Source organism: Cebidichthys violaceus, unplaced genomic scaffold (assembly GCF_023349555.1).
Source record: "Cebidichthys violaceus isolate CVI_PGR_0920_01 unplaced genomic scaffold, fCebVio1.0.p SCAF_6, whole genome shotgun sequence".
NCBI lineage: Eukaryota > Metazoa > Chordata > Actinopteri > Perciformes > Stichaeidae > Cebidichthys > Cebidichthys violaceus.
In genome coordinates, this window is record NW_027176816.1 from 8921119 (window position 1) to 9044579 (window position 123461).

General features: G+C 39.1%; 2 protein-coding genes and 1 long non-coding RNA gene across 7 annotated transcripts; 1 reads left to right on the plus strand and 2 right to left on the minus strand.

Moving 5' to 3' along the window:
- The first annotated feature begins 23460 nt into the window (after nucleotides 1-23460).
- LOC137889560 (TOX high mobility group box family member 2-like) lies at nucleotides 23461-98872 on the plus strand. Of its 3 annotated transcripts, none has more exons than XM_068733472.1 (9): nucleotides 23461-24043; nucleotides 51347-51439; nucleotides 60305-60364; nucleotides 74920-75174; nucleotides 90182-90412; nucleotides 93035-93115; nucleotides 95078-95476; nucleotides 96104-96243; nucleotides 97195-98872. In XM_068733472.1, exons 1-9 carry the CDS (start codon nucleotides 23939-23941, stop codon nucleotides 97235-97237), a joined length of 1407 nt encoding a protein of 468 aa, XP_068589573.1. In that variant the 5' UTR covers nucleotides 23461-23938; the 3' UTR covers nucleotides 97238-98872. The 3 variants fall into 3 exon arrangements, with proteins under 3 accessions (XP_068589573.1, XP_068589574.1, XP_068589575.1); XM_068733473.1 differs by having other exon boundaries at nucleotides 97198-98872; XM_068733474.1 differs by lacking the exon at nucleotides 51347-51439.
- Nucleotides 98873-101299: 2427 nt separating this feature from the next.
- Nucleotides 101300-112564, minus strand: LOC137889225 (large neutral amino acids transporter small subunit 1-like). 3 transcript variants are annotated; one of them, XM_068732984.1, is made up of 12 exons: nucleotides 112478-112564; nucleotides 110694-112329; nucleotides 109530-110060; nucleotides 109251-109376; nucleotides 107006-107111; nucleotides 106804-106848; nucleotides 106305-106428; nucleotides 106096-106199; nucleotides 105658-105754; nucleotides 105099-105248; nucleotides 103977-104151; nucleotides 101300-103704 (listed from the first exon to the last, which is right to left on the minus strand). In XM_068732984.1, exons 2-12 carry the CDS (start codon nucleotides 110767-110769, stop codon nucleotides 103628-103630), a joined length of 1611 nt encoding a protein of 536 aa, XP_068589085.1. In that variant the 5' UTR covers nucleotides 110770-112329; nucleotides 112478-112564; the 3' UTR covers nucleotides 101300-103627. The 3 variants fall into 3 exon arrangements, with proteins under 3 accessions (XP_068589085.1, XP_068589082.1, XP_068589083.1); XM_068732981.1 differs by having other exon boundaries at nucleotides 109530-110063; XM_068732982.1 differs by lacking the exon at nucleotides 112478-112564 and having other exon boundaries at nucleotides 109530-110063; nucleotides 110694-112375.
- A 1699-nt stretch (nucleotides 112565-114263) lies between these two features.
- Nucleotides 114264-117614, minus strand: LOC137889553 (uncharacterized). Its single transcript, XR_011105229.1, has 2 exons — nucleotides 117541-117614; nucleotides 114264-114966 (listed from the first exon to the last, which is right to left on the minus strand). It is a non-coding gene; the product is annotated as an uncharacterized lncRNA (long non-coding RNA).
- Nucleotides 117615-123461: the final 5847 nt, after the last annotated feature.

A 123461-nucleotide genomic window follows, 5' to 3' on the forward strand; every position in this document is an offset into this window, starting at 1 on the left:
CATCTGGGATTATGAGTCATATTCTACCTCAATACAGCAAGAGCCCCAGCTTTACCACAGACAGGGAAACTTTTCACAGACTGAAGTTACCACCTCAACATGTCTGCGTCTGTCGAATGCACTGAAAGTGGGACAATGGCTTTTTCTGTAATGCAGCCCAAATGTTCAACAGATGTGACTAGATCAAGTTTAAACAGACTCTAGAGGGTAAACAATTGGTGACTGATAAGCATTTGATCTTTCAAACGTTGCATTGCTTTTAAAAATTCCTTTTGTATTATTTGCACTGCATTTAACTCAGATTATTAGGGAACAGGATTCAGATCAGATAGATGGATGGATAGTCCAAAACATTTTCTCAAGATTAAATGCACTGCAGCTTCAGTAATGATGCCAATTCTACAAAACAGCAGAAATCTGAAACAATTACAACAGAAACATTTAGATAGCTAGTGTTTATTTATTTTGAATACTGTAAAAATCGAAATGACTAAAAAAGAATATGTACCTTTTCATGCCGCCTCTTTAAAGGTGCAAGATCTGAGATTGAGAGCTAATGGTGCTAACAGCGCTAACAGTGAAAACTACGGTGAACGTGCTGATAGAGATAACGCGTGTTAACCTGAGGGAGAACCGGAGGGTGGGTGCTACACTTCCGTGGCGATGCTGTCGTTTGGGACGGCGTTATCAGCTGTAACCGCCGTACGAGAGCAGTGCAGAGCAGCGGCTGTGAGCTAACCAGTGAGGCACGCTCACGTGCACTAACATGCACTAAAAGCATGTCCCGGCTATGTCAACAAATCGAGAAGCTCAGATAACAACACACACACAGAGGGAGAGTGACTTATTTCTCTACTCAGGTAGACATTAGTCCACTATATCTTTGCATAAATAATAGTTGCTTGCTGCAAAATGAATGTTCAGAATGTTAAATACTGCTCCATTCATCCACTTTTCTTTATGCTTCAAAAACAAACAAGCTCTCTCCTCTGGTCTCGTTCTCTCTCTCTCGGGTCAAAAATCAAGCTGATCCACTTTTCACTCCCCCTAGAGCCCTGGAGAACTTCAGTTGTGTTCACTGGATGTGCAGCATTTTTCTGTCGCATTTGTTTTTTTTTTTTTTTTTGCTTTGGCATCGTTTCTGAAGCTGCATCACGTTTCTCTTAATGGAAATCTTTTGGGCCGTTGTAACGCGTTTGACCTTGTTGGTCGTATCATATAACTTAATTAAATCTAGAGTTTTTGCAAGCAGAATCACAAGTGCACAAACACTCAAACGTAAACATGCATGAACAAAGAACTTTGACTGAGGCATAATTAAGTAAACTACAACTGAAGTTGCAAACTCTCTTTGAAATGGATGCATCTACTCTACGCCTTTATAGGGAAATAATTGTGGCCACTTTCATCCCCCGTGCAATTAGATAAAGGACAAGATCAGGCAGAACCTTTGTCACTTTAATCATTCCTATTTTTTTTCAACACTGGATTAGAATGAGTTCCCTACAGCTGAATGTCAACAACTCGATGTGTCCTTAAGGCCTGTTTCACATCATTAGTGCTTGTCTTTTGTGTTGATTCTGTGACACTACCAACCTGTGCTGTATGTCGAGGGGCGTCAGAAGCCGTGTGTACTGTTATTTCCAACACAGATCCCACTTGAGACCGCACTTACATTTCAACACAAAATGCTTCATGAGCATTGCTTAGTGTCAAAATTAGGTATACCACTAATAACATGGAATCAGGATTAGTTATTATAGTAACATTTATGAGTCATCACAAGGCTGTTGCCTACAAAATAGTTTTATCAATAAAATTATTCATATTTAGATTAATCTACCTAAATACAGTATTAGCTGTATTTTACTTGATTACCACTTTAAACTTCTCCTTACAGTTGTGCCACTACATTTGTTTGACAGCTTGAATTCTTTTAAAGATTAAGATTTTATGTACGAAATTTATTGATCATCAAAATGGCATTGTTATATTTTAATAGTTTTTTTCAAAATAGCTGAATGAAAATGATGAATAAATTATCTCCACCTTCATAATACATGTTAAATAATCTTTGGAAGGGGTTTTGCATAATACATACTTTTGCTTTTAACACTTATTATTAACACACAATTATTTAGCATAAAAATATCTCCTACTTTTTTTGATTGCAGTACTTTTACTTGTAAAGGAGTATTAATACTTTGTCACATGGCCTTTACTTACTGTAAGTATAATGCGTGAATACTTCCCTGATCACATCTTGACTTTTCGCTCATCACCAATCACAGCTTACAGTGACGTATTGTCTTGTCTTTGGTGCACAGTCACTCTCCGTGGCACTGCGGTGAAGCCCAGTGAACCAAAGCTACAGTTTGAATCCCCCCACCCCCAACCCCTCCTAATAAAACTGATTTGCTCTGGCATGTATTGTTTTGGAAAATAAATCAGTCGACTCTTTCCACTTCATGCACTCATGACATCATTTGTTTCCCCTCTTAACTCAATTATTGTCACTTAGTTCATCTATACGGCAACAATGACCTGTAGCTACAGTATACAGGGCCCTTCCCACTCTCCGAAGCATGACAGAAAGGACTAGGAAACGGTTACGCCTTGAGCCTGTAAGTTTGTCAAAGTTGAATACAAGAGAGCATATTATCCGCCTTATTTTTCTGTCACCCAATCCTCTTTTTCCCGCCTCGAAAATAAGCTTTAAGGTAATTGTGTCATTGTGTCATAAAGCACAGGGAAAAAATGGTAATCCATTAAATTGTACTCGGTGTTCTCTGTTGCTTTTGTAGTGCAGAGCGACACCACAGGATTTTGGAAAGGTGAATTATGAATAATTGCCTTTGATCCAGAGAGCCTGACGAGTAATAACATTTAATGCTATAGCTGATCAATGAAACTGAGACTTTGTATGTCCAGTTTGTCAGAAAGTGCCAGCTTGTTTATCATCATATTCACAAAGAGAAGAGAATTGAGATTCACACCGGTTATATTGCCACAAAGTTTTTACATTTACTTTGGTTTACTTTAGTTTAACTTTCAACCTTTGCTGCCTGAAGTTGCGTTTAGTTTGGAAGCAAAAAGTCGTCATGTTGAATAATTTAGCGTTAAACATGAGAGGGGCCAGATGTTATTGAACACACATTAGAAAAGGTCTTTGTTGTGTCAATTAGTTGATTAAGTATCATCTACTCCCCTGTTGCTGCCGGAAACCTGATCTGTTTTTAAACGGATTCATATTACAGGGACAGCGGAGAGCAAGAGAAAGGGGACTTTTTCAATTACATGTCAGCATATTTGACTGACTGTCAGCCATCATTTGATCAGGCTTTTACTATAATTGCATGCATTTAATTAAGTATAATCATTTATGGTGGAATTTAATCAGTGTTGATTCAGCAACACACTGTGTGAAAGGCAAACAGACAGCAGAATACGTTCAATTAAAGTATGAGAGGTTTTATCATTAACAACATGCTGGTGTTTAATTAGATTCATACCACTTAATTCAACATTTTTATATTGTGTACATACAGGTCAAAGACATCAGCAGAGTAAGGGGGCAAACAGCTGTGTAATTAACACGGAATTACTGAGTGAAAAATATTTAGTTATTAACGATAAAAAAATGAAACACTGGAAGTTATAAACATGTCTCTCAGCTCTAATGTTTTAAAATGTTTGCTTGAAATCCTTTCAGAGAACCGAAACCTTTTTATTTTTACAAACTTTTTCTTCCAACGTGAAATGCTTTCCTCTTGCACAAAATCTCCAGGATGCCTGCTGTGCTGTAGATAAGATCGTTTGCAGAAAAGAGGACAACAGCAGCGAAATACAAAGACGCAAAAAAGCCAGCATGAGTGGCTATGTGAAAAGAGTAAAGGAGTGAGATACGGACTGAAAATTGAGTATGCATACATCCACACTTGTCCATTTTTGTTTTAAAACAAAAATTATCTGCGTACACACAAGTGTTTTTGAAAGAAGGCTGATGTTGGTTTTCTTCGTGAAAAGGATCATGTGATAGGGGCATGGCAAATCAAAGGTCTTTGTTTCTGCCCAGACTAAAATGCAATTAAAACTAAATTGGCATCAGCAGAGTTTTCAAACGTTTCTATTTCAAGAGTTCAAAAACGCTGATAGTGTGGACGCTAGGTGTAAATGTAGCAAAAGTTATGCATTTTGAAAAGAATATGCATTAGTGTGGATGTTGCTTAAGACACCAGTGGAAGAAGTAATATAGATTAAGCAATAACAAGTAAAAGTCCTGCATTCAAATTTTACTTAACTACAAGTACAGAAGTATCACTAGCTAAATGTACAGTAAGTAAAAGTACTAAAAGTGGCACCATTCAGTGTATAGTGTTATCTATATCATATATACATTATCGACTATTTTTTTATGTATTTATATGTAACATTTAAGGCTGTCAAGATTAGGTTAATTTTAACAATTTAAAATATTGTTGGGTAGTTCAATCTATAACAGTCTACTATGTTTATTTATTCGTTGTATTAATATATTCATGTGCTTTACATGGAAAGTCGGTCAGTTAGTTAACAATCAAATAACTGTTAACTAAAGCTCCTAAATATATGTAGGAGAGTAAAAAGTAAATTTGTCCTCCTGAAATGTACTGGAATAGAAGTATAAACTAGCATAAAATGGAAACACTGCATTAAAGTACAAGTACATCAAAATAGCACAACAGTACTTAAGTCAATTCATTGACTCCACCACTGTAAGGCACAGAAAAGAAGCTCTGAGCTGAGCCTTAGTGCCTTTGCACAGCAGGAAGTCTTCATCCTCCTAAATATTTAGCAAGCACCTGATTCTCAGCTGACGGTCCAGACCGTCCAGACATGGCCATATTAGGTCAGGAACATCACAAGACCTGATCCTCCACCACCTGCCAGAAGGCCGCACATCAACAGCTTGTCTCTTTCTCCGTCAGATTCTCTGGTTCACCTGAAGGGAGGAAATCATTTTTGCAGTGAGCAAAATTATTCCTGAAACTGATGAAAGATATGTCACCTGTGGATTTGTAGAAATCTTTGCATTGCTGATCAAACACATTTTTAATCCAAAATATGAGTACAGATTATAACTGCAGCAAAACAGGAAGAAGCACGCAGACTTAATTGTTAATTAATAAAGCTAGTTTTGTTTTGAAAATAATAGGATGTAAGGAAAAGGCAGTTATATAGCAAATGATTTGATATATATATATATATATATATATATATATATATATATATATATATATATATATATATATATATATATATATATATATATATATATATATATATATATATATACACAATTGAACTTTGTGTGTTGCCCTAATCAGAAAATGTTAGCATGCTAGCATGCTAAACAAAGTTGTTGAAAAGGATAAACATTTATGAATACATTAATACATTACTGTGATCATATTAGCATTTAGCTCAAAGCAAGGCCTTGCTGAAGTACAACCTTACACAGGCGCTACGATGGTTGTAGACTCTTAGTCTTGGTGTTCTTGGGATAATTTTAATTAAAGTGACTCTTGGCTAATTTTCAGTTAAATACTGATAAAATCCACAACCAGATGTTGGTTTCACGATCAGAACCACGTGGGATTTGGCTTGTTATGGTTTGCTAGACAGTAGGCTATTCTCACCCCGTGTCATCTCAGTGCTAATCCATTCAGTTTGGGCTGAAACACCACAAATGAATAGAAATAGAAGCCAACACTGCAGGAGACCGGCATAAACAAAACCTTCTCTTGTGCTGCCTTTGCTGACATTGTTTCTCGGTAAGAAATGGGGAAAACCATGAGGTGGTTTCTTTTATCCTATGCGCGTGGGTGTTCACCTAACAGATGGACACCCTGATCTAAATTATAATCAGGTTATCCAGTGAGAAGAGGGACAGCTCATCATGGATGGACATGTAATTTGCATAAAAGTACACACTGCTGTGAAAACCCCCATTGCCTGTGACATATGCCTTCAGTTCACTTTATCTAGGAATGCACAGCACCAGGACAACAGGCGTTACAAAAAAAATATTCACGGGCATAGTAGAGAAGCAGTTCACTCCTCCTTGTTATATTTGTTTTTTCATAAATACCGCAGCTCTGAGTGTTGTTAATACTTTGTGTATCAGTTTGTTCTTGTTTGCCAGACAGTGTTCAGCTGCAGCCTCTGGGGCTTGTCTGCAGTCAAACAGGCTTTCTCCTCTCTTTCTCTGTTTTCTGTCAGTTTTAAGTGATAGAAGACAAGGGTGAGAGATGTCAGCAACAAGCAGCTGTACAGAAGTGTGTTGGTGCTGGTCTCTCATGGCACATGTGAGAGCTGTCACTTTTCCTCTCAATCACAAAATTGCTTGTGTCAAAACACAAAGGCAGACATGATAAATCTTTGACCACATCAATTTCAATTTGTGAATACTGTTTAGTGTGAAAAAACAACAGAATTGATTTCAAATTACTAACATGTATGATATTAAATGCATGTGTCAGAGTAAAACTGTTAAATTAGAGAAAAGAACAAAAAAATCTTACTGTGTTTACTTTCTCAGTTATCTGTGCTTACTCTTTTGTATCGTAATGGCAGTATTTTCACAATGTTCCCCACCATCTGTGGGAATGTGATACCTTTCTATTGCTGAGTGAAAGAAGGGTGGGGGGAGGAAGTGGTGTTCTCTAATCCCAGAATCCCTCACATCGAATCATGCAAATTTGGTGCACTTTGAAGCGAATCCAGCTCCTACCATATGCAGAGTGAAAACAACAATCTATTATGCATGCATTGCACCAAGCTTATGGTAATGTTATTTCACTGCTATTCCTATAAAGTCAAATTTGCAGATGCGCAACATATCTAAAGTTTCTTTTAAAATAATTTTTGTCTCATTGCGGTGTGTATTTGTGAATAACGAGCAACGTTTGTGGAGGTAGCTGCAGTGCTGAGAGCTGTTTGTGTCGCACAATAAAAGTGATGTTTGAAAATTGGATTGGTGATATTTTCTTCTATCAATCTATGTTTAAGAGGTTGTTTTTTCCCATATTCCCTCTAAGTATGTTCTCATGATTCAAGTTCTGCTTTTCCAAGAGAACAGCACAATTGAAAACTTCCAGCAATACAATGCTGTTTGTTTTTCATGGTGTTTGTCACTCCCCCGGCACCAAGGAGCTTAGTGTTCATGATGTCTTTATAATGTTATTCATCAGTAACAGACCATGCTATCCTGTCAGAACAACATGATGAAGTTGGAGAGCTGCATCAGCCACAAATATACTTTAATGACCAGCTATACGTTTAAGCTCTCAGGCTGCTCATCACAACAAACTGTTGGACGCTCTTGCATTATATCTCACCAGCCAAAAAGCTGTCAGCGTGCTTTGTTGCTCTCTGTCTGCGGGTGGATTAAGAACACAACATCATTGATATTTCCATTTGTTCAATGGATAATTAGGGCCCACGACATGCCAAGAATAATTTTCCATCTTGGCTCAACCTAATTTGGGGGAGGAATCATCCAAAGTGTAATTGGCAAGACGAGATGTGACTAGTGTCTCCCAAGCGGATCCATGCTTTGTTACAACACGGAGTTCTTAATGAAGAGACTGGCAGCTCATTTGATTATGTTGTGTTGTAATATAAAATCATATGCTGTTTTAAACTAAATTAAAACATAACTTGTTACTTCTATGTGTCTGTCCGTCTCATCTATCTATTTGTTTATTTGCTTGCTTTGCAAAAACTTCTTCTATCTTGAGGATTGAAGTTGTTTCATCTCTTTATCTGCCTCTGAGCAGGTACGAAAGAAGAGACCTTACTGAAAGTAACATCAGCAGGTTTGAGACTGTCTGGGTCAGTGTGGGTGGTGTTGAAAAAGGGGTGGCATACCGTTTAAAGGAAGCACACACACACAGGCACACTTTGTGGTGAACCTGTGACAGTACTGTTATGAAAGATGACAGTGTGTCAAACAGTTTCTTGTCGATTATAAAACATATTTCACACACTGAAGCACTGTTTTCCTACTGTGTTGCATCCAAACCTTGTACATACACTGCTTACTTGCTCCCTTGTAAAGTGACAGTTTCGAGGTGTCACTTTACACTCTTGATGGTGGATTTTGAGAGGGTTAGATATGTATTTCTTCTAATTAAATTGGAAATCCTTTAAATCCCATCACTCCCCTTTTGTTTTCCCTGAAGTTTATTAAAGATTTTAAAATATTGTCTTGCTGCTGGCTTGTTCCAACTCTTCAAGCTATGTAATGTTATTTCAAACCTTAAACCAAATGTTTTTTATGGCTGCACCATCCTATCAAATGAAAATATTCTTAATATTTTGTGCATCATTTTAGACACATTTCCTCAAAATTCAGCCTGACTATTTTTATCATCTTTTGAAACTTTAGGATATCCACCAGAATTTGTATTGACTGGACCATCGACAGGTAAGAGTGCTTTACATGTTAGAAGTTTCTTGGTGTAAACATATATGATACATATACAATACTGAGATATACACAAACATGTATGCAGCAGACACAGTCACACTCACACAGCCATTATGCACACAGAGCTTCATAGCCCGAGCATATAAATCCACAGGATTTGGGGAATAAAACTGTTAACCTACTGTTGAGAGTAAGTGTGGCTCGGCAGGGGCGGCTGCATATCATGCAGGATGAGAGACGGGACGTGGGGTGGCTTTATCATTCAAACTGGCCTCATGGAGCCCAGTGCTCTCTGCCAGCCAGACTCCAAGTTATTCTATGCCAGTGGAGCATTGATTTTCCACACTGTTAGCTCACATGATTCCCCCTTTCCTCAGAGGAAAATTGCTGGGAGGAAAAAAAAAAAAGACTCCCTGTGATCGATTGGTCCACTGCGCTACTGAATTCAGGTTACAAGCTGAGGGAGATGAGGAGAGAGGGAGAGCAGGGAGGGAGGGAGAGTGAGGATGAAGACTGTGCACAGCAGGGGGGTTTGTATGTTAGTCTCACTGAGGTAAAATAGGACTGGTAAAACTAGGTCTGAGGAGGAATAGGCACAGTTATAAAGCAACAGCAATAACAGTGCACAGGTACTTGTTTTACACCCTTATAATTATACTAAACAATTGCCATTTTTCACATTCGTACATAATAATCGACTAGTCAAGTGTTTTTAATCAATCCTTGCAGAGGCCTTACACAAGAGTGGACTTATGTGTCACTTAAAAACGATCAACCTTTAATTACTCTCTTTTAAATCTTACCAAAATACTTTACAGTGAGTTACACTTGAGTTTGGCTTATGTGGGCTGGGTACTTGCATCAAGATCTTAAAATATCAGTGTAATCAAAGCTGCTCATTGTTCTTGGTCATGCTCTTTTCTTCATGTAACAGCATTCTACAGTCAATTGTTCACACATTAAACCCTTTCGGAAAAAGACAGCAATTATTCCAAAGTCCTGGATACAGAGCCAACAACGCCGATAAGCAACAGAACACAACAATTTAGTTTTCTTCCTTGACGGAAAACTTGGCAACAAAGAAAGAACATCAAGTGTAAGGAGACGGTATGAAAATAGAATATGCCATCAACAACCAGTCACTTAGCCGTTTACTATTAATAAATAATGCTCTGTCTTCCTCTCAGGCATTACTTCTACTAGTTTTAAATAGTATACATTTTCATTAATGTCAGTAGGTTCTTCTTTATTGTCCCATCCAGCATGTTAGGTGAGCCTCTCACTCAGCCATTTAAGACCATTATGTTAGCAGTGATGCATATGAACTCATCTTCACATGATGGATGGTAAGGATGGAGAGAGGCACAATGGCCCATACAGAAGCTCTTCTATGAGTGTGAAAAGTCGTTTCCTGTGTGTTTTACCATGAAACGTCACGTCATGCATACATGTACTGTATATACTGTACACACTGGATAGATTTCTTTTTTTGGCTATGCTGGTTGCCAGAGGTCGACTGATAGTGGATTTCAAAGGCTGATGCAATAACGATAGTTTGGCAAAGTTTTAGCCTACATTGTCCAACCCTATTGACAGAATAATCCGTTGAAGGTTTTTTTCATGGAGTGGAGAATAAAGTGTCTAAAACATAATTTAAAGTCTATCAAGCATATGGCTTGAGTGCACAAGGAGGGGGAGTGCCAGTCTCGAAGTGTGAGTGTGAATGGGGTCTTTAACAGTTGTTTAGATTATTATCAAGAGTTAATTGCATGCACACAGATATTTTCAGTGACCGGTGGCGGCTGTGCAGCCGTCGGCCACCATCAGGGCCGTGTTCAGCTGATAGTTTGTCAGACATTCTTTCAGTGCTAATAATCAGCCAAAATGATTGATCGGACGACCTGAACTAGTGGCGATTCCTTTCACCTACATTGTCCTGGTAGTGGCAGAAGTCTCAGAAACTAATACCTCAAAACAAATAAAAACAAAACTAGCTTAATGGCTATATAACACAAAACTTTTCTTTGAAACAACTCTTTCAGAAGCAACCTGATTTTTGCTCAGCATTTATTTGAAAAATGATTTATGAATAGGTGCCCTGGAGGACTATAATTATACAGTAGAGTCTTGAGTAGCCCAGAGCAGGTAAATATTTGCCCTGCTGCCACCAGTGAAACCCAGATCTAAAGATTTCTTTCAACAGAAATGGACTTTGAATTAAAATGTGTTCACCTCATTTCTTATTTTACTATACGACCATGCCGCTGCCCTCATCTGCATGTATAGAGATGAAGCGCCATAATAATCTGCTTAGGGTCGAGTTAAGTTGTTGTTGTTAAATTACTTCTGTACACAATTGATGTTGTTTGATTGAATTTCCTTGTTGCCATGCATAAATTAAATCCATAGGGGCATGATGATATAATTTAAATACTGCTTTTATTTCTTTCATGTCAGAAAATACACTTTGTGTGACAGTCATAAGTTAAAGGCTCATTTTGTACCTTTTTTAGATAGATAGATAGATAGATAGATAGATAGATAGATAGATAGATAGATAGATAGATAGATGTATACTTTATTTATCCCCAGGGGGAAATTTGTTTGTAGCAGCAGCAAACAAAGTTACACAGTAAAATAAAAATATTAAGTACGGAAAATGCACAATATATACAATACAATAAAATAACAGTGTAGAACCTATTAAATTTAAAGAAAATAAAGTAATAAAAAATGCACAGTATATACAATAAAATAAAATGGTGTTAAGTTAACTAAATAGGAAAGCTAAACTAACAGTAGTGCAAAAGATCGCCAACGGCAACAGCAGTGTAGCGGTGTTATAGTCATTTAAAGGAAGATTTGGCCAGAAGTGATTTATTGTAGAGTGTTATAGCAGAGGGCGGGAATACAATATAAATCACAGTTATATTTACACATAATATGAAAGTATTACGTGTAATTGCTGTTTATTATTATTATTATTATTATTATTGTGTGCATTAAAGTAACTATCAGTCAACTGGAGGTGATAGCAGTGATTTTAGTCCTTTATTTCTGCTTTGGGGGCTGCCCTTTTGTTTATATTTAGATTACTATTTGAACCTTTTTTTAGACAAAACGGTTAACCCTTCTTCTTCATCATGTTTATTGTAGTTAGAGGATGATCTCACTTGGTTAAAACACATCAAATAATTGATTAATCTAATCAAGTTATGTAGCTTCTTCCTTGAAAGGTTTCTTATTTACCAGCTGTAAGTAACCCTGTCACATTCTCGGTGTATGCAAATATTCATACAAGTTTAGAATCAGCACATATCATAACACTATTGCAATTATCCACAGACACAACAAACATTACATTTACTCATCTTGATCTAAAAAGCCAACAATCATGTTTTCATATTTATCTAAACTGGGTAATTCCTTATTTTTGGGGGCCAGAATGGGTGAGAAGCATTGTCACTTTAATTACATCAATGTAAATATTTCATATTGGCTAAATCAGATCTTGTGGCTGCAACATTCTTGTAAATGGAATTTTATCTGTAGCTCGGGACCATTAGTGGCACTGAGTTCTGAGGCAGCCTAGAGGACGGTAATTAAGTCCACTCAGCCGTGACTAAACATTTTTGACATTTTTCCTAGTCCGGAATGAACTGTCAGTGTGCAGAGAGAGTAACCATCTTGTCACTTTGTGTTTATATAAAAATAGCAGAAAGCTGGGTGCTGCGCTGCAAGTCCAGAGTTTCATATAAGAAATGTTTCATTATCCGGGAAAAAAAAGGAATGAAATACAGAAAAAGAGAAAATGGTGCTGACTTAAACATGGGTTTGTCTGTCCGTCTGCACAGGGACTGAGTGACTGAGAGGAAGAAAGACACAGATTTAGAAATGGGTTACACTCTAAGTTATTTAATTTCACAACAGTTCTGACGAGAGAGCAGCCTAAAATACAGTATGTTTAAACATTTTTTAAAAAGTAGGGCACATTTGACTTTGCTTTGCATCATGGTTTGCTGATGGATCAAAGCTGTCAGAGTAGCCGAGTTTCTCATGGGTGCTTTTGTTAGATCTTCTCTATATTTGTTTGGACCTTCAACCAAGGTATGTGTGTCTGTGTGTAAGTATGTGTTTGTGTGTGTGTGTGTGTGTGTGTGTGTGTGTGTGTGTGTGTGTGTGTGTGTGTGTGTGTGTGCGCGTGTGTGTGTGTGCAATAGTACATTCATTAGCAGAAACTGAGGTTGATTTCAACAAAGTTACTGCATATTGTGAAACATTTTGCATCTCATATTAGTAAGATACCAGGGTACTAATATGTCTCTCCTCTTGTGCGTACAGATATAATGAGTTACGGTGGTATCGAAGACAAAATCCAGAGATAACAAGGTGACTTTGAACTTGCCTCTGAAGATATTCCACTGGCATTCTAAAGAAAAAGAAAACAGCCAATGCCTTAATAGCCAATACAAGCATTCCATCAACTTTGGTATGCTTGAGTAAATTGAATACCCCTGCTTTGCCTTTTGTTCTAGAAAATGCATCAAATTGATTGAAAGAAGCAATTACGGTACCAGGGAGTGGTATTGATTTTATGAAAGTGTGCAATTACTTTAATTGGAATAACCGTGTCTCGATTAGATGTTTGTAGTAGTCTATGTTTAAGAAAAAATGTCTGCATTTTACATAGTTGTTTTGATTTTGAGCAAATTCCATTTCCTCTCTAGCCTGATCTTTGTACCTGATTAGCCTGCTCATTTTCTTCTATAACCCATTTCTCAGGGGAATCAAAAGACTATTAATCGACATGGGTTCAATGGTAATGCAAAAAGTGAATGGGAACATTAGTGAATTTTTTTATTTTTTTTCAATTTCACATGTTGAATAATTCTTCTGCACAATGTTGGATTTGATTTGTGCATTGAGCCCCCAGTGAAAGCCCTGTTATGAGCAAATAAGAACTGTGTTGTATCCCTGAATGTGTTGGTTGCCAGGTACGATTCAAATGCATCTTCTGTTCCAGCAATACTGAGATAGAACCAGTAAAAAAAAGGGAAAAATGAACAGTGAAGTCATGCCTTAAATCTGGCTGCATACCATGTGACTTGACATGTAGCAACCGAATGAAAGAGAGAAAGAGAGAGACAAGAGAGAGAGAGAGAGCAATACCCCCATAAAACTATCTCTGCTTTCAGTTCAAATAGGTCCTATCATCTCCATGACAACAGTCGTAATGGTAACATGGAAATATATTAATGTAAAACCATGGCAACGTTCTCCAATTGAATTAAGCAGCACCTGTGCACATTACAGAAGAAGATAAAAGACAAAAGGAGCCAGCTTCTGCTTGCCAAGCAGCTGTGGCTTTCAGACCTTAAAAACCCATCTACATTTCCTGAACGCATTTGTTTTCCAATGTTTCTGTGCGGCAAATTATCGTAGCGTTGAGCGGTTTTTGAGGGTTTCTCTTTCGTATTTATGCAAACAGATGAGAAACTGGATAATTATGTTCTTTTTTTTCCTCCCGGTCGACTCTAAGCCCAGCTCTTCTGCTAGCTGGATTAAGAGTATGTGTGTTTTACCATTAAATCACATAATGGTGGGCCAATCATTCTGATAGGTAAAAGGGCACAGTGTTTGTGCACAAAGAGACATGTTAGACGCACAAACCCCGGTACATTGTGCTCCCTTTCATTCAAAACAGAGGGTGTGAGAGAGTGAAAGTGGTTGTGTTCTGCGTTCTTTTCTCTGAGCTGAGCTGAAAAGAGAAAACATTATCTACATCACCATGCCATCAAATCTGATGGATTTTTATCCCCCTCCCCTCCCTCTTTCTTCTCTCTCCCCCTAGCCTCTGTGTTCACTGGTAATGGCAATGTAGCATTCTCTCACCCTTGAAAATGTGAGTCTGTGTGTGTTTGTTTGTGTCTGTAAAAGAAGAAGGAAGATGGGGTGAGGCTGGCGAGGACACACAGCCTAAGTGAAATTACTCTTAAAAGAATATTGTTGTGTTGAACAGCATGTTCAATGGCTATATTTTATTCATGCTGGCAGTCATGACCAACACAAAGACCCATACAGTACTTCGTATTTGGTTCAACTCTATCAGCCTCCAAGAGAAAACCCTCATCCTGTTGTAAGGTAGCATAGATAAAACTCTAATCTCCAATCTCTCAAGGGATCTGATGAGAAACTATTTTCTGCATCCTGCTTTCCATCAAGCAACAGTGCCTCTCCTTCCAGGCTGACAGAGGTCTGAACCATCAGTACTAAGTGTGCTTACACATTATAAGGCACTCAGGCCTCCCTACAGGCATCTTCTCTGCAATAGGTCAAAATTGCATAACCATCTCTTTCAAATCTTCCAGCTGTTTAATGCAAGGAAAGAGGGAAAGTAAAGATTAACAAGTTCACAACACTGAGGGAAAACATAAGCTTGTCTTTCATACAGAGTACATCAGTGTGCTGCACAAGGAGTGTGCAGTGCACCAAAACTTGTTTGATTTCAATCATTTTGTACAATGACGCTGATGCTCACTTTGTGGAAAATTGCAATAATTTGTCAGATATATTGCAAGCATGAAATTTTTATAGGAATTTGACCGTGAAACACATCTTTCAGCATATTGTAATCACCGACATTTCTCACCACATGAATCTACATGTTGACTGAGATTAGAATATGATTTATCCCTTTATAAAGACAAGGTGAGGAGGTATTCGGAACATAGCCTTGAGTTAAATACTTAATTCATTTTGTACTCTATTGCCTGTCGGAAAATTATTCATTTCTTTTACACAAATTCCATTAAAGAGACACATATTTACAGCATAGGGGCTATACTTTTACTTGGACAGACAAAATAGTTTTTCCCAGAATTAACCTTTCTCAGGTCAGATTCATACAATACTTCACTCAAGATTTAGAGAATTTGTGTCAATGAATTATACATATTTTTGCTTTGTGGAGGTTCCAACATTTCAATTAAAAAAAACATCTTAACACTAACAAAGAATTATCAAAACATATGTTTGATAAATCAGTAAATCTGCTCAACCTATTTGTTCACCATAGCCCCTTTCTCAGCAATTCTCCCGAACACTTTTCTTTGAGAATTTTCTTTTCTTTTTGTGTATGCAGAAATAATTTTACTGACAATAAAGTGGCTCTATAATGGTTACCATATTACAAAGCCAAATAAAGTGTAAATAAATACAAAAATAAACGTTTTCACATGGTACTTCAGGCTTTAAATGATACAAAATGTATGTAGATTTATAGTATTACTGTCCTGTAGTTAAGATAATCATCAAACATACACTATTTGATGATTGAAAATATTCTGGTGAAACATTTACTTTTATTTTCTGGATGAAATATGCCTTCAACATCCATTATCTTTGATAATCAACAAGAGAGTTCTTACTGTACATTCTACATATTTTAAATTTTTCTGTATAAAATAACTGTTTGGATAGCATACAAACTTTGTCAAGCAAGACAGAAGTTAGATGAATGCTTTGGAAGTATAGGTTTCACTTTCACAATTACCAAAGAAAACATTTTAAAGGGAAATTTGCAGATTTCCAACCTATCTATCGGAGTTAAGGATAATGTGTGAAAAACGCATGCAGTTCCTGCCAATGTTTTCTGTGTCTCTGGGGAGCAGCTGCAAAATCTTCTTGTTCTTCCTGCATCCAGTGACGTGACAGTGACCCTTCAGAATCAGAGCTGCAGAGAGCAAACGCCGACTGGTGGAGCCTTAGCTCAAATGGCCCTCCAATACCAACAGAAGAATAATTGTGCTGTAATGAATGTCAGTGTGGGCAGTTTTTGTTGGATGCTGTCGCCAATGACAACCCAGAGAGAGCGAGCCATATGTGCATTACTATATGAAAGTGTTCCTCCTCACTCAGACAGAGGGGTACTGCAGACCTTGTTTAGGATCCTGACGATATAATGAAAAAGACAAGCAAGAGTAGCAGTCGATTTTGGGGGGATTTTTGCCATTGTTCTTTGCTAATTTAATGGTCTGCCTCTTAAGAAGGAGTGAGAGTCGCATACGAACAGTAAATCGGGCAGCTGCACGCCAGAGAGAGGCAGCAGGGAAAACCTTACTTTCACATGTATGTTGGTGAGTTAAGGATTTATTTAGACCAAACCAGAGTTTTCGATTGTCGGAACAATGGAAAGACTAACCAAGGCATGTTTGGTGAGTTTTATTTAGTTTTTGTCCATTTTGAATGAAGTTTGTTGCGTTAACAAGGCCCGTCTTACTTAAGTGTAAGAGAGAAACTTGAATTCAGAAAGTGTACATTGTATTTTTCTGTTTAGGTTTAACTTTATTTCCTTGACTGATATTTTGTAAATTTTCTTTTCCATTTTTTTTTTTTTTTTTTAACTTGCCACTTGCATGTAATGCATCCTGGTACATTTAGGTTCAGCCAGCACAACGCTGTGAGCAGGGCAAATCAGCTTTCTTGATAGCACGCACTGGAAAATGTATTTCTTCAGTGGACTACATTTACCATCAGTACTGATTTTTAAGGATGAGGACTAAATAATGTGTTTCAACATGACGCTATCTAGGGTGTGACTGTGGTTTGCTGAAGTGTAAACGTATCCAAATCCAGTGAAAAGCAGGACATATCAGCCCAATCATAGCTTAGCTGTTGCTAAGCTATGATTGGACAATTGTGGTTTGGGGGCGGGTTTAGAAAACAATCACTTGATAATATTTGTGAGATATCAACATCCAGTATTGTAGATAATGGATATTTTTTGTGTAATTTTCCTTTATTTCCCAGTAAATTATATATATTTGAGGTGAAATATACTTTTAACATCCTGTATGTTCGAATTAAATAAAATGTTCACTGTTCATCTGCAGATCTGAGGCCATACAAACATCTCAATATCTCTAATAAATGTATCGTGGTTGTGTTCTTATTTCACAGCCTACAGGACCTGGATAGAGGCCAGTGCAGGCATCATCCTTCAACCCAGATAAAGATCAAGTATGCTTCATTTAATCAGTGGATGGAACATGAGAAGCAAAAACATTGTTTCACCACCATGCATGATAGAGATTACACAGGATCTGCATGTCTTGACTTCAACAGAAAGTGAAAATGGAAAAGTTTTTTTACAGAAAATAGTGCTCGTTTGGTATATACAGATCTGCAAAAATTGAGGATTTTAGTATTAGTTCACTATGAGGCTGTTAAGTTAACAACCCCTGAAAAGTGATGATACAAAAGTAAAATGTTGACTTCTGACCAAATAAGTTCCAAAAAACGTGCAGTCACTGGAAAATAAAATGTATTTAATGCGTGTTATTGCTGTTGGGTCACATTAAGAAGATGACTGAATTCAAATTAGCCTCATTTTTTCTTTTCTCTTTTTCCCCATTTGGTAAAAACATCTATAATTTGAGCTACTCAAAAGGAATCCTAATTGCTTATCTGAAAGGGACAGTGATTGGATGCTTGCATTTCTTTATATAGGAATGACTCACAATTCCTCCGCTTGAATGACAAACAATTTTCACTGGCAAATGATGCCATGTGTTTTCTTGAGTAGAAATGAGAATAAGTCCTGTTTTCCGACATATGCATAAAACATGCACTCAGTCATATGCATGAGATAAATTGTATCCAAAAAAAAACCTGCGCAAAAATCACTGAATTGTTTTGGTCACCAAACACTGGCTTTTAAAACAACAAACACTCGTTTTCACACAATGTTCAATAAATTAAACTTTCACTTGACATTATCAGCATGTGCAAATGTTGGCCTTTTTAATGATATGAAAACACTGAACTAAGCTCCTGCAGACTGCAATACATCCTTCCCCAAATGAGAGCTGAAATGTTATAGGCAATTAGAAGAGTCTCTAGAATTTCCTTGAAATGAAGTGCTAAATGAAACGTGGTCAGACTGACAAGTCTGCTCTCTTTTTCACTGAAGCTCTCTGTCTTCCTGCAGCCCTTTATGCAGAGGGGAAAGGTATACACATCTCTTTAACCAAATCAAAAGTCAATGCATGTAAGCCCTATGGTGATTTTCCTTAATTATTCTTCAGGGTGATTTGCAAGGTAGATGACACAATGAGGACATGATGTCAGTCAAATAATACACTGGCATGTATGTTCACTGCAAGCAGAGATTTGCAGGCATACTGTACTGTATCTGACTTTCTTCAACATTTTCCATGAATGGAAAAAAATCAAGAAAAAGCTATGGACATAATCTTTTAGTGGTTCAGATGTCAGAAGCTTAAAGTTCTGCAACAGAGTATGTGAGCTGACCTCTGAGGAAACTAGGTCATGACCTCTTTGTCTGCAGAGCTGCATTGAGGGCATTATAGGATCATTACATATATTCCAATAGGAATCTGTGAGGAAGAGGAGGCTGGCTTATGTTTCACGTTGTATTACCACTGTTAAAATGACATTCACTATAGATAGAAAATTACAAGTTTTGTCATTGTTGAAATGAATTATCCCAGAATCATTATCTTAACTACTGTTTGTTCTCTCAGGCCAGATTGTTGACACACTCAGGACACACTGCTGGTTCCCATGCCCTGCTGAGACAAGCAGGGTCAGGGTAACCTGGCACAGGGGTCAAAGATCAGCAAGCTGGGCCAGGAGAAAATCCTCAAATTTCCCCAAGGTGTTTTCTGAGATTAAAAATCTTTGTTTTTGGAAGTCCTGAGGTGTCTCCATGTACACTTTAACCCAGATCCCCCCCCCCCCCCCCCCCGACCCCCCCAAAAAAAAAATACATAAAAAATGACTGCACCAAAAGAGCATCATGTTTACTATTCATATTTCCTAACTACATGCAAAGGGAAGCAGTGCAATTATTCTCAATACATGAATGTTGATTCTCACTTAATAAACAATCTTTGACAATAATCTCTTGGCCCTGAGATGAATTTAGCTCCAAATGCCCCGCAGGCTTTCTGTACAGCTCATTATTGCAGACAGGACAACAGACAGGTCAGTAAGAAACAGAACTCAATGGGACACTCTGTTCAGGGTACTTTTTATACACCTCAACACCATGTAATGGTGATATAAACCTTAGAATGAATAAAACAATAAAATCAAATGTAGTGCTGTAACATAAATTGTAACATACTATACATATATTGTTACATATATTCATGAACGACAGACTAAACATTCTTAGTTTATATCTGTTTTTAGAATATATTGAGAGCAATATAGTCAGAGTGAGTTTACACAATAATTGTATCATTTGCATGTACCCATAGCTGCCCCTAGGCACAGTTTCCAAGAACAGATCAAATCATGCTAAATGTGAGAAAAGTAAAACAAAGTACAACATGTCCTGCACTTCTCGGGGTGTGTCGTGTACATCAGGAACCAAAACTGGTTTCAGAGAATTGTTGTCATCTATTGTTATTTAAATCAACTGTTAAAGCCAACAACTGCATATGCTGTACATCTTTTTACTGTTTTTGTGTTTCAGATCACATCATAAAACTCAAAATCTTCTGAAATATGTTCTTTTGGGATATCTTCATCACATGTGCGTCATTGATAGAAGCTGAAAAAACACATTAAATGTCTGTAAAACTTTCATTTTCACCCACAGAACCTTCTTCTCCACTTAAATGTTATGCCATTTCCTTCTTTAATGTTGCACCACGTGAGGAGGTTTTGAAGCTGTATTGAGCCACTCTCTGAATTTGGACTTTGTTGAGTCTCCATCACTGGAAAATGTAGATAAACTAAAAGTGAAATTACTTTTTGTGTAGTCAGCCAATAGTCAATGAGTGAGGCTTAAAATGGTCAAGAAAAACACAAAAACGCCTGCTTGAACTACTTCACTGTTTCTCCATTTCATTGTTTTCCTTGTCATGCTCCCTGTCTGCTGAGCTGCTACCATTCATTTCTGGTCTGTATATTATTTATTTATTCTATTATAAGAGGACCTTTGTTACTTGCCAGGACATCAGATTTTTTTTTTTAATTTACATTCCTGCGTTAAGAAATTAAAAATAACTGAATTACTTGTGCAGACCAGAAGCTGTTAGTTTGTTTTTTTGTTTTATTTTATGTAATACCTCAGAAAAAACATTGAAGGACAACCTTCATTTTCAATGGTGCAGATGTGCAACTAAAGTCAAATAGAAAGAAGAATACATCAATTAAAGCAAAAAACAAAGAAAGAAAAGCAATGATAGTTGAGATCAAGAAGATAGTAATTAAACCTTGAAATTGTCTCAGCCGTATTAATGAGGTCAGCTTAAAGTAAGTGTTTAGTTGTTCTTTAGAGGCTTTTAGACTAGCAATCCAATGCAGGCCACTTTGTGTTTGAGTGGTTTACCAAATTGATCAGCAATTATGTATATACAATTATAAATACTGTGTGTGTATGTATATGTACTGTATATGTGTATGTATATAAATATATGTATGTATACAAATATATGTACATATATACACACAGACAGAAAGAGACTTGAATGGCAATTATTGAATTGATTGTGAGAGCAAATCTCTGACTTTTTTGTGAAAGCCTTACAGTACATACTGTATGCATAGAGACTTACAGTATAGCCACACATTTAAACTTGAAGCTACATTGTACAGTAATTACTCAGTGTTTTGGAACTGCTTTAATGAGGCATAAATTGGGACTAATGATGTTTAAAAAAGGCTGCGATACTTTCAAAACTGTTTAATGTTTGAAGGGAATGCAATTGGCCCACCGCTCAAAGCAACAGGACTCTAAAGTGACACTGTGCTTAATTCTCAGAATGAAAGATTTAGCTGCTCAGTGGAAAAGATGGACACAATTAAAAATAAAGTTAAACAATGATACAGAGGTTTTGCTTTTACCCTAAGACCATGGCTTTAGTTGGTCAAAGATCACAGTAATGTTCAAGTAAATACAGTCAGTTAGAAACCTAAGATGATGTATAACATACACTGTATTTTTCTAAAGAATATACACAGCCACCATGGATGCTACAGTTGTAGCTGCTCATACCAGCTCATATGAAATGATCCTCATGTGGGTGCAAAACAATCGTGACTCCACGAAGTTCTTAATTGTACATCATTTAATGACATCACAAACTGTAGGCTTGCTTTACCTTTCTCTATTATAACGTTGGGAAAGATCTGTTCAGTATTCACTTTTCTATGTTTGATTTAGCTCTCCAAGGTCACAGAGGTATCACGTGCAGATTCTGTTTTGAGATGATTTTCGGTTGAAATTAGCACAACCCTCAGCAGTTCTTTTGTTCTCCCACACTTTCCTCAAATCAGTCATCGTTTCTGCAGAACGAACCGAAAGCCAAATTATCTTATCTACCTTTCAGCTTCCAAATTTTTTCATCTGCATCACATTTTATTTGAGATTAAAGTAGGGCTGTGTCTTTGTGCAGCACTAATTGCCATAGAGCTTCAGTAATTAAAGGACAATAAAGCCTTAGTAGTAATTAGTTTCTCTTGTTTGGTTGCTAGCCCATCAATTGTGCCTCAATAATACTGATCATTAGCATGCGCCTGGGCAGTGAGGGATGCTGGGAAAGGAGCCCTGCACACACAGCACTCCACATTCCATTCCCATGAAGCCATGGCACCGGGCCATGTGGTTAACCCTCCGCGTGCTGGGCCTGGGACAGTGGCAGGCTGTGCCTAACAGCGAAGGACCCCACTGTAAAATATAGAGGTTGCACTGTAACATAATAGACCTGCTGAAATAATGACCAGCTTTTTACATTTCTGAAGTGGGAACACAAGAGCTGCAGCAGTGGGCAGATGCTGCTGTCACAATTTGTGTAAAAACAATTGTACCCTTCTTGGTGTTACATTCTCCTCTATTCACATCCAGGTTCAGCTAATGAAAGCCTGTCTGCATTACTGTTTAGGACTGATAAAGAGGATGTATTATCACCATTTTAATGCAGATGCATCCTAAAAACAGAACAACTTAGGTATCTTTAAACAGAAGGGCATCAGGAGGATAACGCATATTTCTATGCAGGCTGGGTGTATGGATTGTGTTGTAAACTGTGGCATAGTAATAACGCCAGGCAGCAGAAAATGTGCTCTGTTCTGTACTTTGCCTTGACATGATTGAAAGACAATGGTCCCATGGATAGGCCATTTCAACATCAAATGTGCATGCACATCACAGGGCAAGGGTGTGCTATCCATCACATTCAGTGAGCTGTCAGAGGCAGCACTCACATCCCCAGCTTCTCACCATGCACATTTGCAACTGTAGGGCAATACAAGATTAAACTCCTTTGTACATATTCCATCTTGGAAAACTATATTCCGCTCACATTTTAAGAGTTATCAGTGTTAGCTGTGAGGTTAATATCAGGGCTTTAATTTGAAATATTAATATTTTTTGCTCTTCTTTTTTATCAATATAACACAAAAACTTAAAATGCAAGCACAACGGGAGACAAAACAACTATGATTAATGAAATGTACTTTTCAGAAATCTGAACTAACCTAGCACTGGTTAAACTCTATAAAAGACTGGACTAAGAGTGAAATATTTGGCAGTGTCCTTTTTCTTGATCCTATTTATCGAGTCAAATGAGAGGCCTATCAAAGTGAATTTTGCTCACTGCCTTAGGCTATAGGCTGTGATAGGTTTTGTATATTAAGGTGATGTCGATATTCAGGTTGTTGTCCTGCAAATGAAAAATAAAAATACATAAAAACATGGTTGAACTACAGAGAGACTCTGTGCAACCTCCTCCCATCCGCCTTGGCACAAATAACCCAAATGGAAGCCTTTATGAAGCACTGATGGAAGCAGAGTGCGCTTTATAATGCACAGCCGTGCACACTACTACATTTCCAGCTAATCAGAAGCGCGCAGTTGCAGAAAGGAGAGCGGTTGCCAAGGCAGCCACCAATCTCCCCTCCCCCTTCTCCCTCCGTTCCTCTTTCCCGTTTATTATCGGCAGAGGTCGCATGGCAGAGGGAAGTCCGACCACTTCTGTACTGGAACCAATGCAAGAATATGCACCCTCCATAACAAAGCCTGTATGGAGTCCTGAGAACAGTGGGGAAACAGAGGCTGCACATTTATGGGCTGCTGAAAAAAATATCTAAACAGAGAGCACCAAAGTTGGAGGTTTTGCTTTTATTTGTTGTGGAACAACGGGATAGTTTGGCCAACACGTGTGTATCCATGAAATTTGTGCTCTCCGTTTTGAGTGAGTGAGTGTTTCGCATCCCGGTGCGAGGCTCCGAGGAGGACTGCGCATCACCAGAGTTGGTGCCGAAGTTCGGCCGCGAACGGATGTGAGGGAAGAGTGTACCCAGTGAAACTCCCCCACTTCTTTTTTTTTTTTTTTTTTGGTCTCTCCTGCTTCGGCGTTTGTGTTTGCTGAGACGATAGTGAGCCAAAGACGCTGAAAGTGATTTCATGCCTTCAGTCTCGCACAACCTGAGATGGACGTGAGATTTTATCCTGCTCCCCCGGCAAATGTGGGTTCATGCTCCCTACCGACTGATCCAAGTTGTCTGAGCTCGTTGGACTATTACCACTCGAACAAGGTAAATAACAAACTGTGTTGTCTCGTGCGTTGAAATGCCTCATAGCTCACCTGTCTCTTTACGTGAGCCAATACAGCTTGCAACATTCACGCAATGCAAACGCATGCTTTGGACGCTTTGTTTTATTTTGTTGTTTTTTTTATCCACGGGCGCTCACTTGCCCCAAACACTAATCCAAAAACATGTCAAGTGTCAGCAAATAAAGTGGCCCGAGCTCCTAGGATGGACTGGTTTTAATTTAGTCTGGAACGGGACGCAGAATTTGTCTTCACTGTTACTTTAGACTGGAACCTGCAAACATTCTATTTTGCTTTTGAAAGAAAATGTGTGGTCCAACTTTTCTTTTTCCTCTAACCATCATAGTTATTATGTTATTTCCCCGGTGACATTGTGCAGTAGTGTTTTCGCACAAAGCTGGCATTAAGTGTCCCACCCGATGTGGAATACCAGAGGCTGTATAGAATCCATACTGCCCCACTCTGCTCCCTGCTCCAACATTATCTTCCCTCTCAATGATTTCTTATAGCTTACATGCTTTTCCGCTGGGACTTCAACGATTAAATGGATGTGTGCCAGTAATGTACTGTTAATTACTTTGTAAAGAGAAACCACAGAGTCTGGCTGGTACATGTATCACTCTTTTCTCACTATCAGTTTGGACACCCCGCAGCATTTGACGTGTGACCTGCACTGACTCCATTGCAAGTGCGCAGGTGGCATTTAAACGGCATTATGAATATTTTGTAGTTTGACATTTTCCTAGGAAAAACAAACAAATCATCGTCCCATTGCAAACAACAAACCAGTGCTTACTAATGTTATAAATAACCAAAGGATGGGGCAACACTAGAAATCTCTAGATGTATTTTCATAAGAGATCAAAAACACCACAAAGTAAGATAACCTCACAGCAAAAGTAGTGTAGAGTTCCACAAACACAATATATACCCAGCGGAAACACTAGGAAAACTATTTAAAACTGTTAAATTAAGAGACTTACAGCTTCCTCAAGTGTTCGCAACATCTCAGCCATCTGCAATCACTGAATTGGACTTTGGTGCCGTCACCTACCGTGGTTGGTAATATTGCAAATCAAAAGGCTCTGGATGTTGACCTGCTGTTGTAGATGGAGATGATTTGGAGTTCTTTGGCTTGCTTTCTCAGATAACGATAGCTTTCAGGTATGACAATGAGTGAGAATGATGCACAGTTGGGGATGTTTGTCTTTTTCTGTGTGGGCAATGGAAAGTGTCTGTAACCGAACGGAACATTCCATTTATCAACTGAAAAGATCATCTCCCAATTTAGAGCTTAAAAAAAATGGTGCAACAATAATCTCTGCTCAGGTTTGGTAGCGGAAAGCTTGTTGAAGTGCGAAGGACGGAAACAAAAGCAATTGGGACACAGTTTTATTAGTGACTCGCATTCGATCACAGATGAAATAAAGTCTATATAAAGCATTTACTGATAAGGCAGGTTTACACCTGTGACACACAAATAGGCTCATATAACTGTCTCCTTCGCACAGGCTATCTTTTTTTTTTTTTTTTTAGGTCAAATGAATTAGGATCATCCTCCATGCGGATAATCTGAAGAATATGCTGATATACACGCACACTGCACACACTGCATGAATCCTGGAAACAAAGCCAGTAGAAATTAAATGATATGAAGTGCTTTCACAAGGGAGAAAGTGACACCAACTACTGTCACCGATACAAAAGTGTGGCGCCCCTCAAAATTACAAGTGTTCTTTTGAATTATTGAAATCCCTCCACTCCCTTTTCCTTGAGGGAGTGGGGACTCTTTCCACAAGGGGAGGTATAATTTGCTATCATCACATGTGTAACACTAACTACCTTCACTAGCAATGCAAATGAGGCCCGGGAGCAGAAGGGGTCACTTGGTGTCCTGTTAACACGGTGCACAGGGTCAAGTTCCTCTTCTCAAATGCTTGTCAAACTGGCTGTGGCACCGTAGAGACATCTGATTTGTTATGTAGGTTTTGTATCTACGGATCAGATCTGCCCGCTGCTAATCATCTCTGACAGCCATGGTTGGTCACATTCTGCTCAGGTCTCTTTATGAAGCAGCATGGAGGCAAAAAGCTTATCACAGCATTCAGATCAAATGTTTTTATGGGCTTACTTTGCATATTCAAATGGATATTGTAGTTTGTAGCTTCATTTGTTATTGAGTTTATTGCCTTCTAGTTTATCTTGAGAACATTCTTTTGGGATAATATTATTTGAAAAGAGTAACAATAAGAAGAACCTTTTGTTGAGATGGTTGCAATTTGGCATTTAGCACTGTTATTCCTTTCTGGCTGATTCAGTATCCTTGTTTGAAAAAAATAAGTAATTTAGAGCCTGTGAAAATGGCTCTCCTTTTATCGTTGTGAAATTAACAGTGTTAATCTGACTTACACACACGCTTAATTGGATGAAATGAGCATGTGCTGGTATTTTAGCTCTTTATAGTCTGTTTATTTGCAAGCCTATTTTATGTCTACTCTGCACCAACACAAGCCTAGTTTGAGTAATTATCAAGTTTATGTGACTTCCAGAGAACACGTATACTGCTCATGCTTTCAGACTCTGTCACACTGCTCATTTGGAGCAGAGACTTATTTAATTCCTATTAGTCTATGTGCATGTATGCTCCTGGATGTACTATTTCTTTCACCTAATTTAATGTGCTGATAATTACTGTGATCGCTGATCACTGTGTGGATCATTTCCGTTACTTTGGCGCTGTTGTCACATTTTGCAAGAAGGAAATGTGAACCCTTTCCCAGCCAAAATTTGTCATCGACTGGTCCTTAATAAACATGACTGTAATCACTGGGAAGTTAAGCACTGTAAAAAATAAAAAGGTGAAGAATGCAAAGAAAGAGATGCATAAAATGAGCAGAGAAGGTACTTCAAGGATAAGATGATTCAGAAAGATCCATAAATAACCCTGAAGATTTCTACTTCAATACTTTCAATACTCATTTTATTTCACTGTGAGTTACGTGTCTTTTATTACTGTGGTGCTCTCCCACAGCCGAGGAGAAATGACAGAGAATAATACCATTATAACCGTTCTGTGCTCTAATGGTAATATTCAACTGTGCCATGTTTTAATGGTGTCTGCTGCCTTACAGGCTGCATGGTACACATATTACTCATATATACCATGCAAATACAAATTCATACTTTATCTGTTGTAGAAAACATCCAAAGTATAAAGATGCATTTTGTCATACACAACATGTACGACTGTAATTGTTGTTTGTCTGACACTTTTAGTTTGCTCTGTGAGATGGGAACACAGTGTCTGCTCCTTTATTTGAATACCTTAATCAAACAGTGCTGACTGCTGCTGAGGTGAGGTGCTGCATACAGTATAGCAATAGCATAGAGTGCAAAGAGAGTAGGCCCTGTGTTTGAACACCCAGGCCCCACCCAGCTCATATATCCTCCCAACAACTGATATCTGCTTAGATAGGACATGACTGAAGAGCTGGCTTTGTTAGTTGGTGGTCTCCTCTGCCTCTGATAAGATGGGGTACGATGTACTTCATTTGAATGCCTTATCTCAGTTTTATTTTTTATTACAGGACTGCCTTGGTGTACTGTATGCTGTGCAAAGGTTTGATTACTTTATATTAACATATTCAGTCGGTTTCCATCAACTGATCATCCTCAAGTGAAATAAGCTCTTGAATAAACACAGACATTTATTGTTAGTGTTGGCTAAATGTAAGGGGGTATTTTTAGTCCCTCAAGTACTTACACATGGCTGACAAATTAACCAGTCGGTGTAATGCTGACTATACCTAATGTTCATGTTGAGTTGCGCTGTCGCTATTAGCTAATGACAAACTCTGTGGTTTGTGACAGAGAGACAGAAAGGGAGAATCAGAGGATGAGTGAGAGTCAAATGGGTTGAAGTAATCAGTGGCCCAGTATGGGGACAGTGTGTGTGTGTGTGTGTGTGTGTGTGTGTGTGTATCTGTGTGTGTGTGTATCTGTGCAGGCTAACTCGGGGCCATTCAAGCGTTTTGCTGACTACAGAATCACAATCACAATTGCTTTCATAGCCCAGTGCAGAGGAAGGCCATGCATACCACAGTAAGGGCCTGTGACACACAGCGAGCAGGGGCAGAGCAAAAACAGCCACTAAATCATATTCTCCCTGCCCCAACACACGGAGGACATTTTTAATAGGGATTCCGACCATTTGAAATCATTTCAATAAAACTGGAATTGGCTCTGACATTGGCAGAGTCACATAGCCTGCATATGGCACAGAGATTTCTTGCAATATATATATATGTGTGTGTGTGTGTGTGTGTGTGTGTGTATATATATATATATATATATATATGTGTGTGTGTGTGTGTGTGTGTGTGTGTGTGTATACTGTATATGTGTGTGTGTGTGTATATATATATATATATATATATATGTATATTTAACCTAGGTGACTAGACTAATTTCCCAACCAACCAAAAGGTGTCTACATCTGTTTTTTGTGACTTTTTCCGGGGGATTTTTTGTTCTGATAGATGCAAACAGACATGATTATTGATGAAAGGCAATAGGCCACAAGATGCTGTAGCACCACACACAGGATCATGAATAACTTTTTCACCATTTAAATTCTTGTTGTTTGGCCATTAAATGCAGCATTTGTGTTTGATGTAGGATGTGACAGTTTCAGTATCAATGTATGTGTATGTGGGGGGCTACCCATGTGCTAATTATTGGCCCTGGCAGTGCTAAGCTACTTCCTCGTTGGTGGGTACCAGTGCGTCCCCCTCGGCGTCTGTTACCATAATTAAGACCAGCAGCCCCACTGTAGTGTGCTTCTATTAGTCAGCCCGGGCCTTCCCATGGGGCAGTGCGATGGCATTCTCATTCTTACTGCAGAAGAAGAAAGAAAAAGAAACAGCACCAGCACCTGCTCCAGAGTAGGCCCCTGGGTGTTTAGTTTAATGTTGATTATGTTTGTTAATGGCTGTAAACACTCAGAAGGAAAGACACGTGACAACATGGTGAAATTGATGTGCAAACAATCTATCTGTCTATATGTCTGTCTAGTGGCTTAAACTCAATTGCACTGACAAGATTATTGGAGCTTTGAGCTGTCCCATCATGTTTTTTTTAACATCAGACCTTAAAGTAACCCCCAGTTTTAGTTTTTCTGTAAGCAGTAGAAAACAAAGGAAGCCCCTTTCAGAGCATGATAGGGAAAGCTACAATATACAATACACTACAGATATTGTGCATCCAAGCTCGTACAGAACCCAGTTTCAGTGCTAAAGGTAAACAAATGTAGACAAATAGGAAGGAGTGTACTATACAAGTGCCATGTGTATGTACACTGTATGTTATTAAGAGCTGAGATGATAAGTCGATTCACTAGTCAGTGTACAGAAAATGTTCCTCTGTTTTATATAATTGTAATTTTGTATCTTTGAGTTTTGACTGTTAGTTTAAAAAAAAAAAGCAATTTAAAGTATTGGAACTTGGACTCTAGGATGTGTCATCACATTTTATTGACTACCAAATAATCAACAAATTAATCTCAAATCAAATAATCAATAATCACAGCTTTAGTATATAAATACAGCATGCCTGCTTTAGGCCTACTTTATGTACTTGATGTATGTATGAATGTACATATGTACTGTGTGTATGTATGCACTGTATGTAAGTATACATGCATAGAAGGGGCTGGAAGCTGGACAAACATTCCCAGTTGTCCCAGCTTCCTGAGGTATGTCCTGTGCAAACAACATGGCCCATGGTATAAACTCCTTGCCAGGGATTTAAGGCTCTTTCCCTCCCTTGTTTTTACTGAATACCCTTTACAAATATTATCGGCCTGGGGTCAGTGCCATGTTTGCACTGCGGCCTGATGGGACAGAGCCCACATAAAACTTCAATTAATGGTCCAAGCCCAGACTAACACGTAAACAGTACATATAAAGTAGAATGATCAGAATGCTCCTAGAGTGCAAAGCATGAATATAGACTATTTTTCTGAGTGTGCCTGTAGATCAATCTAATTATTTTGGGAGATATATTATCAATCAGAATACTTTTTTAGGGTTGCCATTTGTTAGCAGATCTTTGACTTCTCTCATGATCACTGGTGTCTGTCATTAATTCACTGACATGCGTTAATTTGGATTGTGAGAGGTTTCCACTTTAGAAAGACAGGGTTGATAAATCCATATGAACCTGAATATGCTCTCTTTCCTCTTTCCCCAGCTGTGACTGTCTCCACTTGTCCCTTGTCTGTCAGGAGCATGTGTTTATTATGTGTGACATATTTAGCAGGCAGATATAATTGCCTGTGCAAGGCTGTAATCGTCTGCGTCCAATTCAGTCAGCAGAGACTGCGGGAGCCCACAGAGCCACCGAGGTAATCAAACTGTGGCTCATTCTTCCTCTTTGAGAGCTAATGATGAGCTTCATGATCATTTACAATGGGCAGAGGGAGAAGTGTGACAGAAAGTACAGTGGTAATACCATGGTTTTAGGTCTTGCAATGCTATTATCTATGGTTTAAGAATCGGCCAGAGAAAAAAAAAAGAGTAGGGTACGCTGCAGAGTTATGGAAAGAGAAGAAAAATAGAGATAGATGTTGCTAAAGAAAAAAAGGGGTATAGAGGTTAGAGGAGACTTGTGGGTTGAGAAAAGGGAGGGAAAGCAAGAGAACTAGGCCTTCTCTTTGTGTTGTCGACCTATTTATTCTCAAGCTGGCCATGAGCCATGACAATGAGTGATGTCGCTAAGAAAAACAAACAGAGGGAAGAAAAGTAGGATTTGGGAAATTATGACATACGGTTAATAATGGTGTTATGCTGTCGAGGACTCCGTCTCTCAATTAGGCCTCAACAACCTCATAGCAGTTCAGAAGGGTTGTTAACACACAGGAAAGGAAAACTTGAGCGGATCTTTATATAGAATTGTTAATAACACAGTAGACAGTAGTGAAAAACCATAGCCTAAAGCAGCACTTACTGGCACAACCCACGTGAACCAAGCAAGTATATGCGTATGTGTGTGTGTGTGCATACATTTGTGTATGCATGCTTTTGGTGTGTGTTGCTGGCACCTTAACAGTGGTGGAAGAAGTATTCAGAACTTTTACTTTAGTAAAAGTAACAGTTACACACTGTAGAGATACAGGTGCAAGTCATAAAGTAGCTGTGTGTGTGTGTGTGTGTGTGTGTGTGTGTGTGTGTGTGTGTGTGTGTGTGTGTGTGCACCCAGTATAGAATCAGATCAGAGAGTAGTGTATGTGAAAGCAGAAGAGGGCTTGCTCTTGACTTTTTTAATCAGAGGGGTGACTTAAAGGGTAATTTCACCCAAATTACAAAAAAACCTTTCTTACATGTACTTGTATGGTTTTATTTACCACAGTGTTCAAGAAATCCATCTCTGAGATTTCTGCTGCCAGAACAATTCAATTGAGATGACCATTAAAAAATTATTACACTGCAACATGTCTTTCCTGTTACTTTTTATATAATCCATAGAACACAAAAATGTAAAAGAATGTTGACAATGACAATTTCTTAAAACCCAAGGGGACATCTTCATGTCATGTGTTTGTTTAACTAGCAGTCCAAACCACAATGATACTCTGTTTACTATCAGAGAAAAGCAGCAAATCTGTACCTGTTGCTGTTAATCTGCAACAACGGGTACAGATAGGCCAGTTACTTAGCAAAGGCATCGGGAATGTCATAACTAGGAACAAATGTTTGCAGCAGCCGGGCAGGGAAAGGGAGTGAAAACTGAGAGATGGTCATGTTTTATTAAGCCTGATAATGCAGCCTAATCTGCGGCTCGGGTTACACAGTGCTTTGTGGGTAATTAGAGATCATGTCGTACGCCTGGCCTGCTGAAAATTTGCACTCCGCCCTAATCCCCGCCTATCCGCCTTTCACCCGCCACCTCCCTTCTTCTCTCTCTTCATTCTCTCCCTCACTCACAAAAAAAACAGCATGCTTCCAAATGAGCTGGCTTCCTGTCAGGGAAACAGACAAATAAACAAACATGGTAGCCATACTTCAGGTAGCTAGTCATCAGAAAAGTTTATACCTCGCTGTAAGATACTTGGAAATGTGCTTATATGCTCAGAATTCAATAAGAGGAAGTTGACAGTGGAGCACTTTGTGGTTTGCATTGTGGAACTTGTTAGATGAATGACTAATGCCTCCTGGCAAGTGCCCCAGGTTTACTATTACCAAAACAATGGCACTTGATACAGAGCACCGTAGCCTTGGTTTTCACACAGACAGGAGCTCAGGCTGCTGTTTTCTTTTGAACCCTAAATGCTGACTGCCCATTCATGCAACGTCCCCCGAACACAGAGACACACACAAAGGAAATTCTCAACTGACACGGTGACTTGTTGAAAAAAAACAAAAAGAAACAACAACAGCTTCTTTCATAGCTCCCTGTCCCCAATTTTTCCATTCTTAAGAACTGAGAAATGTTTCCTTTTCTAAGATTCGGCTATCACCAAGTGTAAAACAGTCCACGTGTTTACATACACATAGTTAGTTAATTACTCGGATTATGACAGCAACTCTCTCTCATGTGTATGTGTGTGTGTGTGTGTGTGTGTGTGTGTGTGTGTGTGTGTGTGTGTGTGTGTGTGTGTAGATATCAGGTAGAAAATAATACAGTACAGTTTTAGAGCAAAAGCATCAGCTGCCTCCCACCATAAACTCAAGAAACTGTACTGGTTTGAAGACTGGATGAAAAGCAGATTTAGATTCTAACTCATTTAGTTGAACGCAGTGTTTCCCCTACAATCTTTCTCACGCCTGGTGGTTTTAGCAAAAAAATCCCCCGTACAAAAAAAGAAGACATGAAAGAAATTATAAAACCAACCAAATAGAAGCCATATGCATTTATCTCCTGTGCATCTTAAGTGCCACTCATAAAAATCTCATTCTATAGTATGCGCTGTATGAGTCATTGAAGAAAGTGTATTATGGAACGATTTGATTCCTGTGCTAAGAGTACACATAATAACAGTATTATCATAGACACAAGCCACACATAATAAACAGTATTCATGTAAATGTGGCACTGAACTCATGTACCTCATCAACCTCTTCAGAGCCACCAGAGGTCTTATGAGTTATCATTATTCAGACAAAGAAGAGATAAAGGCAGAGTGCGTCATAGGGATATATAACAAGCTTTCAAACAGCTTATATACCATCAGGCTACATTTGCATAAAAATGTAGCAAAATGCAAAACTGAGCAATATTCAAAGCATTCAAGTAGCATGATGATTATCAGCAGAACTAGAAGCTTTTAAGAGTTGAGGCAGCTAATGGCTGCCAGTGGCTCTTTATCTCAGTGGTTTTGTTTTTTGTGATTATGGGCAGGTTAGGAACCAGTGACAAAAAACTAAGCAAGAGAACAACAGGGAAGTTAAGTTGCTCGTGTCAGTTTGAAGCCAGGGTCATTGTGACATATACTGTATCGTTTCCTGTTTAATTGGCTGCAATGGTTGCCAATCACTGTAAAATCTTTTTACTACCACATATGCTTCATTGTATTTTGTCATCAAGGTCAACAGATTTTTAAAACCTGTGTTACGGACCCGGACGATACAAGTTGAAAGTGCTTAAATTTTTTAGCATCTGGATACCCCTCCTGTATTCCTGCTGATATTGCAATAATCATCATCTAATTGCAGAGTGCTGTCATTATTACGTGGCGAAATGTGTTAATTTTTGTTCTGTTAGTCATTTTCTCAGATTGATGAAGGTGTCCAAACTGTAACCACAAACACTAGACAGCATTGTGGGCCAAAAGGTGCTATGATTGGATGCAGGTGATATCACAAAAATCCCAAGTTGCCCAATTAGAGCTGCACAAGTTTCAAACTAATTTTGAACCCTCTACACTCACACACACACAGGGTCATATACACTCACTTTTACACCCCTGAATCCCCCACTATCCAACCACACACACACACACACACACACACACACACACACACACACACACACACACACACACACACACTTCTCATATAGCTTCAAGGCATTTCATTTCCTCTCCTCCTATGACAACATCACAATATAATGGGACATGGTGTCACGTGACAAGAGCAAGTACATGGAGCAATCAAATCTCTCTCTCTCTCTCTCTCTCTCTCTCTCTCTCTCTCCGGCTTGAAGGGCAGAACGGTCAGTCGTTACATAAACTAGAGTTTGTTCAATTACGGAAAAATGTGCTTTGTGTCCTTGTCATAAGCAGAGTGATGAAGCAGATAAAAAATTAATTAGTTATCTGTGTTCCTTAAGGTTTTTAATAAAATACCTTGCTTTCTGTGCTCACTCTGTCCATGGAACTAAACTGTAGTGACGCTGAGATACTTCATTCGGGTTTGTCGCTGAATGGGGCTGCACTGATACATAGAGTGCTATAGAGTTGTAATGTGAGCGACAAACCAAGACTAAAAGAGTGAAGTACCATACAGTTTCCCAAACAAGGAAACAAGTACTCTCACCAACATTTGAACATTAGCTTATCTGATCCCGTTTCCTTTGGTAGAAATGATCAGAGATCAGCAGTTTTGGACTAAGATTTTGTGTAAGAGCTGCATGATTATGGCCAAAATCATTATTCAAATTATTTTGATCAATATTATTTATTGCAAATAATTTATTGATTCGAGGGACAACATCAAAATAAGACTTAAAATAGCTTCTTCTTCACCTGAATTCAGTGCATCGAGCAAATGCAGAATGTGCCTACAGCGGCCTCATGACCGCTCCCCAAAAGTGAAGCCAAAACATCTTGATTGCCCCCTGGTGGCTGGCTGACATCCATTGTTAAAGATTCAAGGATAATTTGTCATTATGCAACGCAAGGTTGAGCAACGAAATGAAGTTCCAGTCTATTTACTACCCAAGAAAACATGACACAACACAAAACAAAAACAGTGATGTAGTACATTTTTTGGATTGGCATCAGGAGGAATATAAACATCATATCAACCCTGACTATGTTTGTGCACCAAGCATCCATTGGAGTCCTGCACTCTGTGCTGTGGTTCACCCGTCAAGTGCAGCTTGATCCGGGATGTCAGGATGGAGCCAGGTCTGTCAAGATGTCACCACAACAGTCACCGACCTCCCATTGCTGGGTTAGCCTGAAGTCTTATTTCATCCATCTTATTTTCCTGTGACCAGACATCAGACAGCCAGGAGTAGGCTGAGTAGCCGCATGGAATATTAGGTTCTAGCTGGGTTAGCTTAGCTTCCATCGTGGCTCTCGGGTAGTCAGTGGCATTTTGGGCCTGGCTGGTCCGACTTGGTGGTTGGCAGAAGTCGTGGGTGGTGAGCGTCTCAAGGTCTTCTGTACGTTATCCAATACACATGTTTCCCTTTCCAGTATTGACTACTGTATCCCATACTGTCATATGCCACACTCGCTCTAGTAAGAAACACAAAAAGACATCCAATTAAAACAAAAATGTAGCAAAGTTCATGGGAGCTACCAGCGGCTGCATCTACAGTACATGCGCTGCTGTTGGTGTGGCTGACCGTCACTCCAGTTATTCACTGTTTGTTGCAGCACAGAACCGTCGCACAGTTTTCAGATGAGCCTGTAATTAAGTCATCTCAGAGCCTTGAGAGTGCGACTATAATGCACAGAGCTGAGACCAATCTGCAACTAATTGTCCCAAGTTTTAATTTCTAATGGAATAAGGGCCAGAGGGAATGCAGCTTAATGAGATGCAGTTACTGTGTGTGTGTGTGTGTGTGTGTGTGTGTGTGTGTGTGTGTGTGTGTGTGTGTGTGTGTGTGCTCCTTTATCTGTTTACTGTAACCGCTATTTGCCCTGGTGAATAGAGAAACAAGAGTGAGTAAAACAAGATGTTACGATTTGATTTTGTTACCTCGTTTCTATTTATTCTACAAAGCACTCAGGATGTCTCTGTCTTTCCAAACTGTAAATTTACACGTAACAAATGGTAAATGTTCCTTGAAATAAGTAACATAATTGATTGTACATTAACATTAGAGGTAGAATATGCCTTTTAGCGATACCTATGCCCTTTTATACAAACTGGGGAGCACCTTCTCTTAATAACTGTGTGACATTGGAGACCCTTCCAAAAGTGAGAAGTGCTTTTGCCCTTGGCACTCAAGTTATTGCTCAGACAGCATGGTTGTAGACTGGAAGTGGAAAGGTTGTTTACATAGCCTTGGGAGTGTTTGTGTCATGATTTAGATTCCAGGCATTTCAACATCCAAATAAATCAGTTTAGACTTCTGAGGACAAGTAAACCTCCAAAAGAAGAGATGGGCCAGCTGTGTTTATAATCTGTTAGGTAGTTTTATCTCTAAAGCTCGAGCAATTTTGTTTCCAGTTATTATAGGCAAAGAAAGTGGGATCAAAGTTCACACAGCATATGTGCTTTAGTGTATTTGCAATAGGGATGTTTACCTTTTATTTACGGTGAAATATTGCTTTTGCGATGTTGTTCCAAGTGCATTCTGAGTATTATTGCACTCCATTAGGACTGTGGTTTTAATGACACAATCAGCTTGTGACATGTTACACAAGCAACAACTATGGCAGTAAAAACATTAAAAAAGCAACAACAACCCTGAAGACACATGACTACATGAGTCTTTCAAAACACTTTGGTGACTTCACTGTAATTTTTCTACCTTATCGCGTTTGAGTGGAGTTTGCTTTTGCAACTGACTCAAGGCCCTTCCTCTTATTGTTTCAGTATGTCAGAGCATTGTTTGAATGAGGTCACCCATTACCGATCTGGCCTGGGGCCAGCTTGACTTCATCTGATTTAATTGAATCTACGACATGAGTCAAATTCAAACAAGCAGAGACTGCTTTGCCATGACAGCCTCATTACTCCACATTAAGAACTCATTTCACAATGCATTGTGACTTTGGGCTTGACAAATGGTGAAAAGGGATGAAATCAAATAAGTGAGTACATTTTGGAAGGCTACTCTTGAAATGCTCTGGCTGAAAACAGTCCAAGTGTGGTACATATATTAAAGGAGAGCCAAAAAATAGTCTTTCTGCTATTTGGTATAAGTTAATGTGAATGCCTTCTGGGTTAGAGTGTTCCCATGTTTGCTGTCTAGAGTAATGGAATGACATTCAATGCCATTTTCCCTTTTAAATGGGATTTTTGTCAAAGCGTTATGAATCCAACCTGCCTTGTCGCTCAAGCCACAGACACTGCTGAGAGCGGAGAAAATATGCCAATGAAACCTTTCACTGCAGACTTTACTGTTAGCTGCGAGCAGACCAAATAATGACGCCTTTATCACATCGACGGCACAACAAACAAGGAAGGCTTTCTTGTGCCGGACCACAACAAGTGATATCAGGCATTTAAATGTCTGATATTATGTATGTAACGCATACGCAACATTCATAGCATCTCTGCTGTATGCTAGCTGAATTTCAGCATTTCATCAGCTCCAACCTCGACTAAATTTCTCAATTAAGCACGCATTCTTTGAGAGCCACTGGCAACTCGGCCAGAGCTTTCGGGAAAAAACAGAACATACAGCAGGCTCAACGTGCCAGGGCCTACCTCCACAATAGGGAAGGAAATGTTGAGACTGCGAGGGCTGTGGAGTGGAGATATGGCAGTGTTTGCTTAGGGCTAGGTATCAGGCACAAAAACAAACATGGCCGCCCTTAATGAGCCTGTTTGCCTGCCAAAGGTAAAGACAGCTGTTGTCTCTCGCCACAATGGAGCCTGCTGCAGAGCCACGGAGCATAGAGGAGCACTCTGCGTCTCCATAGTAACGCTCACCTTGTGTGTACTCAAGGGGGAACTTATTAAGTCCTCTTTACAGTTAATTACTGAGTAAAATGTAAATCATGAGGCCATACAGCACTTTTATAAGGTCTGACTGTGGAAAAAGAAAATAGGTTTATTAAGTATTAAGTAAGTCTTGTCTTTAGAGCACTAAACATGATGTTTGAGGGGCCATACTTACTTTTTGCATCTGTCTCTTGGCACAGGAGATAAATCTCTTCAAAATCTGTTCTGGTAAATAAAAACCGGCTTCTCAAAAGGACCCTAATGCACAGGAATATAGGCATCGTGGGGTGCAGTGAAACCTAAAAAAGCACTTTTCTCCTGTATAAGAAAATGAATACATCTGAGCTGTGCCTGTCCAACTGAATCAGCACTGACAGCTTTGCTGCACTCCAAGGCTAATTTTAGAGTAAAACATGAGTGAGATGACTGCACAAGCATTTTGTTGAGAGGAGAGCAGCCAGTAAGAAACTGCAAACATTAAAGGTCCAACCGTCAATTGCATCAGGGTGGCTTCTGTTGAAACAAAGCCCTCCCAGCCCCCACCGCTTTCCTGCCATTGTTTACAGTACATTTTGAGCTATTGAACGGATGACATTTTTTCCATTATTATACTGGCTTTGTTCTGCAAAAGGACTGAGAATGTCACAGATATAGTTAATATTGTATGGATGAGTATGCTGTTGACTGGAGGATAGACAATAACTGAGAAATACCTCACTTGATTATGAAAAGAAAACACGTACGAAGACATTTACCCTTAATGAAAGAAGCGTGTTTGTTGTTGTTGTTCAGTCCAGAGTGAAAAAGTGTGACATTTTGGATCATACAAAGATTGCTTTTACTCTATTTCTTCGGTGTTTGATTGGTTAAGACTGACTTTACCACTTATGTGTCTTAACTTTGATACAAGAACAATGAAAGACTGGAAATCATGCTCTTGAATTAGGAATTAACCGTTCCACATAATTTATGCAAGTCTTAGATTATGTTTGAAGAAGATCATGAGAATCTTACTCAAACAAAAAAAAAAGCTTGTGGGTTTTATTCTTTTTTTATCAAATTTTTGACAGCATTCACTTTACACTTTTTTATTATCTTGTGAGGAAAAGCATTAACATAACAATTTGATTGTGGTTTTCAGATAACTGTCACTGTGGTGCTGTAAAAGCTTAATGCACATTTGCTGTTTGACTATTTAAAAGAAATGACACATAACTTAACTGCTGCAGTCACTGGGTTCAAAATGTCCCATACCACATATTTGACAACAAAGGTCATCGCAAATGGTGATTGGTGATATGACTGGTTGGCATTATGCGTCCTACATCTTTGCATCACTGTAACACCACATCTTGCATGTGACTGCTCCTCTTTGTTAAAACTGCTGAGGCAGCAATCTGGGGGTACAATTGGTTGTTTTTCCTGCTGTGCAAGGAAGCATTGGTATGTTTTTTACCTTCATTGTCACCCTACATGATAATAGAATGAATTAAATCATGACAATAGACAGTCAAGGAATAGATGGGTAAAATGGAGTTTTATGTATACAAACATTTCTGAGGCAGAGATGATGTTTGGTTTATTTAAACCTCATTGGGTGGAGCTAAGGAATCCCTCAGACCCGCTGAAGTAATGAAGCTTGTTGTTAACTGAAAAGGTTAAATCTTAGCTGTAGCTGCGAGCTTATCTGACTGACTGCCGAGCTTGTAAAGTCAAATGTCACGTATTTGATAAATAAGATTTCCTACTTTGTTTCAGTTTTATGAGTTACATACAGTTACAACAGTAGCTTGATTGCACTTTTACATTGATAGTTTACTACTTGAACATGCTACATAGAAATGCCAGTATGACTAAACCTAAAACCATTTCCAGTTAATGAACTATTATAACAAATGGTCATTTTTGCAGTTAATTTTGCAGCTGTGCAACTTTTTATGTCTGCTATTTTCACCCACAATAGCATCATCTTTTTGTCAGAGACATTTGGCTGCATGTCTCCCAGGCTGTAATCTGTCACAACTTCCCCTATTTGTTTGCAGCAGTGTCTTTCAATTAAACAGCAGGGTCAGTTTCTTCAGAGATTTTGTTTTCAAGTGACTCCCCAGAGAGGGAGCAGAGGAAATGGCTGAACACATCAGACACATTCGTCTTCTCTGCTTAGTTACCTTGCAGGGGGAAGATGGTGATACCCATTTCCTCCGTCTAATGTGTTAGCCTTACACCATATACCCAGTGTCAACATGCAGCTTCTTGACAGTCATTTTTCATTTGGAGCAAATAGCTAGGCTGAATAAGCCAGGGCATTGCACTGTTTTTGCTTTTTCCCATTTTTTCATCCGCTGGTTGTTGTTTTAAATGTGGTAAACTTCTATAATGTTTAAGGTTAAAAGTGCACTAGTCAGAGATTATTACTTAATAGCTTTGGTTGGTTGTTGATTGAGAATAAAAAGCCAATTATCATAATAGGATATGTGACATAATGACATAATTAAATGAGTGTGACAGACACACAATAGGCCTGCTCTGTCATCGCCTTAGCCCAGCTCGCTTATTAGAATTAATCTGGCCTAATTAAAAATGCAAATGGCTCAAAGTAATCGACGGAGTTTACATGTTTTTTTTTATAACATTTAGCTGATTTAATTACATGGAAAATGAAATGGTGGGGTGTGCGATTGAATTATTATATATTTTTTTTTGGTGTTCACCTTCCTGTCAGTTGCCTCAGAGAAATGAATATTCTCTCTTGCCAGGAAGAGAAGGTAATGAGATTAGTGCTCTCCTTCTCTCTGTTTCTCTCTCCATCTCTGCCTTTCAGAGGCTGATGGTTTGGTTCATTGAACCAAAAAGAGCTGTTTTATTGTTATCACTGAAAACATTTTATCTGTATTGTGTGGGCTGAGAGCTTCCCAAAATTGAAAGAGTTTCCTCCTACAATGTATGATTTTAAAAGACCACTATATGATTTATAGCAGGAAAAAAAAACATACTGTGATTCATCCTGGTGTTGTTTTTCATACTCAAACAGCCATGTACAGGAAGGATCAGAGGTCTTAACAGACAGATTTAATTATCTAAAGTGTAATGACATGCTGCTGTATAGCCTGCAGCAAATCCTCAATGTACACAACATGGGTTGACATTTATCACTTTAACTGCAGAAAGGTGTTTCTCCCTTGACAGAAATGTTGTCACATTAAAAGGTACCGAATATTTGTCTGTAAATTTCTGCAAAATTAAATAAACAAAACATGATAAAATGTTTATGTGCTAGATGATGCAAGCTTAAGATCATAATAAAAAACAAATGTCTCTTAAATCACTCATCTCTTTTTCTACAGCCATTCAGTATATCACACACAATGACCTGTTTGAGTGAGCCCAGCCAGTTCCTGTTTTCAGCCTTCATGCCATCAAAGGTTTCAGACTATATTCAGACTGTGTGCACCTTGTACTGCAAGCTCGTTAAAAGTGCAGATTGATAGTTTTACTTACTTGAACCATGCTTGGTTTTTTGCACCTTTCAGCCGTGGTCGTAAAATCTTGCTAGCATGCGGTGGACATCCTGTGGGGGAGGAAATTGATTTTGCTTGGTTTGTTTGTTCTAGAGCCGACATGCATTGTTTAGTTGTTGTTTTTTTACATTTCTGACTTATCTTTTTATTGGTGTATTAAAATTTGTAATGGCTGTGATGACTTTACAGCTGTTTCAAAATAGTTTTATGTGAGCCTGTATTTCCCAATCATAAAAGGTCTACAATGTGCAAGAGAAGTCATTTGGAAGTGACAGAACCTTTTTAAATTTGATTCACGTGAATGGGCCAGATGTTGTGTTTTGATTTCGATGCGCTGTTTCAATGCCTCCGTTACACCATTTCCCGCCCACCTAACTTTACATCATCATCAGCAGTGCAGTTATTCAATGTGTAATACAGATATGTCAACGTCAAGCTACAAAGGGTAGGGTTTTTATTTAAAGACCATTTATTTTGCAGCAGGAAAAAGACTTACCGACACAAAACTTTGTGTTGACAGAACAGGATCAATTCCAACTGTGTGTCCGTACATCAGCTCAATGTGTTGAAATGGAAAGAATGCTATCGATCTGTGTGCATTAGTGCTCTACAGTAACATAAGCAATGAGTGGCAGAACAAAAGAGGCACTGTGTGTCATGCTGGAGGAGAGGTGAAGTACAACGAGGACAGTTAACTTCATGCAGTCTTTTGGCATTTCATTGTTTATCATTTTAAGTCCCAACTTATATTTGTCTTTCATAAAAGTATTTTACATTCTTATACATCTGGAACAGATTTTAGATAGTTTGAAATATATAGGCCTATGCCTAATGTGCTGTTTTGCCCTGCAGGAAAATAATTTATTGACGTATATTGTGTTAAAGTGCTGCAAAAAATATGATACGGCTTGACTTTAAAAAGCTAAGAAGGCCATTAAAGCCTGCTGTAATGGAGGTCAGGCAAGACAGTTACATCCTAGAAGTCAAGTTGTCCATTTGTATCTCCATGAGCTGCCCTCACTTACAACTGGATCGTCATATGAGGCTGGAAAGCATACATCCTGCCCTGATATTCCTCCACTTCCAACCCATACTTTCCCTCAAGGGACAAAACACAATTACTCCATTGTGCCACACAGTACAGTATGTCACATTCTGCACATTTCAGTTAGAGAAAAGACGCAGTGTTGTGTCGGGGAATATGGCATCACGATGAATATGCTCTAGAGGAGGGGGGGGGGGGTTTACTGTCAGGGCACAAATTGAATGAACTTTAGCGCGGTGATTGGATTAGTGTAAAGTAAACAAAGGGTTATTTCTGTAAATATCCTAATCCCAGGGGCCTGGATTAAAGCCGAACAAACAGAAGAAAATGAACAAAGAAAAGTTTCCAATTGGCCCGATATTTCCTCTTCAGTATGTCAATGTGTCTAACATACTATGTAGGGGAATTACAAGGTGTAAAAAGAAAAAATTATGTCAAGGCCACGCTACCTTAGATATGGAGACAAACATCTTTGACCACATCTGAGAGAGACAGTTACAGTGTCAGGGCCTTTCAGTAACTGCACTGTTCAACCATACACACTGATGACAGGAAGCATCGTGGTGACAAGGAAAACCCTGAGATGACACACGGAGGGGTGAAAATGGGCGTTTTGACACGAGAGTCAGCAAGTAAGAGGGAGGAGAAGAATCAAAAACAAGGGGAACATTGGTGGACAGTGTCTTGTGAAAGTACTTTCTTTGGCAGGCCCAAGATAGGAAACTTCACTCTTAATGTTCCCAAGTTGTTTAGATTAATCTCATTTTTGCTTGTTGGTTTTCTGAGAAGACGATAGCGGCAGAAGAAAAATAAATCGTTTTTTTAATAACAAAGAAACAGTCTTTACAGTCTGCACCTCCTACACCTTCACAGTTAGAAAAGCTGCCCACTTTAACCCATTACCACCTTAAATGTGTTACACATCTCACTTCTCACAGTGCCGGTAATATTCCCTCTCAATGCTGACCCAGGAAAACCCCACATTTGTTGTTGGTGTGAAGGGTGATCACAGCTTGTCTAAACCAGTCACTCAATGCTGGTTAAGATCATGCTGTGGCTTCTTGTGTCAAACACTATCATAGGCTTCCTCCAGCAGATGGCTATAGGAGTGGATACTAGACATGACTTCCTGAACCCAAAGATGCTTTGACATGACCGTGAAGTATAAGCCACATGCAGTTCTCATAAGGTCACCAAACTGCAGCTTCGGATATGTTGAATGTATACTAATAACATTACAACAAACACTATTACTATGACATGGAAACACATCATTTCATATAATGTCCAACAGTGGATCCCAAACTAGGGGACCATAGACTGTATATAAGAGGTAAATGTAGTCACCGTGACCCATTGGTTTGTGGATTGCTGTTCTGAAGCCTCAAGTTTGATCTTTTGGATACAATTAACTGTCATGAACTGAAAACACACTTTCAAAGAGTTAAAGTTATGAGACGAAACACAGACAACTCCCTGACTAGACAACGCCGTGGTAGTGACCTGTCAATCACAAGGTAGCCACGGCCTAAAGAATACCCTGTTCTATCGTCTATTTTACTCTAAATGGGACCATCATTTATTAAATGAACATCATGCTGTATTGAAGAAGACTTTAAACTAGCAATTAAGATCATAAACTCCTACAATGTTTACTGAGATAATAAATCAAGTGAGAAGTAGAGTCATTTTCTCAAAGACTTCTATACGATCAGACTTCTTTTTGCAACCAGAGGAGTTGCCCCCTGGCCATTAGAAAGAATGTAAGTTTAAGACACTTCCCTATTGCCTTCACTTGTCAGAACCGGAGATTGCCGTCTGGTGGAGACCCATCCAGTGGATCTTAAGATGTATTTGATGGGTCAGAAAGTGATTAATGGAACAGGAACATAAAAAAGAACATTGTTCAGTTAGAGACGAAGATACATTTTCTGACTTTTGCTCTTTTTTCTCGCAAATTAAAGGATTGGTTGACATTTTTTTCATGTGTATCTTAACATTCAGGCACCCATATGAACATTGTTAGTAGCTTATTGTGTATTGAACTCCTGGTTTTGTGTGAACAGAGACAACTCAGTATGTACCCATCTGGTACAAATAGTTAAATAACTCCTATTCAGTATCCTGTGTCATGCACCAGGTTTATGTCTGACACATGCTTAAACGGCAGTCAAGCCAGCCTTTTCTAACCAGACCACAATGCCAACGGTCAAGCTGTAACACCCAGTTAGAGTCTGCTTTTGGCCCTTGAGGAATGAAAAACGATGTGTCCTCAACGCCTGCCCCTCCTCTGCATATCTGCTCATTCATCTGGGCCGCTCATTAAAGGGTAATTACCTGTAATTAGTGAATCATGTCGCTTTAATGAAGATGTTGAAAGCTGTTGGAGCCAGAAGGGTTGGCCTTAATTCTGAGTGATGTTCAAGATTAGCGGCAGACAGGAATTCAATAAACACAGACAGATTAATGAAATATTAGCATTTTGCGGGTGCCATAGGTGGCTTGTATATTCTTTATATTTCACATTAATTTTCAATTTTATTGCCATCAACACCTGGCTCTGGAGGGCAAGTATCAGAGCAGGCTAATGGGCGCGATGATGATGAAGCTGTGTGTGTTTAAGTAAGTCTGTGGTGCTTTCGCGGGCAAGTGTAATGCTCTAATGTGTGCTGTGCTGAGTTTGTGTGTGTGTGTGTGTGTGTGTGTGTGTTCCCTGGCGGCGTGGTGAGTGTTTAATCTGGCCCGGTGGCGTGCCGTTGGCCCGGCTAATCACAGTGTGTCTGTAGGAGTGCGCTGAGCCAGGGGAGCACGCCGTCGCTAACAGCGCCTGACAGACTCATTAGAGAGACCTGGCACTGAGCTTGCAAGGCACACACACACACACACACACACACACACACACGCACACGAAGAGAAAGATACACACTCAAACACTTTGAAACACACACAGTGGGAAATGCACTCAGGCTCAACTGTGCAGACATTGGGATAAATTCACACACTCACACACCTCCTTTTCTCTTTTTTTTGGACGTTCTTTCTCACGCACACACACTCATTCATATAATCATTCATAGATGAGTGTCTGCTGTTTTGCTCTCCCTTTCCCACACACGTACAAACACACACACGCTCAGTGCTCCACGTGTGAGAACAAGGCAGGTGGTGACCCCTCGCAGTCGCAGCCCAAACACAGACAAGAGCCGAGAGAGCATCTGGGAAAAAGAGGAGGGAGGGAGGATGGAGGGTGGGAGAAAACGAGAGGAGGCAAAGAAGAGGAGTGGAGAGAAGGAAAAGCATCTGACTCAGCAACGTTTTCTGCCATTCAAATGGTGTGTTTAGACAGGCATGTGACATTTTCAGAGGCTAATTATCTGCAGTCAGGAGATCACCTCCGCCCAGTTGAGAACCTTAAGAGTGTAAAAAACAGTACGTTCGCAATGTATCAAATGTAGACTGTATTTACAGCTACTGTAAAGTGTGACAAGGGCGAGAAAACGCTTTTCTTATTTTGTCAAAGCGTGATAATTAAAGTGAAAAACAATACATTTTTCAGGATCAGGTAGATGACATTTAGCAAAGTTCGACAAACTATTCTGACAAATTACTTAAGGCTTGCTTGCGTTGCTCTCACAGCGAGGTTAATTGCAGCTCAGCTGCGGCAGTGCCAAGTGGAAACATTAGGTTCGGCTGAATAACAGGTGAATGCAAAGCAGGTCAATACGTAATCAAGTATGGGCCTGCCAGCTGTTCACTCCCTCTGCTCTGCTCTTCCACCACACAATGGTGACACACACACACACACACCCACACACACACATCGTGTGTGCATCATGCTTTGCACACAAGAAATAACAGGGAGTTAAACATGTAAACAAGGAGACATCTACTGTTTTATATGTATTTCTCGTATTTAAATTCTATTCAGTGAAGAATGTATTTCTCTGTTCACACAAAACCAGTAGTTCAGTACACAATACACTACTAGCAATCACAGTAATATAGAAGTGTTAGCATGCCAGTTTTCTCAAACTTTTTGGTTTGTAAACCCTAAATATATAACAGTGTCTGCCTGACAGGCTGCATATGTGTATGAATATATAAACAGAGTAAAGTAAATGATGATGCATTAAATACATTACTGATATACAGTACCAACTGAGAACACTTGAATCATAAGGAAGGAGTTGTTTTATATTTTTCTTATTGTCAACAAATCCCCATGAAAAGCCCAAACCCAACAATGACTTTATCTGACTAAAAAGTATTGTCTCTAGCCTAAGCCTGATATAGCTCATTCCGTTGTACCCTCTATTATGACTCACCACCACACCAAATAGTAATGGCAACCCTGAATAAATACATGCGTTTACTACTTTCAAGTAAACTGTTGCATATGTACACATCCAGAAGACAACAAGACAACGTTAACATTAATTTTAAGTTGTGACCATGGCAAATGTAAATCCAACAATCCCTCTTCTTTCAGCTCTGTGTTGCTCTCACAGATAGGGAAGTTGGAACACAATGTTGGTTTTGCTCTTTTCATTGAAATACATCAGACTTATCCTCTAATACTATAACACTTGAAAACAAAACACTTACATGAATAAAGAAAAAACAAGAAGATCCTACTCACTCTCTCTCTCTCTCTCTCTCTCTCTTCTCTCTCTCTCTCTCTCTCTCTCTCTCTCTCTCTCTCTCTCTCTCTCTCTCTCTCTCAATTTCAAACACTAGCCTAAATCTAGCCTAGCAGCTGTAACTGGATCAAGTTTAGCTGACAACCTTGTTTCACCTAAAAGCCAAATCAAACTGCCTTTAATTGTCTTTACCACTGCACCATGTAACAGGCCAAATCTCCCCCTTCTCTCTCTCTCTCTCTCTCTCTCTCTCTCTCTCTCTCTCTCTCTCTCTCTCTCTCTCTCTCTCTCTGTCTCTTCAGAGTACAATAGCTGTTTTTCTCTCTTCTCTCCCCCATTCTCTCTCTCACTCTTCTCCAGCACAAGGCTATGACATTGAGGGAATGTGATGTGATGTATTGTAGTGAATAATGTATTCTGTGAGGATTGTACAGCGTGCGTAGAGCAGATGGCAGCAGGTTGATCTCAATGTGTGTGTGTGTGTGTGTGTGTGTGTGTGTGTGTGTGTTTTATGATGACAGTGTGTGTATTTGTGTGACGTGCGTATGAGTGTGTGTGTGTGTGTGTGTGTGTGTGTGTGTGTGTGTGAGTGTGTGTGTGTGTGCTTACCCAGAATGGGGGAGGGGACACAGGAGAAGATGGGAGGGGGGAGGGAGGGAGAGTGGGGGTTGGTGTGTACGTGTGTGAGCCTTCTTTGTGAGATAAAACATGCAAATGGTGGATTATTTTAATGCAGTTTTTTCTAGAGCCCTGAGCTTTAATCCCTAAAGCAGTTGACATGAAAATAGTATATGTTTTCTTTCAAATTCTCTCCCTCCCTCCCTGTTTTTTTATTCCCTGATAGGAATTTACAACCACCAGCTGTCTAGGAACGGGATCCTTTGCGCTTAAATTTCTCTCTGGTGTAGTTACAGCCAAAGACTGATGATTACAGCCGGATAGCATGGAATTGACAAATGCTATTCAGGCCTGAACTGCTCTGTTACGCAGTGGAAGATCATGGTTGGGAAATTTTTCTGATTGAATGGTGATAACAGTGTCGATCGTAGAAATAGAGCCAAATGCTCAATTTGTTTCTTTGAGTGGACTGCAGATATGAATTATGCGCAGTTATAAACACTTGCACATGTGCAAGCACGCTGGTTGTAAAAAAATCCAAAATGAGGAACAGAATCCCAGAACTTCAGCACTTGTATTACATTGCACATTGTGTCTGTACATATCTATAGTTTATCTACAGCTTATAATGTGTCGAAACAATACAGAATGTCTCAATCATCATCTCAACTAACCAGCTTTTTGTTATGCGTTCACATGTGAAAGATCTTATTTCAAGTGTGAAATGTCAAAAGAAAAACTCTACTGGTGAAATTGTTGACGAAATAAAAAGATTGTCTGGGTATGGGTTCTTGCTTTTGGAAGGGATGAATAAGAGCATAATAAGCAGTGGAAAAGCACACAAGCACATAGATACACACACTTTTCCCCAGTATGAAGATGTCCCCTATAGATGAAGCTAACAGATGGCAAAATCTATTTACACTCACTTAGGTTATGCGTTTGAATACTGAAGGTTATTCTATAGTTTCCTCCACTTAACAGATACTTTGTTCTGAAATATAAACTGTAGGCGACTGCAGGGTTGCACTCATACTGTTTGTGTTTGATGGCTTAATCATTTGCACACCTATACCACACTTATATTGTGTAACTTTATATACTATTACTTCTTATGCCCATCCTTTTCCTACCTGTTGGGAGCTGGAGATGTGAAGCCCCACTCTGTGCTCTCAGGCTGCCTCGGGCCCCTGAAGGCTCATCAGCGATGTGGCAGCAACAAGATATTCAAGATGGCAAGTTGGGCTACAAAGTGCAAAACCTGGTGGATGCCTGGCACCTGGCCTGCATTACTGTTATGTTTCTGAGGCAAGACACCACAACAACAGCACACATCCTTTATTGAGTCCTCCCACACCACAGATGCAAAAACAGAAGGAAAGACCGGAACCTCGTTATTGCTTATTATATGAAAACTTTTGATCAATTAATCATTACAAGAGTTGCTGTGCATGTGAGGATTTTCTTGAAGTATCAAGGCTGAAACAGAGCGTACGAAACAGTACGGAGAGGAAAGCTTGTACATTCTTGTCTCTTTCATATTGGGGACAGTGAGCATAATTGAGTAAATGTATTTAAGTATTTGAGCGAGCTGATTCAGCCTCTCTGGGATGGTTGATATTGTACTTAGGAAGAATATTGCCCTAGGCAATTCATTAGTCGTAAATAATTGAGAGGTTCGGATAGTGCTAAGGTGAAACGCCTGTTATTATTTTATGGAGTTTGTGTTCTAAGGGCTCTTCAGTTTAAGAATATTAAAAATGCACAAGCTTTCCCACAAATTACTCACTGGAAAGATTCACAATGGGCACTAATGACTAATCGTCCATCTTCCATTGTTTTCAAGCTCTTTAAAAGTGCTTTGCTGCACCATTATCAATTCTATTTCTACTTTTGGTAATGTTCTCTTATGTGATGAAGGGTGATATTTTATCCTCATGGTTTTTACATGTTTTATTTGTTTTATGTCAGACAATTAAGGCGCATCAGCTATTGCAGTAGGATGCCCATTTTATTTAAAATAAATTAAATATCTCCAACTTATTGAAAGCTTGTAGCTCAGATGCTCAAGGCGGGGAGTCAAGATTGTGATGGAGCTCTTAACCAGGTGGGTAGTAGGCCAGTATGGAGCTATATGAATAAGGGCTTATATTATAATAAATTAAACGCCAGCAGTCCTCAGTGTTGAATGCACCTGCATTTGTTTATTCAACCTCAGATAGGCTCATGCAAATGTCATTTCTTAACATTTACTTGAACTCAACTAAGTTTTTATCTACTAAAAGGTTTAGTAACGCGTTCCTTTGAACCCCAATGTTGTTTTACTTCTCTGTGACTTTAATTTACTTCTGTGTATGCTTCAACTCAGATGAAAATTGTCACCTTTACTCGTTGGTTTTCCGGTGATGAAACGTAAAGGCCACTGAGGTTTTATTTAACATCTTGCACACCCACACACTACCACGTGACAACCAAGAACTGGGGGTGCATCTGAGGGTCTGATTGGTTGTTCACAGCACTGCATACCATATAATAGCATTATATGTTTAGCTCGGTCTGTGGTCTAGGTGCAAGAGTTGTTTGTTCTTTACAGGTCAACTGTTGTGTATAGTTGCCTAGTGTTTCATAAGATGCTGACACTTGCGGTTGGACTGTTTTTTTTATTTAATTTGTTTTAGCCGTCCTAACAGTGTGACTTGAGGGTGACAGTGTTAGATGGTCCATCCATCTGACTCCATTTGTCCAAAGTGAAATGTTGAATGTATTGACATTTGTGACAAACATTCTTGGTCCCCAGAGGATGAATCCTAATAATGTTGGTTATTCCCTCACTTATCATCAGTGCCACCAGCAGGTCAAAAGTTACATTTCAGTTGTAACCTAATGGGGAAATTTCAGCCAGATGAAGTGTTCACAGGATGAATCCATTTCATTTGGATAACAACTTGGCATAGCCCACTTTTAAACCCACACATTTTTTCAACCATTCAACAATTTTGTTGCAAATGCTTTTGTTGCTCATTTTCTAATGACCATTTGAGCCTCATTGGGCCACTTGTGTGGCTTAAGTTCACTTTGTTATGCGCTTTTGATAATATGAGCGGATGTTTGCAGGATTGGATTCCCAATTATTAATGTACATGCGGTGTAAATCCAGTCGTTGTTTCATGATACTCCGAAAGTCTCCAGATCCTTGGCTCAGCGCCAGCATTCAGCCCCACTGTTTTGTAGGGGGTTTGTGTATATGCTCGTCAGTGTGTGCAAGAGAGTAGGGAGGTGGGCATGGGGAGGAGGCGTGTTCGGGGTGGAGGGGTTGTCAGCTCATTAACCTCCATTCTTCCCCTTGCATGGCGCTGCGTAGAGTCACAGTGTAGGTCTCATGTCATTTCTCCTCCCCCTGTACGCGTGTGCTGGGCATGTTGGGCAGAGCAGAGCAACTGGAGAAAGGGAAAAGGAGGGAAAGCTTCACCAGGGAAGGGGGTGGGGGGTCTTGACATGTTCCTTTACAAATGCCCTGCTTGTATCTTGCAAACTAAAGCCCCGCCGTCTCGTTTCCTTCCCCACTTTTGTCTTCTCTGTCTCTTCTCTTTCTCTCCCTGCCGTCTCTCTCCCTAACCACAGGCCCGGTACACTGTGGGTGAACGAGGGGTTAGGCTCCACACTGCCCACCCTCCAGGCATCAATCCAGCTAGGAAAAGACTGTCCACTGCTGTGGTGAGATACAGTAGCCAAGCCCCCAATTTCTGAAACCTCTTCTGTTTGTCAGCCAATTGATTTGGAAAGGTCTACTTCAAGCCACTGACCTGGGCCCGGTGGTATTTTGGAGGCTCCAAACTGAGGATATCTAGAGTTGTGATGAAATTGCTCTTCATGTAGAGACTTATTTACTGAAACACATGAAAATCCCTATAAGAACACATGCATGCTGTCCATGTTTTCCACATACATGAGTGAATACATTAAAAAACCTCATTATTTTATACTCTCCACTACACAATGCAAATATTGCATATATATTTGCATTCACAAACAAGCCCACTTACTGGAATTGACAGATGATGTCAGTAATTATGTTTCTTAATTGCAGCCACATAAGTGTGAAAACCCGCAAAGGTGCAAAATACGCCCCTGTAGTTGTTAAAGTCACAGTTGGGTGTGTGCCTCCATAGAAACAAATTAAATCTGAAGCTGAAAGCACCATTGACATCTTTAGAATTAATCTTTACCAGCTTTTTATTTAATGATTAATACATGACTGTAATACAGAATTGAATTATTTCACTGAGAAGTTTAAAGTATAGTGCCAAAAAATGAACACATGGCAGACTTCCTGAAGATCTACCAGAATCATATGTTGCAAAGTTACTTCCTGTGCATTTCAAATCTTTTGTTAAAGCCACACTGATAGTCTGTTGGACTGTCTGATATTGTTGGTAATAATATAGCTCACTTCCCTGTTTAGTGAACTGTAAAACTGTAAAGCGTGTTTATATTAATGCATGTATTACAGGTTCTATAATTATTTGGTGTTTGAAAGTGAACATACCACAACCTGATTGTCAGTAACAGTACAATTACAAAACTTCCTTCCCACCTTCTATAACCTTCTATGTATGTCTTATGCTGCATGTTAAAGTCCATGCCATGTTGGTGTTTGTAGGAGACCCAGTCCAACACACAGAACAAGGACACCTATAGCAATAAACTGATGTGTTTCCTATGCTCATAATGCTTTATTTTAGTTACTGCCAGAACAGTCAAACTTCAGCCTTTTTTCTTATTCTTCTTCTCCCTTTGCACTTTTACACTATTCTTTGCAGAGGCAAGAGAGCAGTAGATTGCAATAAGATAACCAATTATATGTTAGAGGAAACCAGACTTTTTTTTTTTCTGCTGCAGTTATCTGATGCTGTGGTGAACAGAGGCAGAAGGCTGGGGTAATGTGACATTCACTCAGCCCTTTATCTTCTCTCATAGCTGTTTACCCCAGTCAGTTAAAAGTGGCTTGTGCTCTGCATCCGCTCCTGCTGCCAGAGAAACCTCACCAACATAGACTCACGTAGAGACTTGCTCTTACTGTACGGACACACATATTGTAAACACAGACACACAAACCTGCACGTTCTCACCTCAGACAGTGTGACTTGACTGTCAGGTAGACTGGTGGGATAACCACTTTCCTCCTAGCACCCATGTTGAGTTTGGTACTATACTGCACCTGCTGGGGCTAGTTGCTAATTGCATGTGATGCCACTATACTGAGGCTAAGAAAGCGTTTCCCAGCACTGGTTAGCAGGCAGGCCGTTGAAGTCCACCACGGCAGGATGAGGGAGGCCGTGTGGGTAGCACTTTGGTCTGATCAATGTTTTCTGTTCTACCTTTGCACATGCACTCGTATGCAGTTACAGATACATTACATTTTGATGGAAAAAGGCACATTTTAGCAGACGTTTTGTCCCCCCCTCCCGCCATAGCGGTGCTTAATTTCATAGCTTGCTCCCTTTAGCTCTTTACTCTAGTTAGTCCACACACAGACTGATTGTAATGATGATACACAATCAAGCTATATGTTGACATATGTCGATCTCTTTGAGAGACAGCGCAGTTATGTTTTATCCAACGAGTCCAATAGGTGGAAAATCTTTGACCTAAAGCTGCAGCCGGATAGATTTTATACAAAAGTAATGACACGCACTGACCACCTTTTAAGTTAATTTGGTATACAGTTGCATAATTACACATCAAGCTGGTATAGAACAACAATAGCATTCATTTTGAGTTCTGTTTCTGGACACCTGATTTTCTTTTAGCTCTGTTTTTGTCTCCACCAACTCCTGAGGGGAAAATCTGGCTCTTTAGCAGATAAAGAGTTAGCATCGAGTTAACACTTCGATGCTAACTCTGCCAATTAGTGCTGGCTGGGTAGCGTACATTTGTTTTTTTAGCTTTTTCAACCAGGAGAATCATGTCGCCCCTCGCCTGTGCCCGTGAGTGAGTGTGCACCTATGTTTCTGTTCACAGCTAATATTGCATTATGCCGCAGCAAACTGCATACAACTTTGAGTGCCCAGTTATGGCTGCATGCTTAAAGACCTCTCATGCTAAGTGCTAACTCCTCACTCCCTACTACTCTTAACTGGCCCCTGGCTGGTAGGTGGCTGCTAGTGGTAACACAGCTGAGTGCATCTACGAACCCCAGCAGCTACTCTGCGGCCAGAGACACAGTGTATTTGGCTAACAGCTGACTGTATGGATGGTGTGTTTGGCTAACAGCTAAGAGCTAACGGAATTACCAGTACACACACACTGCTTAGTACCATGTTGCCATTCAGCTGCTGCTACGTGGGCAGACAGCTTTGGTTTTAGATGGATTTTATGAAGTGTTTTTTCTTTCTTTTTTTCAGTGCCTGTTTTTGAGTTTGAATGAAGTGTGTGTACAACAGTAGTCATTGCAGACACACTTGGTGGAGATCTGCACTCTATTGAGTGCACCTTTCTAGTTGTTACAACCACACAAAAAAAGTTTCTATTTCGCACACAATCCTAAGATAAAGACTGTATTGTTGTTTGTTTTGACTGTAACAAAAATCATATCATTATTTGAAATTATTTCTTTTTGAATATTAAATGTTGCATTTATTTTATATTATTTAAAATACATTTTAAAATAAATGAGAAAACATTTTTAAAGCCATTGACTTGTGAGTTAAATGTGAGTTAGCATCATTATATTTGATTTTTCTTGATGTGAACTCACTAACTAACCCTGAACTCGAGTTCATAGTGGAAACAAAACCTTATTTAGCACCACCCCACCTGGCCTCTCTCTACACAAACACATGCACACACACACGCACACACACACACACACACACACACACACACACACACACACACACACACACACACACACACACACACACACACACACACACACACACAGCCTTTCTTCTCAATCTCCCCTTCCATCTCTGCTGTTGACTGTTACTTCTGTTTTGTGGTTGCTCCAGTGCAACAGAAAGTGGATGAATGAGCGTTTCAGCCTGCTGTTTTATTTTTACACATCACAAGGTATAGGTGAAGCCGGAAGCGGTTGGAACCTGTATCATGTTTTGTGAAAACATTTTCTTTTTCTTTTTTTCTTTTTTTTTCCAAGCCGTTTCTGGCATTGTGTGCTTGTCTGTGTCTGGAATGCTTTAAAGACTTAATCACAACAAACAGCTGATACTCATTAGCTGTGAACTGATCGCACCTTCACTGACAATAAAACTAAATATTTCTTTAGCAGAATCAGCTGGAAAGGTAAAGTAGATAGTCTTAGAGGAAATGCAACTTGGCAGAGATTCATGTTTCCAATTCCTCTAACTGAATACTTTCTTGGATGGCACAAGGCCAGGAAATTCCAAACAGAATTCCATCAAAATCCCTCTGAGAGAAACGAGGAGCTGCTGCCTGTATCTTGTCGCTATCTGATCATGCCGCTGACCGGAGAAACAGTGTTTCCAGATAAACATAGCTTGGGTTTTGCATATGAAAATGAACTATGCAGCAGATAAAGGTGAGAGTACATAAGATGCTGGGCGTTGGTGGATGTGACTCCAGTGCTGCTGCAGAGTGTGCACAAGTAGTTTGTGTGTGTGTGTGTGTGTGTGTGTGCGCAGGATCAAACTCTCACACCCAGGAAGAGGCCCCTGTTTCCCTTATCTAACGACAACAGAGCATGTGTCGTCATGGCCACAGGCTGCGCTTTTTATGGGCTTTGCGTGTGTGTGATTTTGTATGTGTGTGCGTGTGTGCTATGTTCATTGTTTGCCCATGTTCATTGTTTGCTTGGGGCGTGGTGCAACACCAGAACTGTTACTATAGTCTCTCCTCTCTCCCTCTTTCTCTCTCCTTTTGCCACGCAAAAACTCTGAAATATATCTAGCATAGCTTGCTTGCTTTCTTGCTTGCTTCCTTTCTTTCTTTAGTTCTTTCGTTCTTTCTTTTGTTCGCTCATTCTTTCTTTCCGTTCTTTCTTTTTTTCTGTCTTTCCATTCTGTCTCTTTCTGCCTCTCAGCCTCTTTGTCTTTCACTCTTCCTCTGTTGTTAAGTGTGTGTGTTTGTGTGTGTGTGTGTGTGTGTGTGTGTGTGTGTGTGTGTGTGTGTGTGTGTGTATTCATATTTGTGTGCATACAACTATGTCTGTCTTTCTCATCCTCTCGTCTGGCTTTGAACCATCAGTGACAAGTTGGGCAACATCAAAATTCAGTGGCACATTGTCTCAGGTTGAGGTTTGTTAGGTCTCTCCTACTAATTGAACAGAGGACGAGGGAGAGAGAGAGAGAGAGAGAGAGAGAGAGAGAGAGAGAGAGAGAGAGAGACGTAAAAAGAGAAGTAAAGAGAAAAGGGGGAAGATGATGAAGAAGGGTGCTCAAACAGGCATACATATTGCATGAGCCCCCCCCCCCCCCCCACCACCACCACCACACCCCTTTCTTCACAGAATGGCTGTGTACTGTTCTGGGCTTATTAATTCCGCTCGGTGAGAGAATTATTTTTAGAGACTTGGTGCACTGGCAAAGGCTTTTAAAGTCACAAGTATTACACATTCTGCTTATAGATTCCCTTTTAAATATATTGAAAAGTTCTAAAAGTTTGTTGTGGTTGTTCTTTAGTGTGATGCTGTATGTTTGTATTTGTTGCACTTTTACAGATGTTGCGATGGTCTACTTGAATGTTGTGTAAAAGTAAAATTCCTCTACTGTCATATCCTGTACCATGCACTGTAATATGGCATAAGATAGGAAGGAAAGCCCAGTGGTGGAAGATGTAAGATCATTTACTTAAGTAACAGTGGAACAGGTACAATGTCAAAAAAAAATTATTAAGTAAGAGAATTTGCCTCTTTCAGAGTTATTTATATAATTGGATTATTAATATTGAGGAAGTAACTTATAAGCAGCATTAACTTGTCAAAGTAGATTTTAATCTAGTTTGTATATTGTTAAGTCGTTACATATTTAACAATGCATAATATTTTACAAGCGATTATATGTCTTGTATGTAAAATCTTAACCCGCAGTAAAGCAAGCACTACCTATAGAGCAAAAGAAGAAGAAAGTAGAATAAAATGGAAATACTCAATAAGTGCCTCAAATCTTTACTTTCCACAAAGCCCTTTGAGACAAGCCTGTGATAAATAAACCTGAATTATAGTTTAGTCTTGTCTTTTATAAAACAGTTTACTGTCTTATTTGTATATTTCAAATTGTTAGGTCCAGTTATGTAAGTTATGGCAAATATTATTCTATTTTGCTTCCTAGATAATTGGTTTCCTGTTTTTTTCATCATTGCAAGGTCATTTTTCTCTCTGATGACTGGACAGTTGTGGCATTACACCGGCACACAAGCAGTTCATCTCCACCCAACCCCCTTCACAAACAGATGTTGCCTAGAAAGCTTTATGAGGAGCTTATTTGAATTGTCCATCAATCAACAAGAATCTTCAGAGCAGTCTGTAATTTGGCCTCCAATCCTACCATCAACTGTCTCACCAGTGCACTCCAAGATGAAAAGATCCCAGCATTGCGTCGCACCATTAGCACTGTGTAAATATTACATGTTTTCCCTGGATATGCTAGTTAGCATTACTTCCACCTTGTGGCTTCATTATTTTTGAAACGCTCAGCTTTGTCGATGATTGCAAGGCATGACCTAGTTCTGGGAATCTCTCTCTCTCGCTGTCTCTCTCTTTCACTGTCTTCCCACTTTTCTTCCTCATTTACTCCTTCTCTATGTCTTTTTCATTCTCTCTCTGCTGCTCCACCTCATTTTCTTCTCACACTGAATCTGTCTTCCTCTTTCTTTGTCATTTATTCATTGTCTTTCTCCATTTACTGCCTCAGCAGTGCCTTCATCCTTTTTTTTCTGTCTCTCTGTGACTCTCATCGTCCCTCTCTCTCGTGTGTGCATTCTTTATTTCTCAATTTGTCTCCCTTCCACAACCTATTATTATTTTCTCTATTCTCACATCCCCCTCTCTGCCGCTCTATCCTTCTTCACCATGTTTTTATTCCTCTCTCTCAGCACCACGTGTGTCACGGAGGGAAACATCGCGAGCAGTGGTCCCTGCTGAACAATTACCATGCAAAGCAATCCAAATAGAGATGTTTGCCGAAAACAACATGTGTGTAATTACTGCTTAATGAGGCCCTTGTCTCGGGCAGAATGCCCAATTAGACTGCAGATGAGAAAGCGATGCCAAGGCCCACTGAAGAAACAGAGGAAAAGAGGGGGAAAGAGAGGTGGGGAGAGAGATGGAGAAGTAGAAGAAGGTTGTAACACGGAGAGAGGAGAGTGGAAAGAGAAAGATGGAGAGAAAAGAGCAAGAGGGAGAAAAATGAGAGAGAAAGGGACCAACAAAAAAAGAGAAGATGATTTCTGCAGTAAATGTTGAGTAATGGCAGAGCTGATAGCATTGAGCCGAGGATAAATTGGCATTTTAAGTGGGAGAGCGAGGCTGTGCAAAGGAGATCTATCGAGAGAGGAGCAGGGGGAAATAGCTTTACATTGCAATATATGGGCAGCCATGTTGAAGCACAAAATGGCTGACCTTTCCAGGCTGTCTTTGGCCTTTTTGGAGAATATTATTTTACAAATGTAATTGGGGAAAATGAACATCGACTTTATTGCTTCCGATGGAGACTAAAGAAACAGCAATAAGGCTTTGCGTTGAAGAATTCAGTTTGAAAAATAAGTGAAAATACAGAATAAGACAGCGTTTTGAGGTTAAAAATGACTGTATTCAGTGACTATGCTCTTTTCACCCGAGAGAATCTTATCCTAAATATGCTCTCAAAATGGCTTCACATCACCAGTGATATCAAAGTGGATTTCAATGGAATGAAATTGCTCAGTTAGGCGAGGACAAGAGGCTTTCATGTGAGGAGCGAATAGTTTATTGCAGATATGACATCAAGGTCAACATCACTTTGGCCCTCTCAGTGAGCTAATGTTACTTTTTACTGCAGTTTTGCTCATTTGCTTCATTAAGCAAATGAGCCTCTGCAACTTCAGCAGCTAGCATTGAACAATTAGTCTGCAGCATTCAGTTTCACTTGAAATAAACTTGTAGTTTTTTCTGCTAGTGTCAGGCTTTTGGATTAGTCATGTGAGGTGAGAATGAGGTTTAAATGCAGTGTTCGTCTCAGTTTCATGTTTGCGTTTGTGGTTGAATGTAATCATTAGAATAACCACGTGAATCCTCACAAGGGCTTCCATGATATGCATCGTTAACCAACCATTGCCCTGAGGCAGGCACTCATTTCCCCGGCCGTTCTCCTGCAATAATGTACAGTAATTTCTCCTTCTCACCACTCTCATGCTCATTTAGCTACTTCGACTTGCTCCTGTCTACCAGCGTAGATATTAGATGTCACCCACAGGAATTCTGCCCATTTCCGTCCATTAGTCTACCTAGTTATTGTTTTGAGAAGGTATGTCTCATGATCCATTTGTGTTCACTCATATCTATCGTGTGTTTATCTTTCAAGTCTTCAGTCCCTTTCTCCATAGGCACAAAGTGGATCACCCCAAACAAAAAAGCCCCCCCCCACCATATCTTCACATCTGAGGAATTTGACGTGGAATGCTGTCTAGTTTGATCATGTTGTCTCTGCTGTCTTTTCATGAGTCTTTACATTGATATCACAAAGAATGATCTCAGCCAACCAACAAAAAGTAGGCTTTATTTGACACGTTTGGTTTTCTGTCTGTGTTTGTTTTCATGAACGTTGTTATCCAGTCCATTCAAGGTTTGTTCCATTTACTGCTAGTGTGGCATGAAAAAGCTTGATGTCTTTCAAAACCAAGGGCATTTCACAATACAGCTCTTCTTAACATGGTAGCAGTTTCTCCATCACCTTGACACTGCACAGGTTCAGTTGCTGAGTCATTTGTGTGGCAGAATCTAATTTTCTCTGTAGCTAAAAACATAATCTGTGTTGTTTTCTTTCATTCATTCATAGCTTCGTCAAAGCTGTTTCAAGCAGAGAATTCTTCAGGCACAATATATCAGTAGAAACATGTTGCATGTAGCGCTCATCTGGTGACCTGGTCTTGGGGGGTCAAGGGTCATTTGTCGTGTCAAACTGTGTTTTGGCACCTGCAGCAAGTGATTTTTCAATGCCTTGTTAGCTCGATTTGAAGACACAGCATGTTCCCACTGCGTGCGACAAACACACACACACACACACTGGGTCCACAGTCTCAAAGACACACACACCCTTTACTACTGTATGCACTCTCAGTTTCATTCACACTCTCACATTCTCTCTCAGACACACAGCAGAGCCCACAGGGAAAAGCCCATCTCCCGTCACTGTGCTCATGTAGCCTAATTACCGGCCCGCTGACGAGCAGTAATTACCCACGCTGCCATGCCACCACGAGGTTTAACCAAAGTGACAAAGTCATTAGTCTCACACTTCAGGCCACCCGTAAAGAGCTTTTCCTCTTCGCACCACCTCCGCGGCCCCCAATTCTCAAACCTCCTCTTGCACACCATGTTAATTTCTCCTTTTCTGTTTCTTCCCACAGTTTGATGGTGACAACATGTACATGAATGACAATAACCAAGAGTTTCGGTCACCAAACCAGGTAAGACAGCTCGTCTGTTTTTCTATGAGCTCCACAGACTTGTGTAAATAAATAACAGCAGAGCTGACGTATTATTAGCTTCCCTTTAGCAGCTGTCAGAATTTAACAAGAAGAGTTTATAGAATTATATGTTTTGGTAAGTCTTGGAAAATAATAAATGTTTGCCAGTTAAGGAGCTCGTTAACTGCTGATGGGGTTGGTTGTAAATTGAGACTGTGGTTTCTTATATTTTACTGGTTAATGCGAGTGGAAAACACAATCACACAGTCATCATTAACTGTTGTGGGTATAACATGTTCAATTGCATCTTCACATTGACCTCTGGTAAACTGAAAACTGTGTAAATATGAAAACTTATCTTGCTTTTAAATCCTTGTTTGCCAAGTGTTATGTTTTTCTAGAGGATGATGATAACAGATTAGTATTTACAAAATGCATAAACATTTTATTATATATAATTTATTTATTGACTGTGAAATCAGTGACTTCATATTTGGTTGCAAATTGCATCCAACTACAGTAAACATACCTCCGCTCACATCTCCCTGTGCAAGCATGTCATAGAATTTTGGTGGCCTTCAGGTAACATAAAAACACGAAAGGTCTTCTTTAGAGCCAGTGTTTCCATTCTAAGCTATTGTAAAAACGTGGCGGTGCAACATGAAGGACTCATCCTAAACTAACAAAAACACAACTGTTCTTAGTTTCATGTGAATATACAATAATGAAAACATAGTTATCAATATTATATTCCATTTCATTTAATTAATACCCCTAAAACTTACACACTGGTCCTTTAAGGCCATATGTTAGAATCAGCTTTTAAACAGTTGCTTTTTGCCACACAGCATCGAATCGAGTTTTGTGACCAAGGTGAATCTTTTATGATCAGATAAACTCAAGTGACAACATCAACTGTACCAGGTGTCTGAAATGTATATAAAAAGATGCAATTTGTCAGATCATTTAATCTCTCAAGCTTTTCTAAAGGTCTTTATAACAACATTGTTAAGCTTTGAAATCGGAGCATCACTCTAAAAAAGGCATCCTTGACTTTGACTCTCCTTTGCTAAGTAGGAAAAACACTTAATTCCTCGTAAGCCAAAGTATCCCTTTAATTCCACAAAACGTGCCATATGATAGAGGATTTTATCCAAAGCACTTTAACATAACATATATCTATAACATCAGAGGGATTAAACAGTGACAGTGACAGTCACTATCAGTCACCAGCTCTAATATGTCACCATTCCCAGCTTATTGAAGGACATGGACCAGTCCAACCCGTTCTCACTCCCAACACGTCATGTAACACAGCTTGGTCAGTTCTCCTCGGCGTCTGATGTGTCGAAACCTAAATGTCCATTGAAAACAGAAGTTAATTTTGAAAAGACACTTTGCATGTGTGTATAATGACACGGCGTCACTGACACATGCAAAACTAATGCTAGAGGGGTCATTGTTTGAGGATTAGGATCACCGACCAAGTTACGTTATTTGACGTATTGGTGTCATAATTGTGTTGCCCAGTCAGGAGCTGCACAGTCCCAGTCACACAGTCAGCGAGTTAGACAAGCGCGGCACTGAGTGCTCCCAGCTGGTAGATGGGAACACATGGCCGGACATATGGCAGAATTTACAGCTCCAAAATTTGTTGATCCAGCAGCGAGGCCTTCATGTTCTGACAAAACAAGACGAGGTGGAGGCTCCTCATCAATTAGCGCCTCGCCAAATACTGTCAGAGAGTCACGGGACGAGGCCAGAAGGCTGAGGACGCCGGGGCACACACACAAACACACTCTCACACAAAAAAACACACATACTGTAAGAGGAAGTGACACATTCTCTGACACAAAGTTATTCATAAGTCATAAGCACATGCCCACGAAAGACATCCTCAATTTCAATTTGTTTCACTTACATAGTATACAAAGTGTGCACACACACAAACAGTAGGTTCATATTTCTTCATAGGACCCACATTGACATGATTCATTCCCTTGCCCATAGCCTTAAACGTAACCATCACCAATACCTATCCCCAATCCTTAAAGAGTCACTTCACCCAATTTACGAAAAAAACAAACAAACATTTCCCTCTTATCTACATGGTGTCTGGACATGCATATAGTTTTGGTTTCATGTGTCAAGAGAGGTTGACAGTGGATACAGGCCAATCTAATAACAGTTTGGAGCACGAAAAAGCAGATAGCCGATTGCACCAGCAAAATCAGCAGTTTTCTAGGACCACAGAGGTTTAGCCCAGATTTTATATCGCCAGGATAATGAGTTCATGGGGTTTTCATTGCTTTGTGAAAAAATTCTCAAACTATCTAAATAATAAATACTTGCACTAAACAAAAGTTGAAGTCTACTGTGCAACTCCCCCTCAGATATTTTCAGCAAAAGTGGACCTCATTATGTGTATGGAGCCTCCATGCAAAACTGGTGGTAGCTCAAATATGGGAGCCCAGTTCCGCCAATAGCAATAGTTTTTAAGATGTCTTATCTGTGTCGATTAATCGGCCAAACTGATCAACCTCTAGTTGAGAGTTTGAGTAGCTGCATCAGAAATGTATGCTACCCCAATACAATGGGGATGAGTTAAATTTGACCATGTATATGTGGTCCCCTAAGCGTGAAAAATGATGTCTAAAAAACAGCCACTTCCTTCTCCAAAAACGCTTTTCTGAAAAGATTGATGAACAAAAATGTATGCATGTGCACATAAAAACATACACATATACACTCTCATAAACCCATACACACACACACACACACACACACACACACACACCTACTCTCATAAACTCTCTCACTCTCACACACACGCACACACCGTCCTCCTATAGCCATAAGGTTGTCTTTCCTTTGATGTTGGGATTGACTCACTATAATGAGGGGTCGAGTGGGAGCTTTAGCAGCTTATTGTCTGCTTATAGCACACATCACAGACTATGAGGTCCATCGTTGTTTGCCACGTTTTCTTGTCTGCCCTAATTATGTCACTTTGCATGCATACATGGGTGTGAGCTAATTGGGATAAATGTCCAGCTTTGTAGTCTCTCTGCTGCAGCGGTCATGTGTCAATCATTGACACCCATTCCAGGTTTGCAGTGTTGTGTCAACAAATACCTTCTTAGTGGATAAGGCAATTTGGGCTTTTCAAAACATGCCAGTTGCAGTTGATGCTCTGTCAGCGCCGTCAAACAGAGGCTTACACACCAGTTCTGAACAGCCCTCCAAACACAGAGTTCACTGTTTGGCATCTGATTTTTTTTTAATACAGCAGATTTAATTAGAAATTTGGAAAAGGTATGTTTTATGTTTAAGGTTTCATAGTTGCAGCCCTGATAGCAAATAATTCAGTGGTTCGCAATGATCTTGATATCTAGACACAATCTTTTTCTAAGTTTGACCACCTAGACACCCTTAACCCCCCTTTTATTGTTCAAGCTTGCCAAATCATTACATTCTAGTTGTCTTGTGCTTAAGTTAGTGCATATTTCCTTATAATTTAACATGTCCTCTGGTGTTGGGATCTGGACTAGAATTAATCATTTCTTTGGATTTCAGCAGTACTTGGGTACGAGCCACATATTTGCAATGGTTAATCTGCCAAAGGGTCTGAAGAGGTTAACTTATAAATATCTTCAAAGCCACCACATCAAAATGTCTGCATTTTATTTATGCGTCATACAAAATTCATCAGTCTGACTCCTCGTTGTACATGTGAGTCATTCATTTCTTAACTGATGCCTAATTGTATGCATTAGCTGTGCAGTGGTTTGTTACATACAGCTTGCTTTTGAAGTTAAATCAGACAAAATCATTACAAGTTGCAAATAAGGAACCATTTTCTGCATCCATTTGAAATTGTGATGACTGTCTAATGACTATGCCACATTCTGGTATATGTATATTATTATTTTTATTTTTTAATTTAGATTAGCTATGCTTGTAAATGCTTTGAACATGCTAAGATGGAAGGTAGCAGCATTTGCACTATTTCTCCTCTGTTTATTGTGTGTAAACAGCACTGCAGAAAGACTTTTACTCACATACAGTGTCTTCACAATGGTCAAACATATTGTGAAAGAAGGAGCCTGTATTTCTTAATGCAAGTTTTAACACTGCGTCGAGATGCCCACCCGAGCCTTCACATGATGTGTGCCTGTGAATAAGGTGCATGAAGCCAGAACAGAGACTCCTTTGTTTGCATGTCTGGGGTCTTCCACAGCATACGCACTGAGGTAGCAGTTTGACACAGCCAGGAGATTGCATTACACATAACATCTCTGGGCTTTTAAAAAGAGAAAACCGCTAATCAGAAACAGCTTTAAAGGGGCCGTTTACTGAATGCTTGGACACAATCTGTCCATTCAAACAAGATGTTTTCAAGGCTTTGAATACTCTACGGTTTCTGTACAAGATATGTTGCACATATGGAGCTCCCTGACGTTTTGATATTAATGTTTTCCATTCGGTTCATCTGTTGAGGTTTCAGCCTATATGCAAAAGAGTGGGCATGTTATTTGGTTGATCAGCCAGCGTTGTATATCTACCCACACACAAATTAAAGATTATTAAATATCTCCATTATCCTGATTGACTGAGAATGTTCTTGTGAGCCATACGGAGTGTGAATCACTCACATAGACTTGCTCCAGAAGCCTACTATAAAACAGACAGATGACTATATCATCACAGATTCAAATACATGTAGGTCTTACAAGTGCTCCTTGACTGCTGATTCCCCGGTTATGAAAACAACCGAGCCAATCAGCGCTTTCTTTTAAGAATGGGGATGTTATGTGTCGTTGTAATTCCTTCCAAACATTTTTTTTAAAAAGTGTTCTAATAGTCATTGCAGACAATTCAGTCACTACTGAGGGCAAAATAGCCCCTGCCAAACAAGAAACTTGAACAAGGTTTCAGGCTGAATGATTAGGTGAAAATGGCAATTGATTGTCATTATCAGGATTATCATTACCTGCATGCATGCCAAATATTGCTTACTGCAGTATATATTTTTGCAGCACTAAAATAGCTGCATGTGAATGATCACAGTCAAACCAAAATGGCTGCCTCCAAACCACGCCCACACATATTTAAGTTTTGTATAAAGAACAATTAGCTTTCTTCATTTAGATTTATATCAGGCCTGATCTGTTAGATTGATTGCACAGACTTGTACCTCCATGTATATTTCTGTGTTTTGGCTGGCTTCTCACCCTATAATCTGTCTATGTGGAAGCATGTCCATGTGTATATACGTGCATACGATAGATTAGGGAAAATTAGAGACAAAAGAGTGTAGATTTAGAAACACAGCGGGTTAGTGAATTTTGAGAGAGAAAAACAAGCCAGTGGCAGGAATAGTGGATAGTAGTTTTGTGCGTCTCTTCAAGTCTTGTGTTTTACTAGTTGCATTGTGTTCCTGTGTAGGAGAGGAAACTCAGGGGCCACTGGTCTTCAGAGAAGCCGCAAGTTTCTGCCTATTTGTGCCTGTGTGTTTTCTGTTCCAGTTGTCTTGCTGAGCCGTGCGTCTCTATTGATTTGGCCGGCTGCAAGAGAACAGTAGCTGATGGTCGAGATTAGAATAGAAACCTCACTTGTTGACTACAGGCGCTCTCGCTCTCTCTCTCTATCTCTCTCTCTTCCTCCTTCCCTTTCTCTGTCTGTTTTGTGTATTAACTCTGACACGCCCTTACTCTCTCTCATTATCTTTCTTTCTCTTTCTCTCTCTGTCTCGCTCTTTATCCAGCTGGCTGCCATCACCTAAAAATGTATGCACAAATATACACACCACAAAGTAAGGGTAATCATCAAATGTAATAATGACACTATAAAAGAAACATCAAGTGATTGAGTTACATAGATTACTAATTTGTCCAATTTATTTAATAGTCATAGTAGTAATAGTAATAATAGTCAGTAGTCAGAAAAAGATAAGAAATTAAGTTCAGATAACAACTTGTAAGTTATTCAGCTTTATTTTCAGTGGACTTCATTTTTATTCTAGTAAAGCAGTTTCAAGTCTGTTCCTTTATATTCTACGCTGTCTATTTAGAATCAGAAATTTTTGCTCCCGTTTTTTTTTGCATTGCGCTCAGTGTTGACTGAGAAAAATAGACATAACAGCTAGGAACAAGGACAACCAAGCTGGACAACCAAGGTAAAGACTTGATAGTACACAAGTATGTAAAAATATGTAAGTATAATAGTATGTAAATAAATACATATGAAAAGCGCCAATAAACAATGATACAACAGAGTCGTAAAAAAATAATACAAATAGTGCAAATAGATAAATACTGTATGTACATGGTTTGACGATTGTATCATCAATCAACCAATCATGATGTATTGATTATGTACAGTATGTGCATGTATATATAATGTGTGTGTGTGTATATATATATATATATATATAATATATATGTACATATATATAGAGTATATATATGTATATATATATATTTGTATTGGTAATGACAGATGATATGTACATAGTATTCATTGCTTTGCTGTCCTGCTGAAACCACATTCACATTGAGGATCTGTTGGAAGTACTTAAAAACACACAGTATGAGAAGTGGTTGAAGTGGGCATGTTCATTTTGATTAGAGAGAAGACCATGGGACCTACCTGTTAAAAGAAATTTAACAAGAATAAGCAACGTCCTTCAAATCACAAAAAGGGGAAGACTTTGAAATTTTTTTCTGAAATACAGTGCATGTTGGGAATTATGCTAATAAGTTAAAACAACTTAAAGGCAGAGTTTGACATTCAGAGAAATGCACTTATTTACATTATCTCCAAGAGATAGACGAGAAGATTGACAGTCTAATTAATCTTAATATTTAGCGTACAGATATGAAGGTGGTATGAATATTTAATATTTGAATCAATTATTCCCAAAATGTCTAATAATTTAGATATCAATCAAATACAATAAAGATGGATAATTCTGTTGATGTTTGTCATTGATAGAAATCCAGATGTTGTTTGGCTTGTAGAACCAGCTGATGTCCCCCACACCACTACCATCAAGGGAGGGCCCTTCTCTCCCCCCTCTCTCTCTCTTTTTCTCTCTCTCTCTCTCTCTCTCTCTCTCTCTCTCTCTCTCTCTCTCTCTCTCTCTCTATCTCTCTCTCTCTCTCTCTGTACCTCAGTACTCCCTGGCACTGCACACCCAATGTGGGCGATGCTGATGTGAAAAGACACCGTTACTTAACAGTGACTCACGGTGCACCATTATACCCCACCACCACAACTGCAAAACTATCCTCCCTTTACAACCCCCCAACTTCAGTGAAAGTGTTTCTCTTTCTATGCTTGTTCCCTTGCATCCTTTTCCTTCAAGAAAAAGTTAGGGGGACATTTGAGACAAAGGATGAAAAATGAAAAATGAGGGTCTGAAAACGCCAACACACATCTCACTCCCTCTTTGAGGCCGTATGGAGCCGCTGGCAAGGTCGCAAGAATGAAGAAGAGATACATATTGTACGGTGTCTATTTAGATTTCAAGGGAGCATACAATTTCAGTAGCATGAATTCAGGCTGAAAACAGTTTTCAACTCTAAACCAGCACTGGGGCATAAATATCTGAAAACAATGCTGGAGGAACATCAGAGAACATCACCACAACACACACGCCCATGCTAGGAGGGATTGTAAGTTACAGTTGTAACCAAGGATCGGTAGTTCTTTATGTAGGTCAGTCCATGTCAGCCAATAAGTCCAATTACCATCAGCCTCTGAACTAGAACATGCTATGACCGCTGCTCTGCTTTCATGGAGCTGAAACGGATGAAAATCCTTACACTGCCGCAGAGTAAGGATATTATTAAACAATTTACATATAATGATTTTATTGAAATCGAGAGAGTTTAGAGTTTAACAACAGGTTGACAAAATATTTGAGGGAAATGTTCAACATGAGGGACCCATGGTAATGTGAGATGTCAACATTTCCCCTTGTTCGAGGAATATGAACAGATTCATCTTTCACGATGTCTGAGGTTTTAAAGAACATCAAAACAACCCAATGTCCCACTCTTTTTGGCGAACTCCCTCGGTCCCTCCTCAAATGCATACCCCGCAGAAAAGCACTACTCCCCCCCCCCCCCCCCCAAAAAAAAAACTGCAACTTATCAGCAGCGAGAGTGCACTCAATGATTCATACACTCTTTTAAGAGAACTTGAAACCTTGGCTCTATTTCTGTCCCAGCCTCTCTCTGTATTTGCTGCACAGTGGAGCAGATGGATTTAGTGGGACTAAGTAGTTTGATATTTCTATTGGTTTTCTCCGTTTATTTTCACTCTCTCTTTCCCTCTATCCCAGTGATCTTTCTCATCATATGGAGACCAAGGTCATGGCTGATTGAAATATAATAGAAGTGTAGACATCTGGCCTAATACTGTGGGAAGTTAAATCTATTTTAATGGCCCCTGCCGCAGTGGATTCTCTCTGATGCACTCTTGCGCTTCACTGACAGTAAATCACAATGTTCTCTTATTACCCTGACTGGAATGAGGGCATAGAGAAAGAACAATGAGGGATCCACATCATTTGTTTTCACCCCTCCCTTGCTTTTTCCTCTCCTCTCTGCTCCTCCTCTCCTCCCCTCTCCAATCCGTTTGCGACTCATAAAGCAAGGGGCTTAAAGAGAGTGACATCATGAAAATAAAAATAAAGGGGATTATGGGCGAGCTATTGTGCCATATGTGATTACTGGGGCTTCCATTTTCCCTTGGGGGGGGATGAGTGACTACGAGACAACATATTTTATTTATTTATATGATTCTCTCTAATGAATAAGAATAGGAAATGTGTGAGACCACAGTATTGCTCCCCATTCCAAAAAATAAATGCAGCCTTTGGTTCAAACATTGAACATTGCTCTCGGTTCCGGTAAAAAGATGAGAGATATTTTTTTACCCTTCATTTTTAATCTATAACTGTGAGTTATTTCTTTTACATTGTTTTTTTTGTTTTTTTTTAATTTAACACAATTAAATGTGCAGCACTTAGTCCTTTTTCCACACCTTTTCATAACACTTCCTTTGCAGCTGTGTTTTTAGAGTTCAGGTACAATCCAGCACAGGTCCACCCACATCTGCAATGGAGAGTCAGGTTCTTTTTATCCACCTAAATGAGATCCATTTTGATGTGACATTTGAGAGAATTACCAGTGCATGGGGGAGCATGGAAGAGGTTAGCTCACTCCTTTTGCTATTGGTTGAAGCACACCACAGCCCACCTTTGGTAACGGACGCTGCAAATGACCCTGAGCTACTATCAGTCGTGGTAAAATGCCCCCCCCCCCCCCCCCTTCTTGCACACTTCACTTATCCCAGTTCTGTCTTGCTGTCAGTCAGCCCGGTGGGTCTGCTATTCCATTCTTCGTCTATTGTACTACTCTGTCTGCTTCCCTTGATACATCACCCAAATGGAGTTCCTTGTCGTTTCAAAGCCAGGTCAGATAGCCTTTGTGGACCCTGCAAGCCATTGCTGTAATGGTCACTTGTGCAGCACACCTCAGCAATGTTCAACACCCGCTGATGATGAGTTTGATTTTTACCCTTTCTCGGCCCTGCAAGGTTGATCTTTGAAGGTGAATTTTGAAATTCCCCATAAGATGTTTTAAAGATTTACTGTTGCCATCCGTCTATCTGAAATGCACAGAGTGGACGTGAAGACCTTTATGTATGCATGGCCAGCTGTTGTTTGTCACCAAAATAATGCTGCTGTCATTTCTTTTCACAAAGTAGCATATGGCTGGATGACTTTCCATAGGACACTGTATGCTCATTCAAAGTTAACAGTTTTATGACACAAAAATAGTTTTTTTCTGATTTTTTCTGATCTTTTTCAAGCATTCCAGTGTTATTCGTATTACAGGAAACACTTTGAGTGTGTCAGTCACTGAAGCTGTAATAACAAAGTCTATCAAAGACAGACAGCTCTTGTCTTTGGACAATTTGCCCCCCATCAGCCATGACAGGCTCTCTGGTGTACTGTGCAACATATTCATTCTGCTCCCTTTGACGAACACATCATTGTTCCCAGATGAGCTGTCTTCGACTAAACACCTTATAGGCCACGAATGACTCCATCACCAAGCTAATGACTTCATCTCATCTTCCAAGCCATTTGTGTCAAGAAAACTTTTAGCTGAGCTGATTGATTTGTTTACACTTAGGTTGCCTTAATTACTTAAGATAACTTGACAAAGTGGAGCTGTTGAGTTAAAGAGACTTTTCAGCCTAAAAGCTTACATGTCAAGGTGAAATTTCAGCTGTTACTGTAGCTTTGCCTTCCTAACAAGGCATGTACCCCAATCCTTTGTGAATTTAGAATGCCGTGAGGATGTTAACATGTTTGTTCTGTGTCCACAAACCAAGCGAAAGATAATGACAAACCAGGACAAGGATTACATGCGAGGGAGAGAACTAGAAACTATAGAGCTGTTTTCTGATATGAACTTAGGACAATGTCCGGAGTTTCCCCTTCATCCATGAAGCACACAACAGGAGATTGTGTCAGACACGTTCGCGCCTACTGGGCATACGTTTGGTTCAGGCGAAGGATGGCGCCTGGGTAGAGCATGCAGGTTGCAGGACATGCTGCGGATTACACAGCAGTATGTAGCCGGTTCATAATTTGCTCATGCCAATCCTTGACATCATCAACACGACAAAGACTGGCTCTATTGAAACATGGGCTCAATCAGACATTACTTAGGTACTACAGAGCTGGCAGGGTAAAGTCCATTTAATGTCCAGTCCAAATGATTTGGACATTTGCGTTCTCACGTACAGCTTTACCGGGAAATATTCAGGGTTGAACTCCATGTGTGAGAGGGGCTTAAGATTTGTATCTTTGAGTGGTACCTTACTTTCTGTACTTTAACAATTAAACAAAATAACAAATATCCTTTATATATATTATATACCCAATCAACTTAACTTTCATACAGTAGAAATTATTACAAGAGAGCCTTAACACCAGGCTGAAAAGCAGTGTTTTACTGACCTCTCTGGTTGAAACTTTCTGTTCTGTTTCACCTCTGGGTGGGTCTCTGGTGTGCTCTGTTGCACCTGAAACCAAAGTCCAACAGTGTTGTCGCTGTGCACTGACACACCCTGGTGTACACTTCTACATCACTGCAGCAAAGTAAGAAGTTAAACCACTCAAGTTCAGCAAAAGCGAAATTTTCAGCTGCTATTGTTCTTTAAAGCAAATAGATGTACAAGTCGGGCCGCAACCTCCATTCCTGTAAAGTGAAGCCAATGCCAAAGTGCATTTTATCTAATGGCATCAGGGGGCAACTCCTCTGGTTGCAAAAATATGTCAGATTGTTTGGAAGTCTATGAGAAAATTACCCTACTTCTCACTTGATTTATTGCCTCAGTAAACATTGCAAATATGAGTTTATGGTCTCAGTTGCTAGTCTCAAGTCTTCTTCAATACAGCATGATGTATTGAAGAAGCATTTGACTAATTGTAGGCTCAAAGTAAACAACGAGTTTAGTTAAAAGTTTGCTTCAGAGTTTTCTTAAAACCAATTTATATTCTTTGTGTTTTATGTGATCTAAGTGTAGAACAGGAGAAGTTGTATACGTTTTGTCTGGCTCTTCCACAAAAGTCAACACTAGGGTGAATTATCTCATATCCTCTTTTTTCCCCAGAGAACCAGGGTCTGCTTCATGTATGATTGTCAATATACCACAGAGCAACATCTCACATCTATAAACTAAGATAAACCAATATGGTGTTCTGATGTCTTATCACAACTGATGTACAAAAGAAGCTTGGTGCTGTTGTGTTGAAGTTACAGAAAGAAAATAAAGAAAGAATTGATTTGTAGATTCTTCAAAGGTCCAAAGGAACGTCCTTGTCCAGGAAAATGACAGATTTGCTTAAATTTCACCTCTAGAAGGAAGAGGGGGAAGGTTAGAGAGAGAAGGCTGAATCAACATTTGGCGTCTGTTTCTGACCCCTCTCTCTTTTATCCACTCTCCTCCATGTCCTGAAAGACAGTATATTTATGAATTATTTATCTATTTTTGAAAATATTAAACTTGTGATGTCCTTGTCCCTTGTCTTATCTCCAAGGGCATCATAAGAAGCTGTAAAGAAAATATGAATTCACAAAGCGATGAAAGGCACAGTCGTAAAATAACCTCGGACAGCATTTAAATCTTACATACGGCAACGTGTTAATGCTCTCCTTCTCTTTTATTTAATCTTTATAGCGATTACAAAGGGTTGAACCAGTTGAGCTTCCTAGCTTTATAGAGAAGCAGTGCCTATGTCAATGAGCTGTAAGCAGTTCAACCAAAGACTGATGTTCCCTTCTCATATTGTTGAATTTTAGATGTTTTCAGGGTCCTGCAAAGGTAAACATTGCTGAGAAAAACAGCTGCATTAGTCATTTGATCAAATGTGTAAAATCCTGACTGCCGTGTTCATGTTAATTCCTGGTTTCCTCTAGCTATGACAATGATCGTCCACTAACCTTAACCAAGCATGTTTTGTTTTTCTAAGGCTAACCAATACTTCAACATGGTTCTGTTGGAAGATGAGAATACAGTCAAATTTGTAACGGTGTGACAGATCAGAAAATTATTTTTGAAAAAGTACTGGAAAACCAAGTATTTTGTCTTTTAGACTTGAGGAGAAAAATATAATTATCGATTAATCTTCTAATTATTTCCTCAATGAATTTGATTTATCTCTTAGCTTATAAAATAGAATAAAAAAAACTCATTATCCACATTTCACAGAGTCCAAGGTGTCTTCAAATATTTGTTTTGTTTAAAAAACACAGATATTCAGTTTATTATAGATGACTAGGAAAAGCAGCGAATACTCATTTTGACAAGCTAGAACCAGCAGATTTGCTACAGATCCACAAACCAGTGAGATTTGTTTTTATTTGTTCATTGAATGAAACCTAGTTAACGCATATGCTTGTTAACAATGAAAATAATAAACAACAACAAAGACACATTTGCAAAACCTTTATCATGGGAGAAGGAATTGTCAGTGATAATATTTCTGAGCAAGCACCAAGAGTAAGTGTTATGGGAAGAGAAAACAGCACATCACCCCCTGATAGTAAACTACTCCCTTTTATTATTAGTATTTTTTCCCTAATGATAGTGCACATTATGAGACTTTTATCCTATCTTCAAGCACCAGTTCTGCTACTGGGGACATTGTAGCTGTTCCTAGACGTTTCTTGCCATTTGTTTGCTAAAAGTATTTGTTTGCAAGATGAATTGCTGCACTGGCAGGCGAGATGACAGCCTACACGAAGATGATATTGAATTGATTTCTGAAATGTTGCAGAACGGACTAGTTGATGTGTACCACGAGACATGAATAATAAAAATTCTATTAAAAAGCTCTTGAATGGCTGACACTGGAATATTATTTGTGATGATTAATTTTCTTCAGTCATTATAAAGGGGAGTTGGCATCAGATTGCCTCTGACAAAATTGCTTTTCATTCCCTGGTGAATACCCTCAGTATGCTTTTTGAGAGCACAAAACCATATTTCTCAGTGTAATATTATGTCAAGATAGGCCCTGGAATAGACAAGCACAGGCTTCGCTCATGTATCACCTTATTAGTACCATAAAATCTGTGCCGTGTTACCTGCTGGGGGTCATTTGGACTTACTGGACACATTTCATAATAAGAAATGCAAGGATTACTTCTACGTCTACTTGTTTCTGAAAAATATGATTGGCATCATAATAATGAGATTATAAAATAGCTACTGAGTGTCAATGGTGTTTTTCCACATAATGAATTTGATTAACTGTATTTTAAAGGCGTGCAGGCTGACAGTTTGTCGCTTTAAAGCTGTCAAGATTTCTAAAGCAAATTATTCTGTACAGCAGCTGTTGTTGTCTAACTCTAATTAATTTGCTGTGTATGTTTGTGTTGAATTAATTCTTTACACTTTTGTAAGCGTAACAATTTGCATTTCTAATTATTTTTATTTCAGCAAAACAGTCGGAATTGACTGCTGCAGTTCAGTGTCTGCTGCAAACACAAATGTGAACAACAAAGTGCAACAGGTGCATTTTAAAAGCCAATTATGAAGCTTTTTAATTACTCTGGAACATCTTTTGTTTCGTAGCAGTTCCTCTCCCGCATTGCTATTGAACTTCAGTTTGCCATTAAAATGCTGTGAAGTAGTACAGTTGTCTGGTGGGCATGTTTTCTTTAAGATTCAAGTGATGAAACCAGCCCCCTATTTTATTTATGCTGTAACTAAATGTTGCACTGTTTTGAGACACAGGTAAAACATTTTTATGTTGTCATGTTCCGTTCATGTGGATGTTCTTTTCTGCGCTTCCTCCCACATTCCAAAGATTTGCAAATTACTGTCAGTGTTATTAATATACATTGGTAACAAATTAGCCTCCTGTAACCCTGAAAATGCAGCAAAAATAAGCATATGAGTAAAGGCTGCTGTGATTGCAGTTGTATTCTCTTCTAAAAAAAATCCTTTTTCTGCATTTCCAGAGCTACTCCAGTCAGGGCAGAAGCAGCAGTGGTGGAGGAGCAGGGGATGAAGACTACGAGATCCCCCCAATCACACCCCCCAACCACGCCGACCCATCTCTGCTGCACCTCATGGAGCACGAATCAGGTTACCCTTTCCACTCCCTGCCTCACAACGGCCTGCTCAACACCTACTCCTACCCCGAGCTGCCCGCCCTCATGATGTCCAACATGCTGGGTCAGGACACCCACCTCCTCTCTGGGCCTATGCACTCGGTGAGTACACCTTCTTTTTGTCTGTCCCAGTTTAGCTGCGGCCTTTTGTGATCGTGCAAGTCAAGGGCTGTGGTGGGCTATTAGTCTCCGTGGTCAGAGGGCTGGAAGTCAGCCAGCAAGTCAGCGCAGAGAACATTTTCTCTGAATGTTTCACAGGTTTGTTTTGTAGAAAAATCTGTCTTTTTAAAATGTTTCCAAAAGTTATTGATCTTCTGGAACTCCATTGACGCTATAACCACATGAAATCAGCAATGCAGCAATGAAACCGTAAAATGACAAATTTTTCTGTGTGCCGCTCTCTTTTTTAATAGCAAGGCGTTCTTTTATTAGAGCGATAATTAGCCCGGTTAGAGACCAAGGAAGCTGAGACAGTGCAGTCTAAACTTGGCCAGAGTGTATAATACATGCAACATTTATAAATATGAGATGTTTGCAACACAGCTTGTTTAATATCAGTTCAGCTGCACAACTCAAAGACTTCATTGCCTCAAAGTGAGCCAAGAAAGGGAACAAGAAACTCTGCGCTGCACATTTTCATTCGTTATGATCGGCGATGCAAAAGAGGAATGGGGAGGGATGGAGGGGTGCAATGTTTTGAACAGAAAATCTTGAGGAGGAGAAGGGGATATCCCTTGTCAGCTGATTTTTCTTTTCAAAAGGATACTGAGGACCCCCACTCCCCCTCCAGTAAAAGGAGTTTTTCTTGTGTTAAACATGCTTCAGACTGAACATGTAAACACCCCTGGCGAACACATTCAAATGCTTTAATCATTGGATCGAACCAGATGAATTATAGATGGCCTGTGTGGTGAATTATTCAACGTTATATACTTTCATCTGACATAAATATTACTTTTTTTTTCTCTGCCCTCCATCATGAATATTTATGCTTTAATGTGAGCATCCGTGGCATTTATCCTCCGTTAATCAGGTCTTATGTGATTTTCAGAATCAAACTGCATAAATTGCAAGCTTCATTTTTTTCCATGGGTGGTAGCTAAGGCCTCCATTAAAGCCAGTTTCAGGATTAGGTCACAATCCATTGGCTACTGTGCAGAATACGCTTGGTGCAGGCGAAATATCTTGTTGACTGGAACATTTTCAGCCAATCTGCTTTTTAGTGTCGATGGCTGGTTTTGAAAATCCTATACAATAATTTGGATGAGTTGATTTTAGAGGATAATAACATACAAACTCGATGCATGTATGCAGTATTTATGTATAAAGTTTATACTAATGTAATGTCCACGCACCAGTATATGTAACAAAGCAGCCCTTTTTGGCCGGTAGCATTCTAGAAGGAAACGGAGAGGGAGGGCCTGCTTCTTAAACAGCTTTTGTTTCACCTTTGCAATTATTTATTTTCAAATAGCCCTTCAGGGTAATGTTCCATTTTCTTATTTCACACCCCCTTTTCTCATAAATGAACCGTCATTGCAATAAATCACCGCACAAACAGAGACTTGCACACACTGTGAAAGGTCCAGAGATTTATGTAACACATTCATGTTTCCCACTTCCACATTTTAGTACTACTCTAGCAGAGCCTGGCTAATAATAGCTGCTATTAATATTTCTTGTTGCCTAGCAACCCCAGCAAGTAATAGCTTACTCTGGAAAAATAGATGACCGATAAGGAAGAAGGGGGGGGGGGGGGGGTTCAATTCATTTATTATCTCCTGGGACAAGAGGAGCTTATTTCTGAGGCTGCGGAATAGAAAAGTAGGCTGTATATTGAGAAATATTTTAAAGCAATTGAAGATGACGTTATTTTCATTTTGGTTCCATTAGGGATGTTTCATTTGATGTTGTCCCAACAAAGTCAATCAACCTTAATTTCATACTGATAAAGGCATAATAAGGAAAATTGAATTTATGCCTGCCGAATGCTTAAAGAAGGGTAAAATGGAAATAGGCTCTCTGTGAAACCGGGGTTGGAAATAAAGAGACAAGCCTTTACCTTTGCTGTATTGTATTAACACAAGCCTTTCAGTAAACCCACAAAATTGGAGGAGATTGCTGGAAAACCAAAACGCTAATCGTTCAACTGTCTTCTTTCACCATTGCTGAAGAAGCAAATGAAAAGTCAACAGAGTTACCTTAAGGATACACTCCTCTTCAATAAAAGCTATCCTTCAGAGCACATATAAACCTCCTACAAGTACAAGCTCAGCTGGAGCAACAGATACGCTTCATCTCAAGGGATGTTGTTGCTGGTTTTTGTACAACATTTAGCCCGAGGCTAACGCTCTGTAAACTTCTCCCTGCTTTGGGATTCTCTTTTTCAGCACACATCGATCCTACAGCAAACACAGTTAAATCATTACAGCAGCGAGAGCAGTGGATTGACCATCATCTTCATTCTGCATACTGTACGCACACAATTTTGCATCAGTTCGTCCTTGTAGTTTTTAAGTCTGTAATTTCTGCTCATTTATAGCTGACTATATAATAATCTAATGATTTCTGGCAAGCAGAACAGCATAAGTCTCTACAAGAGCCCTGTTTTTTTTTTCAGCAAAATTTATTATCTCTGACAACCTCCTCTTTTCCATCTAATTATGACTCCACAGACAGCAGAAATATTAGCTGGTGAATTAAAAGCGTAGCAGCTGGGGAAGAAAATAGGTGTCAAAAACTGCAATGAGTATTGCATTAATACTCAATGCAACTTTTGAAAATGTTATGTACATTGCGGTTTGGTTTTTCTATTTTTATTTTCAACAGGCAGAACCGGCACTTTGTTCAGGTATTGGGTTTGATCTTTTCTGCTGTGGTCACATGTTGTTCATAATAGTCTTAACTGCCAGTTTTGAACCATTTCTCAGACTTGAAATTGCACCATTCACAAGGATTCCAACAAGCAGAAGGATCATTGGCGTTATAAAAGAAAGAGCTGACAATCAGAAATGCTTTTACATTCTCTTAACTCCTCCCTGCAACGCTGACCTACTCTGTCAGCTCAAGGAAGAAAGGGCCAAGTCTTGGATGACTGGATACTGCGAAATGTAAACGTATCTTCACATGAGTGCTCATTGCAGAGGGAGATTCCCCGTCTCACCCTTAGCTGTCAGTGTTTCTGCCACCCCAGTGCTTGGGGAAAAGGTGGCACCCAGGGGTCCCATGTTCAACAAGCCCCCTGATCGTTCGGGTCTGGCTGAGGCTACAGCCAGGGGGAGATGCAAGCAAGATCTAGCGCTTTGAAAAAATAAAGGAGGCGGGACACTCACTGGCAGATGGTAATGAGGGGTCATGGAGGAGTTTGCAGAACGGCCCCAACATGGAGCCTTGAGGGGCGCCAGCACGTTTAAATATTGAAATAGAGCACCAGCCCCAGTCTCATTACCAGCGTAATGAGGCTGGTAACGGAGGAGGAAAGCCCCTGCTGTCAAAAAAGCAGCTGCTGGTTTTACAAGTTAAAGTCACACATTCAGTCAGATGACTCCTGGTGGGAAGTTTGTTCAGTTTTGTCAAACATGTGGTGCTATATTAATATTTTTGGCAAGATGCGTGATGTGTGACAGGCCATCGGCAGTCGATTTTTAAAGATGTGACAAGCCATAGTTTTGATATCATTGAAATATTGTCAGTTGAAGATACTGCTTTGGTTATTCATTTATATATTAACATATTTTTTTAATTTATTGTTGGGGTTTTTGTTGTTTTTTGTTATTGGAGCAACTCAAGCATTAATTTAGACTCATGTTGGAGGCCACCTGATGGAAATATGTGTAGTATTTAATCTCCTTTCAGATCTAGTTAAATTTCAACAATGCCCTGAGGAAATTTCTGGACCTTTAGATGCTAAATGTTTGACTTCCCTGGGTAGTTGCAAAATTAGTTTTTCTGTCATTTGGTGCTGAGCTTGTACGATATATTCGGATTGTTTTCTGAATTCTACTGCTGCTGGAAACCGGGTTTGCAACAGTTTTAGACTGTACCAAACAATACATTATCAAGTGGTAAAACATTAGCTAAAAGAGTCTTTGTCGACATCGTTGCATAAACGTAGCACCCATCCTCCAGTTCCCCCTCAGGCCAACACTGTTCCGTATTTAGCACCTTCCAAATGTATGACACAGAAACAGTGAGTGCACTAGTGCATATTTGTGCAATAGTGCACAGTGCAGAAGTACAGTATGTGTATGTGTGTGCTCTATTTCCAGGATCAGTCTTTGTCAGAGTCACTGATTGCTACAAGGTTATATGAGCTTGACTTCATTTAAACTGTGAAAGGAAATTTATTTTGCATCACTTGGCATTTAGGACATAGGAAAAAAGGCCATAACTATTTTAATGCAGCAACATAAAAACGATATTGACAGCTGTGTTTAACAGTGCAAGGATAGTTAGATAGAAGCCCAATCCAGCCATTAAAAAGATCCAATGTTGAGAGTAAGCCTATCAACATTGTTCACAGACTTGTCATATCCTGTTAAATATATTGATATAATGTATAGAAATGATAGTACACTGAAAGTGTTCCGTGTATTCAGTACACACAGTGAAATCCAGTGACCTACTATCCTACTATATAATGAGAAGCACTGCCTTAAAATAAACTTAATTAAGAATGAAAAGAAGAATGAAAAAAGTAGCAGTTTGACTTGACTTCACATGCACAGTGCAGCTGGATTTCTTGTGTTTGTTTTCTCTTTTAAAAAAAAATTGAAACAGCAATCTTTTTGTCCATTGTAGGTTTTAGACATATCTCATGTGACCCGCTTGCTCTACTGCCTTTCACTGGGATAGAAATGACATCTCGGTGATGTTCCCAGATAAATCACTTTTTGTAACAGTAGAAATGTTTTCTGTTTCTGGCTTTTCATTTCACAAAAAGACAGATGCCCTTCAGTGCTACACTCCACAACAGGGGTGAACAATGTGTCTTGTATCTGTCAAGAGAAATGACAGCGAGATAATTGGTAGGGCACTCCCGTTTCATTTAAACCGAAACAAATAGGCTTCCGAGAGAATTGTGCTTTAAAAAAGTAAAGCTTTGTTTTGTGCAGCTTATTATGCAGGCTTCGGAGTGGAGTAATGAAGAGGAGTATTAACAGATTGAGCATTAAAAACAAATGCACATTCATTGCTGCTCATGAATATTCATGCCACTAATTCAAATAACCTTAGGCGACTGTTACGACTAATGAATAATTAAAACAGCTTGGTCACAGAGGTTTGAACATTGCGTTACAGCTGACTTTCTGGGATCATCTCGTACAAGGGTAAACAATTAGGAATGGCAAAAACAGATTTCAGTGGTGATCAAAATACATCTGGAAGACAATATCTCATGTTGTCATATTAGTTACGGGCCATTGCCGCTCCAAAGGGCAACGTGATGGCATGCAAGAGGACAATGAGGTGAAGAGTTGGCAATAATCATAACTATTAGTTGATCAATCAATTAGTCAGTCAACGGAATATTAATTGGCAACTATTTAGAAAATCTAAAACATTTATAAAGCAAAAATGTTAAAAATTAGCTGGTTCCTTTTCTCTGTTTTATATGATTTTAAAACCTGATTTTAAAACCTTTCAGATTTAAACGGCTGATTGGTCAAAACAAGCAATTTAAAACTGTAACTTTAGGAAACCGTGATGTGCATTTGTCACTATTTTCTGCCATTTTGTAGATCACATTATTAATTGATAAATCGAAAAAAAAGAGTCCACAGTCTTATCAATAAAGAAAGTAATCTTAAATTGCAGCCTGAATGAAATTTCGTCAAAAGTCAATTTGCTCTGTCCTCAAACCTTCTGAGCTGGCTCATTCAGGAAGCTACAGCAAGCAGCGCTTAGCAGAGCGGGACTCAGTCTCGGAGCCGGGTGACCCGGGGCTGACTAGATATGTTTACATTTACCACGCTGGTTTTGAAAAAAGCCCGACATCCTTTAGCACTGCAAGTAGGAAAATCCTGTACTGCCCACTTAAAAAGGGGGGCCTCTGCTGCTTCCTTTGAGAGATCAGCATGGTGACTCGTCCTCCTCGCCACCACCGCAACGCTAATTAGGCCCACCACAAAGCCAGCCTGTGGGGATAATGTCCCATTATTAGAGTCATTTGTTTCAATTAACCGCTCTGTGATTCTACAATAGCATGGCACGGCCCAGTGCAAAGAAGCCATTACTCTCGCCCAAGGAGCCACTGAGGTTTGGGACAAAAGTGTTTGTAGGAAGGTTTTACGGATACCTGCTCCTGCCAGCGTTGGTGCTGCCAATCTCCACTTAGTGCCCAGTCATTGAGTCATGAGTTGTTTCAGCACTGAGGTAGTGAAAAAGTCCCGGTTCATATCCTTTTTTTATTTATTTTTTAGCTTTAAAAGACTGGTTTTATTTTTGAAATTATGGATTGTGTGCACTTCACTGAGAACAGATTGAAAGTTAATACTAGGGGTTGTAGACTTAAGCTATAGGTTGTTCCCTTTTACATGCTGAGACCATTGTGGTGTGCTGAACTACTATCCTACTACTGCATACTGCATGCTGCTCCAGTCATTTTTAGTCTGCAGTGATGTTACTTCCTGAGCTCTCTGGCTTTCTCCTCAGCTCACGCATTATTGCTCTTGTGACTCTAAAATCCTTGATTTCGTAGATTTGAGGAGATTGACTTATCTATTTCCATCACATCAGTAGACAAAGAAATCAAATTGTTTTGACAGCATTTCTCCCCTTTTTTGAGACTTGTGAAATGACAATTAGTCTAGAGCCTTTATGGCCACCAACAAGCAACCTTGGTAATAGCTGTTTGTACTGTGTGTGCACTTGCGTACTGCTTTCTGTTGGTCACAGCTGGAAGCTGAACGAGCCTACTGGTTGCAGGTTGCATAAGACACGAGTATGAGAGAGATTATGACTGTGATTTGTTGCCTGATGTAAGAGGAATAATGTTTGTATAAATGGCTTTGATGTCGGTTCTTCAGTGATTCTTCAAGCACCAAAAAACATTGTGTTACAAAAATGAACTTCTTTTTTGAAATATCCCTCTTTCCTGAACATTTGCATATTGTTTTTAGCAGCTTCGGGCTTCACTGTAAACTACCTCAATGTTTTTGGACACTTAACAGCAGTAGTACAAAGACACTTATCAACTCCAAATGCTCCTGAATACAATATTTCAGAGCACTTTTAGGTCCTTTCAACACTAGATAATGGAAACTTCGATTGTTACCAAGAGGTTGCTGCCCTGTGATGCCTCTGTTGCCAGGCTCTCTCATTGGCTTTCTCCCCCCGCTGTGCGGATGTTTACAAAGAGACATCACCAGCTCACATTAAAGGGTTCAAGTTGTCCCCTCGGGCTGTTGCTATGGAAATAACCCTGCTATGGTCGCTCATTCATGTTTGATTAATTGTTTTTTTCTGTGCTGTTGCCTCTACAAAGACCTCATCATGGGAACATTTCATCTTGAAAACAAACAATAGAAAAAGATGAATATGTCCAAATCTGTTTTATTTGGACTTTGAAATATTTTCTCCTCCTGCTGTGTGGACATTTGGTGGATGTTCTGTGGTGATAAAAGTCTTAGAAATTGTAATAGTGTTGTATTCTTGTTAATAAAGCAATGCCTGTGAAGCCATATAATCATAAAGACCATTTTACCTGGACCGAAGACAAGCATTTTGCTTTCTTCCCCTTCTAATTTGCACTGTGTAGTGCAGTGCTGAGCTACAGCAACCCACTGGGGCCAATTAGGATGCCAGCAGAGCCAGGAAGTGCATAGCAGATGCTTTTGCCACTATTTATTAAAATCCAATCTGCGGGGGCCCCCCCAACAGCTCGTTAAACTACCGTTAATCTAATTAGCTCTCACTTGCCACTGTTTTCACCACATTACCAAATACAAGGGCCTCGACTTTGCAATTTTAGGCTGATTAAGTAGGTCCAGAGCTCTTAGGCAGAGCTCATAGGGAGGAGCTCCTCAGAGCTGTCAGTCATTTTCCAGAGTTGGATAAATCATGCGGCTTAGTTCAGCAGTGGCTTTGGGCTTGAGTTCAAATTAAGATATCTGCAATATTGGAATATTGGTTTATATCAAAATCCACATTGCCTGCTCAGTAGTGCCAGCCCACATGACTAAAAACACTAATGAAATACTACACATCATAAAAACCTTGTATATTTGTAATGGCATGGTACCAGAACTGAATACAAATTCCATAATGGGCTCTTCATAGATCAGGTCTATACAATGCCCGCTGATGTCCTTTGATGTCTTTTAGATCACAATCATGAATCTGCACTTCCGGTTCATTATTGTTTGGGCTGGGCTGTGTTTTTATTTGATGAGTGCTGCTCTCTCGACAAGTGCCTGGTTCTACTCAGAGATCTGTGCGGCGGCTTTGACATGCAGTCCTGCTCATTGCTTACAGATGGGCAGCCTGACATGGAGCTGTAATCGCTTCCAGATGAGTATGTATTTTAAAACATATTCTAATCTATTAAACATCATGGTGAACTAGATGATTGGAATACACAAAGACAAAACTAACACAGTGACTGTAAAATAATTGACATGTAGTATAAGATATGAATGAATTATAGGAATGTGTAGTTTAAGTTGACTATCGCACATTGTGTAATATTCAAACAATTTTAACAAGCATCCTGTATTTTGGATTCCAACCATTACGTTTACAGGGAGTCTTAGTTTAGAGAAAGTTGAATCATTCAGATCTCAAACAGCTTTGTTTACATTCTCATCTTGCCTGCCAACATGTTGTAAGGCCATATTCTTGACAGCATTACACACAGGGGCACTTTGAAATGTGAGGTGAAACCGATATCTAAATTCACCAAAATAACATTTATTCTTTTCTGCTCCAAAATCATCAGATCATACAGTCAAGTAGGGAAGACTTGATGTTGTAATTCATTTCAAATGCATGATGTTGGAAAAACTTTGGATTGTATTCATCATTTTTTATACGTTTCTGTACTGCCTGCGTCCTCACAAGCTGCAGCTAACAACTGGATGGATGATTCAGTTGACAAACACGCTTTTACATTTTTAAACCTGCTGACTTTGTATGAAAGGCGTGTGCCACTGTAACTTCGTGCTCTGATGTTTTTGTTGCACTACACAACATTCAGGAACCCACTTATTCTTTAAGGCTACGAGTTACAGCTGGTGGTGGAAATTGCAGAAAAATTATACATGGCATCTTAAAATTACATTATTTTCACTGCTGCTTCTCTAACCACGGCCATTTATCTATTTATAAACCCACAAAGGCTTAGAGTCTGTAACAGCTGCACTAAGCTGTGCTTCTCTTCAGTATGTTGGTGCGGAGAAGTCTGTGCTTGTACTGAGATTTATTACAATGTGCCACCTATACAATTTTTACAAATGTAAAAATTCCCTCTCAATAAAAGGAGTGTAAATATTTGACTTTGATCCATCAGGTGGACAAAAACAGTGGTCAAAATCCATTATTGCAGGTTTAAGGATGACTGATAAAAATCATGCTTGTTCATTTCAATACATTAAAACAGGGTTTTGCTGCCAGTTCCACATGGTCTGGTACGACCAAACTGACGTTGCCGAAAGCAAGCTGCTATAAATCTGTGATTGCCACTTGTGACCACAGCAGTCAATGTTTAGCAAAAGCTTTGTGTCCGAAATCAGTCCCTCGTTCACTCGTTGCCCACTCCATGTATAATAATAATAGTCAGCTGTTAATGCTATGGTGAGCTTTGAATTGAGATTGTGTTATGAATCATAATCTGGTGTTATCACGGACAGGTGTTGTGTTGGATGACTGTAATTTTTTGCATCATTGCATAGTGGGATTGTTCGCAGAAAGTAGTGTACATACCAAGGACATTTATTTTTTTTCCATTGTGGGAATTCTTGAGACCATTATATGTAGAATATATTTCTGACCCCTCCGCAGTACTTTGAAGGCGCTGAATTCAAAAATTGAGGGATTACTTCCACATGGCTCTCAATATGGGGACGATTGAGCAGCAGCTAGCAACTAATGGTGCTAACAGGCGGTTACCGCCATATAAGCGCAGTGCAGAGTGTTGGCCCTTAGCTAGCCATTGGGACACACACACACACACACACACACACAGGGACTCATATGCACTAACAAGCACCCGCTATACAAAGCACAAGAAACGCTCTGTTAACAACACACACAGAGGGGGAATGACTTCATTTTCTACTCAAGTACACATAACTCCACTATAATTTTTACATAGTAAATAGTTTGCTGCTATATTGATGCTCTGACTTTTAATATTAACACCTTTAACCAAAGCAGAGTGATAATTTGAATTGACAATATACTGCATGTCACAAGCCTCTTTCATGCCTCTTAAAAAGCATACTTTAAAAGGTTTAACATTTAGGCACCTAAATACTGAGAAAAACAATGCAATATGCACTTTCATTACCGAAAAAGTCCCCTAGTTTAAACTACTTTTACTGGCTTTTTTCCAAGTCGGTCCTTGATCAAAGATTATTTCACTACCAATCTTTGATTGATGTTCTTGAACTGCTGTTTTAAAGAGCCTCTTTTGTATCACAGTCGGCTGCTGAGTGGTTCTTGTACATTGTCTCATTCTTCAGGCCGGTGCACATTCAGACAACGTTTCCCTGCAAAGACTAGCATGTAAAAATGGGTTTATCGTGTTCTCTCTGTACCACAAACTGTACAACACACTGAAAGCTTGGGCTTATGTCTATATTCACATATTACAGTTGTTTGGTTTGAAATCCGCAGAAGGGTTATAGACTTTAGAAGTGAATGGCATTCAGATTTGACTCAGTGTTGTGCTCTATATCATGCTTTGGTGTAATGACCATCACTGGAAAAGAGAAAGTGTATCCGTGCATCACCTCTGAGTAGTTCCTGTTTGTTTTTATGGCCTTTTGAAATCAATGCGCCATGCAGCACTCTCCACTTTGGTGCTCAGTGTATATGATGATGATGATGATGCATATATTCAGGAGGCTGTGATTGGACAAACACTTTTATATTCTTCCATACTATTACCTGATTTTATTGTCTAATTTAATGTCTCTTAAACTATGTCCGTCTCTGTGTCTGCGCCCGTCCTTCTTTTTGTTATCAACCCTCTTCTCTCTACATTACTCCACCTCCCCTCCTTCTTTTATCTGCTCTCTCTACATCAACCCTCTCTCTTTTTTCCTTTGCATCTCAAACTCCTCTCTCTCTCTCTCTCTCTCTCTCTCTCTCTCTCTCTCTCTCTCCCTCTCTCTCTCTGCTGTTTTGATAGTGACGCAGTTATCAGGCTGTCAATTCTAATCTTGTCTTGCCAGTGCAGTGCTGTCCATTCAGAATTACTGCTACCCCCTCCTCCCTATCTGTCTCCCCACATCCACCACCCCTCAGACAACAGAAACGCTGATGGGATGAGCAAGCTAAGACTGACTCTATAGTTCAGCCTTTTGCTAGTAAATTAATAACCTGTGTGCAAAATATATTTAGACTGTACTGCTCTGTACAGGACATGGTTGTCTTACCTAGCAACAGGCTGTTTTTGGCCGTCTCTTGTGGTATTTGAAATATAGCTTAAGTGATTATTTTTTTTACAGCATCAGTTTTGATCTGCTCTGTAAATGGGCAGTGTGTCCTCTTGTTTGGAGAAAAACATCAAAATCTAAAGAGAAAATTATAGTTAATATATTCTGGTGTCATTGCCCCATGACCCCTTTTCTGCACAGATCAAAATGTGTACATAGCACTAAGTTTCTTATACAGCCATGTGCCAGCGGCATCAAATATTTGGCTCAGATTTGCAATATTGTTTACTTTATCATTGATGAGAAAAAAAATTCTTTAAATCAAAGTTTTGCCAATTTTTGTTGGCTGCTTTTGTTAGATTTAACATTTGAGAAGTCTGGCTTCTTTTGTTAAAAGAAAACATTTTACAGGTCTATAATTCTCAAAGAAAGGTATTGAGTTCATGGTCTGTAAAATGGTGCTTTTTTCTGTTCACGTTTTTTGTCACAATATTTTCCCAGTTTCCCTTTTGCAAAAGGTATTTTGATTTTTTTTTTTCATCTGAAAAAAAAAACAGTCAAAGGAGAGCAAGAGAAGCAAAATAAGACAATGACCTAAAGCAGACCTCTTCAAATGTTCGCTGAGGTTTATGTTACTGAAAAAAAATGTGACATCATGTCACATCATGATATCTCCAGCACAAGTACAGAGATACAGGACAGGAGATAAATGTCCAAAGGTCCAGAATACGAATGGTAGACGACAGGATCCACTGTCAGAACATCAAAATCAAAGAGCTACTTTACAGACTCATCATTTTGCATCAACAGTCACACAGGGAGAAATCCATCGTAGAAGAGGACCAGATAACCAATCTCTCCACTGACACTATCAGAAAATAGACCAGAATGCAGTGCAGCCACAAGATGTTGCGTTATGAATAAGGGATGTGACTATCTTTTTTTCTCAAATGACAACAACAGCTGTCATAATTATAACTGTTCTCTGCACAGGCATGAGAAAACCGATGAAAATATGCTTGATATAGTAGATATGTGCTGGGTATTTGTTTATCCACTATAGCAATAATTTGTAAAGCCAGCAAAACAACCAATGGTTCCAATATATGCGTAATATTAACTGAACAGTGTTGTTCCTTAATTTCATTGTCGTCTGTCTTGATCTCCAGTTGATGTGGTGGTTCACTTCATTGGGATCTTTAGGCTTTAGCTTCTTTCTTTTCATTTTTCATTAATTTATTCAGGGTTCTGAAGGTCTTTTGGGAAATGTACGAAACCACTGGCAGCAGTAAATGTTGACTAGACAGGCTGACAGAAAATAATAGTAAATTGAAAATCTCAGATAAATTTTGTATCTAACAGATAGATTTGTCCTGTAACTGTTGAGTGGAGTTTCGTTTTATTGTGCTCTTTTCAGATACTGTATGTTGAGCCATCTGTTCTTCTCTTTTCAGTCTTTCGAATTTATTGATATTTCTTCTGGCCTCTTATAAGTTCACAAACATGAACAATGAGAGACACAATAAGAGAGGAAAATAAAGAAATGAAATAATATGCTCCTTGCTCTCCTGGTTGATTGCTTGTAGCTGCAAGCTGTTGTGTGCCGTTGCTCTTTCCTCTGTATGAATACATGTGAATTTTCCTGCAGATTATTTAGTCTTCTTTTTTCTATTTTGTCATTCCATTAGCTCTACCTTCAGTTTATTCTATTTTCTACTTCAAAGGCTTGAGTGGAACAGATGTCGTTTCAAATGCCTGTCTTCTGCCTCATTGCTTAAAAGTGAGGGATGATTATTTTTTAATGAAACCAGGCGTAGTCACAAAAAAATGAATATTACCTGTAAGCTGTGAAATAGACAAGCAATACTTTCGCATCACCCCGAATGAGAACATCCATTCATTTCCACACATCACAAAAGCCATTTTGAAGTTTTTCTTTAGCTGCCAAATGTGCTCCTGGACCTTGAATTTTGATTAGTTAATTTCATGCTGTGTAGAATACAGTGTGTTGTTTGGCTGCAAATGCTTTGCTGAAACAATGCAATTTTCAAAGGCAGTCATTTCCTGTTTTCCAATTGACAGTTAAAGGAGAAAACATGGCTGTTGCTTAATCCCGTGATAAGTATGCATTAGATGGATGTGAAAGTCTTTAAATGTCCTCAAGTTGCTGTTTGATACATGCGCAGGGACAAATCTTCTTCATGGTTTGTTCTCCCTCCCTGCTGAGTTTTAACACTGAAACCCAGGATCAGCGGATTATAAAAGAAAATGTTCAAAGCTGTTTAAAATTTCTAAAATGCAACCTGATGAAATAGGAACTTGGCCTTGGATATGGGCTGTCTTTGCCAAAAACGGAGTTCTCTCTCACTTCAGTCAAAGCAATATTTGAATAACTCCCAATAACCCCTCACCCATAAATAGTGTACATAAACATCCTTCATTTCACATAATAACAATGTATATCATTATATATTCCGTATGTCATTATATCTTCTATTATATGGGTGGAAATTGGATTGTTATTTCCTGCCTTTATAGCAACCAAGAAATTTAGCTGATGTTCCACTGATACTAATGGCAACATCAAGCCGTCACTTCTTCCTCGCCATCCTCACTCAGCTGCACCTCTTCTCTTTCTTTCTCCTTATCTTTGTCTCTCTCCCTCCCCGCTCCCTTCCTCTCCCTCCTTCCCTCGTGCTTGATGTGTTCTCTCCTCAGCAAAGAAGGAAATTTCCATATAGAATCACAACCAGGATCAGGTGACCTGGATTTGACTCCTCGTCAAAGCCCTGCACGGAAAATGAAAATGTATTCATGTGTATTTGATCGAGTACATCACACAGATGTGAGACGTTTTTGCCTCCTGAAAATGTAGTGAGATTGCAGTGTGTTATTGTTGACAGACCAACTGGGGACAGCCTATGAAAAATATAGATTTCATCTTTATTTGTTATGGTTTCCTGAGAAAGTTTAATTGTTTGTGATTTACATGAAAGAGTAAAAAAATAAAGAGTGAGAGCAAACCTGAAAATACTCATGAATCCAGCAATTTAACTGATAAAGTGATACTAATATTTTAATTAGCCCAGGACCCTCTTATCTTATCCTATCCTATCCCATGTTTGGCCAGTTTCTCCTGAACCACACCTCCCTACCCCCCTCCGAGGCTAACCTGTCTCACTGACGTCCTGTTAGTCTTCATTCACCCATGGCCGTGAATTGATCTGTTTTCTCTTCTCAGAACAAGCTGCAGCTGCTCTTCGCAGAAGTCTGCTGCTTTAACCCTCTTTTCAGCGTTAATTGAATGTTCTAGTTGGCTATTTTCAAAGATGCTCGGCACCATCACTTTATTCTAATGTTTTTTTAAATATATATTTAACATTGCAAAATTCAAGAGTATCTTATCCAGCAGCAAAATTGTTATTTTCATCAACTGATTTATGACCAACAATGTCTTTGTCTCTTTTTATCTCGTCTCCTTCCCTTTCCATCCCTCTTTCTGCCTCCAGATAAGCAGTGAGAAACGGGCCTCAGCAGAAATGATGAAGCCCAAACCCAAACCTCAAAAGAAGAAGAAGAAGAAGGACCCCAACGAGCCACAGAAACCTGTGTCTGCCTATGCTCTCTTCTTCAGAGACACCCAGGCGGCCATCAAGGGACAAAATCCCAATGCCACCTTCGGGGACGTCTCCAAGATTGTGGCCTCCATGTGGGACAGCCTAGGAGAGGAACAGAAGCAGGTACACAACACTCAGACCTGGAATATCTGAAACAATAAAGTGGATGAGGAGACAGGCCAAGCTGTAACAGATGTGGTGAAAATGGTTGCAAACACACTATCATACATGTTATAGACTACAAAAACAATGTTTTAAGTGGAAGGAACAACTATCACCTCATCTTGTGACACATTTTTGCACAAATGTACACACATTTAGTACTCCATGTAGACATTTACATACATTTTCTATGTTTACACAAAAGAACAAGTGCACATGTACATGAATGCATATACACTGACACAAACACACATATACAGTACCATGCACACATTCTCTTCTAACCAGTAGATGGCATGTGTGCTGCAGCAGGCGAGCAGCCTTTCCCTGGCATTGTGTGCTGTGTAATTACCAGAACATTGCTGTGAGATACAGCTCACCTTAATGAGCTAGTTCTTCTCTTTCTGAAGATAATCCATCCGTTTATCCCCAGTCCCCTGACTCTCACAAAAATGATTTTCATTTCTAAATTTAATTCAAGCACAGGGAAGGAAGGGACGGTTGGGGGAGTATTCTGTGCAACAGCAGCTGTAAAACAGTCTGAAACTAACAAAGTTGGGCATTTTACAGGCAAAAAAAGGGTCAATATGGGAAAAATAGAAATGCACCTGGGGAGATCTCAGGAGTCTAGGACTGTTTTTGTTTTTTTTATGCAGTGGGTAGATTCACTCACACCCACGTGCTGGTGCTCACCTGCAAAACAAACCCTCAGTGGTGCTCTACTTGTTTTCAAATTTCACAATGCAAAGGTTTCTTCTGAGTTTTTCTCAGCAGGGTAGCTAAAAAGGGTTTTCCAAAAATATAATGGAAAAAGTGAAAATCATCTTCTTTGCCAAAACAGAACTCCCACAAAGCTCCAGGCCCAGGTACAATCCACACTTCCTGTGTCCCTCCAGTCTTCATAGCTGATGCCTCCACATCATGCATCTTCATTGGCCCTCTGACAAGCAGGGATGTGTGAACTTCTTATTTCCACTCTCCTTATTTATATCTCTCGCGTGCTATTTTGATCTTGCCTAGAATACAGAATTAGTGACCCCCCCCCCCCCCCCCCCCCCCTCTCTCTCTCTCACTATCGTCTCGTCCTTGGATTTAGCTGAAGGGCATCTTGGCTATCCAGGAAGAGTGGTCTATTGTTTTTTGTAGCTATTTAATGTCAACTCCTGTGCAACAGTAATATGCTAATGATGACAGAGTTATTGGGGGTCATGGTGTTTTGTGTTATGGGTATTCAGCTCCAAGAGAAACTACATTTGTTAGCTTCTTTTGCTATTAGCTATTCTCTTGGGATGAGTAAGGTTTACTTTTCAGACAGGATACTGTGTGAAGGCAGTATTCCAGTATATGATATTATAACGTTTTTCTGGAACATCAGCTCTGTGGCATGTACATCGAGCACACAAAAATAGGACCGGGAATCAAAACTCATTGCTTTTACGACCAACCAAATGTGTCTATAGCCCTGGGTATGGAAAATTGTTGAGAAACAAAATCATCATCAAATTAGTAATTACTTTCTTTGATCAGATATTTACTGATTTAAATCAACATTTTGCAGTATTTTACAGTATTTTAATAAGACAAAGTGTTCCTTTGCAAAATGAAAAAAGGGGTTTGTAGAAAGAAACGTGTTTTTCTAAGAGTAAAGTATTGATAAAATATTTCTATTTTGGTATCAGCACCAGTGCTTGCATCAGCACGAGTATAAAATAAGATAATATCTAGCCCTGCATAAAAAGTACAATGCATGCAAACTTTGGTTTTCGACTGACAAACATACTTCTCTATCCTTTTTGTTTTGCATAATAGACATAATTTTATCTATAACTCGTATAGCTAATAGCCCCATTTCAAACTCTCTACATCCCACACAGACAATGCCTGGAAAAAATACCTGCATGCAAAAACACATCCATATAAGCCCACATTCTTTATGGAAACACACTGAGATCATTCAAACACTGCCGCAGCAGTTAGTTGTATGACAACAGAGGTTTGTATATCACACTAACAATATGGAAGACAGTTTCAAACAAAACTCATATACAGGCAGGGATCGCATCCTAATGTGCCAAATGACAACAACCATTCTGGTGAATCACTAATGTCAGTCGGTATGCTGATAGGAGTGTTATTGTGGAGCTAAAAGGAGAGAGAGAGAGAGAAAGAGAGAGACTGAGAGAGAAGTTCCAGTTCATTTCTTTAGGTGGATTGGAATGGAAATGATGTGTTGCTGCGATAGATGGAGACACATTGAGATGAGGGAGTTTTAGTGGTGTGATGAGGAAATAGAGGTGTTCTGTACCATTGGTTCTGATGGAAAGAAACATTAAGGGCGTGCATGAGTGTGTGTGTGTGTGTGTGTGTGTGTGTGTGTGTGTGTGTGTGTGTGTGTATGTGTGTGTGAATGATGTGTTTAAGAAAGTGTTAGATAAAAAGTATTTGTGTGTAACTGTGTGTGTGTGTGTGTGTGTGTGTGTATTTAGAGACAGACGTGTGTCTGCACATTTATGAGCATGTCAACCTCTCCTCTCACCCGAAGCGTCTCGTTTTGATTTTTTTTTTCTCTCTCTCTCTTCACAGGGGTACAAGAGGAAAACCGAGGCGGCTAAGAAAGAGTACCTGAAAGCCTTGGCCGCGTACCGAGCCAGTCTGGTTTCCAAGGTAACGCTTATGACACACAGGCCCTGGCTAAGACTGATGATGGATTGGATGGAAAATCCCTGCTAATGGGCTGGGTGGGGCTTCCTTGGGATGGGGTGGTGGTGGGGAGGGGGGGGGTATCTGATGCAAAAGAGCAGTCCGTATTTGGAACAATACCTGATTTCCATAGGGTGCAGATGTTGGGGGTTGAGGATTGTAGTTGGTATGGTGATGTAGTTGGGGGAGGGGTCAGCACAAGCATATGGCCAAAACATCTATGAGGGATGGAGGAGAGAAAATGATTGCTCCCTCATGTGCTGTACAAAATATCAGGTTTACGTTTTATATCTATCTTTAGAAAATACAAACCCGTAATGTATCTTATCCTAGCAGACACCTGTGTCATGCATTAGATCATCGATTTCCACCATCTCATCGTCTACAACCGGAAGTACATCCAAATCAACATCAAGCAATCATAGGCTTTTCTGCTGCTTGTCCACCTCTGACACCTTCCTGCTAATTCAGATCTATGACATCCTTTTTACCAATGATGGCGTCTTGTATGCACCAACATAGTAGCACTGGGAATAAAGAAAGGCAAGGTGGAGGGCTGTGGATTGCATTGTTTAGTGCCGTCTTGTATTACCAACACACAATGTAGTGTGGAGAAGATTTCTTTTGTCATTCCATTTGTTCTGCAAGCAAACAGCCTCATTTCTCTGCCCTGGCTCCTGCATATATATGTGTGTGTGTGTGTGTGTGTGTGTGTGTGTGTGTGTGTGTGTGTGTATGTGTGTGTGTGTGTGTGTGTGTGTCTCCTTTTCCCATCTATCTGTCAAGGTGTCTATTGATCATTACCCTGGTCCCAGCTCTATTCATACAAATGGGCTCCATTACCTTCTAATCAACACTGATGGCTGGAGATGAGCAATCTGACAGCTTATCATAAGGGCCTGGAAAAGGGTGGGACAGGGCGGAAGTGGAGGTGGGGGTATTTTGTAGGCGCTGCACCTGCTCAGATACTGCCAAAAATGAAAAAAGTCACGTTTGGGTGTTTTCCCTGTTTCCCCATCTGTCAGCTTGTCTACATGTGTGCATTAAGTGAAAGCTGTCAGGCCGTGGATGGACTGAAAATCAAATATATACAGTTTCATTACACAATGAGCGTCAATATGCTGAAAAATATTTGCTGTTGGGAGCTTTGAGTGTCAACTGTCCTGTTAAAACTGTGTTGGACAGCTGCACCAGGAAAGCAAGATGCACGCGTTCAATCTGACAGCGTCTTCACTGTGTAGAGAGGCAGAGAATTTGACAGTATTGACCAGTACTGAGGAAGGCTGTGGGGAAATGTTTAAAGGGAAATTCTGGCATTTCTCCACCTGGGTGTCATTGACATATCATTTTCAAAAAAGTCTATTCGCCATAATAACTTTTAACTCATCACCTTGTGTTAATGTAACATAATATTAAAGGAAATGTTGAACATTGTGGGAAATTCACTTTCTAGCCAAGAGTTAGATAACTACCCTCATGTCTGTCTGTTTTCACATAAAGCTGAAGCCATAATGGTTAGCTTAGCTTAGCACAAACAAGGGGAAACTGCTTGCTTGGCTACCTCAATCTTGTCATCTAACTTTGAGCTAGAAAGCGAATAACTGTATTTCCCAAACTATTCCTTTAAAAACCAGTCCAACAAGAAGTAAGGACAGAAAGTAGTCCCTTGGAAGCCCTTGCAGCTGTTGTAGCAAACAACACACCACTTCCTTTTCAACTTGCCTGACATACTTCAGTATAATAGGAACCAGGTTGACAAGTACCAGAATTTCCCTTTAAGATACAGGTCAGGGCTGCAGTTTTGTTCTAAGAGTAATGGAGTAATGGAAAAGCTATTAAATAGGAGATGATTGATGGAGAGATGATTTTCATGTAATTAATTGAAAGTAAGTTATGTCATTTAATTTCTGTTTTATTCACCCACAGACATACAATGACCCTGAACCAAAAAGTGCCCAGCAGACCAGCCAGTCCTCCCACATGTTGCCCCCAAAGCAGCCCCTGTACAGTGTGCCCCCCCAGCCCTCCTCACCCTACCTGGGCCCGCCGGGCTCCTTCCCACTGTCGGACCTCCAGAGCTACGCAGGGCCGCCCCGCCACACTCTGGCCCAGACCCTCAGCCAGTCCCAGATGCTGCCGCCCAGCATGAGTGCCTCTCCCCCATCTCCCTTCCAGATCAGCCCACCCCTGCACCCCCACGCCCAACTCTCCCTGCATCAGAGCTCCCTGCTCAACCAGCCAATCCGCATGCAGCAGTCGCAGCCAATCATCTCACACCAAATGGGGCTCCAGGCGCCTCTGCATTCCCCCCCTCTCAGCCAACAGGTTGGTCCGGTCATTATTGAGATTAAAAAATGAATCATGAATATGATAAAACGTGTACATCTGCAAAAGCTCCTCATATAATCACTTAAAAATGTCTCACTATTTCTTATTTATCACCTGTAATCATATGCCTTACAATTTTCAATTATTGCTAAATACTGATATACAACACTTCAAAGCATTGTTGATATTTCATAGAACTACGGGCCTGTAATGCTTTTCTGCCTATGATTCAAATTTAAATAATATCCAATGATTTTATCAGTTGCTGATAAAAATGTGACAACTCTCAATTCAATCGCATTTTAGCGTATATATGAAGAAGAACAAAACAGTTTGCAAATACATGTTTATAAAGTTTACTTTTTTCACTAATTTAGTGGCAAACAAACTATTTTCTCCTTTCCTTCTGATTCTAAAATGTCTCCAATCCAGCAGGGAGTTGTCATGGTGGTGTAAGAAGTGTAATTTTAAGACTCTTTTTAACCAAGCAATGAAATGAGAAAGAAAAGACCATCGACAGCATTTGGCCTCATACAGTATCATGGCTCAGCAAACTCTAATGGCTGGCCATCTCAAAGCTAGAACGATATAACCCCTCTCCTTTCCCTCCTCTCCTATCCACAGGGATTCTCCCATATTCAGGCTGATTACCAGAACAGTGTCGGGGGCTCACAGTCTCCAGGGGCCCCTAACCCAGTGCATGGCCAGAACCCTGACTGGGACAGCGAGTACTGCAACAGGGACTGTGGACCTAACCACTGCGGGTGAGCTCATCACACATTGTGTTATGGTAGTAGTGAATGTTGTGTGATGGACATGATGGTTAACAAGAAGAAATCACATTGAGTTAGCCACAAAAAGATGGTCCAGAATAAAGATTTCTTCGCCTCTGTAGATCCAATCCAGGACATTTGATTGTTGAGAATAGTAAGTATTTGTCTGACAGTTACTCATTTTCCAAATGAGTTGCTCTAAACCACTTCACTTTCACACTCAGAGACTCAGACAGTATTAATCATAAACTGTGATTCCTCTGCTAAAGCAAAGCATCTCCTTGAAATTGAAATGAGTATTGCTGCAGTAGAACAACGCTATTACCGAGCTTGGAAAAAGTGTGACATCCAATTAAGTTTCCCTGTGTTTCGCTCAGCACACATTGCCTTATTGAATCAAGCTATTCAAGCAGGTACAAGACGAATGTTGTGTTGTCTCACACCTGAAACTTGGTGTTGCTATTCCGAGAGGCAGCAGTGCTGGAAGTCAGTATCTTCTGTATTTAGAGCTGATTCATCTGTATGTCAAATGGGATCACGCCTGGGTCAAATCATGTTTGATGCTCTTTGAAGTACATTGAGTCTTTGCTTAAACCTTTTCCCTCAGTGTCAGATCATAGTAGTTTGGAGTTTTGGAGCGTACTGAATTATTTCCAGTGTGTCAGTAAAGATAACTGGAGAACAGACATGGTATTTGACGTTTCGGGTATCAAGTGATCTGCATATTCTGACTTTTTATTTATACTGATTGATGTCTGTTGTTTGTCGGCAGCTTTTATGTTTTGGAGCTGCTTTCTTAGCCAGGTCTTACTTGAAATAGATTTCGTCATCTCGCTGGGATTTCCTGGTGAAATATTAGATAAACAGAAATACATGTAGTCAATAATTGTATTCACATGTATCCAGACATATATTAGTGTAATACAGCCTATTCTTCCTCAGCAGTGGCATGGGAGCTCGGGACAAGCCTCTCTACCTCACTTGAAGTTGAAAGACCTCCAAATGTCAGACTCCAGGGAGCTTTCCAGCATAACAACAACGTCATCGATGTACCTGCTTCTACACCATTTAGGGTTTTTTTGTTTTTGTTTTTTTTTGTGACGGATTACGAAAATCCCAAAGACTGCTACAGTAACTTCACCTATTTGCCAAGCACTTAGATCGGCCAGAAGCCTGAGGCACTTCTCTTGCTTTTTTCCTTATCAGTGAACTTTTCGCTTTTCTGCGGGGGCAGTGAGCTTTAAGCTCATGCCAACATACTGGAAATGAAGACCAAAAAAAAGTCTTCTCATTCTTTTTTGAATTTTTTTTAAAGATGCTCTCTCTCCTCTTCACTCCATTACTCTGTGTTTGCCATGGATTGCCCTCATCGGGGAGAAGAAATGCTCTAAGCATACTAAAAGTGTAGGGGTTTTGGGTAGAAAAGCGAATGCAGGAAACTAGAATATAGTCACCTCAGCAGGGGTGGATGTACTTCAGGACATACTGAAACACCCCAACTGAGTAAAAGCAAAGTGAAATTATAAAGAAGATAGTCACATACACTTTAGACGTTTGTAAATCATCCTCGCCCCTACTAAAGGACTCCCTCTTTTCCTTTTGTTTCTCACAGAGTGATTGTAAATATCACCACAATGGATCCCTCTTATGTGTGTATTTAGCTGCAGTCCCTTACTTTCTTTCTTTTTTTTAACTATTCTTTTTGTTTGGCTATGTGATTTTCATGCGGACGGATTCAGTGAGGGAATACACACACTAAAAGTTGTGTTGAAACTGTGTACACTGGTCTTGTTTCTCTCCAAATGAGAGAGAAATGCAAAGACTGTAAAACGCTCCATTTCCTCCTTAACTGGCAGAGCTCTGATAGAGAGTGTCACTCTCTTCACATGGCCTCAGGACGTTACAGAACTGTAGAGGTCAATGGTTGATACCTCTCCTTTTAGCTCCTCCTCCTTTTGGTCAATAAGGACCGCCCCCACCTGTAACCCCGCTCACCTTTCCTTAGTCCTGACACCACTTGTACAGGTGAATTTAAAAAAAAAGTTGCTAAATGTGAAATGTTACTAAAGAAAAAAAAAACATAACAGTGGGTTTTAAAGTTTTTGACTAGTTTTATTAGGTGTTTTAGAATTGTGTTGAACTCATCTTTATCATTTTTTGTGAAGAAAAAGAATTCTAAAGATATTTTGTTTTTTTCACTGTAGCAGGATTTTTTGCATTTTGGAGGAAGAGTCATGGGAGTAGATATTTTAAGTTTGTGTATAAACCTGCCAAATGTACTTCTTTAATTTGTAAAGCCGGTGATGAGAGAACCCATTTTGTTTTGTTGAATATCATATGTTTTACGATATGGTCATTCTATTTAATTTGGTTGCAGGTTTCACATCTATTTATGAATGATATGAAGTAACATTTTGGCTTATTTTCATCAGGGTGCATTATTATTATTATTATTATTATTATTATTGATCAAACAACATTATTATTAGAATAATAAATATTTTTTCAGAAATTGTTGTTGGTGCAATACCAGTGCATCAGCATTAGATTCATTTTGTGTCACAAATACTTCTTTTGTTTTCTTTTGTCTGTAATAAAATGTTTAAAGTGGAGAAATTGATGTTCATGTCTCTACTCATTTTATCATTTGGTTTACATTTCTGAGTGCCAACACATTCATTAGTAATTTGATGAGAAGCGGCAGCAGCCTGTAAACATACCTTTGCTGCATGTGTCTAAGGTTAATTAGGAGAATAATCTTTGATGTTGTAGGAAAGTTAATGTGACTGCTGTCACATGGCTCATTAAGTGAGGAGTTGAGGCTACACAGGGTCCCTTTATTAAACTTTAACCTTTCTACATTTTTTTTTTTTTTCATAAAACCAGACATGATCAATATAGTATATCAAGCAAAAAACAATTCTGCCCACTGGTTGTGTTTTCTGGTAAAGGTGTGATGATGAAACTGTACACGGTCTTTCAGAGATCCACCTCAGAAGAAAAATAGGACTGTCTTTTACTTATGAATTTCACAGTTGGATTAAAGGTAGAATAGAAATGGAATCTATCATCCCTCCCTCTCTCTCTCTCTCTCTCTCTCTCTCTCTCTCTCTCTCTCTCTCTCTGTCTGTCCTTCTTTCTCTTTCTCTCTTTCACTGTCTTTCTCTATGTCTTGCTCACTCTCTATGATGTGGATGATGACGCAGTGCCCCCTAGAGCTGATTCATAAAACTTACCACATTTATTTTAGATCCCCTAACCTAAAAAGAATCAGTTTATCACAGCTCAATGGCTTAAGCTAGACTGTTGATGAAATGTAATACTTTTACTTTTAATATGTTTAAATTAAAATGAAGGAAGGCCTTAACCCTACCATCATTACCTTTATCCCACAACTGTGGTTTTACTGGGTGGCTTCCAGATGTGACCGTGAAATGGAAAAAAGGAAGGCATTGCACTCAGCAAAAGTACCCTTAAAATGTAAAAAAAAATAAAAATTAACTGGATTAAAAAAGTTACATTTGTGAGCGGATGGGAGCAGAATATCCTTTGAATGCCAACCAAGGAGGAAAAATGAGAGATTTCACACTTCATAAAGCTTTAAAGGCAGATGTTTTATATACAAATACTGTTATACTTGATTACAACTGCATGTCAACAAGATGGTGTTAGACTGGACCTCTAGGCTGTTTTACCATCTCATATTAATGTGCCTCTATCGCCATCTGCTGGTGATATCTAGTGCTGGTTTATAGTCTTAGGTTCCAAACCTAATCCCAACATGTGGTGAAGAATATCCTGATCTGTAGGATCCTAACTTTTATTCTCAATTTATGGCTGCTCACTATTGTAAAAAGTCATTGAGTCTAAGAGTGAACAAAGCCAAACAAATCTAACTATAATGTAAGATTTGATTTGAAAATGTAGCTCGAATACATTTTAGTAAATTTATTTTGGCTTTATATTTGTTATTTGTTATTAAGAATATTTATTTATTTTTAGCACCATTCTTAAAACAAGTCACACTGCTCAGGGGACAAGTGGATTTATTTCACTGACAAAATGTTTCTTGTTTTATGAAAAATAGATCTTGAAGGCTCAATACAAACAACTAAATTATGTATAAAGATTGATGTTGATGATGAATGTTTGCTGTGTAGTTGAGTCGATCTCATCTCAGCTAGTTATATATAATTGATTTGATGCAGATTTAGTTTTGCCCAGGGGTTATTTAACAACACAGATAGCTGGTCAGGATACATTACATTTTTACATTACATTCTAACATACATTTTAATCTGTAATAGCAGAAAATGTAAGCATTTCATTCATGTTTAAGACTGCATAAGTATGTTTTAATGTCATTTTTGTTTACTTTCTATGTCAATAACAAAGGTCCTGGAGTCCTTAGAATATTAGATTTGACTCCACTTTTGGACTTTGCTGTACTCTATGTACTGATTTATTATTATACAAATCAAATGAACTGATCAAGTCCCTGTTTGCAGAAGGTTTCAAAATAGTCCACACGTCACTTGTGCAATATTGGCTCCTTGCCTGTCCAATCTCCCATCACTAATATTGTCTCCAGTAGCTCTGATACTGGTTCCATCAGTAGCCATTAGACCCTCTCATTTCCTCTTCAAACGGATATGAACTCTCCTGACATCAGAGGCATCGGCTGCACCATTGTCTGACAGCCAACAAACAAGACAAGACAAACAAGAGAGGACAGAGCATTTCATACAGATCACTACCTAAACACTTGATGGCTGATATGATACTGCTATTGGCTGACTGTTTGAGAAAACCGTGCTCGTGAAACATCCTCATTTGGATAGAAGCTATCTTGTGTTTTGGGATTGCTTGTTCTATTAGAAGCTGTTATCTGTAGAGAGGCTGGGGTTGGCCTTTTGTTAACTGATGCAAGTATATTAGGACGCTGCATTTACGCAGCAGTGAGGAATCTGATTTACACCCTCTGAGGAACACTTCTTTTGTGTGCTTTACAAAACACAAACAAACAGGCCAACTTTGAACAAAAATATGTTTATTGTTACATGTACCCTCCGAAATACAACAGTTAATAATTGACACAGGTAACTTACATTTTTAAAATGAAAAATACTTGTTTCTTTTTGTCCAGAACACTTTTATTAGGCAAATAGGTATTATCAATTCATACACACAGTAGCACTTTGTTCACAGAGATACAGTATGTTATGCATAACATGAAATATACAATGGGGTCTAGCAATCAATAATAAAATGTGTGTTTTTAGACACCCTGTAATCAGAATTAGTTATTTCACTATTGTGCTGTTAATTGTTGTGCTTGTATCTATCTGGCTGTTGAATAAATAAGTAAAGTACTTCAATTTACTAGAGCAAATGTACTAATTTACTTTCCACCAGTGATGATGTGATAATATACGCAAATAACCCAATAAGGCAAATAACTGCTTATTGTATTAGTAAAAGTTTCATTTTTGTGAGGTTTTCACATGGTTCAGTATATGACATTTAATAAATCATGTAGTGGAAAAGGTGCAGTATGTTCCAAAATTTGTATTGAACTTTCATATCAGCTTTTCTTTCAATCTGGTGTAAACATTAGAGGCCTTTATGGGTGTCATTGTCATTGGATGGTAAATACAAATTCCCACTACGTTTACAGGTAGATTTATTTCCACTGCTAAACGTTGATTGGTTGTTGTCTAGTTTGTTGTGAGAACTTGGTCCAACTTCCTTAAAAAAAATATAATGTGTGTGTTTCACAAAAGAGAAATGCCACATTTCATCTCTCGCTGCAAAATCAATGTTACGACTTTCAGCCTTTCCCTCATTCTGCTGTTGTTCAAAATTCTAAAAGCTTTGTCTTAATTTATGTTGGAAAATATTCCAATTTTCTCTTTGATGTCTCAAACCAATATGGATTATTACCCAATTTCAGCTCATGTATTTGATTTGACAGTGTCCTGCAAAACCGGGATTGTCTGATTTTTCAGGGGACTGTCTCTATTCTGTGCAAATTCCAGAAAACTTTCGCAACAAACATACCCTCCACCCTTCGTCATTTCCCTCTGAGACGTTTTTCCTCTGGGATCTTGAGTAGATTGACAGTGTTTTAACAATTTAGGAAAACCTCAGCTATTCAGTTTAAAAGCAATATTTTATAGGTAAAATATAAAAGCAAAGCTGATGTCACTAAATTTGCAACATTCATTCTGGTCTTATAGTGACAATAAAAAAAATAAAAAAACAGATTATCAGTACTACAATTGCTGGCACAGATAATATATACAAACAACACAAAACACTAACAAGACAATGGAGTTTTCTAAATACAACCAGAAGGACATCAATGCAAGTCTTCAGTTTCTTATAAGAATGCCTTACAAAACAGCTGCTGGAATTCACTGTCATTTCATCAAATATCATCACATATGGAGCACTGCATGAATCTGACATGGTTTGATGTGAGAATAAAATTATACAAGAAACAGACCTGCTCCACAGCAACGCATCTTCAGTAAATATTACATACACTCTTTTTTCTCACTTTAGCTTGTGCTTTCAGGTAGTGCTGTGGATTCATTTTACAAATGAATACAAAAAATATACAAATATCAAAATCAGTTGTAATTAACACAAATATTAGTAGCATATGAATATAATGTAATCAGTGTTATGCTAGTTAACCCTTGCCTCCTCCAACCCTGGCCTTATTTATACACCGTGCACTGTGTCTTAGTTTCTTATGTGAGGTCGTTTTACTTCAAATTAATCCATACATTATTAACTGTTGCAGAAAGTCCTCAGTTTTAACTCACAGGTTAGTAGCGTTCATAGTCTCTAAAACTGTAAACTATATTAAACTATGTGTCGTTTGTAGTTATCAAATGTCTTGTCTCGCTAAGCTACTTATCTGTACACTTTAGCTGAACAATAAACTTGTATGTTCGGCCGCTAGAGTATCTGAATGCAGCTTCTAACACTGTGTTGGCAGCACATAATTACGCAACATTTATAATCAGGGCATGACACTCCTTTAACTCACTAACAGGCTAAATATAAGCATGTTCTAGGATTAAAGGAGATGCAATTGTCAAATTTAGAACATTTGTTGTGTTCACAAGATATGCCTTCATACTTTTTAGGCTACACAAGAGCATATGTAAACCCTTCCTTTACCAAGATTGCCAGGCCGCCCTTATCAATATCAATTTGCTCCACAGTTATATGCCTGGTTAGTTAAAGTTTTAAAAGAAATTGCTTTAGCCACATCACAAGTGAATGAATGTCGACATATCAAAAATGTTCAGACAAAAATGTTGACACAGTCCATCATCTTGTTCATCTTGTCTGTCCAGTGTTATTCAGCCGCCTCACGTTGCTCCCTCTCCTCAGGAACGGACATGAAGATCTTTTGACAGAACATGGTGAAGATTTCTGAGGAGAAACAACTCATCAACATCAGCCCTGTCTGTTTTCTTTTACTAGGTTACTGCAGGTTGTAGATTGAATGTAACATCGGATCAACATCTTGGTTTGCGTCCTTCCTGCCGACTATATAAACAAACCAAATGTATCACTGCCCACAGCTGCACTCGAGCAGATATTCTCACATGAATTTCACAACAAGCTGTAAGGAATGCTTCTCCGGTCTTGCCTGAACTAATACACAAAGACTGTTTTAAAGAAAACAAAAATGTCTCACTCACCCAGCACCTTCTTGACCACATGAGGTTTCTTCCACTTGTAGCCCAGTAGGTATGCCGGGATGCCTGTGAGAATAATGCCGCTGCCTACCAGGCACTCAAACGGAGCTGCCCAGAAGGACACAACGATCATGAAGACACAGCCCAAAACGAAAGTCACAGGGATGAACAGATACACCTGCAAAAAGAAAATACCATAGATGTAGGTGTTTGTTCCTGTTAGAAAGGAGGCTAGATAAAGTAGCCTACTAATATTTGACAAGATTACCTTTAGAATTTAATTGTTAAGTCTTTTTTAACATTGCTGCCATTAGTTATTAAAATGATACATGTATCTCTATATAGCTGGAAAAATGGAACCAAAACTATAAATGTCAAATAATTAATCATGTAAAATCATCATAACAATGCAACTGTTACTGTTAATGTGATAAGATATTGATACAATAAGCAGTTGAGGTACTATGCCTTATTGGGTTATTATTTTCATTGTCTGCTATTTTATATTTCTACTCCATTGAGAGGGAAAAATACTTTTATGCTGCTGCCTTGATTTGATAAATGTACTTGTTACTACAAATTCAGATCAATAATACAAAATATAGTCATTAAATAAATTAGGATGTGTCATTATACTATACTGTGCAATACCATTCCGCATAATGAGTACTTTTATTTTGGTGTTTGTTTTTTTTTAGCTATTTATTGCTTGTTAGAGGTTCATCTTATAAAACAAATAGGCTGAGAGCAAAGATGAAAGACTGGTCAACCAAAGTAATATTCCCATGATGGAACAGAAACAAAGAGCCATGTATGCGTGGAAACACCACTCCCTCCTATTTTGAAAACACAGTATGGTTCCACCAATAACAAAAGCAGTGATACAATGGTCCTTTCATTTTTTTTTTTAAGAAAAGAAAAGTGGATGCTCTATGAAACAAGGAGACGTGTTGATGTTTTGGGCAGACAAAGAAACTGGCTGAGGTTCAGATAGAGCGGTCTTACATAAGTTGTACACCTTGCAGTGAGTCTTAAATCCTTTAAAAATGACTTTTCTTAGATAAATCTCCAGAGCAAAAAGCATTCATCACATGCAAAACCGCCTGTCCAACATGCTTACTCTACCTTAATGGGCCTTCTGAGGTCGGGCTTGGTAAAGCGCAGCCAGAGCATGCCAGCAATGGCCATACCAACACACAACCAGGTGAAGAAGCTGAAGAGATTGATGACAGAGAAGATGTCCTGCGAGATGGCGTACATCATGGACAGCAAACACTGAGAGAAGACCAAAGGAAGACGAGATTGTATTAGGTTTGTATATATAGCATAAACACACACACACGTACTCCTCAAATTATTTGGAAATATGTTTTAAGACCAATTCTTGTGGAATTTGTGTTACGCTAAATGCTAAGTTCACAGCATGAACTGTTGTGACTAGATTTAGAGGCTTTGACAAAAGAAATCTTGTCATATAAAAACAATTTAATAGACATATTAAACTGCAGGACACCTGTCAGAAACCTGTAGCAATTCTTTTATTGCAGATATACGTCAATAAAGGTCATACGGGACTTAAGACTTTAGTAAAACTTCATTGGCTTTCATCATAGGTTGTTGAGTTGATTTTATTATTTTTTTAAACACAAAAGTAGCTGTCAGATCATAGCTGTAGCCGTCTTACTGTGAAGATGAGGGACGGCACTGGTGTGAAGAGGTCTGTGTGGACCAAACCCAGAGCAGCAGGGAGTTGACCCTCTCGAGCTCCAGCATAAAACAACCTAGAAGAGAGAAAGCTCTGTAGCGGTAATTTTCAAGTTGGCCTTAACATTTTCTAACCCGTAACAGTCTCAGATGTACCATCATATCATGTGGCTGCATATCCTCCCTTGAGAGTGGCCACACCAGACCAATATTTGACTGTAGTTTAATTATTGCAAATAAACTGTGCTCAACTGTTTGAGCAGCTGAATATTTTTTGAAGAACTTTTAAACACATATCCCATAATCCCACACACTCCCTAACCTTATTTCTCACCCCACTCCTGCATTACCTCATTTATATAAGTTACAAACTGGAAATGCTACTTAAGTTTTATTCTCTCTGTACAGACACACACACCTTGCTGACGTGAAAAGGGATCCGTTGACGGCTCCAAAGCAGGACAGTCCCACGAAGACAGGAATTAACCAGGACATCACACCAAGATGGTACTCCCCAAAACTCTGCCAAACAGCACAACATATATGAGAAAACACAGATGCAACTGATGGCTTTGACTTACAGTCTGCAAGTTGTAGCTAACTTTGGGGCAGAAATACAAAGCTCACCACAGCAACCGCCTCAGACTCGACCATTTTTTCAGGAGAGATGGTGGTGAAGTAGGCCAGGTTGGTCAAAACGTACACCACCGTTACTATAGGCATGGATATGATGATGGACAAGGGCAGGTTCCTATGGAGGGGTGGTCAAAGGTAATTTGAGGAAAGAAAACCCATCATATTCTCCAACAGTATCTGATTGTTTCCATTGTATTCATTAGCTCAGTGATTTATTTCATGCTTTCCAGTTGGCAAATGTGACCGTAATATTTCATATCAGATTAGTGTCTTACAGTGGTCAATCGTGCTAGACTTTAAAATATAAAACAAAGCAGCTACAACACTTAAATATGTAATCCAAAACTCAAGTTTACAATTTGCTTTTGTCAAGAGAGCTTTGTATTCAGCTCTACAGACGTAGAGATGAATACCCTCAGTCATGGATGAGGGTATTCATGCTGTTGGCATTGTGTAATCCTCAAAACAACAATCATCACATTTATGTCACCTCTCTGGATTGATCATCTCCTCGGTCACGTAATTCAGGTAATTCCTAAAAAAAAAGAAATAGAGTTAAACAATATTTTAGCGATTTGGTAAAGACTTGAATAACTGTACGTCGTATTGCAAAGCAAACAGTTGGCAGCTATAAATAAATGATTTCTATTTCTGGTCTGTAATTACATCAAAATAGGTCACAAATGCCTCACCAGCCTCCAAAAGCAAAGAGTCCACTGTACAGAGCCAAGACAATATTGTCCACTCCCAGTTTGCTGCCTTCAAATGCTTTTTCCGGTGTCAGGTACGGCACATCACCTGCACACACATTGAAAGAAGAATAAGTAAAATGAATCTAAGACAACTGAAACTAGTTGTTTCTAGAAGTAACAACTTTAGTTTATGAAGTAATTGCATGGTTTCAAATAAATCGAATGGATTCTCATTCGGGGCTGCTGTCCCCTTTTCTATTTCTCCTTTCACTTTTGTCGCTGCCTGCCCTTTGACAGGCCTGACATTTTCAACAAGTCAATTGGGACTCTGTCTGAACACTTTGCCTCCAGCTTTGAGCATCTGCTTTGATGTATTGAAACATAATCAGGTCCTGTTCAGCTGACATTTGAAATATCTTCTCTCATTTATCCACAGCAGTTAACAAATCCAGTGTATCATCAGCGAGGGCAACTGCCATGTGAGCTGTGTGTGTGTGTGTGTGTGTGTGCTTGAAGTCTTGCTTCTGCACGGCTCTCTCTATACCTGTCGCTTTCAGATGGTAATGACTCTGCTTTCCGTGAGGCCTGTATTACACACACATTACTTTCTCACTAGTCCTCTCTCGCACTCTGAAAGACCACAGTGTGACAACAGCCGGCAAGCTTCGACGCCTAGTTTCCATGGTAACACAGTGTGGAGCACAATGGCGGTGGGTGTGGCCTTGCAAAAAAAGGGGGAGGGGGGAAAGGGGGGGGCAGGGGAGTAGCAGATGCAGCATGGAGCAGACGATGGATGCACTAACTTCCTTTGACTGGCATGACTGGAGCTGATTCAGTTGCTTTGCTATTTCAGTTTTGAAAAGCATTTATACATATGATTTTAAAAACTTCAATTATATATATACTCAAGATGGAGGTGACATTGCTCTTGTGAATAACATCAGCAGTTGCCTCCTGTTAAGAACAATCATATGGAAGATTCAGTTCACCCTGAGATTCATTGTAAGGGAAATGAAATACTGCAGGCAGAGAAACTGTCTCATTTTTGCAGCATCAGTGTTTCTAGAATGTCCACTATGACTATATAAATTCTATCATATTCTGTTACATATTTCACATATTACATATCTGCAGGATATACAGTAAACATATTTATAGAAGCTACACATTGCACAGATGAGTCATGTATTCAACCAATTCTGCTCATCAGAGTTCAACCTCAAAGTACACCCATGTAGATACACATGTATGTATGGCTTCACACTCACTCAGACTCAATCACATGGCTGCAGACAGACAAGCCTTGTGTTCAGTTAGCTGCTAACAAACTGAAAGGAGGGCAGTCTGCTTGGTTGGGCTCATTAGTGTTAGTCAACAATTTGTTGATCATCAGAGATAAAAGAAATGAACCTGGGTTTCAGCAGTGCCAGTGAGACACTAAGACAATAATGTATATAACTATACTTTGATAAAACCGTAATTTTATTAAATTTGTATGACCATCATTATTGCAATAAACAAAAATATAAACAAGGGGGAGTTGTATTAACACACTGTATACAGCTGCATGCTGGGAAATACACACTTATCATATTGGATGAGAGAGAAAGCACACTTCTTATTCACCCACCAAAGAGGATTTGGAGCAAAGTATGATGATACTTCAGTTTTTTTTCAAAGCGCCAGTGGAAAGCTATCTGAATCTATTAAAAAAGGTTTTAAAGCTGTCAGCCAATGGCAACAATACAAACAAGTTTTACTGAGCATTAAAGTATATTTTATTCGGCTGAGGTAATCGTACTATGAATGTTCATATTGGCACATGCTTCATCACACGTCAAACAAGGAGCAGTTTTTTCACACTAAAGTGAAGATGAGCCAGCTTGTTTTTCACGTGGACAGTCGAACAATAATGTTTTACAAAAGATTGTATTTAGTATCAACTTGTCTAACTCGTCCAGTAAACTTAGCATCAAGTCGGGATCAAGATGTTTGTAGTTAGATTTGTAGTTACATTGGAAATGATACCAGATAGTGAGACTGACTGAACTGCAAAACCCAGCTGGCAATTGATGGTCTGATTCATTTTGTGTGATTGTCGCTGCTTTGGGTCTCTTTGTGTTTTGTAGACCTGCGGCCAGAGAATGCTATACAGCAGAGATTTACATGATCTCTGAATGAGCCTGACCACAAACAAACTATAAACCTCTGTGACTCTATCAGTCTATGAGGAAGTGGAACTCACCTGTGCCAATCTGGATGAAGCCAAAAAGGATGATGATGATCAGGGCTACTAATTTGGAGGCTGTGAACAAGTCCTGCACCTTGGTGGCCGCTCTCACACTGATGCAGTTTACAAACGTCAGGGAGGCTACAGGAGGTGGGGAGAGACATATAGAAGCTTACAAATTAGGTTGTTGGGGAATAATCACCATGGATTAAGTGTATCAAATGAGTGATTTTCTTATTATTGTCATCTGTGTAGAAAGAGAAGTATTTGCGCGGTTACCCCGGCCACACTCACTTAGACACAAGCAGGCAATGAGTTTGGCTGCACTGTCAGGCACGGGGCAGTTTGGGTACAGAGGTTTCAGAAGGTAGGTGGCAAACACCAGCGACACCACGTACTGTGATGATGGCCGAATGATGAGCATCTCCACCCACAGCTTTAGAAAAGCCGCCAGCTCGCCGTACACCTCCAGGATGTAAGTGTAGTCCCCCCCTGACTTGGTGATGGTTGTGCCAAGCTCAGCGTAGCATAGGGCGCCCATGGTAGAGATCACGCCACAGGCAGACCAGACGATCAGAGAGAGCCCAGCTGAACCAGTCTCTTTGACCACGCCTGTTGGAGTGACAAAAATGCCAGAGCCAATGATGGTGCCTATGATCATTCCCACACCATTGAAGAGGGTGATGCTGCGTTTGAGTACAATCTTCTCCCCTTTGGCAGGCGGGTCGGTGGTAGGGGTTGTGGCAGTGGGAGCAGGGACCATGGGGGTAGATGGAGACGCTGGCTGCTCTACAATCAGACCATCTTGGTTTGGGTCTGCTTCAACTGCTGGAGAATAGGGGACAGTAGACCAGGAGATGAGAGTTTCACATTTGTTAAACCAAAAGTGTTGCCAGTGATCACAAAAAAAAAACAACTTCAAAGTGACAAGTGTATTTTGAAGTTTTTCTTTGCTGAGATATTTTAGGCTCAAATTAATTGAATAAATAAATACCAAACTTATACGAAAACAATGAACATGAATGTGTCAAGCACCAAGGGATAGAAGCAGTGTGCATTGTGGTTCAGCAAATTGGTGTGGCATGGACTGCTCAAAAACAGGTGATACAGGCTCAAGCAGGGTAATTTTCCAAACCTGTTCCCCAAGAACCTTACTCATCTTATTCACTTCTCCCATTGTTAATTTACACACGCACATTATCAGGTAATTGTGCTTACACAACCAGTTAAGGGCCCGTGTGGAAACTTAGCTCTGTTATTATGTATTATGTGTGACATTTCCTCACCTGTCACCTCGGTCACCTGTCACTATCACCACAAAACACCATGAAGCATCTCTATAGCGACATTAATCAGTAGGTACTTGCATTAGACAACGTTGCATCAGAGTGCATGGCGGAATAATGCAGCTCTGCACCATGTGGTGTTTACAGGAGTGTGAGCATGCACTGTACCTACCTCCAATCTTCTCCTGGCTTGCTGCCTTGGCAACGCTCTCCCGGCTGCTCCGTGATTTCAGCTCCGGCTCAGCCATCTTCCTTCTTAATCTGGGTCCCCTTGTCTTGTCTTTTTCCTCCGGCCCCCCTTTTCCTTCCTCCCTTTATGTCCCTTTCCTCCTCCTGCCTGGATATCCTCACTGTCTCCCTCACGCACACAATCCTCCCCCCAGCCCCCCCAACTCTGTCTCTAGCCCTTCCTGATTTGTCCTTTCACACACACATGCACACAGACTCTCCTCTTCATTTGCACACACTGCCTTCGTCACTCAGACTAGAATTCATATTACCCTGATCCTCTCCCTCCCTCTGTCTCTCCAGGATACAGCAGGGAGGAGCTGAACCTTTGTGATGATGCTGTTGAGTGGCTCCTGCGTGAGCCCACGCCCACTCCAAATGAATGATGGGATGGCTTAGAGGGGGAAGTAGGTTACTGGCAGGCACCATTTGGAGGGGGCACCATGTGACGCTGTAATCTTTTTGTGTACTGCCTAATCCAGCAATATACAGTATGTCCATGTATGCCTGTGTGTGCTCTCATGTCAGAGTGTATTAGGAAGGACGCTGTACATGCAGTGTTCCCTCTAGTGATGCTACCAGGGGAAAACAAGTGTCTTTGTTCTCCCTCTGTCGTGCAGAAAGGTGACACCCGAGAGAAAATGGACACCCACTGGCCAAGTTCAGTGCACACAATGCAGAATATCGATGATGAGGCACAGTATCATAGTCAGTGTACTCATATTGCACCATAACAACGGGGGCAGTGTAGTATAGTTTAGGGAGAGACACACACATTATAAACAGTGATAGACCTTTCAGGAGTAAAACTAGCCATAGATATTGTAATGGTTTCAAGACAGTTTAAATAATAAATTGGTGTACTTAGAATAAGACAGCCTACAGAGAACGTTAACTATTATGCAATGCCTACAGCATCTGAGTTGTTTGAATTGTTAAAATATTAAAGATTGCAGCTAATTGTACTACCGAAATTGGCAAAACGTTCGGAGGGCTTCATGAGAAAAAGGTGAATTATTGGTATTTTCCGAGAGGTTTAAGTGTTTTGCCAAATTATAGTCTAATATCAGGTTGATTTCCCCGAATTTATATCAGGCTCTCGGCTTGAATTAAATTGGTTGCATATCACATTTTAACCACTAGATGGAGCCCTATACATATTTGCAAAATTGAGACTTATTTTCATGACTTGAAGGTTAACCGATGCGATAAAAGGTAATGCACAAATGGGAGATGGTGTACTTAAAATGATTCGCAGCTCGATGTTCTAATAGATTAAGTTTGTAGTTTTGTGAGCCTTTTGTGAAATAACCGTCAAATAACCATGTGTCCGCTCACGTTAACCGGTAGCTATATTCAATGAAACAGGTATTCCAATAAATGCAGTGACTCAGTAGCAGTGTTAACTTCAGTAAGATAAATACATTTCACACCCAGACCTGGTTAAACCCACTGGCAGAGATTAATCAAATGATGAAATAGAAATTGCCCTACAATACAGACCACCACAATACACCTAAATCGTAAACAAGTCACACAAAGAAATGTGGCAGAGGAATCAGGAGAAAAGGGTGTTTGGCCTGCAATAGAAAATAGAAAATATGCAGTAGTCTTAACCAGGCTGGAGGCTTGGCCATTGTTGGCGATTGGCTCTGATTGCGAATATGAATGTGGACCTTCAGAGACAGTAAAACACATATTTCTTCATGCAGTGAAAGAACTACTCACCTCATATTGAAAAATAAAATGTTCAGAGACCTGGGAACAATGGGAGAAATAGTTTTTACTCTACGCACTTCTGCACTACTGTTAAGAGGATAATTTAACAAACAGTAGAGGGCAGCAATACATCATTGCAACTTCTAGCCTGCAGAATCCAAAAAAGAAGAAGAAGAAGAAGAACCAAGTGGCTTGAATTATGAGTCTGTAAAAAAAAGTATGTCGAAAGAAAGTCAGTTTAACATGTCGAAAAAAGTCATTAAAAACGTCATATTATAGTGTGTTAAAAAAGTCATAAAAACGTCATTGTATATTATGTAAAAAAAGATTTTAAAAAGTAATTGTAAAGCATGCCGAAAAAAGTCATAGCATAGCATGAAAAAAAGTTTTAAAAAAAAGTTGTAGTACAGTATGTCGAAAAAGTAATAAAGTAATTGTATAGCATGTCGAAAAAAGTAATAGTATAGTGTGTCGAAATAAGTCGTAAAAAAGTTTTAAAACTTTGAAATCCTTTGTCTCAGTCAGTAGTTGTAGAAGTCGTTGTATTCAACACAGATGTATATGAATGTAAATTATTATGTGATCCTTATTTTTTTCCTAGATGAGTGCAGAGTTCTGGACCAGAGTTGAGGATGACGGTTTCTTCTCTCATTTCATCCACATCTTCTGCTGTATGAATGAATTCAGAGGGGTCACAAGGGGTCACTCACCGTCATTGAAGATGTATTTGGGATTTTAAAATGTGTGTTTTTTTTGTTCCATCACCATCCACTGCTATGAAGTAATGGAAAGAGACACATTTCTCACACTTCCTTGTCCAGCTCTCTGGTGGTGCATGGGATTCCAACCCTGCGCTGGCGCCTTCTAATCTGGGAACTAACCAAACATGCCACCAATACCACTTAGATCTATTCTCTTCTTGTATTTGACTTCTTCATTTTGGGCGGTGTTCCTCAAAAGTCGCAGCAATACATAATGATCAAACTCACAATCTCTGGTATCCGGAGTCTTCTACTAACACTCTGAGCTATCTGATCCAACATAATTTGAGGAAGTTTGAAAAAATTATTTGACGTTTTCATTTCAGGTGGTAGACACAAAAAGAAACTGCGGTTTGATCCCACAACCTCTCATCTTGAGACCAGTCTTCTCTCATCCTGGGCCATCAGTTCTGATATAATGCATCATGTTTTGCATCATATTGCACTTGCTGCATCACAGAAGGATTGAACTCACCCTGAGAAAACTGATATTTTACACAAGTTTGTAGCATTATTTGAGCACTTTGTAACGAGTATGGTTAAGAAAAGTGCTATATAAACAAAGTTCAGCAGCAAAAACTCAACACATCTTCTCTCGCAGACTGAAAACTCATCTGTTTGGAGTGAGTATATATATATATATATATACACACATATACACACACACACATACTGTATATATACTCAGAAATATATATATATATATATATATATATATATATATACACACACATACTGTATATATACTCATAAATATATATATATATGTAAATACATACAAACAAACATTTAATAATAAGTATTTATCTGTCTCTTATTGTTGCTAAATGTAACGCTTGAAGCATGTATGTGCTGAAGTTGATGTACTTGTATTATTCTTGCAATTTTGGGGTTGCATCCACATAGTTGAATAAACTTATTGGAAGTGGCTTAGGAAAAAAGCATCAGCTACATGAATGCAATGTACTGGTACTGGATTTCTTCAAAATGTGCTTGAGGAAAGAACCTACATTCAAAACTTTGGAGAAAGAGGACATTTTAGAAAGTAAGTTTACTTCACAATTTTGCCAAAGAATCACATATTTTGTAGTTCTTCAAGACGTTCCATTGTCCTGATTTTCTCTGTAAACAAATCCTTGATACAAAATTCTAAAAAAGAAACACAAATACAGACATTTAATTGATTTGTATATCTTTTAACAAAACAACACACTGGATCACAACAGGAGTAATACAGCATGAAATCAAAGGTACTGGTGCGATCAACAAAGAATAATATTATAGATATTATTTAGTGAGAGTTCAGTAAAAAATGAAGATATGTTTAACGAATAAATGAAGGCGTCAACTACGAGTCCTCGAAGCATTGCTTTAATAAGCAACCAATTGGAGAGCTTCAAAGTAAAAAATGTAAGGTTAAATTAGAAGTTGAGCTTTGTAGAGCCTGCTGGATGAAGTCACCAATTTGATTCAGTTTACTTTTTCAAGTCATTTTGGACAAATACTGCAGCTGCAGTGAGTCTTGTCTCTCATTACAGTAATGTAGCATTTGCCACTTGTTTGTCTACAGGTAAGAATGATATACAGTATCGGTTCAGTACAAAGAACAAATGTAATTTATCCATTAAATTACAATTGTCAAGTATTGTTTTAGCCAGCGAAAGCTGGAAACTGGACTTCTGCACTGAGTGAAGAACCTCAGTCGTCCTCAGTTTTGATCCGGGATACTGGACTCATCTGAGGAGAAAAGAAAAGAAGGACAACATTTGAATTAGAATTCTAATACATCTGTTCCTACTACAATGACTACAGCATCACATACAACTGCTACAACAGTCTTTATAAAAGTTTTAAGAGCCAATTTGTTAATATTTATAAAATAATGTACAATTACATTTGTTAGGAAGTACTGTAGAATTACTTTTTTGTGACACTGAATTTTTTACGACATACTAAAAATGACACTTTTCATGACATTTCCAAGGTATACTATACTATGACTTTTGGGCCTTTTTATGACATGTTTTTTAAATTTTAAAGAAATACAATGACATTTTTCATGATATTCTTATGGTATACTTTTCAATGAAATCTTTTTTTGGGATATTTCTATAGCATACTATGACTATGACTTTTTTCATGACAATTTTAAGGCACACTTTACTATGACATTTTTTTTATATTTATCGACATACTATACAATGAACGTTAATGACTTTCTAAGAGATGCTATACTATGACCTTTTTGTGACATATTTCGACACTTTTTTGACATTTTCATGGCATACTATACTCTGAATTCGACAAACTATACTATGACCTTTTTATGCTGTTTTCAACTTGCTATACTATGACATATTTTTTGGTATTTTTTGACATACTATATTACTTTTTAATGACGTTTTTCGACAAACTATACTATAACTTTTTAAGATATTTTTTAACTGATTATACTATAACTTTTTTCATGAAATTTTAGACATGCTATACTATGATATCTTTTTTTGGCATACTATACCATGGCATTTTTTTAAATATTCTTTGAGATATTATACAATGTGACATATTTCGACAGACTGTACTATGAATCTTTCATGTTTTTTTTTTTGACGTAATATACTATGACTTTTTATGAAATTTTTCGACTGACTATATTATGACTTTTTCATGACGTTTTCTCATGGCATACTATACTACGGATATTTTTGGAAAAACTATTGAGTTTTTATGACACTTTTTCACTTACTATACCATGACTTTTTGACATTTTGATGGCATACTATTCTATGGTATTTTCTATTATATTTTAGTGGGATAATATACTATGACATTTTTTATATTTTTAGACATACTTAGTATGACAAGTTTTGACTTACTATACTATGACTTTATCATGATTTTTCGACTTTTTTACTCACTATTCTATTAACATTTTTTGACATACTATACCATGTCTTTTTTAAATATTTTTTTTTGACACACTATATTATGATTTTTTATTACATTTTTTATAAAATGTTTATGGCATACTATACAATGACATTTGTCATGATTTTCTCAACAAACTCTACCATGATTTTTTATAACATTTTTCGACATACTATAGTTTTGTGACATTTTATTGGCATAATATACTATGACAATTTTCAACATACTATACTGACTTATTTTGACATTTTTATGGCATACTCTACTATGGCATTTGTTTTCATAATATTTTTTGACAAACTGTACTTTGACTTTATTTTACTTTTTACGACATTCTATACTATGACTTTTTCATAACATTTTTTCGACATGTTAAACCAGGGGTGCCCAATACGTCGATCGGGAGGTAGTGCAGGTAGATCGCATGCCATTAAAACAAAATACATAATGAATATTAAGTCCAAATACTGTTCCACCATGACTGATCATTTGAAGTTTGCTTGAGGCTGACTACCAGCAGCTACTGTCCGGACATTGCAAACCTAGTTGATTCCAATCAGTGCAAGTCATCAGAGTAAGGTATGACCAAAAATGTACTGAATTGTATTGTACCATGAGGATTCATGCAGTTATGCAAGGTACGCCAAAATATATTGTAAATATAAAGTATACTCAGTATATATATATATATATATATATATATATATATATATATATATGTGTGTACATATATATATATACTATACTTATACTATAACTTTTCAGAACATATTTTGACATGCTTACTATGACTTTTAAGACAAGTTTTCACATACTATACTATGACTTTATTTATTTTTTGACATGTGACTTTTTTCTTGCTTTTTTTACTCACTATTCTATTCATTTTTATGACTTTTTCGACTTACTTCACTATGACTTTTTTGTTTTTGTTTTTCATGCTATACTATGAATTTTTTAGACATATTAAACTATGATTTTTTATGACTTTTATTAATTTTATTCACCTATAAAATTAAATATAATCAGCAACATATCACGTTTATTATGGGAGCATGCATGTCCCAGGGGAAGTTGTGGCTGTTCAGAAGGTTAATGTTGTAGCATGGCGCTGATGTAACCACTCCAGCTACTTTAATTCCAATAAGTAGTCCGTCTCATGTTCAATTTCTCACGTTTAATAACAAACGAGTAATCGTCGATTCAGTAGAGAAGTCTGCATTGTATTTGTTTACTAGCGGATCGTAGCCGCTCAAAGCAATATGGCGAACACGCAGACGAACTTAAAATCACAAACGTGGTATCATCGTTACTAACAACCAATTTGAGCCAAAGGTCTCTGCCAGAACAATCCGTAATTTGATTTGAAAATGTTCAATTTACTTGTGTCTTTAAACGAGCGTGCCAACCGGTTCCATCGTGAGATCCACTTCCTTTATCTTCTTCTTAGGTTTTACTGGCGGACTACCAACAGTGAATGGCGCCACCTACTGTACCGGAGTGTCTAAAGATAGATTAAACTTCTTTAAATAAAGCCCTTTGAACCTGTAAATGTTTGCCCTCTGTCTTTAACAGACACGTTTGTAAAATGTAATGTTGAGTGTCGAAAATTATTATGGCTGATATTATTATTATTATTATTATTATTATTATTATTATTATTAATACAAATGAAAATAATAAGTCTAATAATTAAAGCTGCGAGCAGCGATGAACGGGCCCTCGCCTCCTCCCGCACGTTGGGGGTGCCGGCGGGACTCCAACGTATGCAGCCGAGATCGTCTGCGACAGTCGGACAACGCGCTTAGGAGTCCGATGCTTTTTTTCTGCTTGGACCGCGTGACGCAGGGAATGATGCTATGCAAATAGTCCACAGCATCTTGTATCCGCTGTGTGGTGCTACAGAGCATGCACAAACATGTATTATGTTGCTCTATAACAACTGTAGACAACATTGTGTAAAAGTCATGTAAATCGGATGCCGGTTGTCAAAAAACGCAGAATTACTTTGGCCAGCAGGTGGCGCTGTGAGTATTAGTGAAAGTTAGCTTGTAGACATCCTCATGCCATGAGTGTTATGGCATGAGGATACAGGTACCTCAAACGTAGCACTGGGGCTGCTCTTTTGAAATATTGTAGGGGGCGCTATGGAGGCAATTTAAAACGGCCAAGCCAAACACCCATATAAAATATGTCCTCCCATTACCTAGAACACATGTATAAAGTTCCATGAGTTTTTGCGCATCGCAAGCCACTGATCCATCAGCCTACTTTTTCATGGTGAATGATGCGTTGCCATGGCAACAGCGTTCAACGAAAACTCCCAATATTCATGATGATGCATCATCAACGTGTTAAGGCTATCTTTACACAATTTCAGACATGATCTGGTGAACTGGGTAGGAGGAGTAAATAAAAGTATAAAATATGACATTTCCTTTTGCCAGTAGGTGGCGCTATGAGTTATTGAACATTTTTCAAATGAAATGTGCTAAGGGTTGAAGTAGCATCATGCAAAAGAAATTTCGTGCAGATTGAATAATGTACCTTGGAGTTATAACAACTTCTTTCTTCCCGGCCAATGAGGCAAAATGGCCGCCCCGCCACGTCAAGGTTCTTCGATGAAAACTCTAGCTTTTGATAACTTTTCATCAGAAATGTCTTAAGAGCATCCTGACCCAATTTGAAGTCGATCGCATGAATTCTCTAGGAGTTCGTTGAAATACAAAGACTGAAAACGCGAAAAATCACAAAAAAACTGAAATTGAGTGAATTACTGTAGCGCCCCCTATTGCTTGAATGGACTGAAAATTGCAGGGGATGTTCCGCCATGCGATGTGCACATATACTGCAAATTTGGTGATTTTAGGATACACGGTTGAGAACTTATGTGTATTGATAAACAAGCCACGCCCCAAGAAGTTCATTGGTCCGTATCTTCTAAACGCTTTAAGATACCAACAAGCTTTTGATAACTTTTTGTGATCTAGATCCAATAATGATCCACAGCAAATTTGGTATCAATCGGACTAAGCGTGTAGGAGTTCTCAAAAATGAGTTTTTCACAAAATTCAAGATGGCGGAAAATGTTGGGAGGCGGAGCTTAGGGGTCTGAGAGGCTTTTTTTTAGACCTAACGGATCTGGACATGTGTGTTGAATTTCAAGTAAATCGGACATACTGGCCGAGGGGTGTCGCCGGTCCGACTTGTAGGGGGCGCTAGAGAGCCATTTTTTTACACTGAAATATGTAACCTATGTCAGATGGCTATTTTCGCCAGACCTGACAAGTCTGCAAAATTTGGTGAGTTTTGGGGTATGGCAAATACTCCAAATATGCGCCCAAAGTACAAAAATAAAAATCAGAATAATAATAATAATACCCCATACAATTTCAATTATTCTGATTGAAAGAGCCACCGGTGGCTTGGGCCCTAATAATTGTTAATATTATAATAAATGCGAAGGATCTTAAGTTAGGTACTTTTAACATACAAAAGTGCATTCCGAGAATGAGCCCCGTTCTGTTTCGGCGTAGGTTACTGCGCACTTGCATTACTAGTGACGCTGACAAAGTCGACTCACAATCATCAAGCTCGGTTCATGGAACGTCTCAGCTTCACAATGATGTAACGTGAGCCAACACTGGAATTACCCAGGACACTCTCTGCCGTTGGTCCGGGGACTTTCCCCTGGGCGGGTGTATGAGAAACTAGGTCCCCTGTATGTAGCCCAGAGTGCAAGCCTTCCGAATGCCCGGATATATAAGACGGTACGCGGAGGATAAGTACGGAGACACATAGCTGGTATACAAGATCACGGTGTCACAAAATTTGGAAGTGTCCTACAGTGTAATGTTAATCAACAATAAACGTATGAAATTGCGAGCGGCAGTTTGTTCTTACAAATATCGTCTCTGTTGTTTGAAAGTAGCTAGTTCTTGACTCTAAACGTTCAAAAACCGTAAGGGATCATGGGATATTTAAAGGCATAGTAGCCAAATAAGGCACAACCTTGCCACAGCATTAAAATTCAAAACTCTTCCGATTGAATTGCAAACTTACTGCTATTGCCTCTGGATTTACACATCGATTCATCCACACTAAACTGTCTAGTGCAATAGTTGGGAAAAAGCTAATTGCAAATCATTATACTGGTAAACTCCGGAATTATTGTTGTTATGTTCACTATAAACTAAAATAAATAATGTGCTAAGAGAAAACAACAGGTATGAATAAAGCCTCTAAAACATAATTGGATTCTCACTGGGATTTCTCGCAAATTACTGTAAACACCAGACAAAGGAAGTTAAACTCCAAACCAAGGCAGCATGTTATGCCCCCATAGCCTACACGTTTTCATGGTTCCAAATGCAAGAGATGATTTATTTTAAAGGTATGTTGATTTGGAGGAAATAACTGTAACATTCTCTCTTTTTACCAATTGACTAAATATTTTTTTCATTTGATGCATTGCGTGTCTCTATAACAATTACTTTTTAAAAATAACAAAAACAAGCTGGCTTCAAAAGCTAAAAAACATTAGTGTCATTGATGTGGAGTGTGATCTGTATCAATGAAAACGGCTCTCACCCAGCATGCCATTTCTGGTCTGTTCCACTGTTTTATGAGTAGCCTAATGATTTCGATTTTTTAAAAGTAAAATCAAATGAATTTTATCTGAAATTCTCACAATAAATAGTAACACGTATTTAAGCAGGAGCCTATTATTTTCATTTCAAGGTATATTCTTACAATAGCTGTACAAGAATTATGATTTTCTTAATTCTCACTTAATCCTACATTCTTAAATCTGTGAATGCAGAAGCTCATAGAGGTCGCATATGATGTCTTTATGTCCTCACTCTTCCAGTCATCAGGCGACCTCAGGGAAGGTCATTGCAGTCAATAGCTGCCATTGCAAATTATCCATAGAATCTGGTGGAGAGACGAACAGAAATCAGAGGTTACTTGGAGTAATTCTCTCAGGAGAAACCAGGGGGCGCAATTTATCAGCACCACTGAAACACAAACACGTAATAAAAATATGAGAAATTATTTAAATAAAACTACTAACCTACAGCTTGTATTCTTATATTTGTATTTTAATTAACTAATCATTGGTGGAATAGGTATTCTTGTATTTACTCCATCAAAAGTAGGCTAATTAATTGTTTTTTTAAAACACTGCATTGGGCCTACAAGTACAGGCAAGGGCAATATTTCCCTTTCAAATATTGTGTCGTAGAAAATGGGAAATGGAAAGTAAAACACAAGAGAATCAATATTGTACATGATTAAATGTACTTGGTAACTTTCCATTGCTTGTAGCTTTGTATTTCTAATACTACTTTTAATAATAATACATTTTCTTGTTGATTGGTATGCTTCATAACCCCAAGAGAAGCTTTTCTTTATCCATCATGCACTTATGTGAGGTGACATCATAATATAGGTGAAGTCAATGGTGGTATGCAAGTAAGTACATTTACTCAAGTACCTCACAAAAGTACAGTTATGAGGTACTTTCATAAATATTACCACGCTCGGCTAATTCTACTTATATTCTACATTTAGGACATAATCATTGTACTTTTCTCTCCGTTATATATAACTTAGCAAACTGATGACCAAATACAGATCATACTGCAGATCAATGATGATGAAAGTGGTCACTACAGCAATTGTGTGTGTGGGGTTTCAATGAGAGGTTTGCCTGCTTTGCAGAGGTTATCAGGAAACAATTGCTCAAAAATATATTGCTTGCATGATTGACCTGATATGATCATGTGTTGCACCGGTATGATGGCACATTAATTACTGCTTGTGCTGACAAAATCACTATGACAGTCAGCATCTTACAGGGAGGCTCGTAGGATTTAAACACAATGAAATTACACGTCTTCTAGATTTAAATTAAGGTATTTGTGCTCATTCTCCTTCAGTACCTGCCGGAAGAGAATAGTGTGTCATTTTTGGACACAGAGTTTAAAAATAGATGGTGGTAACCTGAGGCAGAGGAAATAAAATACGGACTGAAGTAACAATTCCACAGTGGAAAAATACTGCGTTAAAATACGCATAGGCTTGTTCACAGTAAATGTACCCAAGTATTCAAATATTAAAGGGCTCATTGTGAAGACAGGGCCCTCAGAGTGTTAAATTATTGATGAGTAAACAGTATTTGAATGTTATAGCTGGTCCTGGTGCAGCTGAGCCTGATTAATATGTCATTATACTGTTGGGGATATTACTCTATTAAAGCACACTGAACTACAGCAGTGTGTAATAACCAATACTACAATAATGACACTTTGTATCTCTAATCTGGGGATTTTTAAATCAAATTAAGAACTTAAACAACACTAGGCCAATATTCATTACTCTTGGTGCTACAAATTTTACATTTTGACTGCAATATTTAAAAAAGCTTATCTCATGATACATGTTGAATACAGCATCACTTCAGATAAATGTAGTTTAAGGATAACTAGCAGTAGCCTACCTCAAAGTTTTACTTACCAGTGGTTACAGTTTATGGGTAGAACAGGAAGTTACTACATACATCTGGCAGATACTGAGCACATGATGACATCTCTGCTAATCAGCAAAAACATGGCCGCCGGTGCACCAGTGTACAGTGTTTAACTGACATAAATTTACAATAGTTTTGACATCTCATCATCTGTCTTTCATTATACTCCCGATCACATACTTTGTTTTACCTGTCTATAGTCTATGCCTCTGATTTTCTATTCTCATTGTCTTTTCCATTTTTTTTCTTGCTTTCATTTATTTTTGGCCTTACTATTTTTACTGCTCTTCATTGCTAGTCTTTCGTCTCACTTACATTTGTATCTGTAATCTTATTTCACAGGCTGCTTCAATATCCTCTGTTTTCACCTTTTAATCCTATCATCTTCTTTTCATAATCTTCTTTTTTTTTAACCAGTAAATTTCTTGCTCACTCTCTTTTCCATTCCCTCCACCCATTCTTCTCTCATTTTCTTGTCCTCTTATCCGTCTGCCTCCTCTCTTGCGTCCTACGCTTTTCCACAGTTGATATCTGTTTTTATTACTGTGCTCTGTTTATAAATGAGGAGAGACAGTGATAACTTCATGATGAATGTTTTATCACTGAGCATCAGCTTTAAAAGATCTGAAGTGAAGCAGAACATCAGAATTGTTCCTATAATAGTTTGATGCAGTATTGCAGTGAATATGTGTACACTACATGGCAAAAGTATGAGGATATCTGATTTCACTTGAGCTTTAATATGCTTTTTTCTTTGTTGTTAAATGACAAA

Coding starts and splice junctions, on each gene's coding strand:
- LOC137889560 (XM_068733472.1), top strand. CDS start 23,939: ATGGACGTGAGATTTTATCCTGCTCCCCCGGCAAATGTGGGTTCATGC. Junction 24,044..51,346: donor ACTATTACCACTCGAACAAG/GTAAATAACAAA, acceptor CCCTAACCACAG/GCCCGGTACACTGTGGGTGA. Junction 75,175..90,181: donor TCTCTGGGCCTATGCACTCG/GTGAGTACACCT, acceptor TTCTGCCTCCAG/ATAAGCAGTGAGAAACGGGC.
- LOC137889225 (XM_068732981.1), bottom strand. CDS start 110,769: ATGGCTGAGCCGGAGCTGAAATCACGGAGCAGCCGGGAGAGCGTTGCC. Junction 106,200..106,304: donor AGTCTGAGGCGGTTGCTGTG/GTGAGCTTTGTA, acceptor GCTGTTTGGCAG/AGTTTTGGGGAGTACCATCT. Junction 105,249..105,657: donor TGCCGTCCCTCATCTTCACA/GTAAGACGGCTA, acceptor GTCTTCTCTCAG/TGTTTGCTGTCCATGATGTA.